Below are 144,179 nucleotides of genomic sequence, written 5' to 3' on the forward strand. Positions count from 1 at the left end.
TACACTCGAATTCCAGTCACCCATGACTATTAAATTTTCGTCACCCTTCACTGTCTGAATAATTTCTTTTATAAAAAAACGTAGATTAGTGACTTAAATTGCAGCCTGGTTCACGTCGAAGTACAGTAGGTTTCACTCGGCTTTCCTACTGATGATCTGCTGAGACAATGTTCACAGGTAGGTGCAGGTCCGTCGTAAAGGGGTCGGAAGGAACCGCGCCGCCGCACATTGAGCTAGCACTTGACACCACTGAAGTCAAAAATGGCGTTGGTCTTGTGTCAGTGGAATGCACACTACAGGGCATTTCGCTCGGAGCTATCCTTAAAGTAACCTATGTCTAACAGTTCCTCGTGTCACTTTGGTGCCAACTGCTGCTCAGACTGCTATTGCAGATGCGGTATGTTGCGCCAGAGCCATAGGCCGAACACGACAGTCTTCCCTCTCCGTAGCGCCATGTCAGTGTCCAGAACGCGGTCTTTTTGCGACCGTACATTCCCGCGACCGTCACTGCCAGCCGCCATTCACAGTGGCTACACTCCTGCTACGTCTTTCTGCAATATCGCAGAAGGAATATCCAGCCTCGTAGCCCTGTTAAAAGACCTCGTTCAGACTCAGTGAGGTGTTGATAATGGTGTATATGTCGCCTTAAAGCCATTCTTGGCTAGCATCAACTCACCACGTCCAATCTCACAGGTAACTAACGCTAACGACCGTTACAGCATGTATTCGAAGGAAACGTGACTTGTGTCCTCATACGCAACTGGTGCGGAATTTGAATAGAGATCATCTTTCAGATGTAGAAGCACGCTACCAACTTTCGTTTATGTCGCACAACTCCTTCTTAGTGTTGAGAATTTTTTCCGTCAGTGTATAAAGAAATAGATTTCATTTTAAACCTCGTTTGAGGTCGTTGCAGATTAGATTCTCATACAATTAATTAAGGAATGATCCCAAGTCACCACCATTAGCGACTTTAGCGTTATCAAGCGAGAACAGTGTCTTCTGATGAAGGCCCGTTCTGACTCGGTACCAGTGATGGCCGTTTGGTAGTTAAAAGGAGGCCACTTGAGGGCATAGAACCAATCTGTCTGCACCTACACCTGCAGTTATGGTCTGGTGTTTCATTTCATATTACAACAGGAGCACTCTCGTGGCCTGCCAACGCGTCTTTGTTGCAAATTTGTTCGTCAGTCTGGCGAATCGACTTATTGTGCTGCCATACATGACCAGCATTTCATGGGGTGTTTTCCAACAGGATAACGCTCTCCCTGACACTGCTGTTATAATCTAAAATGCGCTACAGTGTGTCAGCATGTTGTCTTGGCCTGCTCGATCACCAGATCTGTCTGCAATCGAGCACATGTGGGACATCAACGGACAACAACACCAGCGTCATTTACCAACAGTGATAATCGTCCCTGTATTGAACAACCAAGTGCAACAACTCCCTCCCACAGACTGACATCCGCCACCCGTACAAAACAATGCATCCTGGCAACATTTGCAACGGCTTATCTCGCGCTTACATTAACCTGTGATCTTGCAACGTTAATCACTTAAGTATTTTACCTAGACAAAAGTATTCCCGAAATTATTTTATGGTGCTGCGATTTTTTTCCATTACAGCAGGAAAAGAAAGTTAGTACACCTGGAAGACAATGTCGATTTTGATCCGACGACGACATATGCCACCTGGCAGATAGTAGATGTACAGTCGTGGACAAAACGAGCGAGACCCCTCGCCTTTTCGTTATGCTGATCCGCACAGCTTTAAAGTCTGCTACACGGCATAACAGGCAAGGCGACGAAGTGCTACCAACATACTATGCAAGTTCGCTCAGCTGATGTGCTGAGATAGCTAGCACTGGAAAAACTCGCGCTTCGAAGACGCCACAGCATCGTCTGCACCACTCCGTGAAAAACGAAATACCTCAAGTATAAGCCAATGTGTTGTATTCGCATATATTTGACTACGACTTGGATCTAAAGCGTGGCTATGGATAGTATGTATGCTCAGATTGCGAATCTAACATCATGAATAAAGACAAGGGGAAATGAATTAGGCGTCCTTCCTCTTCCGTAACATCAAATATATTTTAGTTATTCTTTCTTAAATGAACTGCGCAGAAAATCATTCACCAGAAGTGAATAACATTTTAGTAAAACCAGATGATATCAACAGCTTGCCGGCGCGGGTTGGCCGTGCGTTCAACGGCGTCATATCGCGGACCGCTCGGCTCCTTGCGCCGTCAGTTCGAATCCTTCCCCGGGCATGGATGTGTGTTGGGTTAGGTAGGTTGAAGTAGTTCTAGGTCTAGGGGACTGATGACCTAAGCAGTTTGGTCGCATAGTTCTTAGAGTCATTTTTTGACCTTTCGCGTAAATTTTCTTTACATAAACGGCCGTATCTTTAGATTGTGTTGACACAGCTAACTTTTTTACACCACCAAGGGACAGTATACCGCAGGAAGTGCGATACATTTCCGCATATTATGTCCACCCGTATTCGAGGTAAACGGGTTTTTAGGGGTCGGGTACAGAGATAGGCTGTCAAGAAAGTGAGACTAGCAGGGTTCCATTTTTACCGATTTACGTGACGAAATCCTAACAACGAAAATAGCTACCACAGTTACTGAAGATGAGGGCCGCATAATAGTTTCCCTTACTCTTTATTCGAAATGTTCCAGTTGCAGTCTATACATCAGAATATTAATCGTAGCTACGCCTTCGATCCAAATCACGCTTACAGGAAAGCAAATAAAATCCATTTGCCTATACACGTGGTAATTCAGATCCCACTATTAATGCCACCGCGTTTTAGATGTGCGAGCATTCCCATTGCTAGCTACCTTATGGAACACTTCGGCTAATGAACGTTTTCTGGCTGTGGCACGTCTAATGGAGAATTCGAAACATTGTAGAATACGTTTGGCAGCTACGTCGCCGTTTTATTTCCTGGGGTGGTGCAGAATTATCCTACTAAATTTACTCGCTAATAACAAGTGTTTGTTATTTCGATAAACATCCCGAATGATTGTCACATAAGCGGTGATATAAAGGCTCTGTGCAACAGAAACTGCAGATAATTTTGCCATTTTCACTGCGAAATTGCCGGTTTATTCATGTCTGGGATAACAATAGAGGGCTGTTTGCCTGGGTTGTCTGCTAGCGTAGTGAAAGGTATTAGCTACTGCAGGGGAGGTCTGGTTTGTTTTCGGTTCTAATCTCGATGGAGGCAGATAGACTATCAGTAAAGGAATTTTAAGAAATTCTCGCACCCCCAATACGTTTTATTGCTACCTTTATTCTGTACCGGCTCCCGTGGATGTCGATATGAAACTCTTGTAGAATTTCATACTTGTTACTGCCTACTTTTTCCGCTTCTGTCAATAATTGAATTGACTTAAGTGTGGCGCTGAATGATTTTTAACTGAATTTCGTTATGCATCTTCACGCACTGCTAAATTTGCACACTTTCATGGTAGGTCAGCAACGGTGATCCAGTATGACTGGTCTGAACGTTGACACAGACCATTTCGCGGCCGCATGCGCATAATATTTTGCTAATTCGTAACGATCTAAGATACTTTGTCTCACTAAAATAGTTATGTTATCTCGATAAGCTGAAATAAATTTTTATTAGTACAGATTATACTAATTAGCGTTTCTTCTTTCATTTATATCTTATATTTAGGTGTTGTGGTTAAGACACTAATCAGCATTGATATAGTCTTACAAATGATTGAAAACAGTCTAACAGATTTCGGATAGTTTTTCAATTTCACGCCTGTGCATTGCATATTGGTAGCACTTCGTCGTCTTGGCTGTTATGCTGTGTAGCAGACTTTAAAGCTGTGCGGATCAGCATAACGAAAAGGCGAGGGGTCTCGCTCGTTTTGTCCACGACTGTTCTGATAATGGTTTCTACATCGTCAGGCAACAGACAGCGTATTGGCTTAGCTACCAGAGCGCCATATGTGTCTACCCTTTAATAGGGAATGTTGGCAGCCAGAAGGCTTAGTGTGGTGCAGACGTGTGAGGCACTCGTGCTTCCTACGTCAAATTGAGCGAATTTGAAAGTGGTCAAATTGTGGCCTTCCGAATGGCGTGATGCTGCTTTCGAAGAATTGCCTCACAAATTGGACGACACCGGTGTCAGTGGTCACATGAACGTACTCACATCCGCAGACGAGGCTCTGGCGCCCACGTGGCACAGACGCCTACCATGATCGTCATGTAGTAAGGGCAGCAGTGACAGATCGTACAGCTACAACAGCACAGATAAGTGGGCTTGTGAGGCTAGACGTGTCAACACGAACTGTTGCGAACCGATTATTAGCAGTGGAACCATGGGCATGCACGCCTCTAGCACGTCTTCCAATCGCGCCACAGCATGAACGTGCATTGCTCGACTTTTTCTGTCCGAGGATCACTTGGAAGATGGAATGGCGCGCCGTTGCCTCAGTGCCAGCTAGACTGGCGTGGCTTGTGCACAAAACGGTTCTCAGGAGTATACTTCGTGAGATTATAGACCGTGTGTTTATACGAGGGTTTCTTAGAAATAACCTAACTAACTTGCTGTCTGATAATTTCGCCACAGAACAACTAGTTTTACTTCCGAATTGTGTGGATGAGGAAAATGTGATTCAGTCTGGTCACTAAATCATGTAAATCACACGCAATTCTGCTAATAACCTAGTAAATGCTGTAGGATTACACTTACGTCTGTTCACGTATCTGTGTGATCACCAACAACCAAATTATTACTTATGAAAGAGTGGTAACGTAACTAAGTGCGATGTAAACACAACGATCTTGCTATAACAGCTGTCACATTCAGTTTGACCTCGCCGCAAAGCTTAGACCACTAGCGGACAAATAGCTGGAATTCTATTGGTCGGTACCCAGGAACTAATGGCGGATGCCGCGATTTGCGCGCGCGCATGTTTCAAACGTTAAGATATGCCAACTCTCTTTGAAGATGACGTTTCACACACTCTTGTAATACATCCCCTCAAAACGCACACAAAACACATAAAACTGCAGCAGCATAAATTTAAAAGAAAGAGACAGTTTAAGTAAAAGAAAAAACCATATAATTAATTGTGAATCAACAAAGCTACACTTAAAGTTAATAGTTGACTTCAAATAATTTTATTTACGTAGCAAAAGCTAAGAAAGAAAAAGAAACAAACGATTTACTATCTGAACAGCTGAATTTTCTCCAGGAGCGGCTGAAAGATAAGTAAAAAAATAAAAAAATAAAAAATAAAAATACATTACGAGAAAGATCGGCGAATGGCGGACTGTGGTCTGTGCATCCTTTCTTTAGATGACAGAGACCTTAAAGCTATTCTCTATCACTACTGGAGAGTGGAGCTCTATGGTAGCTGTTTGCAGACTGTGCTTGTCAAAAAATACTGCAACTCCAGACTTTACATGTCAGATGATAACTAAGTTAGAAAGTATGTCATAGCGTTCTTTATTATTTAATTCTATATTGTTTTAAAATTTAGGGCATTTCTATAACCGAAGGTATTAAATGTGACTTACGTTATATATTGCCATATGCTAAATCGTAAGTTTTGAAAACTGGAACTTATTACCATAGCACTAGTATAAGCAAAGACTCTTCCTTTTCCACAGTACCAAGGGCTGAGTTCAGTTGAGCTGCGCAAAGTGGACCTTCAAATAGTAAACCAAGAGGAATGCGAGGCAGTGTGGAATGACTATGGCTACCCTGTCCACCCTACGCAGATCTGCGCTGCTCGTTTCGAGGATCTAAACTACGGCTCCTGTAACGTAAGTAAAGAGCAGACCGGTAGGGAAAAGTATATGCGGGCGAGGAACACACATGAAGTACTGCAGCTCGTGGGTCGATGTAGAAATACGTGACTTTGGCTCTGACAATTGACTTCTTACTATGCAGTTAAATTCAGTCATAGCATTTAAATAAACTCAGTAGACAAACAAGGAATGGACAGTGTCCTGAAAGGAGGATATAAGATGAACATCACTAAAAGCAAAACGAGGATAATGAAATACAGTCGAACTAAATCAGGTGATTCTGTGGGAATTAGATTAGAAAATGAGACACTTAAAGTAGTAGGTGAGTCCTGTGTTTGGGCAGCAAAACAACTGATGATAGTCGAAGCAGAGAGGATGTAAAATATAGACTGGCAATGGTAAGAAAGGCGTTTCTGAAGAAGAGAAGTTTGTTCACATGGAGTATGGATTTAAGTGTCAGGAATTATTTTGTGGAAGTATTTACACGGTGTGTAGTTATTTGTGGAAGTGAAACATGGACGATTAATAGTTTAGACAAAAAGAGGACAGCAGCTTTTGACAAGTATCACATCAAATGAATTCGCAATTGTGAATAAGGTTTACCAACAGCTGTAGAATGGAATGACGACGACGAAAATTTGTGCCGCACGGGACTCGAACCCCGATGTTCTGCGTATCCCGAGCGGTAGCCTTACCATATGGCTATCCGTGTAGGGCTCACGGCCAGACCCAAACCTTCATATGTCTTTAACCAAGCGCCTACTGGTCTCACTGTTAGTCGTGCTCGGATAGCCAAATGGCAAGGCGATCGCTCGCGATAAGCGGGAGATCCGGGTTCGAGTCCCGTTCAGGCACAAATTTTCACTGTCGTCATTCCATTTTACAGCTGATGGTAACCCTTATTCGCAATTGCGAATTCATTTAATGTGTTTCGTAACGGCTGTGGTAGCCGCAGTGCATGTATGCATGCATGCATGTCCAAAGGAACTTTGCATCGTAATCAGAATAACATGGGCACTGCAATATTGCTTTTGAAATGCAAATGAATGATGAAGATTAGATGAGGAGGTCACGTAACTAATGAGGAGATGCTGAATAGAATTGGAGAGAAGATAAATTTGTGGCACAACCTGTCTAAAGAAGGGATAGGTTGATAGGACACGTTCTGAGACACCAAGGAATCACCAATTTAGTACTGGTGAGAAGCGTGGGGAGTAAAATCGTAGAGGGAGAACAAGAGATAAATTCATAAGCAAATTCAGAAGGATGTAGGTTTCATTAGTTACTCGGAGATGAAGAGACTTGCACGGCTTAGAGTAAGATGGAGAGCTGCATTGAACCAGTCTTCGGACTGGAGGCCACAAAATCATCCTTAAAAGAGCTCACTGGTTGTTATGCTGCGTTGTGGACTGTCCACAACTGGTACTATGTGGTCGTGTGGCTCTCTACTCATGTCAATGAAGTGGAGATGTGACAGAATGACAGAATCGAACCCTCAGATTTGGACATGCCCACGACCATACGGTGAATAAAGTTTCTCGATTTGTTGGCATATTACTGGAACTGTACAACGTGTGTACAAGGAATAGTGTACGATTGCAGCCAGTGTTACATGGCGTGTGAACAGTGGCCGTAAAATGGTCGTAACAGACAAGGAATGGAGATGGTTTAGAGTGATTTCATAAACATAATATTGCACTACTTCTTAATTTAAGTACTGTAATTTACTACTTTTAAAATTATATTTCTTTGTGCGATGTTCACTACTATCACTTAGACATTGTGGTATGACCACTAGCCACGTAAAAATAGGGTTACAGCCACGAGTCATGTACACACTGCGTTACACGTCATTATTACATAATTGCACATCTAATTACGTTTATTCTTTGTGACATCGTACTTATATATTACTCCACTGTAAATTATTTATTTGCAGTTATTCATTACTTATTCCGTGGTCTCACATTGCATATTTAATACACCTAACGTAGACCACAAGCACATCGCCATGTTAGCACCTAGACGTAGTGTTGTACTATGCATCTCTTATTACAGTGTTACCTGTTTATTTCTTTTCATTTTACGTCAATTGATCACTTTAACGTCGTTCATGTTATCTGTCTATTTTACATTACTGATACCGTTCTTTGTGGTAGTGACTCTCTCTCTCTCTCTCTCTCTCTCTCTCTCTTTCTATATATATATATATATATATATATATATATATATATATATATATATATATATATATATATATATATATATATATTCTGTAACTATACTTTTAGCTACCATGTTCTTATATGCTCATATATGTAAATAATTTAATGACAGTTACATCCATATTCCACTCACCACTCATAGCGCTATATTACCAATTATTTGTATACACTTCTTCAATTCTCAGTTTCTGGCATTATACAAGTAGCTTATTGCATCAGACGTAGACTTCGAGCACAATGTTACTGCAGCGCCTTAACCTTGTGTTGTCCTGTTGTTGGTCTACATTACTGTAATTTGTAGTCTATACAGTGTTTTGCGGATTCAGTATTTTCGTTGTTCCCTTTGGTTACCTACGTACATCATGACATGTACTATCTTGATTGTTCCTGTATTCTTAGCACATGAAGCTCGAGTGATATTTTGTAAGGTTATTCAGTGGCGATATGCTTTTCATATTGTACTTGCATTACAACTATTTTGACTTTATATGCAGTAAGTTAGTACATTTGACATACAGTAATTTCTTTTACATTTCTATAAGAATTGCAGTTCTAAAATTCTTAAAAAATTAAAAAGTTATAAGTGGAATTTTGTTATACTAGTTTTGGATTCAGTGGCATATATACTTACATACAAGATTGTGTATGTTGCATTGTTTTGTGCACCCCTAGGCTGTAACTTTTTCCTTATGCTTTATACATTACGGCTGTTTTTCTGTATGTTTACTACTGCATTGCCACATTCTGGTAGTTCGTAACATTTTTGTTTTTGACTAGTGATTCTCATTCGTCTTTCATCTGCTATGTGGATATAAGCTTGTGCAGTCGGTGCAACATGCAAGATATTTTATGTAAATGATGTTGTATTGGTGACATGTCGATGTATCACTTTCTTCCTGTACCTGTAATGCTGTGTTTCGGTTTGACACAATATATTGCACATATGATGGAGATTTATTGAGGTGTACTTGCATGAGGTATGTTTTATATATACATTTGTGTAAATACGTACTTTACCCTATTGATCTGAACTGATTACCTTTGTATTTTCGGTGTATTTGCGTACAGATCCGATGACGGTCATCATACATAAAATTTCGATCGTGACTGTTGAAGGTTTTACTTCTGCATTTCGTATTCGATTTTATTGATCGTCGTATGGGAAAATGTTGAGGTTGTGACAGGAAGATTCTGTGGTGGAATATCACATCACTTGTTGTACATGACTACTAGAGTATTTGGAATTTTCACCAGGCAGGATTGGATGAGGAAACAGAAGCGACCGAGAAGCATGCTACAGCCTCTGTAGCGAATCGATGCAGACAGTACGAGAGTGCTACACGGTCGCCTTTGGAAGAAATACGACTTTTTTCTTGCGAAACGACGTCCAGCAGGTTTAAGGAACAAATACACTTTGCATACTGTATGATTATTTTCTTGCTTCCAGAAAACAAAGTGCAGAATGGCGCGTGTAGAGACAGACAATTAAACATAAAATAACGAGTTGGTCATTTCTCATCTCCATCAGTTAAATAGATCCATTTCGTTATATACTGTCTAGTAATAGTAATGTGTCCACCAGTCAAAAGCCTATACCGCCGCCTTTTGCATCAAGGATTGCTTACGTACAGGAAGAGAGTCAATGAGGTTCCAGAAGGTATTGACAGGGATGTGGAGCCATACCGATTCCAACGCCGCACTCAGCTGCGCTAGGTTTCTCGGCTGAGGGTTCATGGCATGAACAGTCCGATGGAGGAGCCCTCAGATTCTGGACTGGGTTTTTAATCTGCGAAGTGTGGTGGCCATGAGAGTACGGTAAACTTATCGTGGTGCTCTTAGAACCAAGTACATGTACTGCGAGCTGTGTGACACGTTGTATTCTCATGCTGGTAGATGCTATCGTGTCGAGAAAAAACAAACTGCATGTAGGGGTGGGTATGGTCCCCAAGGACAGATGCATACTTGCCTTGATCCACTGTTACTTCAAGAATGACGGTCTCGCTCAGGGAATGCAACAAAACCGTTCCTCAGACTATAACGTCTCCCACCTCCGACATGGACCATTCTGGTAATTGTTGCAGTGAATTTGGTTCCAGACGTTTCAGGCCGTAAACGCCAAGGTTTATTTGACCGATGGAGCACGAAAAGTGATTCACCTGGAAAGGCCACCTATCTCCGCTCAGTGGACCTCCAGGTGGGTCATTGAGCGGACACAGTTGGTACCTGTTGGTTCGTATGCGCTGTCAGCTGCTCAACAGCTGCACTTCTATTTTCCCGTACACGCCACCGCAGCCTCCGTTCACCCGTGTCATCTACGGCACGTGGTGCACCACAGTTTATTCGGCGCCGGTCTTGTATGTCGCCATTTTGCCGTGCCCTGTATACTTTAACCACGGCGGCGCGCCGGCAGTTTACACACTTAGCCGTTTCGGTAATACTTCCAACCTTGGCTCGAAAGCCTTTGATCATACCCTTCCGTTGGACCTCAGGGAAATTTATCCGTTTCCACATTATGACAACGACTGCCCTGTTTTCCGTGTCCCAACGACACGCTTTGTACACCTTCCACTACTAGTGCTGCCACATGCCGTCTGTGAGTGGTTAGTGCACGTCGACGTCGGACATAACATTTGTGTGACTGGATAGTGTAATATGTGATGCGCATTTTTGACTGTGCTCGTGTTGGACTGAAACAGTAGTTCTAATCTTTTTTTTAATTTTTTTATTTTTGGTGGGGAAAATCCAATGCCTCTTGTACGTGACACCAGTTCCTCACTCAAATACGCCTCTCCAGTGCACTTGCAACCTCTGATGATAAATTTTGTGCTCTGCCTGATGCACTTTGTGCAGCCCATCAGAATTTTCTACGATGTACTGCATGTGGTGGTAGCCATATTGAACACGTTCTGTAATGTAAAACACTGTTAAATAAACAGTACAGTATTTCAATGAACTCATGGCGCTTGTGTATTAATTATCCTTGTTCCTTTTGGCATTAAAAAGCTTTCTCTGGTTCCGAATTACTTTCAGTGCGATTACACTACTGGCCATTAAAATTGCTACACCAAGAAGAAATGCAGATGATAAACGGGTATTCATTGGACAAATATCTTATACTCGAACTGACATGTGGTTACATTTTCACGCAATGTGGCTGCATAGATCCGGAGAAATCAGTACCCAGAACAACCACCTCTGGCCGTAATAACGGCCTTGATACACCTGGGCATTGAGTCAAACAGAGCATGGATGGCGTGTACAGGTACAGCTGCCCATGCAGCTTCATCACGATACCACAGTTCATCAAGAGTAGTGACTGGCGTATTGTGACCAGCCAGTTGCTCGGCCACCATTGACCAGACGTTTTCAGTTGGTGAGAGATCTGGAGAATGTGCTGGCCAGGGCAGCAGTCGAACATTTTCTGTATCCAGAAAGGCCAGTACAGGACCTGCAACATTCGGTAGTGCATTATTCTGCTGAAATGTAGGGTTTCGCAGGGATCGAATGAAGGGTAGAGCCACGGTTCGCACCACATCTGAAATGTAACGTCCACTGTTCAAAGTGCAGTCAATGCGAACAAGAGGTGACCGAGACGTGTAACCAATGGCACCCCATACCATCACGCCGGGTGATACGCCAGTATGGCTATGACGAATACACGATTCCAATGTGCGTTCACCGCGATGTCGCCAAACACGGATGCGACCATCATGATGCTGTAAACAGAACCCGGATTCACCCTAAAAAATTACGTTTTGCCATTCGTGCACCCATGTCTGTCGTTGAGTACACCATCGCAGGCGCTCCTGTTTGTGATGCAGCGTCAAGGGTAACCGCAGTCACGGTCTCCGAGCTGATAGTCCCTGCTGCTGCAAACGCCGTCTAACTGTTCGTGCAGATGGTTGTTGTCCTGCAAACGTCCCCATCTGTTGACTCAGGGATCGATGCGTGGCTGCACGATCCGTTACAGCCATGTGGATAAGATGCTCGTCATCTCGACTGCTAGTCATACGAGGCCGTTGGGATCCAGCACGGTGTTCAGTATTACCCTCCTGAACCCACCGATTCCATATTCTGCTAGCAGTCATTGAATCTCGACCAACTTGAGCAGGAATGTCGCGATACGATAGACCGCAATCGCGATAGACTACAATCCGACCTTTATCAAAGTCAGAAACGTGATGGTACGGATTTCTCCTCCTTACACGAGGCATCACAACAACGTTTCATCAGGCAACGTCGGTCAACTGGTGTTTGTGTACGAGAAATCGGTTGGAAACTTTCCTCATGTCAGCATGTTGTAGGTGTCGCCACAGGGGCCAACCTTGTGTGAATTCTATGAAAAGCTAACCATTTGCATATCACAGTATCTTCTTCCTGTCGGTTAAATTTAGCGTCTGTAGCACGTCATCTTCGTGGTGTAGCAATTTTAATGGCCAGTAGTGCAGTTCCTGTTACAAACTGGTTGTACTTCGACTCCTCTGTTAGATATTTCACTTTTGTTGGAAATCTTGTGAAACATGCTGTATACCTGTGCACAGCTCTACGTTGGTTTCTGGTACTGATGACATCTGAGTAATAAATTAGAGATCTTTCTCCAATTCTCTGAATTTTTGCCTCACAATACATTCTTTCCTTCTGTATAAGTTTCTGTAATATCACTGTGAATGGAATCATTAGAAAATTGATAATAAACTATCATCCAATTATGTCAAACATAAAAAGATTAACTCAATTTCAAAAAAATGAAATTCATCCGTAGTTGTACATCATTACATACTAAAACCAATATTTCTACTAATATCTGTATTAGGTTGCATTACTGTCCAGAAAATACATAACAGTAGTGAATTTTAGAAGGAAACTGTTTAAATTCTGTATTTCATTCCATGTCTTCAGCATTTCTTCGTCTTTTTGGACAGAAATCGAGCTTAAATGACACATGTGATGTGTATGAAAATGTTAAAGACCTGAAGTTATATTAAAATGTCTTAATAGTCATTAACCATAACTAGGTTTTTGCTTGTTATATATTTTCACTCATCGGAGGAATGTATTTCAGTAAACATTACTGATTTATACTAAAGTAATTAGAAGGCTAACTACTTGAGAGTTAGATTTGCAACTTTTCTTTCCTACATGGCAGACAAAGATTTCGTAGCTTGTAAAATAGTATCAGAATGAGTTGGCGACAATATCATGAATTTTATTTCAAAATTGCGTTTTAGCAGAGATAAGCTCAAACTACACTCCTGGAAATGGAAAAAAGAACACATTGACACCGGTGTGTCAGACCCACCATACTTGCTCTGGACACTGCGAGAGGGCTGTACAAGCAATGATCACAGGCACGGCACAGCGGACACACCAGGAACCGCGGTGTTGGCCGTCGAATGGCGCTAGCTGCGCAGCATTTGTGCACCGCCGCCGTCAGTATCAGCCAGTTTGCCGTGGCATACGGAGCTCCATCGCAGTCTTTAACACTGGTAGCATGCCGCGACAGCGTGGACGTGAACCGTATGTGCAGTTGACGGACTTTGAGCGAGGGCGTATAGTGGGCATGCGGGAGGCCGGGTGGACGTACTGCCGAATTGCTCAACACGTGGGGCGTGAGGTCTCCGCAGTACATCGATGTTGTCGCCAGTGGTCGGCGGAAGGTGCACGTGCCCGTCGACCTGGGACCGGACCGCAGCGACGCACGGATGCACGCCAAGACCGTAGGATCCTACGCAGTGCCGTAGGGGACCGCACCGCCACTTCCCAGCAAATTAGGGACACTGTTGCTCCTGGGGTATCGGCGAGGACCATTCGCAACCGTCTCCATGAAGCTGGGCTACGGTCCCGCACACAGTTAGGCCGTCTTCCGCTCACGCCCCAACATCGTGCAGCCCGCCTCCAGTGGTGTCGCGACAGGCGTGAATGGAGGGACGAATGGAGACGTGTCGTCTTCAGCGATGAGAGTCGCTTCTGCCTTGGTGCCAATGATGGTCGTATGCGTGTTTGGCGCCGTGTAGGTGAGCGCCACAATCAGGACTGCATACGACCGAGGCACACAGGGCCAACACCCGGCATCATGGTGTGGGGAGCGATCTCCTACACTGGCCGTACACCACTGGTGATCGTCGAGGGGACACTGAATAGTGCACGGTACATCCAAACCGTCATCGAACCCATCGTTCTACCATTCCTAGACCGGCAAGGGAACTTGCTGTTCCAACAGGACAATGCACGTCCGCATGTATCCCGTGCCACCCAACGTGCTCTAGAAGGTGTAAGTCAACTACCCTGGCCAGCAAGATCTCCGGAACTGTCCCCCACTGAGCATGTTTGGGACTGGATGAAGCGTCGTCTCACGCGGTCTGCACGTCCAGCACGAACGCTGGTCCAACTGAGGCGCCAGGTGGAAATGGCATGGCAAGCCGTTCCACAGGACTACATCCAGCATCTCTACGATCGTCTCCATGGGAGAATAGCAGCCTGCATTGCTGCGAAAGGTGGATATACACTGTACTAGTGCCGACATTGTGCATGCTCTGTTGCCTGTGTCTATGTGCCTATGGTTCTGTCAGTGTGATCATGTGATGTATCTGACCCCAGGAATGTGTCAATAAAGTTTCCCCTTCCTGGGACAATAAATTCACGGTGTTCTTATTTCAATTTCCAGGAGTGTACATTCCAGAACGCATGCTATACAATTTTTTCATAGACCCGTAGTCTAAAATGACGATTGTACTCCGTGTGTTAATTAACGTTTTTATATTATATATTTAAGGATGTGAACTGCTATAGACCCCCATCGCTGATACTTTTCACTAGAAAAAATGTGTATTATGTTACGAATGGTCAGAATATAGCTTTCCATAATCTGTTTTCGTGCACATATCACAGGTGACTTTATCCAGTGATCTTTGTAGGGTGATTCAGGTGGTCCTCTGCTTTACGAGGGAAAGATTGTGGGGATGGTGTCGTGGGGCTACGAATGCGCTGCCCCTCCGTACCCCTCAGTCGGCACCCGTGTCTCCAGCTACGTGGACTGGATCATCGAGAACACCAACGGAACACTGGTGCCGCACTAGCGCCGTTGGATTTGTATTTGCTACATTTTTTTTAAAAAATATTGATCAAAATTAATGTTATTACAATATCTTATGAATGTTAACAACTATGTACAAGTGACAATAAAATTTGTTTATCGGCGATCTTGTACTTCGTAAGTAGCAATGGATTAGTCTGACATTCTTTACTTTTTAATGCTTGTCATTCAATGATAATCTTATACGGCAAGGTCAAAACATGCAGTTCTGAGGGTCAGTCAGCAAATTTCAGGCATCACCTGGAAAAAAAGCTGTGACCATGAAACGTGGTGAAGGGGTCAGTCACCCAGAACATAATCACCGCTCACTACGACACGTTTTTCGTAACGATGGATGACGTGGCGGAGACCTTGAGCGTAGATATCTGCATTGGGGCTCTACAGGAAATTATTCCACCTCGAAAAGCAACTCCTGTCACTGTGGCTACACCTGCCACACAACTATTTCTTCATCTGAGGAGTGAGGAAGAACTCACAGGGTGCCACTTCAGCAAAATAAAGAGGCTTAGACGAAGTTTGATAGCCCAAGGAATCAGCATGTGTTTCTGTGTCCTGTGCACAATGAGCTGCGAAGATGTCGTCGAGCAAACAATGCTCTTAGACAACATTCCTTGATGCTTCGTCTTGACCGCCTCCCATAATGTGTTTGGGTGATCTCCATAGATTGGCCCTGTGATGGTTTTTGACCATAATGCTATAGCTCCGAACCATGATAGTCCAAAAACCCTGCCTGATGTTGATTGGGTCTCCTCTTTCCTCGACAGATATGAATCCACGTGTTTCACTGTTTGTTTTGCTGCTTTGGATCGGTGTCACGTGGTACTCGCAGCACTCTTTCATTGTGATTATGCGACTGAACAAAATATCTTGATTGGCCTGACACAGCTGCAAAATTTCCGCTGCTGCCTCGGTTCGGCAGAATTTTAGAATCAGTGCGGGCAGTCACGGAACGATCCAGGTAGCCATAATTTTTTTCATGTTAAAAACATCTTGCAAAGTGTTGAAACCTGATCCTTCACTGACTTAACTAGTTCCTCACTTAAGATAAGCCGGTCTTCGAGCAGCATTGGCGTCGATTTCTGATGCAATTGCTGGTTCTTCAGAGAGAGATGGCCTGTCAATTTCTTCTTGGTAATTCAGACTTGCTTGAACACGCCGAAAGCTTCTGCACCGCGTTGTCGACCAGAGATCGCAGTGCCACACCAAAGTCGGCAACGCTCATCGATGCCACAAACATCAGCGAGGTGTCACTGCAATTCGCAATGAGAAGTGGGAGAGGCTACAGACAATGCCTCTCTCTCTCTGAAATGCGGCACCCTCACACGGAGGTCAACACAGAGCCAGGCGTGCAAGCGCTCTGCCCAACTTCGTGACTTCCACTGAAACAGTCAACTCGTCGAATAGGACTAAAAAGCTATTCAAGTAACAAATGGCAATGTAGTTCAGCGTTGCACTTCAGAAGAAGAGTTTCTGTTCGTACGAATCAAGGGATGCTTTAATGCTCAAAGACAGTTGTTGTAGTGGCGTAGCAAGACAGCCACGCCACTCGGAAGTAGCCGAAAGGCACGCGTTAAGCTCACGCAGGCTGGCGTGAGGTCTGAAACAGGATACGTAATGAATGCTATAAAGAAAAGTACGTAGCTGCTGGAATACTTAACTTTAATCCACAATTGGTGAACATTGGTCTTGTTACTGTACATGCTTCATTAGATACATAGCAAAGGATAAATGGCGCCTTGCTAGGTCGTAGCAATTGACGTAGCTGAAGGCTATGCTAACTATCGTCTCGGCAAATGAGAGCGTAATTCTCAGTGAACCTTTCCTAGCAAACTCGGCTGTACAACTGGGACGAGTGTTAGTAAGTCTCTCTAGACCTGCCGTGTGGCGGCGCTCGGTCTGCAATTACTGACAGTGGCGACACGCGAGTCCATCGTATACTAGCGGACCGCGGCCGATTTAAAAGGCTACCACCTAGCAAGTGTTGTGTCTGGCGGTGACACCATAGTTGTAAATATTCTAGCATTTCTGTGGCAAACGACCGTGTGAAGGTAAGTAAATTTTTTTATCATTCATGTAATAAATTGAACTAATATTTCATAATTTGTAGTTCAATAAGCCATGTCCTAGAACAATCAAAGAAACCACAGTTATGGCCAGATGATTGTAGTTTCGTCTGGTAATAACGTGAAATACGTAAATACTATGTCTTTGATGATGCACAGTTGCCGACACTTCACCAAATCAGCACCGATTTTATCAGCGTTACTCCCCTTCAAATTTAAAAACACTAGTTCCTGCACCAAACTTTACTTCATCAAATGAGATCAATGAGACGCACCACAACGCTTCTACTTCGTCGCTGTGATTTTAGCGTCTAGTAGGACTCCAGGCATGTACCTGTAAATAAAGAAAAATTTAATTATGTGCCGTTTTTTTCACGATGATAATTTACACTTTATGACCATCCCCCATATAAGAAGTAGCATCTACATCTGCATTTATACTCCGCAAGCCATCCAACGGTGTGTGGCGGAGGGCACTTTACGTGCCACTGTCATTACCTCCCTTTCCTGTTCCAGTCACGTATGGTTCGCGGGAAGAACGACTATCTGAAAGCCTCCGTGCGCGCTCTAATCTCTCTGATTTTACATTCGTGATCTCCTCGGGAGGTATAAGTAGGGGGAAGCAATATATTCGATACCTCATCCAGAAACGCCGAAACCTGGCGAGCAAGCTACACCGCGATGTAGAGCGCCTCTCTTGAAGAGTCTGCCACTTGAGTTTGTTAAACATCTCCGTAACGCTATCACGGTTACCAAATAACCCTGTGACGAAACGCGCCGCTCTTCTTTGTATCTTCTCTATCTCCTCCGTCAACCCGATCTGGTACAGATCCCACACTGATGAGCAATACTCGAGTATAGGTCGAACGAGTGTTTTGAAAGCCACCTCCATTGTTGATGGACTACATTTTCTAAGGACTCTCCCAATGAATCTCAACCTGGTACCCGCCTTACCAACAATTAATTTTATATGATCATTCCACTTCAAATCGTTCCGCACGCATACTCCCAGATATTTTACAGAAGTAACTGCTACCAGTGTTTGTTCCGCTATCATATAATCATACAATAAAGGATCCTTCTTTCTATTTATTCGCAATACATTACATTTGTCTATGTTAAGGGTTAGTTGCCACTCCCTGCACCAAGTGCCTATCCGCTGCAGATCTTCCTGCATTTCGCTACAATTTTCTAATGCTGCAACTTCTCTGTATACTACAGCATCATCCGCGAAAAGCCGCATGGAACTTCCGACACTATCTACTAGGTCCTCCAAATACTTGCTGTTCTTTATATATATATATATATATATATATATATATATATATATATGGGGCGTCAAAAAAATGTGTATACACACTTTGAAGCGTCATAGAAAGTTTATTTCCCGTTCTACAATGTTAAATTTCTGGAAATGGAAAGCCTAATGTCCAATTGGAAAAATAAATGTACTTTGCAAATGTGATTAATGTTCAAACTGGTGGCTTTCAGCATGAATACATTTCTGAGTACGAGTCACCACTGATTCCATACATCGTACCAAATTGTCCAATGAGATTTCCGCGCACACCACCTGAATCTCATTCCAAAGTGTGTCCAGGTTACGTGGTTTACGTTTGTACACCTCATCTTTTACTGTGCTCCATAAGAAGAAATCCAGCGGCGTGAGGTCTGGAGAGCGTGCAGGAAACTCGATTGGTCCCCTGCATCCTATCCACTGGCCTGGCACATTGTGATCCAAGTATGCTCGTACGTCCCTACGATAGTGCGGCGGGGCGCCATCTTGTTGGAAATAAAACTCATCATTACCCAATAATGCACGAATGGCAGGGTATATGCAGTCAGCAAGCATTGTTAGGTACGTTTCTCCAGTAACAGTACCTTCAAGGCGGAAAGGCCGAATGAGTCCCCTTACAGACAAGCCACACCACGCATATATACTAGGCAAATTCACAGCCTTTTCAACTGTAATGTGAGGATTATCTTCAGCACAGTACACACAATTGTGCCTATTGACAGTTCCATTGAGTTTGAATTGGGCTTCATCCGACCAAATTATGCTACCCATAAATCCCGGTTACGTCTCACCATCTCCTGAACCCATTCACAAAATTCTAACCTTCGATATGGATCGTCGTCACTTAGCTGTAGCACCAGCCTTGGAATGTACACACGAAACTTGCCTTTTTAAGAATGTGTAGCACACTACTAGCACTTACATTACTCTCACATGCCACTTGCCTTCAAGATTTTTGAGGCGAACGCTGAAACAGAGAAACGTCCCCTTTGAACAATTTATACAAGACTGTGCTTATACTGACACACAATGATTTTAGCGCAACGCAATCTGACTTTCAAAATTCCCTACTAAAGAATGGCCCTGACTAACATTAAACTATACCTTTCACAAATCACTTACCTCACAAAAATCTTCGCTGCTCAAGCTACTGCAATACAGCGAGCGCCACTACTGCCAGCTAAATAAAAGATTCAAACTATGGAAGGCACTAACTACTGATAGGGATAGTTAGCAAATGAAAGATATTAGTAGAGAACAAACAATGTATTTACCTTGATATCATCATATATAAATATAGCCGTTCATGACAAATTACAAATCTCCGCCATCTCTCTCCCCACATCCGCCACTGCTGGCGGCTCACCTCCAACTGAGCAACGCTACGCGCTGTTCACAGCCAGCTGCCTAACACTACAATGGCGAGTATTACAACAATGCAAAGCAGCCACAGACTGCACACAGCACAGCCAGTGATTTTCATACAGAGGTGGCGTTACCAATAAAAAAACCTAAACAGCCTACTTACATAGCCCCCATGCTACCCAAAAAAAATTTTACAAATTTTTTTGGGCACTGGCCAATACATATTTGTTAAAATTTTTTTCACAATTACAATAACAAAGAAATCAAAGGCACACACTTATTGATACAATGTTGGTCAAAAGCTAAAAATTTCTCACAGTCCATAAAGACAGTCCTCATCATTCGTCACAGTAAAATTGCAGTGTTTTTCTCAAAGTCTGACCAGTAAAAGACAATGCACACAGACGTAATGGATTTCCATGCAGTCTTGAAGAAGTAGTGTTGTCCTTCCAACGGAAAGACAGTGCTGACTCGACATGCAGACAGATAATGGGCCACAACAGAGTAAACCCACAGCAGAGTCAGTCGACGTTTTGAAGAATATTGGTAGTTAGGTCATCACAGAGCAGACCCACTGTAGTCCTGGTAGAAATTACGGTACTGGTGGGCCACCAGAAGTGCAGACCCACTGCAGTCCTTGTAGCAATTGGCGGGCCATCAAAGATGCAGACCCACTGTAGTCCTGGTAGAGACAGCCAGCAGCCATCTGTTGCAAATGTGCAGGTGCACAATCACCATCTAAGAGTCTTGCGGACAATATAGCAAGTCCATAAACCACCACTTGTGCACTCACAAAGTTTCTGGAATTGTCCTTAGATCCAGCAATGCTGTTATCCAGTCCCTTGCTGAATCATTAACACACGTGCAAACACTATCAGTCCCTACTTCTCACATATTGTCAATGTACTATGACCAACAGAAATGTGTGCAGTGAAATGTTACTTAATTTGAAGAACTGGTAACAATTACAATTTGGTAACATAAAAATACAATAATAAAGGTACAAAATACATCATTAAAGAACATAATAATACAGATAACATTTGTAGTACAGGCTTTACAAAAGAATAGAAATGAACATATACATTAGTGTTACAGGAATTATGACATGAGTACAAAAATAAAAGATCAGAATCACTTTCGAAACATCAACTTCACACATGAGCATTAAAACAAAACAGTATTAATAATGTCTAACATCTTTACAAAGTAAATAACACATTATTTGAAAAATTCTACAACATAAATCTTATTAGCTAAACACATAAAGACAGGAAAAAGACAAATACACAAGGGTACATATACACATACCAGAATAACACAGGAGGAAAGGACAGGGTTTGTTTTCAGTGTAACATTTGGTACTGCAGTATTTTGCGAACAAAACCTTTTTTGTTCTTGGAGATCTCCCTTCGTTCATCATTATTCCCAAAAAGTCCTATCTGTACCTCTTTTCTGCATTCTAACCATATTTCTTTCAAAATAAATATGGCTCATTGTACAATACTCATTTAGGCCCAAATCGTTTTCATATAACTTTCAAAGCATTATTTCCCTATTCTCCATAGTTAGGTTCTTATATAGTCTACCTCCTCTTAAGCTAACTTAAATCTACTGAGCTCAGATATTAAACTAATGGACGAAGCAATGCCGCAGCACAAAATAATTAATACAAACAGCAATGACAAAAAAAAATGCCAATTTGCAAAGCAAGCAGCAGTAAATCTAAATTAACAAAAAAATGCAAAATTACAACTAATATAAGGCACTGTGCAGGAAACAAGAAAAACTAGCTTAGAAGAGTAACACAAAGTCAAATTCAGTAACACTATGCCTGGCAAACAGCAGCAGCAAATATAAAAAATATAAAAAATATGAAACTTATGTCTATACATGACAAAGCTCAAGCAGAAAAAATATTACAGTAAAAACAACAATGCAGATAAGGGAAATGTATAATCACATCTTAATGTCTAAGTAATTAAAGTGGTGCACCACAACAACTTATTGTAAAAGAAATATTACCATGTACTTGAAAAGAATATTATGTATGCAGTTACTGTTACTAGTCCCTTCTTATTGTTCTTTCCTTTCCAAGTGCACCTTTTTTGAAGAATGTGGATCACAAAATTATTATTTAATAGATCTGTTGACAGAAAGTGTTCACATTAGCAAATGCATCTAAGTTTATTTTATAAAACTAATGCTGTAACACAGCTGGAAAACAGGTATCAAATGAAATAAGCAATTACGCAAACCAAAGCATGCAAATATCATGCAATAGTCATGTGACATTTCATAAGTTAGTAGAAAAATCTCTCAACTAGAGAAACAGTAGTCATAATCAGGTGTATAGACATAAAAATATTTCTCGTCATTTCATTAGGCATCCAGTGTAATCATATGTTTTCAAGTTCGACCGTGTCGTTTTTGCGATGCTTTCTACAAAGGAATGTCAGAAGCGAGGTTAATGGCGTCTTTTTTTTTTTTTTTTCTACCTGTGCCGCTGAAAGGCTAATGGCTTTTTTTTTTCGGGCGGCTGTCGCCCAGGTGGGTGCCCGCGACGCATTACGTGCAGGCGGTCACTTAACTTTCTTACGGAAATATTTACGACACCAGTTTCCGCTACAGTGACAGTCTCACATAAAAATATTTCACAGGTCAAGAATTTGCGTTGCAAATGTGTAGAAACAAAATGCTATTGATATAACAGTGTCCAAAAAATTTTCGCCAGCATTGTGATACATTCACACATGATTCACACATGTAAACACATTTCATAATTCTAAAGTATGATTCTTGGTTTCCAACATCCTTTTCCATAAGTCAGAGTCCCTAATCACTATTCATTACTCCTTACCTTATTACACATATATATATATTCGTCGACACGTCAATCTTGCGACGACACTTCAATATTTCATCATAATAAATACATAGCATAACCAAATTCCTCATATAGCACCAGCTTATTAATCATAAACATACCTCAGCAGCATAATACACATCGTCGTCGTAAAAAAATAACATCATAACACCTCAGTCAAATCTCAAAAACGTCGTAGCTTTCTGCAATAATGTGAAAACCTAAAAAAATTCTCTGCTCATGTCAAAAGTGTCATCTGCCTCAAACGTACTTTAAAAATCATGATCCCATACCAAATACATCATTCAAAGCTCTCATAGTATCACAATGGGTCCGAAAAAATATGAACAGTTCACACAGTACAGACAAAATACAATTTCATAAGTATGAAGTTATCCAACTGTGTAATTGCGTAAACATCTGTCACTGATGTAATAAAAAAATGTTTATCTCTCAGTTAAATGATCAGATAGCTGTGTAATTCTGTGTTAGAGAAATATGGTACCGATGTGTAAAGTTGTATAAGCAAATACCATATTAGCTAGGGTTCCTTGTGGTTGCCACACACATGGTACACAAAGTAGGCGTATACCCCCCTGAGGATTAATGTAATTATACCCTCAGGTGTTACAGATTACAGCAATGGAATGAAATATATCACGGAAAACCCTTGTATCATTGTACTTCAAATATCTTAAAAAATGCATGTTTTAAGTGCGAAATTAATCACTCAAATACGTGTCCTGTAGCGCTAAATGTGCGTCTTGCTGTAAGATAATCTCTGTGGAAGTGTCGTAGTTATCGTCCTCCAAAAGCTAAGTTCTGCAGAAGCCAATGTACTTACCTCATGATAAACAAAGTGAAATGCTTTACGTATAGATATCATACTTATTACGCTTATTGCCGTGATGAAGAAAGTACTGTGCTGTAACTTATTGTTGTGCTACAGAAAAGGCTGTCTCCTTGTAGCTATACCACAAAATTTACTACTAAAACATGTTTTACTTTCCAGAATAATACAGAAAAACTGTGCAGATATAAAACAGACACTCCGCAAGAGCAACAATGTAAATTGTGTCACACATTAGTAACGTCGTGATATAGTCGTGTAACTGTCAAATAAACTAACCACTGTGTCACCTGGTATCTCACAGAAAGTACTTTAAATACAGAATGTATTTTCAGGTAACCAAAATGTTGCATTAAAATCTCATTAGCAGTACTGGTAAATGTTATAAGTATGTAAGCCTGATAGTCGTTACGTAATCGTGCAACTAACAAGCAAGAATGTACAAATAACAACACTGTGTCTTCTGTTCACTATAACAATGCATTCGTAATTTCTGTTTAAAAATGTTCCCTAGGTTCTAGACTGGATATTTAACTTCAAACATTGTTGCATGTTAACAGTTTCTTAAGTCTGACAAAGCATACTAGAAATGTGAAGTGAAAAATTTTATACCAAAGACTAAGTTAAAAAGCAGATTATCTTTCAATAAACGGTTTTACATGTGAAATGTGGTGTAACCCTTTACTCTTCCTAGTGCACAGAGTTTCAACTTCAAAGCAAATATCATGTTGTATACATCGGTAAAGAATGCTAAAATTTTTCTCAAGGCTAGCGTCTTATGTTATTTTTCTCGGAGCCAGCGGGCGCACGCGGCTGCCTGCTGTGCGAGTCATTGTCTGTCTCTTTGTTGGCGCGCGTCGTTATTGGGATTAGGAGACCTAACTTCTACAAATTCGCCTTGCCGAGAGGGCCCAGCTCTGTTAGAATCCCGCCAGTTCTGATGAAATTGATGTCTGTCGTTATGATTATATCGTCTGTCGTCATGTCGGTAGATTCCGTAGTTTCTTCCTTGTCGGTCACGTGGTGGAGAATTTCTCCCTGAATCGTAACTGCGCGCTGGACCGTTGTGTCTGAAATTATTCTGTCTCCCTTGATAATAACAGTTCTGGTTACCATATTGTCTGTTTCTATGATTGTCTCTGTCATATTCATTACTACGGAAATGTGATCTTTCTTTGTAACTATTATTACTCTGCCATTGGTTGTCATATGGGTGGTGTCTGTTTTGGTCACGATTTGCATTGTAAGAATAGCCTTGTCGTGTCCAGTTATTGTTTCTGTCATCGCGGAATTGTGACGTATGTGACCTGTAGTGATTGTTTTCCTGTTTTCGCATCCCGCGACGGTCTGTGTCAATTTCCAGTTCTTGTAACAGTCCCTGAAATGCTTCAATGTCGTCTTTGCAACGTCCTGCCAAAATAATATGTCGTAAATGTTCAGGCAGTTTGATTAAGCAAATGCGGATGAGTTCTGAGGGGCTGTATGGGTTTGACAGGTACTGATTCTTCTGCAACATTTCTTCACAATATTTCACAAGACTGGAGAATTCAGATTGTTCGAAATGTTTCATCATTATGATACCATGTTTTACTCGGTCTTGTGTGGCTTGAGACCAATATGCTGAGAGGAAGGCATGGTAAAACTCTCCTTCACTGTGGCAATCGTGAATGACCGATCGCATTCTTACAGCTGGTTCATTCTCTAAGTAGCCACACATAAATTCTAATCTGTGTTCCAACGACCAGTTGGGAGGAAAACAATGAGAGAATTGATGGAGCCATGCTTGTGGATGAATGTCGTTGCCAGAATTCTTAAATGTTTTGAATTTACGTGTAGTAATGAACAGCTTATAGTCAAAATCATCATGTCGGCGAGTCGCATATCGGTCATTGTTAGGTTGTGTCGGCCGTTCCATCTCAAAATTCGGTGCACATTGCCAATTTCTTTCATAACTTCCGAAATGCGCTGTGTTATTATTTTGTGGCTGTTCCGTATTTCTATGTCCCTCTTCCCGTATTGGGGCGCGAGTGTCCTCTGAAATACGTAATTCTTGTACTACTTGTGCCAACTGATCTTGCACTTCCCGGATTTCTCTTTTGTACTGTGTATTGATTTGATTTTGTTTGAATTTTCTTATTTGTTCATACTCTTCTGTGTCAGTGAAGGCTACGGGTCTTGTGTCATTCAGATCATCATCTACCTTTGTAGATAAGTTAGTGACCTGATCCAAAAGTTCGGCTACTTTCTCCGATAGTGTCCTTATTTCTTCAGTGTGTTTTTCTGAACCAAGTTTCAGAGTATCTACTGTGTCCTTAAAGTTTTCCTGAGTTTTTGCAAGTTGCGTAACCGAATCGGTAGATGCAACTGAGTCAAATTTAGCTTGCAAGGTCTCATGATTTTCATGAACAATAATTTGCAGTTCTATTATGGCTGCTTCGTGATTCTGTAATGTATTTTCATGCCGTGAAAAAATAGGTTGAAAATGCTCACAAATTTGTGTTTTTACGTCATTACAGACTTTTTGACATTTCGATTCAATGTTATGTTACGTGTTTGTTCAAGTGTTTGTTCCAATGAGTCTAACTTTTTAAGATTTTGTTCCACTGTGTCTAACTTTTGAAGCTTTTGCTGTGTTTGTCTCTGATTTTGTTCCATTGTGTCTAACTTTTGAAGCTTTTGCTGTGTTTGTCTCTGATTTTGTTCTATTGTGTCTAACTGTTGCTGTGTTTGTCTCTGATGTTGTTCCATTGTGTCTAACTTTTCAAGCTTTTGTCCCATTTGTTGCATTAATTGTAATAACAATGCACTGGTGTCTGAAACATGTTCCTCAGTGCTTTTCGGCAGTGAAGTTGCACCGGCAACATTCACATTTTGACAAGTGGAAAATGTGTCTTGACTCATTTGAGAAAACGGTGGGAACCCAAAACCTGAGTCTGCAGTATTTGCAATATTGTGTTCTGTCATTCCTGATTCCTGAGGCGAGCTGTTGCCGACCAATCGATCGATAACGCTTCCCTGTTCACTACCTGTTTCACTGTCTACACCATTGTTTGCCGCCCGCTCCATTTCCCTATGCGCAATTACCAAATTACTACTTTGAACATTAGTTAATTCATTACTCTGCGGCGCTAACACATTGCTTTCGTCTTCACTGTCATTTCTCAGTTTACTTTGGAGCCTAGTATTACGTTTTTCACACGCCATTATTGTCACAGTATTTCACACGATAACACAGAAAAGCGCAATTTGAAGAGCAAAATAAAATAACATAGCAATGGAAATAATGTCTACTTAATTGCCAGCGCAGCTGCGAAATACTTGGTGCAAATCTACATGCATGCCACAACTGTTTTACTGTACAACAATGAAAAACTACAACTACAAAGGAAATTCTCTCTATAATTACGCGCTAGCAATAAACAATAGCTACACTAATTACACAAACTACAAGAAAAAATCAGAAGATTCCAGTGAGGTATCCTAGGCTAAGGGTCGACATATGTAACGTCCCCTTTGAACAATTTATACAAGACTGTGCTTATACTGACACACAATGTTTTTAGCGCAACGCAATCTGACTTTCAAAATTCCCTACTAAAGAATGGCCCTGACTAACATTAAACTATACCTTTCACAAATCACTTACCTCACAAAAATCTTCGCTGCTCAAGCTACTGCAATACAGCGAGCGCCACTACTGCCAGCTAAATAAAAGATTCAAACTATGGAAGGCACTAACTACTGATAGGGATAGTTAGCAAATGAAAGATATTAGTAGAGAACAAACAATGTATTTACCTTGATATCATCATATATAAATATAGCCGTTCATGACAAATTACAAATCTCCGCCATCTCTCTCCCCACATCCGCCACTGCTGGCGGCTCACCTCCGACTGAGCAACGCTACGCGCTGTTCACAGCCAGCTGCCTAACACTACAATGGCGAGTATTACAACAATGCAAAGCAGCCACAGACTGCACACAGCTCAGCCAGTGATTTTCATACAGAGGTGGCGTTACCAATAAAAAAACCTAAACAGCCTACTTACAACAGTTCCAAGACCGCAGTTGTGGAATCATCACTTGTAGCTGCACGAGGTCGCCCTGATAGACCTTTATGCACATCACACACTGTTCCATGAATTTCAAATTTGTCTCGTAGACGTGTAATTGTTAACCTTGAAGGTGGTTCTGTACCATACTCACTTCTCCACTGTCTTCTAACTGCAGCTACATTCTCAAAGTTCCAGTACAATTTAATTATCTGCTTTCGCGCTTCAAAGCTCAAACGCACTCCGCCATGTTGCAGTTACTTCCTTGCCACTGCTGCCACCTGTTGAAGAAACATAACATTACTTTCTCACAGATATTTAACCTTGTAGAACGGGAAATAAATTGTCTATGACAGTTCAAAGTGTGTATACATTTTTTTGACGCACCCTGTATATTACCAAAATGTGTAGCTGCCTTCGTTGTATTTAACCACGTTTTTGTACAGTTTCATATCTTGATTCTGAACTGCCAAATGCCATGGCAGGTACAAACTTCACAGAAACTGAAGGGCACTTGCAACGAAGAACAGCGTTGTTCATCAGTAGCACAATGGTGCTGACAGCATACGCACTGACAAAACTAATTTCACGCTTTCTTATGAACAATTTCTTTTAATCTCTGTAACAATGTTACAACTAACCTTCTGAAAAAAATGAATAAATGGAAAAGGATTTTTCAATTTAATTCCCATTATATGAAAGACATTCTTCTAATATATGATACGTAGCATAACTACCAGTTATCTACAAACCGTACATTATACTGCTACAAACTCGAAGAATTTGATGAATAAACAAAATCAAAAGATTCTGAAGGAACTGAATAATTACACTATTCACTCACAGTCAGATTGCTGCTTTTCTTTCGTAACTACTTAGTCTCTGGGGCTTTGCACTTTCCTACAGCCATTTAATATGATAATGATATTCTATATTAACGCAATGTTTATTACAAGGATATATCAGACCCAGAAATGTCGATCTGGAACCACAATTTATTGGAAGAAGACAGTGCATTTATCCAGTGGAACGGAAAAGTAATTACGGTACTAGGACTCTTTAAGCAGCAAAAAGAATGGAATGGAATAAAATGAGTCAACATTTGGGCAAAGTACTTGGATCTTTTTATACGACGGATTCAGATTTCTGAACTCAGTAATGGTTCAGTTACCCATATCGGAATAACACAATGATTAACATTACAGGATATGGAAAGTGGGAATGTTGTCACGTGCGTTTATACGTGCGCCGTCATCATGCAGCATTGTGTTATGTTTCCAGGAGTATAATAGTCTTATCACTTCCTCAATCAATTTCACATCCAGCTTCACACATTGCGTACAAGAAACATATCTCACAGATAAATAAAGCGCATAAGAGGATATTCCGACAATTGTGTTTCAGACTGCAGTTGGCACCCGCAGCTGATTGGTGCCAGCCGAGTCAGCAGAGCAATATGGTAACTGTGCACAGGACACAAGATGTGACCAACTCTGCTCTGATTTGTTTATGATATTTTTTTATTTATTTAATCTGATCTAGTTGCATGAAGTGTGTTCATAGCTGCGAATAAGAGCAACTATCAGCTGTACAAGGTAATGACGACAGTGAAAATTTGTGTCGTCCCAGGACTCGAAACCGGATTTCCCGCTTCCGCGAGAGGTCGTTTTACCGCTTTGGCTATCCATGCACAACTCGCGCCCAGACCCAAACTTCCATAGGTCGTCGTTCCTCCGCCACATCGTATGCATATTATGCAACTCCCATACAAGGGAGGGCATTTTAATTGATAGTCGCTTCTTCGTATCGGCGAATAAATGCGATGTCTACATCTACATGTGTGCTCTGCAAACCACCGTGCATGGTAGAGGCTACCTCCCATTGTGCGACTTACTAGGGTTTCTTCCCATTCCATTCACGTTTGGAGCAGGGACGGGATACACATATTTTTTACGCCTCTGTTGCGGAGAAACCCATCGTATCATCTACATCTACATCTATACTCTGCAAACGACTGTGAGGTGCATGGCAAAGGGTACGTCCCATTCTACCAGTTATTAGCATGTTTTCCCATTCTTTTCAGGTAGAGAGTGCACGAAGAATGGTTGTTTGAATGCCTCTGTGCGTGCAGTAATTGTTCTAATCTTATCTTCACGATCCCTATGTGAGCGGTGCGTAGGGGGTTGTAGGATATTCCTAGAGTAGTCATTTAAAGTCAGTTCTTCAAACTTTGTTAACAGATTTTATCGGGGTAGTTCACGTCTATCTTCAAGAGTCTTGCAGTTCTATTCCTTACAATGTCTCTGTGACACTCTCCCACGGATTAAAAAAAAAACCTGTCACCATTCTTGCTGCCGTTCTGTGTATACATTCGATATCCCCCGTTAGCCTATAAGGTACTGGTCCCGCACACTTGAGAAATATTCTAGAATCGGTCGGCCGAGTGATTTATAATCAATTTCCTTTTTAGATCGATTGTACTTGCCCAGTAGTCTACTAATAATCCAAAGTCTTCCACCTGCTTTACTCATGACTGAACCTATGCGATGATTCCATCTTATATACCTATAAAGTGCCTGAGTTTTTAAGAACGATGCAATGTTCCTTCGTAAACGAATGCATGACCGATGGAACATTTCTACATCTGCATCTACATGGATACTCTACAAATCACATTTAAGTGTCTGGCAAAGGGTTCATCGAACCATCTTCACAATTCACTATTACTCCAATCTCGTATAGTGCGCGGAAAGAATGACCACCTATATCTTTCCGTTCGAACTCTGATTTCCCTTATTTTATCGTGGTGATCGTCCCTCCCTATGTAGGTCGGTGTCAACAAAATATTTTCGCATTCGCAGGAGAAAGTTGGTGATTGGAATTTTGAGAGAAGATTCCACTGCAACGAAAAACGCCATTCTTTTAATAATGTCCAGCACAAATCCTGTATCATTTCTGTGACACTCTCTCTCATATTTCGCGATAATACAAAACATGCTGTCTTTCTTTGAAATTTTTCGACGTCCTCCGTTAGTCCTATCTGGTAAGGATCCCACAGCGCGCAGCAGTAATCTAAAAGAGGAGGGACAAGTATAGTGTAGGCAGTCTCCTTAGTAGGTCTGTTACATTTTCTAGGTGCCCTGCCAATAAAACGCAGTCTTTGGTTAGCCTTCCCCACAACATTCTCTGTGTATTACTTCCAATTCAAGTTGTTCGTAATTGTAATACCTAGGTATTTAGTTGAATTTACGGCTTTCATAATCGACTAATTTATCGTGTAACCGAAGTTTAACGAGTTCCTTTTAGCACTCATGCGGATGACCTCACCTTAGGGTCAACTGCCACTTTTCGCACCATTCAGACATTTTTTATAAATGGTTTTGCAGTTTGTTTTGATCTTCTGATGACTTTATTAGTCGATAAACGACAGCATCATATGCAAACAAGCGAAGACGGCTGCTCAGATTGTCTCCCAAATCGTTTATATAGGTAAGGAACAGCAAAGGGTCTATAACACTACCTTGGGGAACGCCAGAAATCACGTCTGTTTTACTCGATGACTTTCCGTCAATTACTACGAACTGTGATCTTTCTGACAGGAAATCATAAATCCAGTCACATAACTGAGACGATATTCCGTAAGCACGCAATTTTACTACGAGCCGCTTATGTGGTACAGTGACAAAAGCCTTCCGGAAATCCAGAAACACGGAATCGATCTGAAACCCCTTATCAATAGCACTCAACACTTCATGTGAATAAAGGTCTAGTTGTGTTTCACAGGAACGATGTTTTCTAAACCCATGTTGACTGTATGTCAATAGACCGTTTTCTTCGAGGTAATTCATAATGTTCGAACACAGTATATATTTCTAATTCCTGCTTCTTGTCGACGTTAAAGATATGGGCCTGTAATTTAGTGGGTTACTCCTACTACCTTTCTTGAAAATTGGTGTGACCTGCGCAACTTTCCCATCTTTGGGTACGAATATTTCGAGCGAGCGATTGTATATGATTGTTAAGTATGGAGAAATGGTGTTAGCATACTTTGAAAGGAGCCTAATTGGTCTAGAGTCTGGACCAGAAGCTTTTATTACGCGATTTAAGTTGCTTCAGTACTCCGATGATATCTACTTCCAAGCTACTGTTGTTGGCAGCTCTTCTTGTGTCGAATTCTGGAATGTTTACTTCATCTCCTTTGGTGAAGGAATTTAGAAAGACTGTGCTTAGTAACTCTGCTTTCGCAGCAGAGTCATCGATAGTATTTCAATTGCTGTCGCTCACTGAAGACATTGACTGCGCCTTGCCGCTAGCATACTTTACAAACGACTAGAATCTCTTTGGATTTCCTGCCAGGTTTCAAGACAAAGTTTTGTTGGAAATCTTGACTGTTACATTGTCTTCCACAGTCAATCTGCTTTAGTACTAGGAGTATTGGTCTGAGCTACTTAACTGAGATTATCAGCTTTGCATGAAAATGTTTTGTATTTACTGAGTGTTGAAACTTACTGCTCACAAGAACAGATGCTCCTGAGATTTTTAATAACATGCAAACGTGTTACTAGGAGATTTGCTATTTGTAGCACACACTGAAGAGTTTGTAATGTAGGTACAAAAATATTTATATACTTTCCATAAAATACTTCTGTTTTGTTTTTGTGTACTCTTTGAAGTTGTAAAATGGTGTACCAGTGTTTCAGCTATTGCTGGAAGTGATCTGCGTGATACTACAAACACAAAGCTGCATTGCTCCAGTAATATTACATAGCACATGAAGGGCAGTTGCATGAGGGTACATCATTTTACAACTTGATAAGGACTGCGACCGGCAAGCATTTGATGAAACTTGACTCATGCCATAAAAGCCTACTAACATTCAATTATTATATAATTTCTCTGAAGTAATCTACTTTCATCAGAAAAGTATACGAATTTTGTACATAATATTTACGTAGAGAGCCTCAAGTGAAACAGAGACATGACAACAATCAATACATGAATTTAAATTCATATATATAAGAAAAATATTTTTTTGCCATTTTCTATCTGTAATGTCTTGCTAATGAAATTTAATCTCTAAACGAATAACTAAAATGGCATTACGCACCTATACCCACAAAAGTTGAACTGGTATTTTATCAACAGTTAACGAAATTTTGTGGCTCTCCACACAACAATCAAAGCTTACAACTAAATAACGGAATCCTTAATTTCACATTTTGTGAGCACCTGGGTGCCAAAAGCTGCGACATGAAAAACGATCTTCTTCTAATTCCTGGAAGACTTCAGCTATGAGCCCTGTCTTTGAGCCGCCACTCCCAAGACAAAATTCGTTGCTTAGATTAGGATGTGACTGGATAGGAGCAGTAAGAAAATGCTGTTTTACACCTTGAGATTCAATTTGTGCTCGGTGTTCAAGTTCCTCTGGACGTTTTTACCCGTTAGTGCAGAGGGATGTCGAGAAGCCAACATGTTGAGATTAATAGAACGTTTACAGAAATTTGAGAAGACCTAAGAATGAACGAACCATTTTGACCAATGAACAGAAAAATGTCGAACTGTTTCTATTTTATCTCGGTCTGGGTGAATACTTAATGCAATAACAAAATTCCCGGGGAACTTGGCTTGTATTCCTCTGAATTCTGATTTTTCTGAATTATTCAGTAATCTATTCTTCACTTCATTATGACTTTCCCAATTACTTCCTAGTATCAATAGTTATCAACATAAGCATTAATTATTATTCTCAATCATAATAGTATTTAATTCTCTAACAATGGTACCTGAAGCCATAGTCTGAAGAGCAACTTACAAAATTGTAGCAACAGCAATAACACATAAGTGCAGTGTACTTTCGACATGAGATCCACAGTTCAGTCTGCTAGTAACCTCCTTCAAATCTGTGAACGACAGAACATTGAATCCATGAAATTTCTGTAATAACTCATCTAACGTTAAGGGTCTATTAGTTTATGGTAAGATAATAGTAGGATAATAACGTTTATTTATCGAGAATCCAATATAAGTCTTCTTGAGTCACTTTTCTTAAGTACTAATAATTAATGGACTTTTATATAAGCCAACAGTGTGCTCAGTGACAGTGTTGTAACGTCCTTTCAGTCTTTGCTTCTACTCGCTCTTTCTATATCACTGGTATGGCATGAGGCTCAATAAAAGGTTTCTATGTTCCTTAACATTAAACTGGAAAAATAAAGCTTTTATAGTTCAAAAATGATCAGAAAGTACAAAAAAAGTTGTCATAACACATTGGAAACTTGCATGTAACAGAATTTACACAAAAAATCAATATTACACCTGAAAAATCACCTGAAAAAACAAGCAAACAAAAAGACTACCAGAAGAGAACCCTGTTGCGTGTCAATCATTTGTAAGTAAAATTCTGACAGTATTATACATAAAAAATCAAAAATTGCAGCTAAACTGAATACATAACCACAAATTAATAATAAGAAAATTACCAGAAAGAAACCCTGACAGGGTAAGCCAGTCTCCTTTCAAAATCTATGCAGGAGTGTTCATTCAATGTTATGAAAACAATTCTGCTCTGAAATATGCACCCAGACATTGACAATGAATCAGTAATACTATCTGACTTTGGAATAAGAACAGGAGATGACAAAGCTTAAACAAAGCACAAATTTGGGGTTGGGGGTAGGGAGGCCTGGGGGAGTTACTCAAAAGTAACACAACTGAGTACTGAACTTCAACATGAACTACAAATCTCGTCCTATACAGCCTCAAAATTCCTGTAGTATGATGTGAAGCAAAGTAATCTTCCCATCTTCTCAACTCGTGATCACAAAATAATTAACTACGTCTAGTAGAAGTAATGTGACTGGCGAACTATAGCCTTATGGATCATATGGTAACTTCATTTTAATGTAGAAGTGACGTCCTTATACAAGAAAATGTAAGGTGTGAAGATAGATATAATGAGCATTACTAAATACTTTGTCTTATAACATGAATTGGTATGACCACAAATAACTGTGTTGCCACTATATGAGTGTTAACACAGGAAGTAGTATAGTAAAAATGTGGCACCGAATCTGATTTTTGTAGTCGCAGAAAGTAAATTATGCTCATCTCTGTAGAGTGGAATTATGAAGTAGAAACAGAAACCAGAAAAGAAATTATATTAACGAAGATCTTAATTTTGTAACGATTTGGTGAAATAATAACTTCCCTTAATGTTTTATTTAACATACGAGTAAGATTGTAAATGTAGGTATTTAGGATTTTTAGTTTGTTTTTGTCAATTAGCAGAAGCCAGCATCATTTCTGATGTATAGAGCACTTTCCCGTAGCTGGAATTATTTGAAAACTACACGATAAGCGAAGTTTCGATGTAGGTCGTTTAAAAGGTTGGGAAAGGGTACGGGAGTGATGGGAGGCACAGGATGGGAGTTGGTTAGGCTGCCAACATTTTGGCCCCGTGACCCAACCGTGTGGGTCGGTCAAGTTAAGGTGGTTTTCCTGAGCAATAACATCACCTGCGACCCCGCCAAATTCCGACATTTCATAAGCCAGCAAGAACAACATTATGTGGCCTTAGTGTGGAACATAATCACCACCCCAACAATTCCGTCTTGATATAAGTGACAGGAGGAGTTCATCTGGAGAATTTCAACGTCACAGGATCAGCAGACGCATCAGTTGCTGCACCAAGAAGAATGCCGTAATAGGAGGCCAACTCACTTCCTGCACCATGCACGGAACCTCGCACTGTCAGGCATGGCTCCAGTCTTGCTATTGCATGGTGTCTCAGAACTAGTGCGAGTAGTCATTGCCACACAGACAAATCCTGCTGGATGCCGTTTTGGACTTGGTCACTCGGGTGCATGATGCGCTGGCAACGGAGCCCAATATTACTGCTGCAGAAACTAATGATACTGTAGCCATGGCAACAACTTCAGCTCCACGGTGATACATTTCTCCTACACTCACTGCCTCAGACGCCGACCTGCACCACTTAGTTCAGAACTTCGTCGCGCAGAGTGGCACCCTCATGGCCAAAGAGCAACAGGTACCATAGCAGTAGCAGATCCCGCTACCGTCGAACTGGATCGTGGAACCGGCAACGCTCTACCAGATGTTGAAGCAGTGCTCTGCCAGCGTCGTATGAGCCTATAGGTGGCTACTGATCGAACCATTCCCGCTTCAGCAGCAAGGCGACAGTTTTGGCCTCCCTGCTCATGCCCAAATTCGAGCTGCGAGTAGTCCTACGCACACCCTGCTGCAGTGCAGTATTCTGGCTGGCAGTGCGGAGAACCTCGTGGACACATGTTCCAACTGGTCTGTTATCTTCCAACCTACGCTAAGAGTCCAGCAGAAGGCTGAGGCACTGCCTCTGACCGCGACAAACAATTAAACCTGAAACGTCCCCTTAGGAAAATTAATGAATGTGCTGATAAACTTCTACGTTATTTGACTTTCAAACAGCTGAGCAAAACTGAACGTACTCAGACTTTACTCTCTTTACTTATTCTGATCAACACTAAACTGACACACAATATTTTTAACGCAACGCAATCTGACTTTCAAAAATCCCTACAAAAGAATGGCTCCTGACTAACAATAACCTATACCTTTCATGAATCACTTACCTCACAAAAATCTTCGTTACTCGAACTACTGCAATACAGCGAGCGCCAATACTGCCAGTTAAATAAAAGACTCTAACTACTGAAGGCACTAACTACTGACAGGCATAGTTAGCAAATGAAAGATTTTGATAGAGAACAAACAATGTATTTACCTTAATAGTGTTCAAAAGACATAATGTATGTATCAGTTCATGACATCCAGCATCACAAATTTACTGTCTCTGATGGACACACAGGGGATGCGCTCTCAAAATTCCGCCATCTCACTCCCCACATCCACCACTGCTGGCAGCTCACCTCCAGCTGCGCAACGCTACGCGCTGTTCACATCCAACTGCCCAACACTACAATAGTGAATATTCCAACAATGCCAACCAGCCACAGACTGCACACGACATAGTCATTCATTAGTTTTCCTAAGGGGACATTTCAAACCGTAGAAACGTACGGCATACACAATATAAATTTGGACCTCAGAATGCGCCGTGCATTCGTGCGGACATTCACTGCGGCTGACTTCAATGTGCCGATCTTGGGTGCAGATTTCCTCAGACACTACAAGCTGCTATTCGACGTCGCCAAGGCCCAGCTGATTGATTCAACAACGAATCTGGCGATAGTGGGACAGTGGAGGCAGGTCACTTTCTTCTCCATAAAACCAGAGAAGTCCCCTTGACCATACACAGACATCAGGGACATATTTCCGGAGGTCACTCTCCCGCCTTGTCCACCGAGGGACACTAAACATTCGACGGTCCACTACGTCATAACTACGCCCAGTAAATCCATCTCATGCCATCCATGTCAACTCATGCCCAATAGTCTCGCTCTTGAAACGGCCGCATTTGAGGCTATGTTGCGATTAAGGCATAGTTTGACCATCTGCCTTACACTTAATCCCCAAGAAAGAAAGTTTGTGACGATCATTTGGGGACTATTGTTGCCTTACATTTTAGCCACTCGTTGGCAGGCTCCGTTGTATTTAGCAAAACTGAATGTGTGAAGACGTTCAGGCAGATTGCTGTGGCACCTGAAGACTTTCGGAAAATCGGCAACTGTCGTGCTCTTTGAGCTTTACGAGACCATGTATATGACTTTCACTCTACAGAATGCTGCCCAGACCTGGCAGCATTTTCTCGACGACCTCCAGATGTACAGAAAGTCGCCCAAGGTCCACTGCCACCACTTAACTACCATCTTTCGGCGCGTTATCGAGGCTGCCATTGTAATTAGCCCCTCAACGTGTATATTTCACGTCACACAAATTGAGTTTCTAGGGCATTTAATCACCCTTAGTGGAGCTACACCACTACCAGCCAAGACATAGATGGTCGTGAACATATTGTGCCCCGGTGGCACAAAGACTTATCCCTCTACATTGGTACAATACATTTTCAGTGTTTTTTAAAGTGCTGGAGATATTCTTTAGGCAGGGGAACCTGTTGTCTGGATTTATCCTAAAAAAAACTTACTTTTCCTACCAATGACAACAGGTATTTGACTATGTGTGACCCGAGGTTGGAATACATCCAGCAAATAATTGAGGATGTAGGTTGCAAGTGTTAATCTTGGATGAAGAGGTTGGCACACGATAGGTGCACTAAGTGTTAACACAATGGAGACAGAGATAAAAAAAGGCATCATGAACTACAGTCTCAATTCATTTACACATCATCTGACGTTTAATGTCCGAAGTTCCATTGGCCTGATGAGAAGTACTCTCTGCAAGCAGCCACCACAGCGATTCAGTCTCCGCAGCGGAGGCCTGTTTATACTTCCTCAATTACTGCTCTATACTTTGTTTATATTTCTGATACCTTATTCAGTTTGTTTACATAGTATGATGTGGACAGGGACTTTTCTTGTTATGAGAGGTCACAAGGAGAACTTCGTATTGTCCTCAAACAGCTGGAGCCGACTAGTTTGTGGCTACTGCTCAAGGCTGTGGCGACATCAGGGCGCCCATGGCGGAAATTTTGCAGCCGTGTCAGGCCAATCAAGATACTTTGTTCAGTCGCATAATCACAATGGAAGAGTGCTGGGTGCATCATATGACACCGATCCAAAGCAGCGAAGCAGATAGTGAAACACGTGGATTCATGTTAATATACAGTATAATTAGCATATTAAACGTCTGTACAATAATGCAAAGCCCCAGAGAATAAATAGTTACGAAAGAAAATGAACAATCTGACTGTGAGTAAATATTCTAATTATTTAGTTCCTTCGGAATCTATTTATTTTGATTATTCATCAAATTCTTCGAATTTGCAGCAGTATAATGTACAGTTTTACGTAATTGCTAGTTTTGCTTCGTTTCATGAAGATGTTGGCACAGGAGAATGTCTTTCATGTAATGGGAAATAAATGTGGAAGATTCTTTTCCCTTTATTCAATTTTTTCTGAGGATTAGTTGTGACATTGTCCAGAAGAACTCGTGAAACTAGTTTTGTCGGTGCATATGTTGTCAGCACCATTGTGGTATTAATGAACAACGCTGTTCTTAATTATAAGTGCCTTTCAATTGTCGTGAAGTACATATCTGGCGTAGCGTTTGACAGCTCAGATTCTAGAAATCCAACTGTACAAAAGCGTGGTTACATACGACGAAGGCAGATATATATCGTAATGGCAGTACAATAAACTGGTACAATTAGTCATTGTAATACTGGCACATATATCTATATATATTAAGAACCGGAAGTTTTTGGAGGACGCTGCTATTTCTTATAATGGGGATAACCATAAAGTTTAAATTATCACCTTGAAAAAAAAATAAAGGCACAGAATTCAATTTTTCTTTGCTTACAGGTACATGTCTGGAGTCCTGGTAGACATTGAAATCCCTGTGGCAAAGTACCAGAATATGCCCCTACAAGAGCAAAAACATCATGGTGCATCTCATTGATGAAGTAAAGTTTGGTGCAGGAATTTGTTTTCTGCATCTAAAGGGGAACAACGCTACTAAAATCAGTGCTGATATGGCGGAAGTGTACAACAACTATGCATTTTCAGAGACACAATGCTTAGATGTGTTATGACCAGACGAAACTACAATCAGTTGGCCATAACAGTGGGTTGTTTGATTGCTCTGGGAGATGAATCATTAGACTGCAACACACGAAATATTAGTTGACTTTATTACGTGAATGGTAAAAATATTTACTTAGCTTAACAAGATCGTTTGCCACACAAGTGCTTAAATATTTTCAACTGTCTTTGGCTATTAAAGCATCCCTTGATGGGTATGATCACAAACTCTTCTCTTGAAGTACAATGTTCAACGTTTACAGAAGTACTTTTCCATCGGTTACAAGAATAGCGTCTTAGTCCTACTTTATGATGTTGACTGCTTCAGTGGAGGTCACGAAGTGTGGCAGAGCGCTTCCATGCTCAGCTATGTATTGAACTCCGTATGAAGACGTTACCATTGTGAGAGAGAGGGTGTGTCTGTAGCCTCTTCCATTTGTCGTTGCTGATTGCAGTGGTACCCCGTCGACGTCTGTGCTATCGATGTACGTTGCCGACTCTGGCGTGGTACTTCGATCTCTGGTCGATACTACAGTGCAGAAGGTTTCAGTGTGATAAAACAACTCTGAATCACCAAGAGGAAATTGACAGGCCATCTCTCTCTGAAGAACCAGCAACTACATGAGAAATGGAGGCAAATGCTGACCAAAGACTGGATTATCATAAAAGAGGAACTAGTTAAATCAGCCAAGGATCAGTTTTCAAAACCTTGCACAATGGTTTATAGATGATAAAGATCATCGTGGCCCGCATGGTTCTGCAATTGCTCACACCGATTCAAAAATTCTGCCAAACCGAGGCAGCAGCAAAAGGATGCAGCAGAGTTGAGACATTCAAGATGCTTTATTTACTTGGAATAGTGCTGGATGTATGATATATCACCGATCCAAAGGAGCAAAGCAAGTAGTAAAACACTTGGATTCATGACCGCCGAGGAAAGATCTGACCCAGTCATCATCAGGCTTGGTGATATTGAGTGTTTTTGGACTATCATGGTGTGGTGCTATAATATTATGCTTATAAACCGCAACAAGAGAAATATATCGAAATCTCCTGAAGACGTTGACGGAGGCATCAAGGAGTATTGTCTATGGGGGGTTCTATATTGGAGGACAACGTTGCAGCTCATTGTACATGCAGCATAGTCACACAATATGGTTCTCTGGACCGTCAAATTTCTGTATTCTGCGAAGTGCATCCTGTGAGTTCTTCCTCCCTCCTCAGACGAAGAAACGATTGTGTGGCAGGTACTCCCACAGTGACAACGAGTTGGTTTTCGAGGCGGAACGTTTCCTGCAGAGCTCAAATGCAGACATCTACAATCAAGGTCTCCGCCACGTCATCCATCGTTACGAAAAATGTGTCGCAGTGAGCTGTGAGTATGTTCAGCGGGACTGACGCCTTCACCACTTTTCATGCTAACAGCTTGTTTTTTTTCCAGGTGATGACTGAAATTTGCTGATTGACCCTCACAACTGCATCTTTTCACCTTGCTGTATAAGATTAGCATTAAATGATAAGCATTAAAATGTAAAGAATGTCAGACTAATCCATTGCTACTTACGAAGTATAAGATCGCCGATAAACAAATTTTATTGTCACTTGTACATAGTTGTTAACATTGATAAGATATTGTAATAAATTAATTTTGATCAATATTTTAAAAATGTAGCAAATACAAATCCAACGGCGCTAGTGCGGTACCAGTGTGCCGTTGGTGTTGTCGATAATCCAGTCCACGTAGCTGGAGACACGGGTACCGACTGAGGGGTACGGAGGGGCAGCACACTCGTAGCTCCAAGACACCATCCCCACAATCTTTCCCTCGTAGAGCAGAGGACCCCCTGAATCACCCTGCAAAAATCACTGGATAAAGTCACCTGTTGTATGCGCAGAAAAACAGAGTATGGAAAGCTATATTCAGACCATTCTTAACTACAAATTTTTTCCACTGAAAGATGAGGGTCTACTGTAGTTCATATCCCTAAATATATGGTATCAGCACTTCAATCAAGATACTGATTACAGACTCCATTTTAGACTATTGTTTTATCAAAACAATGTATAACATACGTTCTGGAATCTACTTTGAGCTTACTTCTGCTAAAATGCAATTTTCAAATAAAATTTAATATACTCGCCCCAATTCATTCTGATCCTAACCTGAGTCACCCTACAAAAATGATTGAATAAAGTTAATTGTTGTATGTCCAGAAAATCAGATAGTGAAAACCTATATTCTGACTATTCTTAACATAACACATATTTTTCTAGTCGAAGGAACTGCAATTTATATTCTTAAATACAGGGTGTTTCAGAAGTGATGGTCAATATTCAGGGATATGATGAAACAAAAGAGGTCAAGTAACCATGGGATCTAAAATGCATACGTTAAGAGCTATGAGCAGTTCTTGATCTACGATACGGTGAAACAAATCTCTTGCTCAGCAAGCTCTTTGCTTTCCACATTTTGGGAAGTGGCAGTATGGGCCAAAAGACGAGAAAAAAGTCAGTAAACATGTGCTCTAAAATGGAGAGCTTAAAAGTTATGAGCACTTGTAAGTAGGCTGTTTATGTGTTTGTATGTTGGCAGCGCTATGTTGCGCTCTGCGTCAATAACTCTGACAGCACTCAGTGCACTGTGTAAGAGACTCTGTGGCTGATCAGACTAGCCGTTGGAGGTGAACAGCCAGCAGTGATGGAAGTTGCGAGTGAGTAGTCAGCACTGATGGAGCTTAGAGGTTAATAATTAGCAGTGTTTTAATCAAAATATTGTTACAATCATTTTACACGATGGATTTCTCAAAACATTGTACGATATGCCTTCTAAAATGTACTTTGAGCTTACTTCTCCTAAAATGTAATTTTCAAATAAATTTACGATATTTGCTCCAACTGGTCCTTATTCTATTTTATAAACTTTGAAATTTTTTTCTGCCACGTAGGAAAGAAAAGTCGCAAATCTAACTTTCAAGTAGTTAGCCTTTTAATTACTTTAATACATATCAGTAATGTCTACTGATATACACTTTTCACTGAGTGAAAGAATGTAACAAGAAAAAACCTGGTTATGTATAAGGATTAATCGTACATTTTAAGAGAATCTTTAACAATTTCGTATATATAACATACGTGATTTAATCTAGTTTTCCGACCTGAAAGATGGACAAACATTAAAGACATCGAATGAAACACAGAATTTAAATAATCAATTTCATTCTGAAATTAATTGTGATTTTGTAACTTCTGGACTTCATACAGACACGAACAACAATATTTGTTCTAGTATGTAATGTTGTATTGTTACTGAAGTATTTCATTTTTTGCAGTTGGTTTAATATTTTTATATTTAACATCATTGTATGTTAGTTTCTTATCCATTTTCAAATGATGCTGCTCACAGCGATATTACAGAAATGCATAGAGAGGAAAAGAAAGTTTTGTGAAACAAAGCTTTAGATAATTGAAGAAATTATAAAACAATGTCTTCCTTTGGTGAAAAAACTTGATTCTAATATTCAAATGTCGTCAATAGCAAAAAAAAAACCTTCAAGCTGTGCACAGGTATACAGGATGTTCCAAAATGTTGCGCACAAAACTGAAATATTCGATAATTCGATATATGGATCGAAGTAGACCACTTTGGAGCACGAACTTGTGGTCGTGAGAGTAATCCTGGGCCAACGAAAGTTTGCAATGTCAGGAACTAGAAAGACAATCTATGCAAAAACGCAGTGTGTTCAGCAAAGATAAAGTACTGCTTACTCAGCAACGTTCTACATTACAGAAGGTGATCAAAAGCAGACCATTAATTTCAGAACGTTGTAGAAAATCCTGGCACACTCTGCTAAGTGCACCAGGAACTGCATGAACTTCACCAGACCCTGCAAGTATCCGGGCGAAAAGTGAGAGTCGGCAAGTGACGTCAGGTAAACGGGGCTTTTGATTTGTCCCCACAAGAAAACATGATAATAAAATAATAGGTGTAAAATCGGGGAAACGAGGTGGTCATGCAATTAGACCTAACGTTTCAGTCCAACACCTGCAAGCCCTAAAGCCTTCCTCACATGTTACACGACCCAATGAAATTAATGTAACCGCCGCCTATATTCGACGTCGTCGCGCAGTAACTACTCACAGACGGCAGATGGCAGCACTAGAAGTGGAGAGTACATAAAGCGTGTCGATGGGACGCGGAAAAAAGTGCAGTCGTTTTCGTAGTGCGGAAACGAAGGCATTTATCTAATGTCCAACAAAATGAGACGATCGTTGTCTTGCGGGCTAACAGCGGGAGCATTTCTAAGACGGTTAATTTTGTAAACTGTTCACGTGGCGCCGTGATTGAACTCAGCATGACAAAATGGCGATCTACAAGACTGGCGTCGAGGCAACGGTGGTGCACCACGTGCCATAGATGACATGGATGAAAGAGGCTAGGAAGATGTGTACAGGCGAATAGAAGTGCAACTGTAAAACGACTGACAGCACAGATGGACCAAGAGGCTACCAAATGTGTCTCCTCAACGACCATTCAGCAATCGTTGTTGCGCACGGGCGTCCCCAGCCATTTTCATGCACCAGACCTGACTGCTGTTCATCGCCGAAGAAGGCTTGAATTTGAAGGTCAGTGAGACATCTGGGCATCCACTGAGTTCAAATGGCTCAAATGGCTTTGAGCAATATGGGACTTAACATCTATGGTCATCAGTCCCCTAGAACTTAGAACTACTTAAACCTAACTAACCTAAGGACATCACACAACACCCAGTCATCACGAGGCAGAGAAAATCCCTGACCCCGCCGGGAATCGAACCCGGGAACCCGGGCGCGGGAAGCGAGAACGCTACCCCACGACCACGAGGGCATCCACTGAGCAGTGACAGGTGCTTTCCAGGTGAATCACTTTTTATGCTCAATCGGACGAATGATCCTTGGCGTTTAAAGCATGAAACGTTTGAAAGTGAACACTCGCAACACTGGTCAGAAGTTTCCATGGCGGAGGAGGGAGCGTTACGGTCTGGGGAATGGTTTCGTTGCATTCCCTGGGTGATCACGTCATTCTTGAAGGCAAAGTGGATCAACACATCTATCCTTGGGGACCATACTTACCCCTACATGCAGTTCGATTTTCCTCGGCACGACTGCATCTAACAGCAGGAGAATACAACCTGCCATACATCTCGCAGTATATGTGGTCGATTCGAAGGGCACCAGAATGAGTTTACCGCACTCCAACGGCCACCAAACTTCCCAGATTAAAATCCTAATCGAGAATATGCGAGACACTTCGTTCGTGTCCGCAGCTCGTGGTCGTGCGGTAGCGTTCTCGCTTCCCACGCCCGGGTTCCCGGGTTCAATTCCCGGCGGGACCAGGGATTTTCTCTGCCTCGTGATGACTGGGTGTTGTGTGATGTCCTTAGGGTAGTTAGGTTTAAGTAGTTCTAAGTTCTAGGGGACTGATGACCATAGATGTTAAGTCCCATAGTGCTCAGAGCCATTTGAACCATTTTGAACTTCGTTCGTTCTGTTCGCGCCATGGATCCTCAGCCGAGAAACCAAGTGCAACCGGACACGCCAATGGAGACAGTACGGCTCCACATCGCTGTCGGTATCTTCCAGGACCTGATTGACTGCCTTCCTGTAAGTCTCGAAGCAGTTAGCCTTGCAGGCTTTTCACAGGTGAACACATTAATGTGACTGGACAGTATACGACGAGATGTGTCTGTTTAACTGATGAAGAGGAGAAATAATCAACTCGCCATTTCCTGTTTCAATTGTCTATCTCCGCACGCACCCTTCTGCATTTTGTTTTCGTGGTCTTTGCTCTAAGTGTATCATTGAAGCAAGAGAATAATCATATAGTACGCAAAATGAATGCTAACTGGACGTCGTTTCACAAGAAGGAAGTCCTCTTTCTTGCAAAGGTGACAATGTAGCACTCTCGTACTGACTGGATCGATTCGCTACAAAGACAGCAGCATGCTGATCGGTTGCTCCAGTTTCCTCATCCAATTACGAATACTCTAGTAGTTATGGAGAACAAGTCATGTGATATTTCAGCACGGATTCTTCCTGTCATGACACAACATTTTCCCAGATGACGACCAATAAAAAATAGTATGAAGTACAAAAGCAAAACCTTCAACAGCCAGGATCGATAACTAATTTTATTTATGATGATCAGTTTCGGCAAATCTAAGTTGCCGTCATCGGATCTGTAACGCACGTCGATCTAAAATACAAGCATAAACAGGTGAGATATAATAGGTTGGTGTACAGATTTAAACAACATGGATATATAAAACATACTTTATGCAAGTACACATCAATAAATCTCCATCATATGTGCACTATATTGTGTCAAACCGAAACTGATCATTACATGAACAGGAAGTAAGTGATGCATCGGCATGCCAGCAATACAGCAGCATTTACATAAAGTATCATGTATATTGCACCGACTGCACAAGCTTATATCTACACAGCACATGAAAGACGAGTGAGAATCACAAGTCAGAAGGAAAGATATTACGAACTACAGAAATGCAGTCGTAACGTATAAAGCACAAGCAAAAAGTTGCCTCCAGGGAGTGCACAAAACAATGCGATATACATGAACGACTTTTAATAGTACACCCATTGAACTTTGTAAAATACCTTATTAAAAATTAAACATAATTCCTTCTGAAAAAAGAACGATTTAGGTTAGTTACAAAAAAATCATCACAAAACAAAGCAGGCTGTCTCCTTCATCTTGAAAACAAAAAAGTGAAAATCTTTATCTCATGATGATCATTATAACCCTTTAATAGTGAGTATGTCCTTCCCACATGAGTTCCTCCACTCTGCGAGGCATGCTGTGGGGAGACCATCAAGTTTATCTTGGGGTGAGAGGTCCCGGTCCTCACAGGCAGATTCAGTGAGGTCCTGAAGATTGTCAGGTGGATTCGGACGCTGCGCAATGGCCACGTGCTCAGTTGCATTCGTGTCTGGGGACTGTGCTGGCCAATGCATTGGTTGATGTTTGGTCTTTGAAGGTACCGAGACACTGCTAGAATAAGGCGCGGTCTTTCTTTGTCATCGACTAGGACGATGTTGTCACCGGCTTCACGTCCGTAGGGCCTTTTGGAGTATCGGAGACCAATCAAATTGTCGTAGATGAGAAATTAGAGGGGTCTGCTGTTCCATCATTATTGCTGTCCACAACATCACACTTCTTCCTGCAAACGGGTAGACTTCCTGAACGTATCGGGGTTCTTGGTGTCGTCTAGCCCTTCTCCAAACGCGAACACTTCTAGTGGCCAGACGCAAACCAGTCCTGGTCTCGTCAGCAAACGTGACATTACTCCATTCTGCAAGGCTCCAATGTTGATGTGCAAGAGCCCAGGCCCTTCGAATGCCTAGGTTCCGTTGGTTCAGTGCAAAACTTCTCATTGGTCTTCTGGGATAAAAATCGCCCTGATGCTATCTTCTACGCTCCGTTTGGTATGGGATACGAATCTCTGTTGCCCGGGGGAAATAATATCCACTATTCGTCCAGCTGATGTTGGGCGCCTGCGAGCTGACAGTTAGAGGTAACGCTCCTGCATTGGTGATGACCGTTGCGAGATATGTCGTTCACATTTCCCGTCTCTCTGTATTTTTTCCGTGTCTTAGACGCACCACTTTGAGTGACACGTAACCGATCGGCAACATGTTGCTGAAAGTAAAGCTACTGTCCTGACTCTATCAAACTGTTGTATGCCATTACGTGGCATGTTACTGCAGTGCTCAACACAAACTGAATGAAGGTGTTGTTGATACTGGAATGGTCGTGGTGTGTCGCTGCGGCAGCGGTATGCTTGCATGACAGGTAACCGGACAAAAAGCATGCCAGTAGTAAACTCCGTCCAGTATTTGGCCTCTAACTAAATAATGCCTCTAACTAAATAATGGTATAGTAGACTACAAACTTTTGTCGACCAGTGTGGGAAATACACCAATCAACCGAAAAATTGTGACCACTGATAACCGCGGCGCTAGATGCTACTAGTGGTGTTGCGAGCATCTAAGGCGGTGACAAAAGGATGTATGCGGCGCAGGCATTGAAACGTCCCCTTTGAACAATTTATACACTCGAGACTTCCCCTTTAGAACAATTATACACGACTGTGCTTAACCTGACACACAATATTTTGTTAGCGCAACGCAATCTGACTTTTAAAATTCCCTACAAAAGAATGGCCCTGACTAACATTAAACTATACCTTTCACAAATCACTTACCTCACAAAAACCTTCGCTGCTCAAGCTACTGCAGTACAGCGAGCGCCACTACTGCCAGCTAAATAAAAGATTCAAACTATGGAAGGCACTAACTACTGATAGGGATAGTTAGCAAATCAAAGATATTAATAGAGAACAAACAATGTATTTACCTTGATATCATCATATATAAATATAGCAGTTCATGAAAAATTTCAAAACTCCGCCATCTCTCTCTCCACATCCACCACTGCTGGCGGCTCACCTCCAACTGCTCAACGCTACGCGCTGTTCACAGCCAGCTGCCGCTGCCAAACACTACAATGGCAGACAACAATGCAAACTAGCCACAGACTGCACACAGCACAGCCAGTGATTTTCATATTGAGCGCTACGTAACGTTGCCAATAAGAAAACATAAACAGCCTACTTACATAGCCCCCATGCTCCTCACAAAAAATTTTACAAAATTTTTTTTGGGCAGTGGCCAATAATGATTTGATAAAATTTTTCATAATTACAATAACAAAGAAATCAAATGCACACACTTATTGATACAGTGTTGGTCAAAAGCTAAAATTTTCTCACAGTTTATAAAGACAGTCCTGATCATTCATTACGGTAATCACAGGTTTTTTTTCACAAAGTCTCATTAGTAAAAGAAATTGCACACAGAAGTAGTGGATTTCCATGCAGTCTTGAAGAAGTAGTGTTGTCCTTCCAACGGAAAGACAGTGCTGGCTCTTGACATGCTGACAGGTAATGGGCCACAATGGAGCAAACCCACAGCAGAGTCATTCGAAGTTTTGAAGAGTATTGGTAGGTAAGTCATCACAGAGCGGACCCACTGTAGTCCTGGTAGAGAGTATGGTATTGGTGGGCCACCAGAGGTGCAGACCCACTGCAGTCCTTGTAGAAATAATGGTATTGATGGATCATCAAAGATGTAGACCCACTGTAGTCCTTGAAGAGATGGCCAGCAGCCATCTGTTGTGACTGTGCAGGTGCACAATCACCATTGAAGAGTCTTGCGGATAATATAGCAAGTCCATAAACCACCACTTGTGCACTCACAAAGTTTTTGAAATTGTTTTTAGAACCAGCAATGCTGTTATCCAGTCCCTTGCTGAGTTATTAACACACGTGCAAACACTAACAGTCCCTACTTCTCACATATTGTCCACATACTATGACCAACAGAAACGTGTGCAGTGAAATGTAACTAACAAGTTAATAATGTCATGAACTGGTGACAATTACAATTTTATAACATAAGAATACAATTACAAAGGTACAAAATACATCATTAAAAACATAACAATACAGATAACATTTGTAGTAAAACAGGCGTTACAAAAGAATAGAAATAAACATATACATCAGTGTTACAAAAATAGTGACATAAGTACATACATAAAATAATGAGAATAGTTTTCGAAACATTAATTTCACACATGAACATTGAAACAGAACAGAATTGTAAACAACTTTACAAAGAAAATAACATATTATTAATGCAACTTATATTTGAGGATAACAGTATTCCTCCTCATAGTGAATATAGCTTAGTATTAGAAGAGAAAAAAAATTCTATGAAACAGTACACAGAGACAGGAAGAAAACAAATACTCAAGGGTACACAAACACATAGTGGGATAACACCAATAGGAAAGGACAGGGTTCGTTTTCAGTGTAACATTTGGTACTGCAGTCCAACCCAAAACTTCATATATCTTTCCTCTTATTTCATCCTCTGTTTCCACCAAAAAAAATTCTATCTAAGCATGCTTTCTGTATTTATATGTTCACACATTTCTTACTTCAACATTTATTTCCAAGAAAATCCTACCTAAACCTGTTTTATGTACTTTTTTCGTATTAATTCTCAATGCATTTCTTCCAATTCATCGCAACTCATTCTCTTATATAGTCTACCCCCTCTTAAGCTAACTTAAATCTACTGAGCTCAGATGCTAAACTAAGGGACGAGGCAATGCAGCATCACATAACAAATCAACACAAACAGCAATGCAAAAAAATGCAAATTGGCAAAGCTAGCAGCATAAATGAGCAAAAGTCAAATTCAATAACACTATGCCTGGCAAACAGCAGCAACTTATACCTAAACATGACATAGCGCAAGCAGAAAAAATATTACACTAAACAACAATGCAGATAAGGGAAATGTATAGTCACATCTTAATGTCTATGTAATTAAAGTGGTGCACCACAAGAAGTTATTCTACCAAAAAGTTACCAATTACTTGAAAAGAAAATTATGAATGCAGTTACTAGTTCCTTCTTATTGTTCTTTCCTGTCCAAGTGCTCCTTTTTTTAAAGAATGTGGATCATAAAATAATTATTTAATAGATCTGTTGACAGAAAGTGTTCACATTAGCAAATGCATTTCATTTTATAAAAGCAATGCTGCAACACAGCTGGAAACCAGATATCAAATGAAATAAGCAATTACGCAAACCAAAGCATAAAAACATCATTCAATAGCTATGTGGCATTTCGTAAGTCAGTAGCTCTCAATTCTCGTAGAAAGACACTTGTCATTATCAGGTTTGCAGATGTAAGAATATTTCCGAGGATAATGGCCTCCCCTTTTTTTTTGTGCTACCTGTGCCGCTGAAAAGGGCTCGCAATAATGGCTTTTTCTCCAGGCGTCTGACACAGCTGGGTGCCCGCGACGCATTACGTGCAGGTGGTCACTTAACTTTCGTACGGAAATATTTACGACAGGAGATTCTGCTACCGTGGTAGTCTCATATAAAAATATTTCACAGGTCAAGAATTAGCGTTGCAAATCTGTAGAAACAAAACCCTATAAATATAACAGTGTCCAAAAAAATTTTCAGTGGCATTGTGATACATTCATGCATATACACACACATTTCATAACTCTTAAAGAACGATTCTTGGTTTCCAACAACCTTTTCATAAATCAGAGTCCCTAAACACTACTCATTATTCCTTACCTCATTATACATATACATATTCGTCGACACTTCTTCAATATTTCATCATGAGAAATACGTAGCATAATAAACATTCCTCAACAACATAATACACATCGTCGTCGTAATAATAACATCATAACACCTCAGTCAAATCTCAAAATCGTCGTAACTTCCTCCAATAATTTCTAAGCCTAAAAAAATTCTCTGCTCATGTCAAAAGTGTCAGCTGCCTCAAACGTACTTTAAAAATCATGATCTCATACCAAATACATCATTCAAAGCTCTCATAGTATCACAATGATTCCAAAAAAAAATATGAACAGTTTTCAAAGTACAGACAAAATACAGTTTCATAAGTGTGAAGTTATCCAACTGTATAATTGCGTAAACATGTGTCACTGATGTAGTAAAATAAATGTTTGTCTCTCTCAGTTAAATAATCAGATAGCTGTGTAATTTGTGTGTTAGAGAAATAAGGTACCGATGTGCAAAGTTGTATAAGCAAATACCATATTAGCTAGGGTTCCTTGTGGCTGCCACACACATGGTACACAAAGTAGGCGTGTACCCCCCTGAGGATTTATGTAATTATACCCTCAGGTGTTACAGATTACAGCAATGAAATGAAATATATCACGGAAAACTTTCTTTGTAATTCAAAAATCTTTAAAATTAAATGTTTTAAGTATAAAATTGATCACTGAAATGCGTGTCCTGTAGCGCTAAATGTGCATCTTGTTGTAAGATAATCTCTGTGGAAGTGTCGTAGTTATTTTCCTCCGAAAGCTAAGTTCTGCAGAAGCCAATGTACTTACCTTATGATAAACAAAAGTGAAATGCTTTGCGTATAGATATCGTAGTTATTATGCTTATTGGCGTGATGAAGAAAGTACTGTACAGTAACGTATTGTTGTGCCACGAAAAAGCTGTCTCATTGTTGCTATACCACAAAAGTTACTACTAAAACATGTTTTTCTTTCCAGAAGAATTCAGAAAACTGTGCAGATATAAAACAGATACACTGCAAAAGTAACATTGTAAATTGTCACTCATTAGTAGCGTCGTGATAAAAATCGTGTAGCTGTCACATAAACTAACCACTGTGTCCTCTGGTATCTCACAGAAAGTACTTTAAACCCAGAATGTATTTTCAAGTAAACCAAAAGTTGCATTAAAATCTCATTAGCAGTACCAGTATGTGTCCTAAGTATGTAAGCCTGATAGTCGTTACGTAATCGTGCAACTAACAAGCAAGAATGTACACACACAATAACACTGTGACGTCTGTTCACTATAACAATGCATTCGTCATTTCTGTTTAAATAAGTTCTCTTGGTTCTGGATTGGATATTTAACTTCAAACATTGTTGAATGTTAACAGATTCTAAGTCTGACAAAGCATATTAGTAATGTGAAGCGAAAAATTTTATGACAAAGACTAAGTTAAAAAGCAGATTATCTTTCAATAAACGGTTTTACATGTGAAATGTGGTGTAAACCTTTACTCTTCCTAGTACGCAGAGTTTCAACTTCAACGCAATTATCATGTGGTATACGTCGGATTCTGTAAGGTCCATTGTAAACTAGAAAGAATTTGTGACTCAAGTGTTTCTTCTTATGTGACAATGAATGAGCTTTAATGAGAACTTTCTGACCAATATACAACTTCTTTGCATTTGCTTTACCGTGTAGTTTTCTCCTTTTGTCTGCTGCAGATTTTATATTTTTAAGAGCCAAATCAATTATGTCTTTGTGTCGAAGTTTACGTGTATTCAGGAAAGGTACAAGCTCTCTGATTCTGTTCGGTGGTTCTTCATTCTTCAGTACAAGAGTAGGTGGTAAAGCAGTGGAGTCGTGAGGCATTTCATTCAGCACGTTTTGAAATAAGTGTAAATATCTGTCCCAATGCTGATGCTTTCTGTGACAATAAAGTCTACAAAGCTTATTGATTTCTTTCATAATCCGTTCGGAGGGGTTACAATGTGGTGAGTACAATGAAATAAAAACAGGTTTGATTTTATGGTTGCGAAGCATGCGTGACCAAACAGCAGATCTGAATTGCGGTCCGTTATCTGAAATGACTTTACTAACGTGTCCAACTTCACGTAAGAAATTTTTAACAAAGGCGTTGGATACAGACCGTCCAGTGGCTTTACGTAACGGTGTGAAAGAAACAAATTTTGAAGTAAGTTCAACAGCGACTAGAACGTACGAAAATCCATTAGATGTTCTGACAAGCGGTCCCAAGAGATCAACAGCCGCAAATTCTTTTAATTTAGAAGGAATAATAGGAAACAACGGAGCACGATGTGAGACAGTGGATGGTTTCGCCTTTTGACAAAGTTTACAAATAGACAAGACTCTTCGAATTCTTTTTTCCATATTGTTAAAATAACAAGTCGTTCGAAGAATATGATAACATTTTCGTGGACCAAAATGTGCGTAGCTGAAATGAATGTACCAAATGAGCTTATTAACAAAATCGTCAGGAATGCAAAGTACCCATAGCTTGTCATCAACAGTGCAGCGTTTGAACAGTATGTTGTTTCTAACCAGATAATAATGCCGAATCTGTGTGTGTGTCTTTTCATGCCGTTTGCTCTTGATGTCTTTCCAAATCGGATCTTTATCTTGTTCATGAGCAATGTCCTTTAAAGATGTGGTGATGAAGTTTTCAAAGGCGACTTTCTGAATGTAAAGAATACTGAAATTTTTCTCGAGGTTGCCTTCTGTGTTACTTTTCTCAAGCCCAGCCGGTGCGCGTGACAGTGCGTCCGCAACAATGTTCTCCTTGCCGGGAATGTAGACTATTGTGAAGCGGAATTCTTGCAGAAACAATGCCCAACGTTTTAACCTATCATGATTTAATTTTGAAGACATAAGAAATTGTAATGCACGATGATCACTGTATACTTTTACGTGCTTACCAGAAAGAAAGAAACGGAATTTGTTAAATGCCCAAACGATAGCTAAAGCTTCTAATTCAGTAATGGAATAATTTTTTTCAGATTTTGTTAGCACTCGGCTAGCAAAAGCAATGGTTTTCTGAACGGTAGTGTCATTTTCTATGGCTTCTTGAAATAAATGGGCACCAAGACCGACTTTAGAAGAATCCGTGCTAAGGCAGAAATCTTGTGACAGATCTGGATGAGCTAAGATTGGCGCGTGAAGTAACGCTTCTTTCAAAGAATTGAATTCCAATTGTGCTTGTTCGTCCCAGTTCCAAATAGTATTTTTTCCAGTGAGAGAACAAAGTTTTGGTGTAACAAGAATTTGCATATTCAGAAAACGACGGTAAAAATTTACGAGACCTAGAAAACTGCGGACTTGTCTTTTTGTGGATGGAACTGGAATGGCTCTGATTGCTTCTAACTTATCAGGATCCGGCTGAATGCCTTCAGAAGAAATAATATGTCCCAAAAACTTCACCTTTGACCTACCGAATTCAGACTTTTCCAAGTTAACTGTAATTCCAGATTCTGCAAAAATATGTAACAAACTGTTGAGGATGCGATTATGTTGTTCCCATGAAGCTTCCGCTATTAGAATATCGTCCACATATAAGGTGATGTGACGTTTTAAGAACTCAGGTAATATCGAATTTAGCCCGCGAATGAATGCTGCTGAAGAAATGTTCAAACCAAAAGGAAGTTTCCGAAACTGATAACAAACGCCGAAACAAAGGAAAGCTGTGTATTTTCTACATTCTGGATGAAGTTCGATCTGATAAAAGCTGGATCTGAGATCAATGGAAGACAACACTTTTACACCATTAAAATTTTGAAGAAGTTCTTCCATCGTCTGCGGCCTGTCTGTTTCAGGAATAATGATAGTATTGATTTGTCTCGAATCTAAGACAAGCCTGATCGATCCATTTTTCTTCTCAACAACATGTAATGGATTGTTGTATGAGCTTACTGCAGGCTCAATAATGCCCTCGTCGAGCATAGATTGTATTTCTGTTCTAACACGGTCCCTATAATGTGCTGGAATTACATATGGTCTAACACAAAATTTAGTATGCTCACGAACACGAAATTGGTATTGAAATCCCTTGATTGTTCCCTTTTTTATGAGTAAAAACTGTGGAATGTGCTTGTAAAATCTCAAAAAGGTCCTGCCTATCAGTGTCATTACAATTCTCAATTGTTTGAATTTTATTCTGAATTAACTCATTAATTTCAAATATGCCGTCGATGTCATCCCTGTCAGTACTTGCAGAGTGATTGTTAGTGTCTAGTTCCGTAGAAAATTCCGAACTGTTGTCTAACAGAAGGTAAAGCCGATTAATTTCCTCATCATGGTTTGAGAGCCAGTCTTCAAATTTCAAAGCTATTGACTTACCTTCTTTTTCTAAAGTTATTTCAGCATCGTGAAAGTTTAAGATTGCTTTGAATTCATTCAAAAAGTCTACTCCCAATATAATTTCCGTCGACAATAATGGAACAATAAGAAAGTTCGTAGAGAAGCTGTGGCTTTGACAAAAGAATTCTAAGTTGGTTTGTTGGCGTACATCTACACTTTTTCCAAAGATTGCACCTTGTAATTTAATCTTACGTAACGGAAGTGTGGGGCAATCGTTCGATTTGTTGCATTTGCTAAAGGCTGTTTCACTGATTACTGAAATGGGACTGCCAGAGTCAAGTACTGCCGTAAATTTTACGTCATTTACTGTAATGTGAATCACAGGATATGCAATGTTGTTATGTTTTATGTCGTGTTCCTGGAGTAAGATGTCCCTAATGTCTTCCATTTTTACGTAATTACTAGCTACGGCAGCTGCGTCGTCAGTTTCATAAGTATGTTTTGTGGCTGCCAGCAGTGTGAGTCATTGCCTATTGTCTCTTTGTTGGCGCGCGTCGTTATTGGGGTTTGGAGACCTAACTTCTACAAATTCGCCTTGACGAGAGGGCCCTGCTCTGTTTGAATCCCGCCAGTTCTGATGCAATTCAGGTCTGTCGTTACGATCATATCGTCTGTCGTCATGTCGGTAGATGCCATAGTTTCTTTCTTGTCGGTCACGTGGTGGAGAATTTCTCCCTGAATCGAAACTGCGCGCTGGACCGTTGCGTCTAAAGTTATTCTGTCTCCCCTGATAATATTTATTTTGGTTCCCATATTGTCTGTTTCTCTGATTGTCTCTGTGATAGTCATTACCACGGAGAGGTGATCTTTCCCTGTAGTTATTACTACTCTGCCAACGGTTGTCATACGGGTGGTGTCTATTTTGGTCACGATTTGTGTTGTGAGAATAGCCTTGTCGTGTCCAGTTATTACTTCTTTCATCGCGGATTTGCGACGGATGTGACCTGTAATTGTTGTGTTCCTGGTTTCGCGTTCCGCGATTGTCAGTGTCAATTTCTAATTCTTGTAAGAGTCCCTGAAATGCTTCAATTTCGTCTTTGCAACGTCCTGCCAAAATAATATGTCGTAAATGTTCAGGCAGTTTGATTAAGCAAATGCGGATGAGTTCTGAGGGGCTGTATGGGTTTGAAAGATACTGATTCTTATGCAACATGTCTTCAAAATATTTCATAAGACTGGAAAATTCAGATTGTTCGAAACGTTTCATCATTATGATGCTATGTTTTACACGGTCTTGTGTGGCTTGAGACCAATATGCTGAGAGGAAGGCATGGTAAAACTCTCCTTCACTGTGGCAATCGTGAATTACCGATCGCATTCTTACAGCTGGTTCATTCTCCAAGTAGCCACACATAAATTCTAATCTGTGTTCCAACGACCAGTTGGGAGGAAAACAATGAGAGAATTGATGGAGCCATGCTTGTGGATGAATGTCGTTGCCAGAATTCTTAAATGTTTTGAATTTACGTGTAGTAATGAACAGCTTATAGTCAAAATCATCATGTCGGCGAGTCGCATATCGGTCATTGTTAGGTCGTGTCGGCCGTTCCATCTCAAAATTCGGTGCACATTGCCAATTTCTTTCATAACTTCCGAAATGCCCTGTGTTATTATTTTGCGGCTTTTCCGTATTTCTAAGTCCCTCTTCCCGTGTTGGAGCGCGAGTGTCCTCTGAAATACGTAATTCTTGTACTACTTGTGCCAACTGATCTTGTACTTCCCGGATTTCTCTTTTGTACTGTGTATTGATTTGATTTTGATTTTGTTTGAATTTTCTTATTTGTTCATACTCTTCTGTGTCAGTGAAGGCTACGGGTCTTGTGTCATTCAGATCATCATCTACCTTTGTAGATAAGTTAGTGACCTGATCCGAAAGTTCGGCTACTTTCTCCGATAGTGTACTTATTTCCTCCATGTGTCTTTCTGAACCAATTTTCAGGGTATCTACTGTGTCCTTTAAGTTTTCCTGAGTTCTTGCAAGTTGCGTAACCGAATCGGTAGATGCAACTGAGTCAATTTTAGCCCACAAGGTCTCATGATTTTCATGAACAATACTTTGCAGTTCTTTTATGGCTGCTTCGTGATTCTGTAATGCATTTTCATGCCGCGAAAAAATAGGCTGAAAATGCTCACAAATTTGTGTTTTTACGTCATTACACACTTTTTGACATTTCGATTCAATGTTATGTAACTCAGTAGTTAAATCTTCACGTGTTTGTTCAAGTGTGGTGTCTAACTTCCGAAGATTTTGTTCCATTGTGTCTAACTGTTGCAGCTTTTGCTGTGTTTGTCTCTGATTTTGTTCCACTGTGTCTAACTGTTGCTGTGTTTGTCTCTGATTTTGTTCCATTTGTTGCATTAGTTGTAATAACAATGCATTAGTGTCTGGAATCTGTTCCTCTACTCTTTTCAGCAGTGCATTTGCACCGGCAACATTCACATTTTGACAAGCTGAAAATGTGTCTTGACTTATTTGAGAAAACGGTGAGGACGCAAAACCTGAATCTACAGTATTTGCAAAATTGTGTCTTGTCATTTCGGATTCCTGAGGCGAGCTGTTGCCGACCGATCGATCGATAATGCTTCCCTGTTCACTACCTGTTTCACTGTCTACACCATTATTTGACGCCCGCTCCATTTCCCTGTGCACAGTTACCAAATTACTACTTTGAACATTACTTAATTCATTACTCGGCGGCGCCGATAAGCTACGCTCGTCGTCACTATTATTTCTCAATTTAGTTTGGAGCCTAGTGTTACGTTTTTCACACGCCATTATTGTCACAATATTTCACACGATAACACAGAAAATCACAATTTGAATAGCAAAAATAAGAGAACACATTAATATAGCACTGAAAATAATATCTAGTTAATTGCAGCTGCGAAATACTTGGTGCAAATCTACATGCATGCCACAACTGTTTTACAGTACAACAATGAAAGACTGCAACTACAAAGGAGATTCTCTCTACAGTTACGCGCTAGCAATAAACAAAAGCTACACTAAATACACAAACTACAAGAAAAAATCAGAAGATTCCAGTGAGGTATCCTAGGCTAAGGGTCGACATATGAAACGTCCCCTTTGAACAATTTATACACTCGAGACTTCCCCTTTAGAACAATTATACACGACTGTGCTTAACCTGACACACAATATTTTGTTAGCGCAACGCAATCTGACTTTTAAAATTGCCTACAAAAGAATGGCCCTGACTAACATTAAACTATACCTTTCACAAATCACTTATCTCACAAAAACCTTCGCTGCTCAAGCTACTGCAATACAGCGAGCGCCACTACTGCCAGCTAAATAAAAGATTCAAACTATGGAAGGCACTAACTACTGATAGGGATAGTTAGCAAATCAAAGATATTAATAGAGAACAAACAATGTATTTACCTTGATATCATCATATATAAATATAGCAGTTCATGAAAAATTTCAAAACTCCGCCATCTCTCTCTCCACATCCACCACTGCTGGCGGCTCACCTCCAACTGCTCAACGCTACGCGCTGTTCACAGCCAGCTGCCGCTGCCAAACACTACAATGGCAGACAACAATGCAAACTAGCCACAGACTGCACACAGCACAGCCAGTGATTTTCATATTGAGCGCTACGTAACGTTGCCAATAAGAAAACATAAACAGCCTACTTACAGCATGAATGGGGATCACATTAGCGAAGATACGGGCTGCAAGTTGGTAAATTCATTGAGGTAAATGGCTTTGCGAAGGGCAGATTATTATTACGCTGGGCCTGTGAAGAAATATATGGAAAATGGCGAAACTGGTCCAGTGTTCACGTGCTACCGTCCTGAGCATCTACGGAAAGAGGTAGAAGGACAGCGAAACTACCACTAGGCGCTAAATGGTTGGACGTCCACAACTCTTCACAGAACGCGGGGTTCGGAGGCTTGTCTTCTCTGTAAAGTAGGGGAGGTGGTGATCTGTGGCACCTCTACCGAAAGAGCAAAATGCTGGTGCACGCACAAATGTTTCGGAGCACACCGTTCATCGTACATTGTTGAACATTGAGCTCTGAAGCAGACCATCACTATCTGTTTAAACGTTGACCCCACGACTCGCCAATTACGATTGCAGTGGGCACCGGACAATCAAGTTTCAACGCCGATCAATGGAAACGTATCGGCTCTCCGGGCGAATTACATTTATGCTACACTAGGTGGTTGGTCGTCTCCACAAACGCCGTCATCGAGGTGAACGACGACTCGAAACGTACAGCGCGCCACAGCTGCGAACCACCTCCATCCCTTCGTGCTTGATGTCTTCCCCGAAGGTGATCTTTTACCAGTATAACTTCCCGTGCTTCAGAGCCAGAACCGTGCTAAAGTCGTTTGAGCAATATTATAGCGACCTCACGTTGACGTCTCAGCGGTCAGATTCGTCTCATGGAAATCCTGTAGAACCCATCTGGGTTGCCATCAGATGCCATGTCCACGTACGCAGATCAGCGGCCCTTTGTTTACACGAATTACATGACTTGTGCGTAGACATCTAATGTCAGATACCTCCACGACCGGAGCACTAAATCGTCGGATCACCGACATCCAGAATCAGTGATGTATTTCGTTCCAAAGATGGAAAAACAAGGTATTAAACAGGTGGTCATAGTGTTTTGGCTCATCAGTGCATATTGTCACTGAATAAGCTTACAGAAGATAACTCGAGGTTTAGATGCTGAGAATATAGAAAAAATGAAGTACGTGCCAAGGTGTATGTAGGTAACTAAAGGGAACAACTAAAATATTAGCCCGCCGGGGTGGCAGAGTGGTTCTAGGCGCTACATTTTGGAACTGCACGACCGCTACGGTCGCAGGTTCGAATCCTGCCTCAGACAGGTTAGTTAGGTTTAAGTACTTCTAAGATCTAGGGGACTGATGACTTCAGATGTTAAGTCCCATAGTGCTCAGAGCCATTTGAACTAAAATATTGCATTTTTAAAACGCCGTATAGACTAACAATCACAGTACAGTAGACAAACAACAGTAGAATACAAGGTCTAGGTGCTAACGTAATATTGTGCTCGATGTCTAAATTTGGTGTAATAAGCTACTAGTATAAGACCATAAATTAAGCAATGAATAAGTGTATGCAAATAATTGTTAATATAGTGATATCAATAGAATATGAAAGTAAGTGTAATTAAATTATACACAGATATGGCCCTACAAGAAATACATATAGAGCCACTAGAACAAAGTAGGATATCGGTAGTGTAAAGGATACTGATAACATGTACACCATTAACGTGTTCAGTTGACATAAAATAAAAAGAAAGAAACACGGAACACTGTAACGTCCTAACGTGACGTGGTGGTCGATATCTACGTTGGATGTAATAAGCATCCAGTATGAAGTCACGGAATAAGTAACGAATAAATGTATATAAATAATTTGCAACATCGTAATATATAAGTACAGAGTCATAAACAACGAAACGTAACTAGATGTACCCTTATGTGATAATGTGCAACCCAAAGTCTACACGATTCGTGGTTATAACCCGCTTTACGTGACTTGTGGTCATACCTCAATGTCTGAGTGGTAGTAATTTACATCGCACGACGAACAGCAGTAACTAAGAGTGCACCGGTGGTATAGATGTAGTATCTTTGATTAGCAATCAAAACGTCTTTGATCCCGAGTTCAACCCCACCACCGCTTAAATATTGAATGAAAATCATCAGAAATGGCGGCCGAAGACTTCCGGCATAAGAAGTCACCCTCCGTCTGCCAACGACGTTGTGAAAGAGGACAGAGGAGCGGGCAGATGTTCAGGCCATTCTCTTGCTCTTGGAGTTGGAAACTGCCCCTAAAGACGGAAGAACGATCAACGGCGTGAGGATGCAGAGGGCAATAGAAACCACTGCACTGAAGACACATAGTGCGTATCCACAGGATATAGGGCCTGTAACTGAAGAAGTGTCGTGATGATTTCTCCATTGGCAAAAGATTCTGGACCAGTCCCCCATTCGCAACTCCAGGAGGGGACTCCCAAGCTGGTGTTGACCATCAGTTCACACCATGACTGGGGCATCACGTCGTGGGCGATGCTTGGATTGGACAGTCTATAATTCGACGGAAAGCAACGAAATTTTTCACATGGATAGGATCGCACCTGTAGAGGGCTCTGTTTGACATGCAGGCAGAAAGGTAAATTTTGCGGTCTTAACTGCTACAGGGGGAACGCTTTGGAGGCCGATGACAGTGCACTTGTCGCAACATATTAGCACCTGGATGTAATCACAGTAATATTTTGGGAAACAGGACGACTCCGCGACAACGGAGTGCCTCCCAGGAGGCTGCCGTTCCCCGCTTTTGAGACAAGCTGAAAGCCATCTGCTGACCAAACCGGTCGCCGCCGTGCTCCCCGGTCTCACTACTTCCCTGTGAGGGATCGAATAGCCTTTCACTCACAGAAAAAATCCGAAACTCACCCTATAAATTATAAACTAATCGTTAAAGAGCTGAAACAAAAATCTTGAAGCAATAAGTATAACTATCCTGGCTTGGTGCAGACAAGTGTAGAGATTTCGACACCTTCTGTCTTCAGTGCTGTCTTATCAATGTATACTGTCCCTCATACCTCTCCGTGACTTTAACGTTCCTGTCTGAACAATATGGGAGGAACACTCATTCCAGTCAGAGCAAAATCCTTTCTGTCTCAGGTACATTACTTCGCTACTTTCTCGAAGTCCTTATCAGTAGCAGGGAACTGACTGTGGAATAGCCTCCTGCATTATATTAGTAAACTGAATAATGTATTCAGCTTCGGATGATAATTATTTGGCATATCTACTAAAGTAACAATAATAATTAACATTGTTCCTGTGCGCACTCGTTACCCTTGTACTTCCTTTTTTGCAGCCAAATCTTTCTCATTTCCGAGTATTCTTAGCTGGTACAGTCTCCTTAAATTTCCTTTCTCCAGAACTCGCTATATCAGGAAACATCCATCTTGGACACATATAAATTCCTTTTTATATTTGTCACTATCAGTACTACTATTATTATTGTTGTTATTATTAGTGGCAGCAGAATTAATAGTAGAGGTACTGCCAGTATTGACTTTATTAGTTCATAGTCAGTGCTATTTACTCACATTGTTACTATAGACACTCAAATCAAAATGGTTCAAATGGCTCTGAGCACTATGGGACTTAACTTCTGAGGTCATCAGTCCCCTAGAACTTAGAACTACTTAAATCTAACTAACCTAAGGACATCACACACATCCATGCCCGAGACAGCGTTCGAACCTGCGACCGTAGCGGTTGCGCGGTTCCAGACTGTAGCGCTAGAACCGCTCGGCCACTCTGGCCAGCACACTCAAATCATTTTAACACTATTTGTCAGTTGTTTCTCAAGCAACTATGATGTAACAAAGGCACTGCGTTATACCCTGGCCCAAAATAAGACGCGGCTGATGGTCGTAATCAGATCGGGTTAAATTAATAAATATCATGTCACAGCGAAGGACTACACTTGTCTACTGAGAATGTTGAAATGAAAATCTTGGTATATGTTCACGGTAACTTAGACAGATAGGAGCACTTCATGGTACGAAAAACACTGCCAAGAGACCACACAAGCAGCCCTCCACATACTGTTGATTAAGAGCCCCAGCGGGTCATCGGTACACCCATCACCTTGCATCATTTAAACAGAAGTAAAACTATGCTTCACTAAATACACACAGACGCCTACTGCTCCGTTCCTTCATTGTTTCACTCATTGAACACGAGCAGCTTTGCCTGCCGCTGTGAACAATGGCCCGTTGCGAGGTGGTTATCAGATGATTATTGCATGTGGTTCCCTTCGCAATGTTCCGTCTTAAACTAGTCGAGATGAACCTGGGTTCAATGACACGAGCAATTCCTGTCGACTGTAAAAGCGAGTGTCATTGACATGCCGCGACACCTTCATTCCTTGTCAGTTACGACTATTTTACGGCCATTATTCATATGCCATGTAAAACGTGCTGCCAGCAACACACCACTCCTTGCAAACACCGTGTCGTCACAGACACGTCCAAATATGAGGAATCGATTCTGTCATTCTGTCACGTCTCCACTTCACTGAAATGAGAGGGGAGTCATTTGCCAACTTGGTACCAGTTAAAGACTGTCGACAGAGCTCCTAAACTACCAATGATCTGTTTGAGGAATATAGATTACTATTTTTCCCGCTAAGTTTAAATGCTGTGACCGAATCCAACGGTATGGTAAGAAGTCAACCAACAGAGACAAGCTGGTATATTTCTACATCGACCCACGAGCTACCTCGTGTGTGTTCCTCACACACATATACTTTTCGCAATCAGCCTGCTATTTACTTACTTTACAGGAGTCGTAGTTTACATCCTCGAAACGAGCAGTACAGATCTGCGTAGGGTGGACAGCGTAGCCCTGGTTATTCCACACTGCCTCGCATTCCTCTTGGTTTACTATTTGAAGGTCCACTTTGCGCAGCTCGATTGGACTCAGCCCGTGGTACTGTGGAAAAGGAAGAGACTTTCCTTATGCTAGTGCTATGGTGATGTGTTCCAATTTTCAAAACTTACGATTTAACGTATTGAAATATGTGATGTGACTCACATCTAATATCTTCGATATTAGAAGTCCCCTAAATTTTAACACGACAATAATAAATAAATAATAAAAAAATAAATAAATCCCGTCTCAGATTGTTGGATTCTCCATCCTAGGTGGCGGACAGGGGAAAGCCTCCAATATATGGGTAGTACCGAGGAAATAAAATACTCGGGGCGGACCAAATACCAACGCAATTCAAAATTCAGACACGTCTGAGTGAAAATCACCGATACTCTGATCAGCATCTGTTAGCTCAGTGAGCCCGGCTGAAAATATGTTTCAAAGGCCTCAACTACCTTTTGTCCAATCCGGCTCTGGTATGACCAGACCAAACCACTAAAACACAAGCAATCATTAACTGTGCAAGCTAATTCAGCTTTACCCCAGGTGGTACACAATCCATCTATCGACAGACGGCAACTGGACTTTTGGAGTCTAGGGAGTCCAGACAATCACAGCAGATAAAATCTGGTAACTTCCCTACAAGCAGGAAACTTTCATTCGAACACTAAACATCAATACACTTATCCAGACAGTAAAATTACATAATCTTACTAAAGAAATCGACCGACAAAAAATTCTCATACCTGCTCTTCAAGAAGCACGACTCACTAACAATAAAAATACGGCATCATCAAGAGCAAAACACAACAGAAGGTCGCGAAAGGCGCACCAGTCTTCGGAATGGCCTTTCTTGTACACAAATCCATCATCAACTCTGTTAAAGAAATCGCACCCATCAACAATCGACCCATGACCATGAGCATTCAGAGTGCCAATAAAATATATACGATCATTAATACGCATGCGCCCACATACCGAAAAGAAGAAAAATCCCGAAACCGTCGAAAAATTTTGGAACAAGCTCGAAAAAACTATGACCAAAATTAAGCAACACGACGTGAAAATCCTAATGAGAGACTTTAGCGCTCAACTCGATGAAAACACTAACATTAATGGCACACGTCTGACTGACATATGCCAACAATTCAGCCTCAAAGTTATGAGCCACTAACTTCAGAAAACCCCCACAAAAACAGAAAACATGACGATCCCCAATCCAACATGTTGGTGAGTATAAGATCGACCATGTTGCCATCTCCTGCCCCTACTACAGAATCATCCACGACATTCAAGTCAGAAGAGGTGCGAACATCGACTCGGACAACCACCTCCCCTCTCCGAAGAGAGTACAACATAAAAAACCACATATCCAAAAGTTCGATGCATCTAGAATTCGAGAAATAAAGGTCACAGAAGAATGGAAAAAACCGACAAACAACTGGACCGACTTTTGTACAAAATAATCAGAAAAGCCGAATAATTAATACCACTTAAGAAAAAGCCAAAATACCTATGGTGGGATTCCAGCTGCGACCAAGCCATCATCAATCGCCGAATCGCCTTTCAAAAATATAACAGCAACAAATCGCCGGAAACCCTACAACACTTCCTCGATATCCACAAAGAGACAAACAGAACCATCAGCAAAACCAAACGCAACTACATCGCTGAACAGCTCAAATCAGTTGAGGACAACTTCAGAAATTACAGAAGCATAAATTTCTATAGAGCTTTCGCTAACAGAATTAAAGGTTACACACCACAAAATTTGACCTTCAAGAAAAAAGACGGTAAACTCGCACTCACCAGCCAAGAAAACTACAAAGAACTGGCACACTACTTTTCCTACCTTCTTAATTGCCCTGAACCATCCGAAAGATTCCCACACACACACACCCCAAGTCACACGAAACACGACAGCGATCCACCGACACAAGAAGAAATCCGACACCACATCACAAAACTGAAAAACGGAAAGACATCAGGAGAAGATGGAATCACCGCAGAACTACTGAAAAATCTCGGAATACGATCATTACAGAAAATCACACAGATCATTCAAGACATGGCGAAGTGACGAACTCCCAGACGGCTGGAAATGCGCTCTCATCTCACCACTTCACAAAAAAAGAAGACAAATCTGATGTGAATAGCTACAGAGGAATCTCCCTCCTTTCCATTCCTTACAAAGTCCTCTCCGCTTGCCTCTTACAACGCGCACAGGAACAACTCGAAACCCTAATAGTAGGTGAATATCAAGCAGGGTTCGGAACACGCACATCAGGCACCGAACAAATTTTCAACCTGAAGTCTACGCTGAAAATTCGAGCTATACGAATTCTCCCAACGATTTACTCATTTGTCGACTTCAAGGAAGCTTACGAATCTGTCGACCGACAACCCCCGTTTAATATACTCGAAGAAAACAATATGGATCCAAAAACACAACGGCTCATCCAACAAACCCTAACAGACACAACTTCCAAAGTCAAATTCAATGGGGAAATCTCACAACCTTTTTCCATCCGGACTGGCGCCCGGCAGGGCGATGGCCTCTCCCCACTACTTTTCAACATCTTTTTAGACAAAATCACCACATAATGGAAACAAGAACTGAAAAATCGAAACATCTGGAGACCCATCAGGGTAGGAAAAGAAAAGGATAACATTGACGTCACATGTCTAGCCTTCGCTGATGACCTCACGATCCTTTCTGGTGATGAACAAACAGCACTCCATCAGATTGAAGCCCTCAAAGATTGTGCTGAGAAAGTTGAACAAATTTCTTTTTCTAAAATCGAATTCATGGCTACAAAACACATCAAAAAACAAAATGTAAGCACAAAATATGGCACAGTAAATAAGGTTAACCACTTCAAGTACTTAGAAGAAATCATTGAGACTATAGGTACAGAAATATTAGCACAAAAAACGCGGGAATTCAAAATGTGGAAAGCGTATGGGAACAATAAAAATGCATAAACATCAGCACGAAAGTTCGACACTACACGACTGTTACCAAACCTGAAACACTCTACGCCAGCGAGACACTAAACATTAATTACAAAGGAGACTTCGAAAATATCAAAAAGTCTTAAAGAAAATCATTCGTAAAATCCTTCACCCAGAACCCACAGACAAAGGACATCGACTACAATCACACACAGTCACAGAAAAATATTCCAACATCGAAACCGATTTCCGCAAACGACGACTGAAATCCTACTGACACATCATGAGACTAGATGGCAACCGACTAGCAAAGAAAATTTTGACGTACTTACAGAGTTAACGGCCTGGATAAAACATCCAAATTGATTTAAAAAATTCCAAAATTTCACTGAGAGACAGCGGAGATTGAAACGTCTTCAGACATAAATTTCAAGAGACGACAAACCCAAGGTACCTGGAAGAAAGTGATCAGATGAACGTCAAGCTAAGAATAGCGAGATGATGAAACAGTTCTGGAAGAACAAGAAGAATAAGACACAGGTCATTATTTGCTTTATGTGATCTTCTATGTGTCTAAAAAATGTAAATAAATAAATAATGACGGACATTAAGAATTACAGTCTAATTTAAATTAGTTGTCATTTGACATTTAAAGGCTCTCCATAGCGACAGAAAATAGCCTTGAAGGTCTCATTATAGTTTTCATTATAAAACTATTTTCTTTCTTATCTTTTGATACGTAAATTAAATTTCTTGGTGTGATCTATTAACTTTCAGTGTAGTTTTGTTGATCCACCATTAGTTATAAGTATTTTTCTTTTACTTAAACTATCTCTATCTTTAAAAATATTTTGCCTCAGTTGTGTATGTTTTGTGTGCCTTTTGAGGGGAAGTGTTACAAGCGCGTATGCACTTTTATCTTCAAAGACAGTTGGATCTTAATGCATGATACGGTCGCGTGCGTAAATCACGGCATCCGCCATTAATTTCTGGACACCGACCAATAGAATTAAAGAATTGAAGCTGTTTTTTCACTAATGGTCTAAGCTTCGCGACGAGGGCAAATGGAATGTGACAGCAATTCAGGTTATGTTATACGTGAACAGATGTATAATGTAATCCTACAGTGTTTACGGGTTTAGTAACAGAACTGTGTGTGATTTACATGATTTAGTGACTAGCTTGAATCACATTTTCCTCACCCACACAATTCGGAAGTAAAATGGATTCTTCTGGGACGAAATAATCAGACAGAAACTCAGGTTAGGTTGTTTCTAACAAAACTTCATGTAAACACACAGTCTATAATTTCACAAAGTACACCCCTGAGAACCCTTTTGTCCACAAGCCACGCCTGTCTAACTGGGAATGAGGCCACGGCGCGCCATTCTACCTTCCAAGTGATCCTCTGAGCCGGCCGGGGTAGCCGAGCGGTTCTAGGCGCTACACTCTGGACCCACGCTGCTGCTACGGTCGCAGGTTCGAATCCTGCTACGGGCACGGATGTGTGTGATGTCCTTAGGTTAGTTAGGTTTAAGTAGTTCTAAGTTCTAGGGGACTGATCACCTTAGAAGTTAAGTCCCATTTTGATCCTCTGACATTGACGCTATGGCGTGAGTGGAAGACGTGCTAGACCTGTGCATGCCCGTAGTCCCACTGCTAATAATCGGTTCGCCACAGTTCGTGTTGATAAGCCCTATTATCTGTGCTGTTGTAACTGTATGATCTGTCACTGCTGGCCTTACAATGTGACGATCATGTCAGGCGTCTGTGCCACGTGGACACCATAATCTCATCTACGGATGTGAGTATGTTCATGTGACCACTGATGCTAGCGTCGTCCAACTTTGGTGGTAATACTCCGAAAGGAGCATCACGCCACTCGGAAGGCCAAAATTTGACCACTTTCAAATTTGCTCATTTGGCTGTAGGAAGCACGAGTGCGTCTCGGTGGCATGGTTGTATGCTTATCTGACACGCCTACACCATACTGAGCCTTCTGGCTGTCAGCGTTCTTATTAAACGGCAGACACAGATGGCACTCTGCTAACTATGCCACTACATTATCTGTTGCCGGACGACGTCGAAACCATTGTCAGTGCATCCACTATATCCCAGGTGGCATATTCTGCCATTGGATCAAAATCGATGTCGTCTTCCAGGTGCACTAACATTATTTTCCAACAGTGATGGGAAAAAAATCGCAACACCTTGAAGTAATTAACGTAGAGTAATGAAATTTCGGGAATAAATTTGTCTAGGTAATATACCTAATTCATTAACATTGCAAGATCACAGGTTAATGTACGCACGAGATAAGCCGTTACAAATGTGAAGTGACGGTATATTAATAACTGATGTAACCAACCGACTGTTGATTGCAAACATACAAACGTACATGCATTGTGTTGTCAGTTTCTAAGGCGCTGCAGTCTTGGACTGTGCGGCTGGTCCCGGCGGAGGTTCCAGTCCTCCCTCGGGCATGGGCGTGTGTGTTTGTCCTTAGGATAATTTAGGTTAAGTAGTGTGTGCCCTTAGGGACTAATGACCTTAGCAGTTAAGTTCCATAAGATTTCACACACATTTGAACATTTTTTGTTGTTGTCAGTTTGTGGGATGGGGTTCCATGCATTCTGCACTTGGTCGGTCAATGCAGGAGCGGTTATTCCTGTTTGTGGATGACGCTGGTGTTGTTGTCTGATGATGTCTCACTTGTGCTCTATTGGAAACAGATCTGCTGATCATCTTCTACAGAGGGGCAGGGCGTATGACGTCTCTGCACGATGTCAGGAATCGTCTGGAAGCGCTTGTGGCGCTAAGAAAACATGAGTATTAACTGAATCATTTATTTTTGCAACTTTTAGAAAGGATGGTGCACTTTTGGCCGTAGTTTCCTCCTGTCATGGTCACGGACAGACCCTCAGTGTCGGACGCTGCGCCAGTCCTTGTCGTTGTGTACAAGCGAGACGCCGTTCCTCTTGCGTCAATACGGACGCACAGCCCAGCCTCGTAGAGTATGGATAGCTGCTACTGGCTGAGCGAGTGTACTCGACCCCACTTCGTGCCTGTTCTTCACTGGACGGCCCTAACCGCAGTGTGGTGTAGGCGGCAGGCGTTGAACCCAGTACTGCAGGACTGGTAGGCCCGTCACCCGAATGCGCTTTGGCATACCGGACGGTGATACGCCAGGAACCCTGGTTGTCGTCTTCCATCCCACACTCGGAGGGTACAGTACCTGCTACTGCACTGCTGCTGGCAGTTCATCAGGTCACCCATCAGTAGTAGTTGGTGTGACACAGCATGAAGTTCGTCAGTGGAGTTCAACTCTGCGGCACTCCACGCATCTACATCTACATCTACATCCATACTCCGCAAGCCACCTGACTGCGTGTGGCGAAGGGTATCCTGAGTACCTCTATGGGTTCTCCCTTCTATTCCAGTCTCGTATTGTTCGTGGAAAGAAGGATTGTCGGTATGCGTCTGTGTGGGCTCTAATCTCTCTGATTTTATCCTCATGGTCTCTTCGCGAGACATACGTAGGAGGGAGCAATATACTGTTTGACTCTTCGGTGAAGGTATGTTCTCGAAACTTTAACAAAAGCCCGTACTGAGCTACTGAGCGTCTCTCCTGCAGAGTCTTCCACTGGAGTTTATCTGTCATCTCTGTAACGCTTTCGCGATTACTAAATGATCCTGTAACGAAGCGCGCTGCTCTCCGTTGGATCTTCTCTATCTCTTCTATCAACCCTATCTGGTACGGATCCCACACTGCTGAGCAGTATTCCAGCAGTGCGCGAACAAGCGTACTGTAACCTACTTCCTTTGCTTTCGGATTGCATTTCCTTAGGACTCTTCCTATGAATCTCAGTCTGGCATCTGCTTTACCAACGATCAACTTTATATGATCATTCCATTTTAAATCACTCCTAATGCGTACTCCCAGATAATTTATGGAATTAACTGCTTCCAGTTGCTGACCTGCTATATTGTAGCTAAATGATAAAGGATCTTTCTTTCTATGTATTCGCAGCACATTACACTTGTCTACATTGAGATTCAATTGCCATTCCCTGCACCATGCGTCAATTCGCTGCAGATCCTCCTGCATTTCAGTACAATTTTCCATTGTTACAACCTCTCGATACACCACAGCATCATCTGCAAAAAGCCTCAGTGAACTTCCGATGTCATCCACAAGGTCATTTATGTATATTGTGAATAGCAACGGCCCTATGACACTCCCCTGCGGCACACCTGAAATCACTCTTACTTCGGAAGACTTTTCTCCATTGAGAATGACATGCTGCGATCTGTTATCTAGGAACTCTTCAATCCGGTCACACAATTGGTCTGATAGTCAATATGCTCTTACTTTGTTCGTTAAACGACTGTGGGGAACTGTATCGAACGCCTTGCGGAAGTCAAGAAACACGGCATCTACCTGCGAACCCGTGTCTATGGCCCTCTGAGTCTCGTGGTCGAATAGCGCGAGCTGGGTTTCACACGACCGTCTTTTTCGAAACCCACGCTGATTCCTACAGAGTAGATTTCTAGTCTCCAGAAAAGTCATTATACTCGAACATAATAGGTGTTCCAAAATTCTACAACTGATCGACGTTAGAGATATAGGTCTATAGTTTTGCACATCTGTTCGACGTCCCTTCTTGAAAACGGGGATGACCTGTGCCCTTTCCCAATACTTTGGAACGCTACGCTCTTCTAGAGACCTACGCATGGCTGGTACTGTGCTAGTTGATCTAAACTATTCATTTAAGTGGTGTATATTATAAAATGCTGGCAGCCGCATCAATACGCACTCTAGCGAACACATTAGACGACGCAAGAGTAGAGGTAGAGACATTACATGAGCCAATACACCATGCTGATCATGCGCACTTGAGTTCAACATTAGAAAGCCCACAGAAAATTCTCGTAGCATTACAACAAGCACAAAGAGACTTTTTCGAGAAGTTGCAGCATATCTTACCAATAACAAGTAGGAATAAGCTGTATTTTATCTTATATTTATTATGGAAGAAACCACTGAATTAAATTTCCAGTAATAGGAAATAATTGCACAATACCAATGTTACACGGTACATCCATATCCGATAAAGTGGAGTCCAATTCAGAAATGGGTACAGTTCAAACACCAGAAATGTTATCGGTTTCTAAGAAAAGAGATGCTCATGTTGTCATGTGCGTAGCAGATTTCAACGATTGCTTTCAGGAAAGAATTATTATTTGTTCAGCAAGGGCGATACAAACGAACCAAAAGTCATGTGAAATGCGATTGTTTTTAGGAAAGCTAGAGGCGGCAGAGTGGGAGATAAAAGTTTCAGCGCCACAAACCGAATTCCAAAGAATCGGAGACCACTAGCTTTATTCCATGTTTGCGTCAGAAACAGTAATGATTACTTGTTACGAAAATTGAAGACCTACAGGAATTATGCGACTAGAATTACAAGGTAACGGATTGATAATAAATGGGACTAGATGCGAGGTAGCAGGAAGACAGTTTCACCTTCCAGCTACCATTATGGGTACAACACTAATTAACGTGTCCAGAACGACGTTCTATTCGCCAGAGAGAGCCCTTCAGATTACATCCCACCAAAACCTAACGCTTATAGACAACTCGTTGGATTCAACTTTGTTACACACGATGGACAACTTGACAAATTCCGGGAGTCAGCAAATCTGAGGAAACCAAATATTGCAGAATGTGAAACGGTATCATGAAAAGCATAGGAATAAGACAGTTATTTACAGTTTTTCATCCATGAGCGTAATCCGGGTTCTGATATTTATTTGTTCAATGTACTTCTGTCTCAAACGTAAGATGGTACACTTGTAACGCCGGAAATGCATATCCTCCTATTTCCATCTATTGTACCATAATTTTTTCCTTATGTTGTTACCTGAATATATAACATTTCTGTGTCTTTGTATATTGTAATTGTTTTACTATTTGTATATATATATATTTATGCATTTATGTCGATGTATAATTGGTTTGTTTCGTAAATATTATTTGTATTTTTACGCTCGGTCTTGCCTAGGGAAAACTGCTATCGAACGATTACATCGATAGGTCGTGTGAAGAATCAAAGTGTGTGGGATCTTTGGTAGTGTGAACTCTGCCGCGTGGAGCGCGGGCAGAGAGAGAGTCTGGCTGGAGTAGCGAGTGGAGTAGGTGTGTAGTGTGAAGCTCCCGCGAGTTGCCGCGCTTTCGGGGTTTGGCAGCATGTCATTGCGCTCGACTTGCGATGATAGTTTCTGACATGGTGTCGCGGACGGGAAGCATTAGCTGGCGCACATCAAGAGCCCGTTTCGTCTGGTGACCGTGTCGAGAAGAAGGCGCGCCAACATCCAGCTTCTGCAACAGCGACGGCCGACAATGAGTGACTGTCGCCACATCCTCGATCGACGGCTTCAAACCTTCAATCAACCAACAAGGAAGACTGGAAGCACGTAAAGTTTTAGAACTGTATGGCAGACCTCAGCTTTTCTAACTTTTAAAATTGTTGCATCACAAAATTACAGCTACTTAGCATGAACCTTTGTTGCTCATTGTCCCAACTGCATTACCAAGCAGGGTGCCTTCCTTTTCCGAAATGAACCCGAGTGTCGTTGAAATTCAAACGCCAGCATAATTCCATTTCAGTGCTTTAATTTCAAAGTTCACTTAAAGTATTCATAGCTGGCTACAATACTTAGATTACACAAGCACAAATTAAGAGTGCTAGTTTTGTTACCATATTTTAGCTTACATGTGACTGCAGCTCAGCTTGGTACGTACTAAATTTTATTATTGTTTATTGTTCATAATCATTTAATTCAAGTTCAAAGCTAAATCTCTTATTTCTAAATTGCGTAGATTCAAGTAGCTTTTGAAATGATTGTTGAGGTAGTCCAAGACTAACTGTATTTTGCTGAATTTCGATGTGCTTCAGAAAGAAAGTTCACTATTAACTTCAGTCACTAAATTAACTTTCAGTTTTCCGGTTTTATTAATTCTTTTGCTAAATTAAGTCAGAGTGCAGCGAAAGTTATTACTTCTGACAAACTTTCAGTTTTCACACTACACGTGTCAACCTTCAGTTGCCACGCTTCTAGTGCTAATTATATGTGTAATTACCTTTCTTTTTCAGTTACTATAGTAATTGTCCTTAGGACTGGCGACCGTAATTTCCCCCAAATCTCAAATATCTAATTACCGCTAGTTAATTGTTAACGTAACGGCCGCACATTTACTTTCTTCATTAACTTTACCCCTTTTCAAAATTAATTTCCACCAGTTTCATTTGCATTTTTCCTTTCATTTAGATGTAACCCTTTCCTCCCTCTTTACCGACAGGTTAACTTCGGTGACGATTGCTTTTCCCAAATTTCCATTAGGTACACGCGGTTTAATTTTTCACTGTCATTAAGGTCGATAAGTGAGGGGGAGGTTACACGTGGCGACCTGGTGACAGGACAATCTTCAGATTTGAGGTTGTTCTGGACACGAATTTTGCATTGTGCAAATCTAGTAACAAAGTACTGGTTACGAAATGGTCGATACGTCAGCGAGAATATTAGTGTGAGGAATCCTAATTAGATTTAAGATTTGGCATTTATATTGAAAAATATTAAAATGAGTGAAGGCAACAATTGCCAAAATTTGGTAGACTTGGATACGGAACAATCGATCGAACAGTGGGAAACGTGCACCGCGGTACCCATTGTTCAGGGGCAGGCGGCTAGCATGAAAGACGCGACCGCCGAAACGCAACAAAGAGCAGAAATGGAATTCCGAACTTTAGAAATTGTTTCGGAATCGGAAGTGAAAATCAAATCTGAATCCCTTGATGACGAATACGGGGGGACAATTAAAGAGGAAGCCGCTGCGGAAGTAAAACCGGTAGTTTCCGGGAATTTAACTGATTTATTTAATGTTTTGATTAACGAAATCAAGAGTCAATCGGCAGAAATTAAAGCTCTGTCTGCCAAGCAAGACGATCAGGCTGCCAAGCAAGAAGCTCAGGCTGCCAAGCAAGTAGCTCAGTCTGAAAAAATTGAACGAATGCTAGACAATCAGAACAAAGCTATTAATGTTGTTAACAACAATGTTGAAGTTGTTAACACAAAAGTTGATAAAATCAAAGACGATATTGTCGTGATTAATACCGAAATCGGTAATCTTAAACAGGAAATGATAGGCGTTCAGGCGGAAATTGCGAGCATAAATACTCGTTTTGATTCCGAAATTAGCAGAATCGAGAAAAGTGTAGGAGACGCAGTTGCTCCGATCATCGAGAATAAGGTGACGCAACAAATTCAATTAGTGAGAAAAGAGGATCAACAGAAGGTGGAAACTTTAAAGGCTTTAGTATCCGAAGTAGATACCAAAGTGACGAAGCAGGCTAATACCTGCGAAGAGAAAAAGAGGGAAGTGGAAACGCTTGCGACAACCACTTGCCAAGTGATTACGAGGGTGTCGGAATTAGAAAGGAAACTTGACGAAAAACAGAGCTATGTGCCAATCTGTGCACATAGTTCGGAGTTGTTGACGAAAGAGGAGCGGTTCGACCCCTTGAAAAAAGGCGGTATACACCAGACGGATTTCATTAAAAATTGTGAAAGAGTTTTACCCAGATCATGGACTAATGAGAGAAAAATTAATGCGGTTATTGATGTGTTGGCTGGTGATGCCAAGCGTTGGGGCTTAAACCTCAACATTACGAACCTGACTTTTGACGAGTTTAAAAATTTGTTTCTGGCTGAATACTGGTCAGAGCAAAAACAACAAACTGCCTGGCGCGAATTTGTCGTATCGAGGCCTTTCGATGCGAATTCGCGCGGCTCGATGAAGGAGTTTTGTGAGGGCTGGATCCGCAAGTTGGAATATTTGCGTGATCGCCGCACGGAATCCGAAATAGTCTGGGAACTCTACAAGAAGCTTCCAGATGATACAAAACGCTACGTAGGAAGCAATTACAGGACAATCAATGATTTCCTGGAAAGAGTTGAGGACGAGGACAATTGGCGCAATAATCGCGACAGTGGTAGAGGCCGTGGTAACAACAATGGGTACCACAACTACGATAACCATGGGAATAATGCATACCGCAACCATGGCAGCAATAACAATAATTGTTCGGACCGTAATAACAATCGGTACAATGCAAATAATAACAGGAATAACGGAAACCAGTATCATACTAGCGTGATACGGGCTTCGCGCAATAGTAATAACGTCAGAGGGTGTGATAAGCCGCCTCAGCAGCATCCGGAGAGCGTATCTGCTGGGACGAGACAGGGAAACCATTAGCCGCGCCGGTGAGGGGCCGACCCGGCGTGGAGAAGTTTTGGCGGCCCAATAACAGCAGAAAACCGAGGTGTCGTCGTTATGAAAATTCCGTATGGAATAATCAACGGCGGGAGAGTGTGCCAGTGTTAGGAGAAAGGAGTGCGCCCACAAGTAGTAGATCAGCTGTATACACGGCAGTAGAAGGTACATTCACTGTCAGTGAGAACAATTTAAGTAGTGTTCCGGACATCGATTATAAGGTGCCAGCTGTAATACCCACAGCGGAACTGGAGATTGAGTTTAAGAATGATTCGCAATTGTTGAGAGAAGATCAGATGTCGGATAAAACGTCCGTCGTCGAGCGAGGGGATGCAGAGAGGGATGAGGTCTGGTTAAGGCAGTTCGGTCTCTTATACGACGAACTAAGAGATTATAGGGGCCTGTATGGGAGAAGTGGTTATGGGGAGCGCGGGCAGGATTTGCCGCGTCTCGTCCCACAGGAAGATAGTAGTTGTGGAGTGACAGAAAGTTCTGGCCCTAACCGGCAGACTTTACTAGAAATAGTTGATGTTAATGGGGAGCACGAGCAAGATGCGTCGTGTTTCGTCCCGCAGGAGTTGAATGTTGAAGTAGTAACGGAAAGTTCTGGCCCTAACCGGCAGACTTTACCGAAAGTTGTAGTGGTAGAAGTAGCCGACCCATCCGACGCGAACATCCAGTTTAAACATTGCGACAGTATTAAGGAGAAAGATTACGAAAATTTTACTGATAGCCGGACACGATTGGTAGAAAAGCACGTACATTACAGCGTGTGTGAGGTTAGAGCTGACGTTATGCGGTCAGACGGTAGCAGTGTGGGTTGCGCAGATCCAGAGGAAGTAATTTCAGATGCTACTGGGCACATTCCTCCAGGTAGATTGGCAGATGAGATCAATCTGGCCAAAGAGGAATCAACAAAGGTGACAATTGGAGGCCAGTAAACCGGTCACAAAACAGATTTTTGTCAACTTCGAGATATGTGGGGCACGATTTGAGCAAGAGTTTGTCGTCGTGCCAGACTTAACTACGGAAGTAATTATCGGGTTAGATTGGCTATTAAAGTACCGTGCAGTGATTAATTGCGAAAGCAAAACTTTGACATGTACGTCCCAAGATAAAACAATAGTAGTTAGTTTTGACGAGGCAGGAGACGGTGTGCATAGGCAATACCAGCCTATACACATTGTTAACTGGCTGGATGACATGGACGCAGGAATGAATTTGAACTACTGTAACGTGAGGAATCTCAGCATTGACAATAGAGTAGAAAGTGATTTGGAAAGTATTGTAGACGGTGTGTCAAACGTAACACACGAACAAAGACGAGGCCTGTATGAAGTAATGATGAGGAATAAGAGTGTGTTTTCAGACAAACCGGGACTAGTGGAAGAGAGAATCAAATTCCCTCCACGGATTGACGTTAGTATTGGTGTGAAAAAGGATCGTTTACGAGAAGTAATGAAGCTAAAAGCCGATGCTCGCATACGTTGTCATGACGCTAAAGCGCGTTTTGATAAGTTTGCAATCGGAGACTTAGTACTTGTAAAAGCTCATGAGAAATCGAGCGAGATAGACAATGAAATCTCTAAATTTAAGTTTGTTTATAATGGACCATATAAAGTCATTGGTATACCTCACACAAATGCTTATTGCTTAGAGTATCCAAGCTCTGGAAAACTATTAGGTATACGGAACATTGTAGACTTGAAATTGTACCAACCTAGGATTGATTAATACCACGGAAGGGTAATTTGTACAGTATGTAAATATAGAGTGTAAGATTTAAGGTTTGCTAGATTGCCATGCTTTTTCCTGACCAAGAGGACATTAAAGAAGTTGTAATTAATAAGTAATTAATTTTACTAAATGATTTAAAAGAGAGTGATTATTTGTCAGTTGAAAAATCCAAGCTGCTAGTTTGAGTTTTCAGCTGAGTCACAGTAGATTAAGGAATGTAAATATGATTTTGTAACTAGCTGTAAGATTTCATGAATATGTGTTTTACTAGTCACTGCCGATGTACTTAGACGCTATTTTAAGTTTCAGGCTAGTACATGCGTGTGATGATGGACAGTGTTGAGTTATCCACTGTGATAGTATTGATGGACTCCTTGAGATTACTCGGGAGTGAGGTTTTCCGAAAGAATTCAGTGAAACGGACATTCTGGAGATGCCGTTACACAGGGCGAGTGAGATCAAGCGTGCCGCACAGGCGGGCGCAACAATACTGGCGAGGCGGAGTCGCTGTCGGCTCTTGTGCCACTGTCGGCATTCTTTGTACTTGCGAGTACGGAAGGCGGAGTTGTTTTTCTTCCCGGACAGCTGATGTGAAAGAATTCTGCTGTCAATATTTATGTTTTTTCGATCTGATGTGTATTATTTTCTTGTTTACCGTTTAAGTGGACTCTCATGGCGAGAGTATTAATTATGAAAAGGTTACATAAAAATGTGTATAATATGTAATTAATAATTAATTTGCGTATTTTGATCTACCTGATTTTATGGCCATGTACTCTGCTTAATTTTGTAAATAGTAGTACGTTTCTTGATACTGTTAAGAATTTTGACGATTTTAGAATAGCTAAACCATTTTCTATGCTTTCTATGAATTTTAATATGTTGTCAACCTGTTTTATTTTGTGCAAGATGACAGAGTGGAATAAGATTAGGAGTGTCTCCACTCAATTATTATGGTCCAAAAATTGGTTTATGGTTAATTAAACGAATGCTAAAATTTGTTGATGTTTTGAGCATATGCATTTCCGCTGTTTCTTTTTTGGGACATTTTCTGAGTCTGTTTAGGTTACACGAACATCCTCAGACAATGTGGGGCACGTGTAACGCCGGAAATGCATATCCTCCTATTTCCATCTATTGTACCATAATTTTTTCCTTATGTTGTTACCTGAATATATAACATTTCTGTGTCTTTGTATATTGTAATTGTTTTACTATTTGTATATATATATATTTATGCATTTATGTCGATGTATAATTGGTTTGTTTCGTAAATATTATTTGTATTTTTACGCTCGGTCTTGCCTAGGGAAAACTGCTATCGAACGATTACATCGATAGGTCGTGTGAAGAATCAAAGTGTGTGGGATCTTTGGTAGTGTGAACTCTGCCGCGTGGAGCGCGGGCAGAGAGAGAGTCTGGCTGGAGTAGCGAGTGGAGTAGGTGTGTAGTGTGAAGCTCCCGCGAGTTGCCGCGCTTTCGGGGTTTGGCAGCATGTCATTGCGCTCGACTTGCGATGATAGTTTCTGACATGGTGTCGCGGACGGGAAGCATTAGCTGGCGCACATCAAGAGCCCGTTTCGTCTGGTGACCGTGTCGAGAAGAAGGCGCGCCAACATCCAGCTTCTGCAACAGCGACGGCCGACAATGAGTGACTGTCGCCACATCCTCGATCGACGGCTTCAAACCTTCAATCAACCAACAAGGAAGACTGGAAGCACGTAAAGTTTTAGAACTGTATGGCAGACCTCAGCTTTTCTAACTTTTAAAATTGTTGCATCACAAAATTACAGCTACTTAGCATGAACCTTTGTTGCTCATTGTCCCAACTGCATTACCAAGCAGGGTGCCTTCCTTTTCCGAAATGAACCCGAGTGTCGTTGAAATTCAAACGCCAGCATAATTCCATTTCAGTGCTTTAATTTCAAAGTTCACTTAAAGTATTCATAGCTGGCTACAATACTTAGATTACACAAGCACAAATTAAGAGTGCTAGTTTTGTTACCATATTTTAGCTTACATGTGACTGCAGCTCAGCTTGGTACGTACTAAATTTTACTATTGTTTATTGTTCATAATCATTTAATTCAAGTTCAAAGCTAAATCTCTTATTTCTAAATTGCGTAGATTCAAGTAGCTTTTGAAATGATTGTTGAGGTAGTCCAAGACTAACTGTATTTTGCTGAATTTCGATGTGCTTCAGAAAGAAAGTTCACTATTAACTTCAGTCACTAAATTAACTTTCAGTTTTCCGGTTTTATTAATTCTTTTGCTAAATTAAGTCAGAGTGCAGCGAAAGTTATTACTTCTGACAAACTTTCAGTTTTCACACTACACGTGTCAACCTTCAGTTGCCACGCTTCTAGTGCTAATTATATGTGTAATTACCTTTCTTTTTCAGTTACTATAGTAATTGTCCTTAGGACTGGCGACCGTAATTTCCCCCAAATCTCAAATATCTAATTACCGCTAGTTAATTGTTAACGTAACGGCCGCACATTTACTTTCTTCATTAACTTTACCCCTTTTCAAAATTAATTTCCACCAGTTTCATTTGCATTTTTCCTTTCATTTAGATGTAACCCTTTCCTCCCTCTTTACCGACAGGTTAACTTCGGTGACGATTGCTTTTCCCAAATTTCCATTAGGTACACGCGGTTTAATTTTTCACTGTCATTAAGGTCGATAAGTGAGGGGGAGGTTACACGTGGCGACCTGGTGACAGGACAATCTTCAGATTTGAGGTTGTTCTGGACACGAATTTTGCATTGTGCAAATCTAGTAACAAAGTACTGGTTACGAAATGGTCGATACGTCAGCGAGAATATTAGTGTGAGGAATCCTAATTAGATTTAAGATTTGGCATTTATATTGAAAAATATTAAAATGAGTGAAGGCAACAATTGCCAAAATTTGGTAGACTTGGATACGGAACAATCGATCGAACAGTGGGAAACGTGCACCGCGGTACCCATTGTTCAGGGGCAGGCGGCTAGCATGAAAGACGCGACCGCCGAAACGCAACAAAGAGCAGAAATGGAATTCCGAACTTTAGAAATTGTTTCGGAATCGGAAGTGAAAATCAAATCTGAATCCCTTGATGACGAATACGGGGGGACAATTAAAGAGGAAGCCGCTGCGGAAGTAAAACCGGTAGTTTCCGGGAATTTAACTGATTTATTTAATGTTTTGATTAACGAAATCAAGAGTCAATCGGCAGAAATTAAAGCTCTGTCTGCCAAGCAAGACGATCAGGCTGCCAAGCAAGAAGCTCAGGCTGCCAAGCAAGTAGCTCAGTCTGAAAAAATTGAACGAATGCTAGACAATCAGAACAAAGCTATTAATGTTGTTAACAACAATGTTGAAGTTGTTAACACAAAAGTTGATAAAATCAAAGACGATATTGTCGTGATTAATACCGAAATCGGTAATCTTAAACAGGAAATGATAGGCGTTCAGGCGGAAATTGCGAGCATAAATACTCGTTTTGATTCCGAAATTAGCAGAATCGAGAAAAGTGTAGGAGACGCAGTTGCTCCGATCATCGAGAATAAGGTGACGCAACAAATTCAATTAGTGAGAAAAGAGGATCAACAGAAGGTGGAAACTTTAAAGGCTTTAGTATCCGAAGTAGATACCAAAGTGACGAAGCAGGCTAATACCTGCGAAGAGAAAAAGAGGGAAGTGGAAACGCTTGCGACAACCACTTGCCAAGTGATTACGAGGGTGTCGGAATTAGAAAGGAAACTTGACGAAAAACAGAGCTATGTGCCAATCTGTGCACATAGTTCGGAGTTGTTGACGAAAGAGGAGCGGTTCGACCCCTTGAAAAAAGGCGGTATACACCAGACGGATTTCATTAAAAATTGTGAAAGAGTTTTACCCAGATCATGGACTAATGAGAGAAAAATTAATGCGGTTATTGATGTGTTGGCTGGTGATGCCAAGCGTTGGGGCTTAAACCTCAACATTACGAACCTGACTTTTGACGAGTTTAAAAATTTGTTTCTGGCTGAATACTGGTCAGAGCAAAAACAACAAACTGCCTGGCGCGAATTTGTCGTATCGAGGCCTTTCGATGCGAATTCGCGCGGCTCGATGAAGGAGTTTTGTGAGGGCTGGATCCGCAAGTTGGAATATTTGCGTGATCGCCGCACGGAATCCGAAATAGTCTGGGAACTCTACAAGAAGCTTCCAGATGATACAAAACGCTACGTAGGAAGCAATTACAGGACAATCAATGATTTCCTGGAAAGAGTTGAGGACGAGGACAATTGGCGCAATAATCGCGACAGTGGTAGAGGCCGTGGTAACAACAATGGGTACCACAACTACGATAACCATGGGAATAATGCATACCGCAACCATGGCAGCAATAACAATAATTGTTCGGACCGTAATAACAATCGGTACAATGCAAATAATAACAGGAATAACGGAAACCAGTATCATACTAGCGTGATACGGGCTTCGCGCAATAGTAATAACGTCAGAGGGTGTGATAAGCCGCCTCAGCAGCATCCGGAGAGCGTATCTGCTGGGACGAGACAGGGAAACCATTAGCCGCGCCGGTGAGGGGCCGACCCGGCGTGGAGAAGTTTTGGCGGCCCAATAACAGCAGAAAACCGAGGTGTCGTCGTTATGAAAATTCCGTATGGAATAATCAACGGCGGGAGAGTGTGCCAGTGTTAGGAGAAAGGAGTGCGCCCACAAGTAGTAGATCAGCTGTATACACGGCAGTAGAAGGTACATTCACTGTCAGTGAGAACAATTTAAGTAGTGTTCCGGACATCGATTATAAGGTGCCAGCTGTAATACCCACAGCGGAACTGGAGATTGAGTTTAAGAATGATTCGCAATTGTTGAGAGAAGATCAGATGTCGGATAAAACGTCCGTCGTCGAGCGAGGGGATGCAGAGAGGGATGAGGTCTGGTTAAGGCAGTTCGGTCTCTTATACGACGAACTAAGAGATTATAGGGGCCTGTATGGGAGAAGTGGTTATGGGGAGCGCGGGCAGGATTTGCCGCGTCTCGTCCCACAGGAAGATAGTAGTTGTGGAGTGACAGAAAGTTCTGGCCCTAACCGGCAGACTTTACTAGAAATAGTTGATGTTAATGGGGAGCACGAGCAAGATGCGTCGTGTTTCGTCCCGCAGGAGTTGAATGTTGAAGTAGTAACGGAAAGTTCTGGCCCTAACCGGCAGACTTTACCGAAAGTTGTAGTGGTAGAAGTAGCCGACCCATCCGACGCGAACATCCAGTTTAAACATTGCGACAGTATTAAGGAGAAAGATTACGAAAATTTTACTGATAGCCGGACACGATTGGTAGAAAAGCACGTACATTACAGCGCGTGTGAGGTTAGAGCTGACGTTATGCGGTCAGACGGTAGCAGTGTGGGTTGCGCAGATCCAGAGGAAGTAATTTCAGATGCTACTGGGCACATTCCTCCAGGTAGATTGGCAGATGAGATCAATCTGGCCAAAGAGGAATCAACAAAGGTGACAATTGGAGGCCAGTAAACCGGTCACAAAACAGATTTTTGTCAACTTCGAGATATGTGGGGCACGATTTGAGCAAGAGTTTGTCGTCGTGCCAGACTTAACTACGGAAGTAATTATCGGGTTAGATTGGCTATTAAAGTACCGTGCAGTGATTAATTGCGAAAGCAAAACTTTGACATGTACGTCCCAAGATAAAACAATAGTAGTTAGTTTTGACGAGGCAGGAGACGGTGTGCATAGGCAATACCAGCCTATACACATTGTTAACTGGCTGGATGACATGGACGCAGGAATGAATTTGAACTACTGTAACGTGAGGAATCTCAGCATTGACAATAGAGTAGAAAGTGATTTGGAAAGTATTGTAGACGGTGTGTCAAACGTAACACACGAACAAAGACGAGGCCTGTGTGAAGTAATGATGAGGAATAAGAGTGTGTTTTCAGACAAACCGGGACTAGTGGAAGAGAGAATCAAATTCCCTCCACGGATTGACATTAGTATTGGTGTGAAAAAGGATCGTTTACGAGAAGTAATGAAGCTAAAAGCCGATGCTCGCATACGTTGTCATGACGCTAAAGCGCGTTTTGATAAGTTTGCAATCGGAGACTTAGTACTTGTAAAAGCTCATGAGAAATCGAGCGAGATAGACAATGAAATCTCTAAATTTAAGTTTGTTTATAATGGACCATATAAAGTCATTGGTATACCTCACACAAATGCTTATTGCTTAGAGTATCCAAGCTCTGGAAAACTATTAGGTATACGGAACATTGTAGACTTGAAATTGTACCAACCTAGGATTGATTAATACCACGGAAGGGTAATTTGTACAGTATGTAAATATAGAGTGTAAGATTTAAGGTTTGCTAGATTGCCATGCTTTTTCCTGACCAAGAGGACATTAAAGAAGTTGTAATTAATAAGTAATTAATTTTACTAAATGATTTAAAAGAGAGTGATTATTTGTCAGTTGAAAAATCCAAGCTGCTAGTTTGAGTTTTCAGCTGAGTCACAGTAGATTAAGGAATGTAAATATGATTTTGTAACTAGCTGTAAGATTTCATGAATATGTGTTTTACTAGTCACTGCCGATGTACTTAGACGCTATTTTAAGTTTCAGGCTAGTACATGCGTGTGATGATGGACAGTGTTGAGTTATCCACTGTGATAGTATTGATGGACTCCTTGAGATTACTCGGGAGTGAGGTTTTCCGAAAGAATTCAGTGAAACGGACATTCTGGAGATGCCGTTACACAGGGCGAGTGAGATCAAGCGTGCCGCACAGGCGGGCGCAACAATACTGGCGAGGCGGAGTCGCTGTCGGCTCTTGTGCCACTGTCGGCATTCTTTGTACTTGCGAGTACGGAAGGCGGAGTTGTTTTTCTTCCCGGACAGCTGATGTGAAAGAATTCTGCTGTCAATATTTATGTTTTTTCGATCTGATGTGTATTATTTTCTTGTTTACCGTTTAAGTGGACTCTCATGGCGAGAGTATTAATTATGAAAAGGTTACATAAAAATGTGTATAATATGTAATTAATAATTAATTTGCGTATTTTGATCTACCTGATTTTATGGCCATGTACTCTGCTTAATTTTGTAAATAGTAGTACGTTTCTTGATACTGTTAAGAATTTTGACGATTTTAGAATAGCTAAACCATTTTCTATGCTTTCTATGAATTTTAATATGTTGTCAACCTGTTTTATTTTGTGCAAGATGACAGAGTGGAATAAGATTAGGAGTGTCTCCACTCAATTATTATGGTCCAAAAATTGGTTTATGGTTAATTAAACGAATGCTAAAATTTGTTGATGTTTTGAGCATATGCATTTCCGCTGTTTCTTTTTTGGGACATTTTCTGAGTCTGTTTAGGTTACACGAACATCCTCAGACAATGTGGGGCACGCGTAACGCCGGAAATGCATATCCTCCTATTTCCATCTATTGTACCATAATTTTTTCCTTATGTTGTTACCTGAATATATAACATTTCTGTGTCTTTGTATATTGTAATTGTTTTACTATTTGTATATATATATATTTATGCATTTATGTCGATGTATAATTGGTTTGTTTCGTAAATATTATTTGTATTTTTACGCTCGGTCTTGCCTAGGGAAAACTGCTATCGAACGATTACATCGATAGGTCGTGTGAAGAATCAAAGTGTGTGGGATCTTTGGTAGTGTGAACTCTGCCGCGTGGAGCGCGGACAGAGAGAGAGTCTGGCTGGAGTAGCGAGTGGAGTAGGTGTGTAGTGTGAAGCTCCCGCGAGTTGCCGCGCTTTCGGGGTTTGGCAGCATGTCATTGCGCTCGACTTGCGATGATAGTTTCTGACATGGTGTCGCGGACGGGAAGCATTAGCTGGCGCACATCAAGAGCCCGTTTCGTCTGGTGACCGTGTCGAGAAGAAGGCGCGCCAACATCCAGCTTCTGCAACAGCGACGGCCGACAATGAGTGACTGTCGCCACATCCTCGATCGACGGCTTCAAACCTTCAATCAACCAACAAGGAAGACTGGAAGCACGTAAAGTTTTAGAACTGTATGGCAGACCTCAGCTTTTCTAACTTTTAAAATTGTTGCATCACAAAATTACAGCTACTTAGCATGAACCTTTGTTGCTCATTGTCCCAACTGCATTACCAAGCAGGGTGCCTTCCTTTTCCGAAATGAACCCGAGTGTCGTTGAAATTCAAACGCCAGCATAATTCCATTTCAGTGCTTTAATTTCAAAGTTCACTTAAAGTATTCATAGCTGGCTACAATACTTAGATTACACAAGCACAAATTAAGAGTGCTAGTTTTGTTACCATATTTTAGCTTACATGTGACTGCAGCTCAGCTTGGTACGTACTAAATTTTACTATTGTTTATTGTTCATAATCATTTAATTCAAGTTCAAAGCTAAATCTCTTATTTCTAAATTGCGTAGATTCAAGTAGCTTTTGAAATGATTGTTGAGGTAGTCCAAGACTAACTGTATTTTGCTGAATTTCGATGTGCTTCAGAAGGAAAGTTCACTATTAACTTCAGTCACTAAATTAACTTTCAGTTTTCCGGTTTTATTAATTCTTTTGCTAAATTAAGTCAGAGTGCAGCGAAAGTTATTACTTCTGACAAACTTTCAGTTTTCACACTACACGTGTCAACCTTCAGTTGCCACGCTTCTAGTGCTAATTACATGTGTAATTACCTTTCTTTTTCAGTTACTATAGTAATTGTCCTTAGGACTGGCGACCGTAATTTCCCCCAAATCTCAAATATCTAATTACCGCTAGTTAATTGTTAACGTAACGGCCGCACATTTACTTTCTTCATTAACTTTACCCCTTTTCAAAATTAATTTCCACCAGTTTCATTTGCATTTTTCCTTTCATTTAGATGTAACCCTTTCCTCCCTCTTTACCGACAGGTTAACTTCGGTGACGATTGCTTTTCCCAAATTTCCATTAGGTACACGCGGTTTAATTTTTCACTGTCATTAAGGTCGATAAGTGAGGGGGAGGTTACACACTCAAGTGAAACTGCAAACCATCAAATTCCAATAAAATGGATGCAACCTAGTCATAAGATGGATGCAGAAAACACAAGACTGTAATTAGATAAACATAGCAGAATCAACTAAGATTCAATATAGCATTGCAGCTTAGCACAAAGAGAAATGTAAATTAAAGTCTAAGAATCCATAGGCTAATTAAGAACAATCGAAGTTGAAAATTCGAGACGAATTTGAAAAAAGGGGGAGGGATGTGTTACGGCACAGGGTAATACGGGTTCCAAGTTATAAAATTTTTAACAGAGTTCAACCACCTCGAAGTAAGATAGGCTGGTTACGCCACAATTAGCGGCGGATCAGGAAGCACTGTGTTGCAAGACAGACGAGCAGCACAGTCTGCAACTCTGCTGTAGCTGAGTGAGAGACAGAGCACATGCAGCGGGAAATACACCACTAGCCATTAAAATTGCTACACCAAGAAGAAATGCAGATGATAAACGGGTATTCATTGGACAAATATATTATACTAGAACTGACATGTTATTACATTTTCACGCAATTTGGCCGTAATAACGGGCTTGATACGTCTGAGCATTGAGTCGAACAGAGCTTGGATGGCGTGTACAGGTGCGATACCACAGTTCAGCAAGAGAAGTGACTGGCGTATTGTGACGAGCCGGTTGCTCGGCCACCACTGACCATACGTTTTCAATTGGTGAGAGATCTGGAGAATGTGCTGGCCAGGGCAGCAGTCGAACATTTTCTGTATCCAGAAAGGCCCGTACAGGACCTGCAATATGCGGTCGTGCATTAGCCTACTGAAATGTAGGGTTTCGCAGGGATCGAATGAAGGGTAGAGCCACGGGTCGTAACACATCTGAAATGTAACATCCACTGTTCAAAGTACCGTCAATGCGAACAAGAGATGACCGAGACGTGTAGCCAATGGCACCCCATACCGTCACGGCGGCTGATACGCCAGTATGGCAATGACGAATACACGCTTCCAATGTGCGTTCACCGCGATGTCGCCATACACGGATGCGACCATCATGATGCTGTAAACAGAACCTGGATTCATCCGAAAAAATGACGTTCTGCCATTCGTGCACCCAGGTTCGTCGTTGAGTACACCATCGCAGGCGCTGCTGCCTGTGGTGCAGCGTCAAGGGCAATCGCAGCCATGATCTCCGAGCTGATAGTCCATGCAGCTGCATACGTCGTCGAACTGTTCGTGAAGATGGTTGTTGTCTTGCAAACGTCCCCATCTGTTGACTCAGGGATCGAGACGTGGCTGCACGATCCGTTACAGCCACGCGGATAAGATGCCTGTCATCTAGACTGCTAGTGATACGAGGCCGATGGGATCCAGCACGGCGTTCCGTATTACCCTCCTGAACCAACCGATTCCATATTCTGCTAACAGTCATTGGATCTCGACCAACGCGAGCAGCAATGCCGCGATACGATAAACCGCAATCGCGATAGGCTACAATCCGACCTTTATCAAAGTCGGAAACGTGATGGTACGCATTTCTCCTCCTTACACGAGGCATCACAACTTTTCACCAGGCAACGTCGGTCAACTGCTGTTTGTGTATGAGAAATCGGTTGTAAACTTTCCTCACGTCAGCACGTTGTAGGTGTCGCCACCAGTGCCAATCATGTGTGAGTGCTCTGAAAAACTAACCTTTTGCATATCACAGCATCTTTTTCCTGTCGGTTAAATTTCGCGTCTGTAGCACGTCATCTTCGTGACGCAACAATTTTAATGGCCGGTAGTGTAGAAAAGGACAGCGACTAAGCAAAATAACACGCACGCTCTTTCGCGAGGCGGGATGTTGCAAGAAGCAATAGACATGGCTAGGAGAAACGTCAGAGACCAGTTTAACTAGTTGCTAAGAGAGAATTAAAGCTAGGGTTGCAGAAAAGGAGGCCACAGGCGGTCATCGCTAGTAAACCTCACGTCACAAAACTACTGAGAGCTCTTTAAATACTAGAGCTCCAGCTCCAAGTAGAGGAGAACGGTTCAAGTCAATGGGAACTATGGAGTCCGGGTACGACATTCCGTCCCGTGACCATGTTGTTTCAGTAAGTCTTATCTCAGATCAACCAGCACAGTACCAGGCAGCCGTGGAGTGCCGCAGAGGTGAATTCCACTGACGAACTTCATGCTATACCACAGCTGACGGGAGAGTTGATGCACTGCCAGCAGCAGTGCAGTATCAGGTGCAGTACTCTCTGAGTGTGGGACGGAAGATGGTGACTAGGGTTCCTGGCGGACCACCGTCTGGTACGCCTAACCGCTTCTGCGTGTGGGGCCTACCAAGCCGGCTGTACAAGTCTGAACGCTTGCCACCTACACCACATCGCGGATGGGGTGGTCCGTGACCAGGGCAGGAGGCAACTATGGCCAACAGTGCACCACTCTTTGTAAAGTTATCACAATAAACGATTTACTGAATAATCATGTTTTCTTAGCGCCAGCCGGCCGGGGTGGCCGAGCGGTTCTAGGCGCTACAGTCTGGAACCGCGCGACCGCTACGGTCGCAGGTTCGAATCCTGCCTCGGGCATGGGTGTGTGTGATGTCCTTAGGTTAGTTAGGTTTAAGTAGTTCTAAGTTCTCGGGGGACTGATGACCTAAGAAGGTAAGTCCCATAGTGCTCAGAGCCATTTGAACCATTTTTTCTTAGCGCCACGAGCGCTTCCAGACGATCCCTGACATCATGCAGAGGCGTCATCCGCTCGTTCCCTCTCTACCTTACTTCTGAAAGACTCCCATTAAGTTCCCCAGGTATCTCCGCTACACTTTCGTATGGTCTATACGAAACTGATACAGTTATAGCCACTCGCCATCGACTTCAACCGAAGACTGTCGTCATGCCTACTTGATAAGGACTGCAGATACTGCAGCAGTAGTCTACATTGGGTTGCTCTTCCAGTACAACTGTCTCCCAGTCGGATTTCCTGCTATTGGTTTCTCGTGATCCTCCCAGTTCATACTGCTTCTTACTCTTAGCCATAAATATGCAAATGATGTGATGAGCTCCAGAAGTCCATCACTAATCTTGTAATCGAATACCACTAAGTTGCTTTCCGTTCTTATGATCAATATCTTATGTTCATCTGCATTTCTTAGATCTGTGATTTGTTGCACCACATGGACATCCTGTTCTCTGTACTTTCCTACTATTGATCAATTACGTTATCGTCAGTAGAGAATCTGATGGTCTTGACTTCTATTAGTCAAACATATTTCGAACCAAAACCGTATCTAAGAAGAACTCAGAGTGATGTATCTTCGTTATTAGCCGAGAATGTAGAACAATGTCGAACAACTATTATAGATCCAGCAAAGAAGCATCTACTTGTTCACCTGCATCTACTGTTTGCAAGAATAATAGCGCTGTATAAGTTGCCACACCTTCAAAGTGGGAATCTACACCTTGAAAGTACTGGCTTTTATAAGAAGTTTACTGCAGAAACTAGAAATTAGGCGGACTGTTCTTACCCAGAGGTCTCCCCAGCCGATGACGGTGACGTTGGCGCCATCTGGAACCTGCTCCCCCTGTTCCGGCAGCTGTATTGGCGCCACTGTGATGCCATCAATTGGAAAAGCTGGCGACACCTGCAGAGGCACGAACATAACATGTTCTTTAAAGTTATTTTGTATACATAGATAATATGGTATGTAATCCGTAGAGCAGACGATGCTGAGGGAATTAGACACTAAACGTAATAGAAGAGTTTTGCTAACTAACAAATTTAAGTGTTAGGAACTCTTTTATTAAAGGAAATTATTGTTACATATATAATTATTATAAAGTTGTTGTCGCGGTTTGGGTGATAAGTTCAGAACAAGCAGTGTTGAAAATAGATTGCGTATGGTGTATCAGTTGTGCCGCAAGTGTAAGCCTATGTTTTTTGCTATACGTTAAACTCTTTAACGTATTTCATCATTCACACGTGACGGTTGTTGGTTATTTGTGAGAACTTTATATTTCCGTGGCTTTTAGAAAGTTAGCTGACACGTTACTTTTAGCAGTGTGTGATGCAATGTGCTGCAGTGAACCGTAAAGCCTCTTTATATTAATTTCTGGTGAGCTAGCAGCACTAAAATGAAACTAAACAGATATCGTTGGAAGGTTTTATTACCGCTTTTCAATGACTACAGAGTAAAGTGCTTCCTGACTTTTGGCACTTATGTGTAATGTTCGCTTTGCACTGGAGCACACTTTATTCAGATCAGACATACTGCTAGCTTTGTTACACACATACATCGACGTTACTGACGTAGTGTTCTTATCAGAACTGTTTCAATTTATCTTTATTAATGTGAGACCATTACACACTCCTGAATTCAGCTTTCCTGAATAAAATACATGTTTTGCATGCGCAATCAAAAATGCTTGTTTTCAATTATTCGAGTTTCCAGTTTTATTGATTTATTTGCAAATGTCGTCATATTTTGCAGTTATCTACAACTGATAGGAAACTAGGTAAAATCTAACAATTATGTTGAGCAGAGGATGAAAATAGAGCGACGTGCAACTACCCATTAGGCATGTTAGTGATCCAAAAATTCACTAGGTTGGACATTTGCGTGACCCTCTGGTATTTCAACTCCAAATTTTATCACTAGTTTTATCAATCGAAAGAAAGAGGGCACTTTTCAACCGTTTCTAGACTTGATCATGGCCTCACTTGGTTTTCGCTGCGTATGAAACTTAGATAAGACATCGAAATATTATTTAAAACAGGCACAATTCATGGTTGCAGGTTGCTAAATGATAAGACAGAAAAGAACAATAAAAGTTTCTTCAAACATTTCTCCAGTGTGGAATGCTTGTTTCATTAATATAAAGAGTAAAAAAATTTTTTTTCATAATAGTACTGATCATTGGAGGGCAGCGTGGAGGGTAAAAATCGTATAGGGAGACCAAGAGATGAATACACTAAGCAGATTCAGAAGGATGTGGGTTGCAGTAAGTACTGGGAGATGAAGAAGCTTGCACAGGATAGGGTAGCATCAAACCAGTCTCAGGACTGAAGACCACAACAACAACAACATTACTGATCATTTGTATTACATAATGTGTGCCATGAAATAAATATGCTTCTATAAACAGGACTTCAAAAAGTTTATCTTAGCAGTTATGAGTCCTTGAAATGCAAGTATCTACATGTGAATGTGTTAAGTGATATTTGTGGGTTTATTGCCGTGCTCTGGATGCCAGACAAGTAGATTTCCAGCAAATATGTAAGTAAAGGCACCAAATAAATAATTTAAACATACAACTTCCCTAAACTATGCGTTGAAATAATGAATATTCCTGTACACGGTTAAACTGCAGTACATAATCTCACTGGCGCACTCAGTATCTTCACACTTCAGATTAACGTAAGCGTAACGCAATGTACTCGATTATGACAGAAAGCTGCCGTAACACATTGTGCTAAGAAATATTAGTAGAAAATAACTAAAGCAGTAGAAATTATTTCATAAAACAGCTATATATTTCTTTGTCTGATACTGAACAGTGTCTTTGAAGGGAACTTCAGTGACATAGCAAGTGCTGAACTTGATAAAATAGTAACAATGCAGCAGCGCCACAAATGAGTGTTCTGCCGGCAGGAGAAGAGCTGCCACAAACGCGTTTCCTAGTATGCCAAATAAAAGCAGTCTCGTAGCGGAGGCGCAGTTGGTGTGATTACCTGTGCTATGCTGTTACGTCGATTAGGAAACTTGCTAGTGTAGCTGCTAGCTATTCAGACTTTCGCAATGTACACAACAGACGAAAGAGTGAATCTGGTCTTCGTTTGTCTCAAATGTCATCAAACTGTTAGCCCTGCAGTGCGATTGAATGATGGAAGCTGTCCTGAACGTTTTTACGGTCTGTCTGCAAATATTATAAAATATTTCAAGACGAATGATACTTGAAGAATAAAATACACCAACGACAAAGAACAGAAACTGACGAGAGAAATTCAACGACCGCTTTTGCTGCTGTACCACCATCTCAAGTTTTCACTATTAGACAGCGTAAATGTTGGGGCGGGATCATGAAAAGGAGTGTTCTGTGAATTGTACATTCAACCGCATTTCATCTTTCCCACATCTCGCTCTATCAAGAGCTTCATATGACTGACTTTTGGAATTGGTTACAATTCTCCTAATGGTGCCTACGATAATTGCACAGTGATGCAGCGTTTCTATGTGAGAATTTGTTTACAGGCTGTAACGTCCCATTTATTTAACCAAACATTTTTTGGAAGGGAAAATCTCTAATGTAAGAAACTAGCACTCGGAGTATTAAAAATCGAAGTCAGTGCCCACAAAGCGTGAATATTGTATATAGTTGGGATTAGTGTGCAATATTCGTATTTTCTGTTCTGTATTTATTGGCGTTTGGAGTGACATCTAGTGGCAATGATGGGAGCTAAGAGCACATCGTGGACAGAGGAGGCTGTATCTGGTGGCAAAAGCAGTAAAGTAAACAACCACCACAAATCCAGAGAGCGGCGACTATAGACCAGAATACTACGTAAATCATAAAATTAAGTTAGTCACAAGTGGTGCGCTGTTAGTTTGACGTAATGAAATGTATTGCCGTAAAAGGGCCGAAGCGTCGTTCAGTTTAGCCTACTTAAAACGCCCCCTAGACAGTCAATGCTATTCTACGTTACCTCCTGACGCGCAATAATACTGGACGTATAGGAGTGAAATTGAGAGGTTGTGATATAATACTGAGAACATCAAAAATGTTTGCTCTGCCCAGAGATATTGTCCGTCTGTGGGCAGTGTTGACATGATCCTTGACAATCTCTCATGTGCAACATAGACCAAAGAGGGTTAGGTTATGTTATATTTTTCGTTGAGTGAAGAATGAGTTCAAAACGAGACAAAAGAGCGTTATATTAGAGTATATAAGAATGTAGAAACCATTGCTGGCCTTGCGGGATGTTAGGGCAAATGGTTACAAAAACATGTATGTTTTAAGAATGATGAACAGTATGATTTGTTGCTTAGAAAATGTAGGGAACGGCTACGGAGGAAGATGCTTTTCAAAAAATTTATTTAGTTCAAAGTTATGAATGAAAGTATATACATAGATATTTATGTGTGTTTATACATTACTACCCAAATATAATCCTTTAATTCACATACTGTTGCACAACACGTTTACATAACTATTACTCAAATAATGTACCGTGAAACTACACTTATAAACTTCAAGTCTTCAAAGGATCTGCCAGTGGCAAGGTACTGTAGCGTAATAGATAAGAGATAACTTGATAAAACTGTGTGTCATTGTATTATTTTGTTTTTTGATGATGGGGATACGGGCGCCCACAGAAATTTACCTGGTGGAGGGAGGGGAAGACAAGCACGTGCCTATGTATGGGGTCGCCAGTGTATGGGAAGAACCATTTCCAGTAATTTATCAAATGTTGGGCCATCAGCTCACAAAAATTTATGTCTTTTTAATCAAATTCAGTTCTCTCAACAAATTTTCGTGACTGATTTCTGATGCTCCGTGAAGCAATTTTTATCTACATTCTTTTCGATTAGCAACAAAGTAAGGTAATTATCACAGCAGTAACGTCTTTGTCGCCCAATATCCGGAACCACAGCATTATAGAACCACAGTATTATTGAAAATATAACTGACACCATTATTGAACAGTCTAGTCTTCAATAATATGCTACAATATGTTTGATCGTCTTGGGACCGATTTAAAGTTGAGAGAGTTGCCTGTTGACTAATGTCTAGAGAATAAGTATTTTCAGTGAAGAACCTCACGTGCGAAGCATTTTGGTATCATATGCAAAATAAAACGTTTCCTCTGTCCCAAATTTGAGTGGGTAGCATCTAAGCTGATCAGCTCGTGTAGTGTGCGTTTGGGGTTAGATCTGTATAGACAGATTGTGATTGAACTGGAATAGTAAATCTTTGTTTGGTAGCGAAAAAGTGACCCCTTCGATTAAAGGTCATTTTTGTTGTATTATTTTGTAAGGCAGCCGCAAAGTAAAGTCAGTAGGTGGAAGGGGAAATAGGAGTATTTTATACCTCTGAGAGCTACATCACAAATTTACTTGAAACAAGTAATAAATGTATTTTTTATGTTTAAAGAAGTTGAATTTATAATAAGAAAGCAACAATGAACATTTTTATCCCTGAATTCCTTAGCAATGAGAGTCGATAGTTATTCTTTTGGCTCAGTCTGACGTTTCAATATTAAATAAACAGAATTTTCATTACGAGCCTATGTAGGATTCACTATTAAAGAACTGCATTAAATTTACCCATTGTAAAGTTGTTTAATTTAAAAGAAAATAAAAATCTTAAAAGCAAAAGCTTGATAGCCAAGAATATGACTTCATATTTACGAAATGTTTATTAATGAAATGCAGGGTAACGATTGATAAAAAAATAAAATCTCTGGTAAAGAATCTCTCAACGTATTTTACGGTTCTAAAAAATCTCCCAACGTATTTTACAGTTCTAACAGCAGAATCACATCAGTATTAACTTCTATAAAAAATATTGGTATGCGTTTTTACCAAGCTGGATGAGTTTAGTTTTAAGAAACTGCAGAAAAGTAAAGAAAGATAGTGATCGTTGGTGTGGTATTTTAATAACAATTACAATATTGTTACCGTTCGACGCATTAATATCGCAGGCGTGTATGATAGGAATAAAACTACGTGATGCACGTACGTCGACGATTAAGGAGAAAACTAGTTAGCAGTGTTTATTAATAACCAGAAGTTAGCTCTCTTGACTAGTTTCTGTGACATATGAAGGCGATGTTTACAATGATAGTGATATGTACCTTTTGTTTAACATTCAGCTGCTGAACATCCACAAATTTAGTCTTCGTGGCGTGTTCGGTTAACGTTTCGCACTAAAGAAATAAAAATAGTAAGCAGAAAAACCATGGTCAAATCAATTCACACAGTACTCACTGTTGGTCCGCTGAAAATCCGCGCTGTGTGAGAGGAATGGATGGACAACATTCGGGTGGTCTGTCAACGTGTGGAACTGGATGTAGACCCTCTTGAGTTTCTGTATGTGTGTATCTTTTCCCTCTCAGTATGTTCAAGTATCTCGCCTAGGTGCTTGACGTACGCGAGTCTCTCGATTGAACCATACTTTGTGGGCTGTTTTTCGATGTCGAGTTCTGAACACATGAACTGAGGTTTTTGGAAGGAAAACTGTAGTAATGAGGATACTATCACTATCAGTATCAATATTATGGTACATTTTCAACCTTCTTTGTGACAGTCTTCTACACCTTCCTGACTTGTGGAATCCTGTCACTGTCCTTCTGTCGCTTGTCTCCAGTGCAGGACCACAATCACCTTCTTAGCCTCGATTCTTCTCCATCTCATCTATTTACTGAATCTTTGAGTCTGTATAGTTTAAATGCTGTCGAATACTACTGAGTTCCTTCGACATAAATCCATATTTCAGAATAATTTGAATACTGACCTTGAGCACGGCGATGTCGTTGATCCAGGAATCATTGGGATCGTAATCCCGATGAGAAGTGATGTCTGTCACCGAGTGTTTGGTTCCTCCGTCGGTCACGATGTTGGTACCAGCTAGCACGTCGTATGTGTTGGGACTACAGCGGACAAAAACAAGAGTGAGTCACATCTTTGGAGAAGAGAAGTAGCTGTAACTTTACACGGAGGTGTTTGCAGGTGGACAGCGCTAAGGGAGATGTGTCGTCGGCTTATATAAGGCGGGGACCCGATCTCTGACGACAAGCTTTCAGAGGTGATAGTATGGGCCAAACCAAGAAACAAATTGCCTAGTGCACATGGGCACTAAAATGTATAAAAGCTATGAGCACTTGTTTATCTTCGATACGGTGAAACACATCGCTTCTCCTCCAAGCTCTTAGCTTCTCGTGTTTTAGGAGGAGGTGGTATGGACCAAAACAAGAAAGAATATCCGGTAAACATGGGCTCTAAAACGAGTACCTTACGGGTTGTGAGCACTTATACAGTAGAACAGATATGTTTCATACTAGCGAAGACGAAAAGGTGCTCATAGCCCTTAAGTTATTTTTCTTTTTTTGGTCCACACTATCACCTCTGAGATTCTGTCAGTGGATTTCTGGTTGACCTAGTATAATTTGAAAGATATTATTTAAATATTTTATACATGTAATAACTAAAACTAAAACTGTCCTTCACTCAGCGGTTCGTTTGAAGACCACAGACGTTTAATACGTGTGATCAAACTGAAGGTGCTACACTCTAACCTTGGTGCGATTACTGACATTTATCTTTCCATTTAGAAGGGCGACCAACAGTTCAGATTGGACCCCATGCCAGGCTGTCAGACGGCAATTTCCTTTACTGCAGGTGGAGTTACGTTCTGTCAGAAACACCGGTGCATTCTTGGAAGGAGCGCTTTTTATTTTGTACTCTATGGTGCATACACATCCAGTATTGATTTAAGTGTCAGGAAGTCATTTCTGAAAGTATTCGTATGGAGTGTAGCCATGTATGGAAGTGAAACATGGACGATAAATAGTTTGGACAAGAAGAGAATAGAAGCTTTCGAAATGTGGTGCTACAGAAGAATGCTGAAAATTAGATGGGTAGATCACATAACTAATGAGGAGGTATTGAATAGGATTGGGGAGGAGAGAAGTTTGTGGCACAACTTGACCAGAAGAAGGGATCGGTTGGTAGGACATGTTCTGAGGCATCAAGGGATCACCAATTTAGTATTGGAGGGCAGCGTGGAGGGTAAAAATCGTAGAGGGAGACCAAGAGATGAATACACTAAGCAGATTCAGAAGGATGTAGGTTGCAGTAGGTACTGGGAGATGAAAAAGCTTGCACAGGATAGAGTAGCATGGAGAGCTGCATCAAACCAGTCTCAGGACTGAAGACCACAACAGCAACAACAACATGGTGCATACACAAGAAAATGGATAAGACACTAGTAAAAATTAGAACAATATTTCGTACGGTTAAAAACTAGTACGACAATATTCTTGTCTCTGATGTCCCTTGACAACTCTGCACCTGCAAAACATCACACTGACCTGCAAAAATCCAGTCTCATGTACCTACGAAACCATTGTCGCCTCAGATAAGCTTACGCACATCTGACAATTTACACTCTGCAATTTTTTAAAATTGCTCCTAACTTATTTTACATTCTAAGTTCAGAAAAGCAAGGGGCTTCTCTCTATCGAGAAAGGGCTTTTCTGCAAAGTGGAGATAAAGATCTAGGAAATTCATACAAAACGCCTACACCCAAAAAAGTATTCAAAAAGATATGGTTTAAAAACGCACTGGTTTGATGCGACGCGCCACGAGTTCCTCTTCTGTGCCAAACCCTTCATTTCAGAGTAGCAACTGCAACCTACATCCGCAATTATTTGCTGCACGTATTCCAATATTTGTCTTCCTCTACAGTTTTTAGCTTCTATAGTTCCCTCTAGTACCAAGGACGGTATTCCCTTATGTCTTAATATATGCCCTATCATCCTGTCAGTTCTTCTTCTTCTTCTTCTCAGTGTTTCTCATGTATTCTTTTCCTCTCCAATTCTGAACAGAATCTCCTCATTACTTATCTTATCAGTCCACTTAATCTTCAACATTCTTCTGTATCACCAAATTTCAGACGCTTCGGCTCTCTTATGTTTTCCCACAACCCACGTTCCACCACCATATAATGCTGTACTCCAGACGTATATTCTCAGAAATATCTTCCTGAAATTACGGCTTATGTTTGATACAAGCATACTTATCTTCTCCAGGAATGAGCTTTTTGCCAGTGTTATCCTACTTTTTATGTCCTCCATGCTCCGTCCGTCAAGAGTTATTTTGTTGGCTAGGCAGCAGAATTCCTTAACTTCGTTTACTTCATCATCCATAATACTGATATTAAGTGTCCCGTTGTTCTTATTTCGACGAAAGTAAATAAAAGGATTTGTAAATGAAATATGAGTCTGATTGCATATTTAAATTGCAGTTCCGGTACGTATGAAAGTGTGGCGAATTTTATGCGGTGGATAACAGAGAGAATGCCGGAACACTAAACTTCTTTTTCCGAAAATGTTCACTGAGCAACATCGTATCGCAGTTTCTCCTTTAAATAGTTTCACGAACGCCGACGTGACAGATATCGAAGTAGCCTCTGCAAGCTAATCTTTGTAGAACGTGGTTGAGGGACTTCACCTGTTCAGCGTAAAATGTAAAGGTAAAAACACCTCCAGCCCCGGTATTTTGAATGTATTTTACTTATGTGATCAGTTTCAGCGTTTCATTATGCTATCTTCAGGCCCCCTGACCAAAGAGTCTTCAGTTGGCGAACGAAAGGATAGTGTTGTTGAAAATGGCAGTCTACGGGTACAAGTTACTTAATGTTGGCCGCTCTTTCGACTGCAAGTGCGGTTAGATTCCTCCTACACATTGGTCACGACGTCTGAGGATGGCGTAGTAAAATGCCGAAACTGCTAGCATTAATAACTTAGATTCAACATATTGTCGCAGAAAATGTTGAGTTGCACGGTCACCGTTGTATAGTGGTTGCGATACTAGACTGTTGCATGCAGGATCGTGAGTTCAAAACTCCCCTGAACCGTAAAACTTTAATTTCCATATTCGGTTCGAGTACATTCTAGAAGTATCCACAAATGTCTAGAATCATTGTGCTGGAATGTTCTGCAACTGTATATATACCGTATGTGTTCTGGCCGGAGGCAGTTCGCTCCGCGTTCTTGTACGTGCAAGTGCTGAATAAACCTTCGTTAAGTCAAGTTAGTGTTCGTCGTTACACCTTCTTCTATGTGACAATATAGGGAAGATGAAGGTGTGTTTAAGTTCACATTTGCCGACCGAAGTGGCCGAGCGGTTCTAGGCGCTACAGTCTGGAACCGCGCGACCACTACGGTCGCAGGTTCGAATCCTGCCTCGGGCATGGATGTGTGTGATGTCCGTAGGTTAGTTAGGTTTAAGTAGTTCTAAGTTCTAGGGGACTGGTGACCTCAGATGTTAAATCCCATACTGCTTAGAGCCATTAGAACCATTTTTTAAGTTCACATTTGATGTCTGGAAAAGGTGAATATGGGATGCAAAAGCCAGTGAAATCGCTCAACAGGGGGAAAGTCACTGGACACGAAGGGATACCAATACGATTCTATGAAGAGTATGAGAAAGAGCCCGTTTCTCCTCTAGCAGCATAGCAGCAGTCTGCTGTAGGCCACTGGAGGAGGGAAGTGTTCCTAGTTTCAGGAAAACTTTATGTGTTCGGTCGGTTACATGCCGATAAGTCTAAATATAAAATTTGCTATGATAGTAAAAATTGGTAAAGGATCATATAACACAGGAAATTCAATAAAAGTCCATGCAAATGTACGTCTCTTTTCATCCTTGCACATGTAGTATGTCTGAAATACACTGAAATGCCAAAGAAACTAGTACAGAAGTGAAAAGGCAAAGGTCCCGAGTTCGAGTCTCGGTCGGGCACACAGTTTTAATCTGCCAGGAAGTTTCATATCAGCGCACCCTCCGCTGCAGAGTGAAAATCTCATTCTGGAAACATCCCCCAGGCTGTGGCTAAGTCATGTCTCCGCAATATCCTTTCTTTCAGGAGTGCTAGTTCTGCAAGGTTCGCAGGAGAGCTTCTGTAAAGTTTGGAAGGTAGGAGACGAGGTACTGGCAGAAGTAAAGCTGTGAGTACCGGGCGTGAGTCGTGCTTCGGTAGCTCAGATGGTAGAGCACTTGCCCGCGAAAGGCAAAGGTCCCGAGTTCGAGTCTCGGTCGGGCACACAGTTTTAATCTGTCAGGAAGTTTCATATCAGCACACACTCCTCTGCAGAGTGAAAATCTCATTCTGGTACAGAAGCGCGTATTCAAATAAAGAGATATGTAAACAGTCAGAATACGGCGCTGCGGTCGGCAACGCCTATATAAGGCAACAAATGTCTGGCACAGTTGCTAGATCGGTTACTGCTGCCACAATGGCAAGTTATCAAGATTTAAGTGAGTTCGAACGTGGTGTTGCAGTCGGCGAACGAGCGATGGGACACAGCATTGCCGAGGTAGCGATGATGTAGGGATTTTCCCGTACGACCATTTCACAAGTGTATAGTGAATACCAGGAATCCGGTAAAACAACAAATCTCAGACATCGCTGCGGCCTGAAATAGATCCTATACGTACAGCAACAACGACGGATGAAGAGAGTCGTTTAATGTCACAGAAGTGCTACCTCTCCGGAAATTGCTGCAGATTTCAATGTTGGGCCATCAACAAGTGTCAGCGTGCGAAACATTCAACGAAACATCATTGACATGGGCTTTAGGAGCCGAAGGGCCACTCGTGTACCCTTGATGGCTGTACGACACAAGGCTTTACGCCTCACATGGGCCCGTCAACTCCGATATTGGACTTTTGATGGCTGGAAATACGTAGCGTGGTCGGACGAGTCTCGTTTCAAATTGTATCCAGCGAATGGACGTGTACCGGTATGGAGACAATCTCATAAGTCCATGGACCCTGCATGTCAGCAGAGGACTGTTCAAGCTGGTGGAGGCTCTGTAATGGTGTGGAGCGCGTGCAGGTGGAGTGATGTGGGGCCCCTGATACGTCTAGATACGACTCTGACAGGTGACACCTAAGCATCCTGTCTGATAAACTGCATCCATTCATGTCCATTGTGCAATCCGACGGACTTTACAGCAGGACAATGCGACACCCCACACGTCCAGAATTGCTACAGAGTGGCTCCAGGAACACTCTTCTGAGTTTAAACACTGCCGCTGGCCACAAAACTCCCCAGACATGAACATTAAGGAGCTTATCTGGGATGCCTTGCAACGTGCTATTCAGAAGAGATCTCCACCTCCTCGTACTCTGACGGATATATGGACAGCTCTGCAGGATTCATGATATCAGTTCCTTCCAGCACTTCTTCAGACATTAGTGGCGACCTTACCACGTCATGTTGCGGCACTTCTGCGTGCTCGCGGGGACCCTACACGATATTAGACAGATCTAACAGTTTCTTTGTATTTTCAGTGTAGATGACACTGAGCCACTTCTATATAGGTTGTTTCAACAGCCCCTGCCTGTGGGTTTTATGTCATTCACAACGACTTCAAATACCATGATCGTGTTCTCTCGCTTCCTATGCACCAACTATTAGTGCTACAGAAAAATGAACCGGAGCTTTTTGTAGAAAATTTAATGTAGTTAAAATTTGTACGTGGGTACGTTTTATCCTAGAGGCCGTAGATTTCAAACTGTTCAAGGGAAACTTAAAAAGTCATGTTCAGACGCTTTTCTTATTGAATAACTCGAAAACCGTGATCTCCAGCGACAACGTGTCCCAGCACATAATTTAACTACATTAAATTTCCTACAAAAAAGTCCGTTCCTTGAACGTGAATTTTGAAGGCATTGTGGATTACATAAAGCACATAGGTAGGTGGAACTGAATCACTCTGTGTGATACCCTGTTATACACGAAGTATTTCAGCAGCCGAGCAGGCACGGCAGCATGGCAAAATAATCAGGTTACTAGTACCCCTTAGAATAGCTATTTCTGGTTATATAACGTCTGTGTGATTGTAGTATACATTGCTAATAAATAACACGAAAATAGTGACTACAATACTATTCTTACTTGATCTCTGAACAGACTTTCCACACTCTTTCCGAGCGCTGTCTTTCACGTTTTGATCTGTATACACAGCACTGGCTATACCAAGGTACATGGAAACATGGACACCATTTCCACCAGTTTTTTGCCTTCTGCGATAGTAACCGACACTTTTGTACCAGACATTGTCAGTGAATGGCTCGGTAACGGCAGTGTGTACTGTGAGCTGCGACTGTTGCTCGGTTCCTCTCCGAGGAGTGTAGTCACACGGCTTGTGTGCTCCAACCCGTCGCCGGAAGCAGCAGACTCTCCTAAGACCGTCCCCACACGGACCGTGCTTTTGAACGTCAACGTTGAGCGTGCCGAGTTGAACGTGCCGCTGAAAGCTTAGAAAAGGTGCGACCTGTGCCTACGGTACGTGGGCCCCAACGTGGTATACGCGATCACAATCCGCTCCAGTGGCAGTTGTCAGCTGCATCTGACTCGTAAATCACACTGTTTACGAAATTGACGGGCGTAAAATTCCTATATTAGCTCCATTAAAACGTACATTTCCTACCTTGTCCATAAGTTAGCGAGGCTGCTCGGTTCTGTAGTACACATAAAAAAAACTTCAATATCCGTGAACATGTTACAACGCCGCAAATAAAGTACGAAATCCAGTCATTGAGGACGTCGGCTTATGAAAGTTACATTAGAAATAGTGCTACACAACTTTACAATAGTTCTCCACATGAGGTTAAAATTATTTGAACATTCTCACTGTTTACTAAAACCCTACGGTCATTCCTACTTTGTACTTACTCAGTAGCAGAATCTTTACAACACATTAAATACAAAAACTGAAAGAAGAAAGGACAAAATATCTTACTGCAAGTATTACAGGCTGCACTGTAGAACGAGCCAGTAGAAGAAACTCACTCCTCAAAACAGCGGACTTATATTTACATAACGTCGAATATTGTAGTATACACTTCTACTAAACTAATATGTAAGTATCAGAACCCATTAAAAACACGAAGGTTGGTAAAACATAAAAAGGTTGGACGTAATGGGATGCTACTAACCAACAAATTACATTTTGTCTTACGATCTGTCACGCCACTCCTTGCGCTAACCTGGTCACAAGCGCTCGATGATTATACGTAGCATCTTACAGTTCCTGACAGCTTTACTGGTAACTATGTTACTAACTAAAATTTGATTATAACAAATTGTACCAGGAACAATGTGCCTTTGATGAATACTCAATGTGCCGTTGCCTTCAAACGCCACTCTCTCTTAACATGCAAGTTACAATAATTCTTTGACAACGATTATGATGTTTCTCGTCTCCACGAATCATATAATTAATGTCGGGTTTTCCGGAGATGTTCAGTTTGCTGATGCTCAGAAACGGCATGCCACTGATTTGGTTCAGCAATTTGGGAAAATAAAAATAATGTTGGAAAAAGGGAGAACGTGACACAATAAAATACATCGGACTACCATGGAGGCCTCATCTACTGACCATTCAACAGGAAGCAAACAACAGACTAAAATCACTGACAGTACTAACTGACCGAACATGGGGAATGCAGCCTTCCATAATCCTCCATGCCCATAAAGCCCTACTCCGACGCATCAAATAGTTCAAATGGCTCTAAGCACTATGAGACTCAACATCTGAGGTCAGCAGTCCACTAGACTTAGAACTACTTAAACCTAACTAACCTGAGGACATCACACACATCCATGCCCGAGGCAGGATTCGAACCTGCGACGGTAGCAGCAGCGTCGTTCCGGACTGAAGCGCCTAGAACCGCTCGGCCACAGCTGCCGGCCCTCCGACGCATTCTCTGCTTTGCCAATGTGGCACGCACTTCTTATCCTCCCTCCTTTTATCATGCCCTACAAATCGTCAAGCGCCCAGCCTTTCGTATCCTATATTACCCGTAAACTCGACGCTGCTGCCCACACCTCCTAGTTTTCCCATTGATCACTGATCCTGGTACTCTATCGCACCTCTGCCACCACATTCCCCCAACACAATACCTCCGCACCGTCCACATTCTGTCCCAACGAAACTTTAACCACCTCCGCTTACCCGTCCGCGAAATCCGCGCTGATATATACCCGTCTACCACAGCGAGGAGATCGCTCATACCCACCCCTCAACAGGGCTCGCTTGCCCTCCAATCTTCTCCACTCACTTCCTAAGTCTTGGTTCAGAAACACATTCCTCTCCACTCTTCGCTCACCCCTTCTTTAATCAACACCTACAGATCCTCTCCTAAGCTGTAAATGCTACGTTCCCCTAGCACCCTTTCCCTGGCAGTCTGTTTCCGCTGATATCTTCATTCATCCATGTATCTATTTTAATAAGCTACAGAACGGCCTTTCCGTTTTACTTTATGCAATTGTCTATCCGTTTCTATACATTCGTGTGGAACACTCTTTTTCCATTCATTGTGTCTACATTTTAATTCATCGCCCAGTCAACCTTTTATATTTTAACAAACGGAACTGATGTTCTGTCTTTTTATTTTTGTCAAACGCCTTATCCAGTGTTTATATTAATTCTTTTAAAAAAATTTCCTCTCGTATGGCTGAAGAGCGGCAAATCGTATCTGCTGACAGCCCACCCCCTACCCATATAGGACGGGGGGATGAAATAGTAACAACGAAGAAAAAAGAAAACAAATTGTGACTGTGAGGCGAACAACTTCCTGCCTCTAGTGGGCGATACTCTCTGGAAATATGGCCCTAATCGCTATATTTTACGTAGTTATGGAGGTACTCACACTTCGACGCAGTGGGCTGCTGTGACCACCCAGTACTGGTTCAGGATGGAGGCGCCACACTGGTGATATCCATTGGCCCGCAGCGACACCTGAGACAGACAGTATTACATCCTCCCACTTGCTTCAAACGGGAAAAAAGACGTATAATAGAAATGAAAGTCCCATAATCCAAATGTCTACAGCTTTGTCGCTCTGAGTAGGTTTCTTGTGTAGGTAGTTTATCATTGCCTACAAAACCTAGAGGTGTACTCTGCAAGGCACGTTACACTATATGGCAGAGGGAACTTCCTGTGCAACCATCAATTCCCCCCCCCCCCCTCCCCGCCTGTTCCATTCGCGAATGCGACGAATGACTGGCAATAAACCTTCCAGCGGGCCCCTACTCCCGAAATTACCCTTATGTCTGTCGATTTCGCCTCCTTAACAACTGTTTGTTGAGTCTATAGAATTCTGAACTGAATCACAATATGCTCCAGCACTCGTTACCTCTTATTTAGTTCACTATAGAGTAGTTTTGAACTACCAGCTACATTTTATAAGTAATGCAGAGATTGGTGTTTCTGTGCATTGTTTGATGCAACAGCAATGAAAATTACGTCAGATGTAGTTGGGAGCTTGAGGAAGAATCACGTGGTTTTGTTTTTTCGCTGTGTACTCTGACACAAAATTGGCGAGAGTTAGAAATGTACCCTGCAGGGGTGTCGGGTACTGTGACTGTCGAAGACCAGAGGTCGTACATCAAGTTCGAAAATTTACGCGTCAAAAACCCGACAGAAATCCACAGTGCGTTAAGTGTGGTTTGTGGTAAATTTACAATAGCCCGTAGTACAGTTTCACGTTGAGTTAATAGTTTTCATGGTTATCGTATGAGCATAGAAGATAATCCAAGACCAGGAAGGCCAATAACGTCAACAGGTGAAAGAAATGTGAAACTCGTGGCAGATGCTCTTGAAGAAGATCGCAGTGTGACGTGTGTGGATCTCTCTGAAGCCGCGGGAATTCCCCCAACATCGGTGCTCCGTATGCTGACAAATGATTTGAAGAAGAGAAAAATTTCTGCGGGATGGGTCCCACATTGTTTGACTGCTGAAGAAAAGCAGAAACGCCCGGACATTGCAGCCTTGCTCAAACAACGATTAGACAATGAAGTTCAAGGATTCTCTGTCGCTATTGATGAAATGTGGAAATCACAGTCCAATAAGTGGAGTAATTCAGATTATCGTCGAGCGTTCGATCAAGACTCAAGCAAATGATTACTTTTGCTTATGAACACCAAGGAATCATCATGGTAAATAGAGTTCCATGTGGAGCAAGTGTCCTAGGATTGTATTAACACAAATTCATGAAAACCTACACAGAAAAATGCACAAAGCCCGACCTCAGTTCCTCGAGGCTTGGCTACTCATTCTCCTCGACAATGCTCGCCCGCATATCGGCAATATTGTAGCCCAAAAACTGCGAGAATACGGATGCGAAGTGTTGCCGTGTCCTCCCTGCAGCCCGGACATGAGTCCAACAGTCTTCGTCTTTCTCCGGATGTTGCGAAAACCTATGCGTGACCTTATCTTGTTTTGCTAGACTTTGCACCAGCGTTACCCGAGGCGTTCGACAGATGAACAGACGTGGTGTCCTGGATGGAATAATAGAGTTACCGAGACATCGCATCTCATTCACAGAGAAGCAGGAGACTATACTGAAGCACTGTAAGGAGATACTGAAAAAAATATACTTGTAAGTAAAAAACATAGTGTGAATTATTTATGGAATGTCCATCGTACCGGGTGATCAAAAAGTCAGTATAAATTTGAAAACTTAATAAACCACGGAATAATGTAGATGGAGAGGTAAAAACTGACACGCACGCTTGGAATGACATGGGGTTTTATTAGAACAAAAAAAAAAAAGTTCGCAAAATGTCTGACAGATGGCGCTGGACAGCAAAACTTCAGTGACTGCGCATGACAATCGTGTATAAAAGGATCTGTAATGAGAGAGAGAATCAGATGTGCCAGCAGTCGCAGCATGTTGACGTTAGCTGAAAAGGCGCTTTTAGTGAAGCTGTATTATCAGACGCGTGAAAGATGTCTTGCGCGCGCCGTTTGGTGATGATCGTGTGCTGAGCCGCCACTTTCGTCATGCTTGGCCTCCCAGGTCCCAGACCTCAGTTCGTGCGATTATCGGCTTTGGGGTTACCTGAAGTCGCAAGTGTATCGTGATCGACCGACATCTCTGGGGATACTAGGATACGCCAATGCCTCACCATAACTCCGGACATGCTTTACAGTGCTGTTCACAACGTTATTCCTCGACTACAGCTATTGTTGAGGAATGATGGTGGACATATTGAGCATTTCCTGTAAAGAACATAATCTTTGCTTTGTCTTACTTCGTTATGCTAATTACTGCTATTCTGATCAGATGAAGCGCCATCTGTCGGAAATTTTTTGAACTTCTGTATTTTTTTTGTTCTAATAAAACCCCATGTTATTCCAAGCATGTGTGTCAATTTGTACCTCTCTATCTACATTATTCCGTGATTTATTCAGTTTTCAGATTTATCCTGACTTTTTGATCACCCAGCATATAGAATGCTTCCTGGAAGTTAACGAACACGGCATCAACTAGGGAGGGCGCATGTGACCACTGTACCCTTTATTTCATGGACGAACAATGACAGGTTTCGTAGAATCTCTACTTGTGGAATCCGTGTTGATTTTTATGGAGAAGATTTTTATCAAAATGGCTCTGAGCACTATGGGACTTAACTGCTGTGGTTATCAGTCCCCTAGAACTTAGAACTACTTAAACCTAACTAACCTAAGGACATCACACACATCCATGCCCGAGGCAGGATTCGAACCTGCGACCGTAGCAGTCCCAAAAGATTTTTATCCTCCAAAATTATCATAAGTCATAAGTATGCCCATATTCCATAATTCTGCTACAGACTGGCATCAGTGATGCAGGGCTATAATTATATGTACCTGTCTGACCACACTTCTCGAAATGGGAACGATTTTTGCAGATAGGTTAGTAAAATTCTATTTTCTATTTCACCCAATTCTCCTTGTGTAGCTCTCCTTGCGCTCATTTTGGCTTCGTTCAGCTTCTGTTTGTCAACTGGTCTATTCGCTTCAATCTGTGATGAAGCTATGTCAAATGAACTAATATGGCTCTTCCCTATCCCTCACACACTTGCTTGGCACGTGCTGGTGGAAGACGTATTGCACAATTCTCACCAATTTAATATAGTTTTGCTTCAAATCTTCGTCCTCAGAGCTGGATATCTCATGCTGGATGCTCAAATTCTCTGCAATTTGTTCGTCAAAACTCTTGCTATGCGAAATTGTTTTTGCACCTTTCTTAAATTTATAAAACCTGAGTCATTGATGCTATCACGGCCTTACGATTTCAGATGCCCTCCTCTATGTTAACCAATTCTCTGCGCGCTCGGAGTCTCTCTCTGGTATCATATATAATCTTAGGACTCTCCTATTCAATAGCTGGCAAATTTTCTCCCAAGCACTCTGCCACTATAGCTCCTGAGGTAGGTTTTCCACCCACCTGTTATGAGGCGTAAGACGTGCTTATGTGTCCCTCGTATGACTGTGGTGCGCGTCTGTTGTGTGTAGCTTAAATATGTTCTAATTATGGAAAACAAAGAAGGGGGAGGCTTAATATCGGTGCCGGTTCATATCCTGCTCCTCTCGAATAACGCTAACGAAGGTCCTGTGCTTAATATCTCCATCCAATGGACGGGTTGTCATGAACACTTCCACATATCCTAACTCCATCAGATTCTGACTTTCGTTGGGCAGTCTAACAGTGCATCATTTGACACAGTTTCTTAATTCATTCCACGTTCTTTACGTATTTCTTCTCTTCTTAACTGTCCCCAGGAGACAATAGCTCCTAGACCTGAGACCTCTAGAAGTGACAGAAGCTCTCTCTAAAACTGTATATGTGAGAAAATTCTATAAGCAAGGAAAAATCCCTAGTCCCTTGAATTCCCTCTCACCAGTGTGTGAATGTTTTGTCGATGGTGTGTAGTTATTTTGTTACAGAGCGTATGGACATTGCGACTAATATTGTCGTTTTAAAGAGTTGTCCTTTACAAGATATATAACGACAGATAGCTGAAAAATTTTCTTACTCCTTTCTGAGCAATGGAGAGGTCATCAATGGGTAGGAGTGTTACTGAGAATGTTTATAAATAACTTGTTTGCTAGCAGTCAGGATTTTCTTGGTAGCAGATTAGTTATTTATAGACAAGCCTGTGTTTTCACATTCGCAGACTTTCAAAGAAACCATTTATAATGGACAAAGCCAGATTGTTGCTGTAGAATTACACTGTAGAAAAGTAACCAGCAATAAGCAGCAATTTTATTTTGCAATGGAAACCCCGTCTGCTTCATGTGAATTTTCTCTGTTTAGCGCATGTAGATCACACAGTCAAGCGTTTGCCTGCCTTCTTTGTCATCAGTACTCACCTGATGAGGGAACTCCCCAGGTGCGGCTTCGACGCCGTTGACTATGCGGCCTTGTAGTACTGACATCCTCCACTGCACTGAGCCACCTGCAACGGATGACACATTTACCATGTGTACCTCATACAATGAAGGTACGGGCATTGTTGACAATCACAGGTACCAGAAATGGGATTTATTTTGTATTATATGAATGACCACTTGTACCCCGTTAAGTATGTTATGGTAATGAAACAACTTTTTAAAAATATTTCCTCGAAACTTTTCTCAGTGCTCCCCTTGTAACACCATAGCTCTAATGCTGTGCTGATTTTTTTTTTTTTTTGCTTTATTTAATGTTACATTGTTGATCGTCTGTAAATGTGTTTGAATCGATAACAAAATTGTGTACTTTTTTCTTTGTCAAACCTTTGATGTCGTGATTTGATTCTATGCTGTGTAGCATATGTCTCGTTTAAATGCTTTGACCCATTTGGAGGGAACAAAGCTTGCTGTATATGATTGTAATTTTGTGTGAATAATTTTTTGTAGACATGTTAATATGTGCAAATGTTCTGTGTTATTCAATACGTTTGTTTGCTGTTATGTAAACTGCTGATCCTCACTTAGGAATCTTAGTAGTTTGGTGTATAAGAGGTAGGGTGGTTCCCCTCGGGAACGGAACTGTGTAGCGCGCGCAAATTGTGGTTGGCCTAGGTGGAAAAGGTGGAACTGATAGTCAGTCGGGGACGAGCCTCCGGTCGGAGATGAGCTACCAAACTGTGCACTGCTATGCAAAGTGTGCATATTGTGCTGATTCCGAGAGAGGCTTTTCTTGCTTCTTTCTAAGGCCTCAGATGGATGGATAATTAGCTGGAACTATTCTGGAATTTGTATCTGTCGTCGCCACCAAGAAATAACAGAGTCCAGCAATTCAGTCTGCGAATCCACCTACCAACATGCAGTTGCCACCACGTTGCGCAATCACTGTAAAGCAATACTATAATGATGTACAGTGAAGGATCAGCTTAATGGATGTGTTATTGTGCTCAAATATAAGGTAATTTATATCTAAATTTATGTACCAACCTTGATTTTCTCCTCATCATAACACCTCTCAGGTTCCTCTCCGTTTGAGCTAAAGTGATATCTGAGTGTCCTTACTAAAAGAAGTTAAAGCCTAGAGTTTGCTAATTAATGCCTTTTGAACATAGTGAAGAGAAAGTTAAAGTTAATGTGGCAAGAGAGTGAGTTAAAGTTATTGATGCTTGCTGAAATAATTTTCCTAGTAAAACTGCTTATTTAAAGTGCTGTTGCTAACTTCAATATTAAAAGTTCTTAAGACTGAGGCTTATAAGGCAAACGATCACATTATTGTCTGCAGTAAATTCTTAAAGGTGAGTCAGTTCTTGCAATTCGGTCAGTATTGTGTTTCGCTGTAGTAAAAGTGAGAAAGCTGCAGTTGTTGAACATTATATATTCAAGTTTGCTAAGTGTTTGTGTATCTTGTGTATTATAAGTGCATGTTAATAGTAATGTTATAAAGACCATTCACTTTATGTAAGCCTGAAAGTAATAGGGTGTTTCGGTATCTCTTATAATTTTTGCAAATAGTTTGTGCTGCTCCAGTTGTTAGCTTCAATCTTAAAACATATGTGTGTCAGAGTTCATTGCACTCGCGTGTGGCTAAGTCTAGGGTGTGTTTGTCCATTATAGTTACTTATACCTACTTTCATAAACGAGAACATTAATCTTTCTCTTGCCTAATTAGGCTGGCGACCGTTTCCCTTATTCTGTAAACAATATAGCTAGGCAAAATTTTGTTTGTTACTATTCCAATATGTACGTAATTTTGACTTTCATTTCCGATAAGCCACTTCCGTTAGGAACAACACGGTCAACATAACAAAATTCCTCTCAGAGGGTAACACTGCTCTGTTGCTTTATACCATAATTGCTATAACAAAATAATTCTGTTTTGCAGACTGCCTCCAGTTTTGAGGTTAAGGTATAGCAGTAGCAGAGTAGGAGTGTTATACCCTGTGACATATCTGGTATACTTCGATCGTACTGGTGTATCAAAACACTGAAGTCGAATGTCCGAATGTCTTCCCCAGAAAAGTTACGTATGATTCTCTCCCATTCTTTAACTTTACTTAACTAGAGCCTGTCGCTCATAAACTCGACGATACTGGTATTTTATTGTATCTGGTAATGTTCGCTACCATTTACGGCAATATAAATGTCAGTCTTGTTATAGTCACGTGGCTGCTGTGGTCGATACACAACAATCGACTGTTTTTAATCGTTTGAGACTTAAAACAGTCTCTTCCATCGGCCATAAACTGTTACAGCGCAATGATTCTTCTATTTTCACTTTGTATCACATGCGGCTTATCAAACGTCCATTAGATTGACATGCAGATCCAAATGGCTATCTGACTTCATTGTACTCATGTTCTGGTTCTTCGTCTCTACTTTACAGTTTTATATAAAATAATTATTTCTTACAGCTTCTAAATCTGTCTTCTTGTTTCACATAATACGCTATTTGATCAAAAGCATGCAGTCACCCATTAGGACACATTAACACTGGGTGTGTCCATCCACCGCCTTCATGAAAGGTTGACTCTGCTGGGGATACTTTTAGTGACATGCCTTATAGTTTGTGGAGGAATGGCAGCCCTTCCATCGGGTTCATATCAGAACCCTGTGCAGGCCATTCAAATCCAGGAATGCCGTTGCCCACCAGTTGTTGCCTCACAGATGCTGCTTCATGACAGGGTCCACCAACATGCTGACGCAACCTTCATGTCTGGACTGGTCCTCTCAAGAGTACGCAGTAAACAGCACTGTAAAACTTGTTCATATCGTTCTGCATTTAGTGTGTGCCTCTCTCTCTGTCTCTTCTTCTTATCGCATGCGGGGACCACAGACTAGCCACATAAACACCCCTGTACTGTAACACCACTTCCTCCTACTTCACTGTTAGCACTACACAGGATAGCAGGTACTCGCCAAATGCAAAACCTGCCATCGGATTACCTCAGTGTATGATTTGATATATGAGTCCAAATCAGTTGTTTCCTGTCATCCACTGTACAGCGCGACAGCTCTTTACACCACCTCAGGTTTACGCCAGCCTTGAAACCAGAAATGAGTGGCTTACGAGGAGCTGCTTGACCATTGTATCCCCATCTTCTAAATGTATTATCTGGACTGCTGGTAGCACACTGGAAGACATGAGTGATACCTTCCACTGATTTTATAAGATTTTTGTACGAGCACAATAAGCAAAACTCGACGATCACTGTCCTTCAGCACATGAGGCCTGTGGTTGTGTTCTCTTCACAATCTTGTCACAAACAGTTCACTTAGCCTGCTTTACAGGGGCTGAAATGTCTGTGATTGATCTGTTACTCAAGCAACATCTAGTGATTAGTCTATGTTAGAAGTCACTGTGCTCTTCTGTCTGACACATTCGACTGTTACTGCTTCTCTACTGAGCACACACTAACTCTTGTATCCTTGTATATTGGTTATGCTGGTGGGTGTTTGTTTTAATTATGTATTTTTCCGTGTATATGTGGTCATACTGCTGGCATACCCATACGTTGTTTGATTTCATACAAGGATATTTGCGTGTCCTTTGCACCAGCCTACTAAAAATCCTAAGAATGCCCCCCTTCTCAGTGATCTAGATGCACGCGTTTTGCACAGGAAGGTCATGAAAAGTAAACACTCGCCCCATACTCTGGTGAGATTCAACGAGTGGTACAGATTGGAAACTCGCAGTCTGGAAACCAATCCGAATACAGCCACGTCATATCACATAGCTTGTTTGCAGACTCATGTAGTGATGCAATAGATGGAAACTTAAAGTCTAGCAGTTCTACTCGTTTGTTTGACTTCCACTCTACTGTGTAGGGATATGTAACAGGCGGTTGACATGTGTGCAGAGTTGATTTCTGCTGCTCCTCTGATATTTTTTCCATATAAGTATATCCTCTTATTGCTACCAGATGAGCTTTGCTACTTTTGTTTACCTCTTCCAACACTGATGCATCTCCACAGCCATATCAGGACATCTACAAACTGTGAACTTTGGGTAATTGTTTATCCTAGTAATAAGCTATTCATTAGCTGACAATGTGTCGACTGCACTTAGCATCCTGGAATGTGAGAGTTTCCCTTCCCCATACCTACAGAGTGCACACCCTCAGCAATGTAATTTATAGACAAATAATTTAAATTCTTCCTGCTAAAGAGTCTAACATCTTCGATGCAATTTATATACCGACATTCCACAACAATATTGCAGCAACTCTCAACTGCTGACAGCACTACACACACAACTATGCATGCATATTACCAATCGTGAAGTCGATTTCAACCACCTGTACGTTATTTTTGACAATGCTAAAGCCCCACGAATAACGAAAAACTCTTTACAAAACGATTCTGTAGGGGATGTAAGCACATTTAAATTCTTCCTGCTAAAGAGCATAACATCTTCGATGTAATTTATATACTGACATTCCACAACAATATTGCCTAGACTCCCCAGTAACAATGATAATGACATCGATGTGCTGGAAATATGCAGATAACCTAATTACATCGATATGGGACGCTGTCTAGTACGCTTTGCTCTATATGGCCAAATGGAACAACTGCAAAGTCATCTCTCCATAAGTGCAATCTAGTATATGATATATATGACCTAATGGATGAACTCCACAGTCATCGTTCTGCATTTGCAATCTAGTATATGGTACTTGAAAAGTAATGGAGGACTGATTTAGTGATTACACAGAAATTGGGAAACAATCTGCTTTGTCATTGGTTGGCATTGAAATTACTGAACAACTGGTAAAATTACTAAAATTGATCATGCTATCAACTGCAGTCCATATTACAATACATTGCCCCATATCAACAGTGTCTCTCCAACCCATCTGCCAACTGGTATGCTGTTGATTACCATGTAATGATTGACTGGCACCATTTGCTTGAGATGGAGAGAGCATTGGCGAACACTGGATATCTGCTGCTTGTTACTGTGGAGCATGGGATTAAATGCAGAGGTTATCACCTTCAGATAGTTGTTTGAAAACGTTCCTCAATCCTTTAGGCTCGTCCTATTTCCATGTGATGTGATGCCCTCCACCTTCTTTTTCCGCTAATAAGATAACAGTATCTCTTTTTATTTCTACTACCTTGTGAATGTTGTAAGCAGTATCTTCCGATGATGGCCAACACCAGAATAGTACTGCAAAATGAGGAAAAAAAGCTCTTTGAAACATCTGCTATCATCTCACTGCGGACGGTGACATTAACTGTATAGGTCATCACCTCCAGATAGCTATTGGAAACGTTTTACAATGCCACAACCTCTTCCAGTTTCCATATGTTGTGAGGTCTTCAACATATTTGTTAATGAGAAACATCACCTCTGTGTTTTATTTATACCATTCTGTGTGTTGTGGGAACTGATTAGTTTACACCATGTGATTTCCACCTTTCTGTGAGTGAAAATGGATTAAAAAGTGTTAATGTCAATTTAATACCTGACTCAGACCTCGAAGTCATGGTAGAAAAACAAAGTGTATGATGGTGTACAAAGCTGTAGTCATACACTGCTTAGATGTGTTACAGCTGATAAACAATGTATTAAACTGCTTATGAATGAACAATACAGGACCTGCCAGGTTAGCCGAGAGTATTAATGTGCTGCTTCCTGTACTCGGGTAGGCGCGCTGACCCCGAATCGAATCTCCCTGGTAGATTAATGATGAAGGCCCGGTGTGTCAGCGAGCTTGGATGTGGTTTTTACGCGGTTTTCCACATTCCAGTAGGTGAATACCGGGCTGGTCCCCACGTCCCGCCTCAGTTACTCGACTCACAGACATTTGAAACACGTTCACACTATTTCATGATATGATTTACACTAGATGAAGACAGCTGGGGTACTCTGATTTAGTCCCGGGGGGCGGGGAGGGGGGGGGGGGGGTTATGGGGTGGCGGCAAGAAAAGCATCTGGCCACCCCTTCAAATTAACATTGCCGCATCTGATTGTAACCCTGCCAACCCTGCAAAATTGCAAAATCTTTGGGTCAAAGGCAGTAGCAAAAGAAGAAGAAGAATGAACAATACAGGTACACTCTCTTGTAATGATACTTTGTGGAAATGGTTTTCCTCCAGTATAGTTGAAAAATCTTTACACAGGTCTGTGTGAGCAACTTCAACTTCTGGCCGCCTGCTCTAATGGAGGGATACATGTGTATGTAATATGCTCGATGTCAACACGCAAATGTTATTAATTTTTCGATGTCCTGGAAGAGAGGGACGCAGTAAAATCTTGTAGGAGATTCTATTACAAGGAGTGGTATGCAGATATTCTCATCGAATCACGACTGCTTTTATTGTTATTGTCACGATTGCGTGTTTAAAAATAGGTGTTACCAAAGTCCTGTGATATTTCACACTTCATAGCCTCTAATACAAAGTCGACACGACTTGAATTATAGCTCGTTGTGGAAGTAAATTGGCTGAAACAGGCTATGATGCTCAAGTTTCTTATAAAACTAGAACGCAAGAATCTGTCGCTATTGCAAAACATTGTCTGTAATTTGAAAGAAATTTTACATGCCGATCGATAGAGTGCAGTTATGGAGCAAAAATGTCAAATGTAAGCACGCACACGGTATTAGGTTCTGATGTAATGGAAGAGGGAGAGATTCGGTAAAAGCTTACAGGATGTTCTGTTACAAGACAGGCCGTCATGATGTGTTTCGTAAACGTCGGTGTGATATAGCTTCGCAGTGGTAAAATGGGTCTTGCCTTAGTGTAAAAAACAGCAACGTCCTCTTGAATTATAGCTTCTTGTTGTCGAACGTAGGAGAATTGTGTTTTTTTTTCGATATGTGAGCAAAATGGTGCGAAAGATTGTATTCTCTAACGTTATTTCACATGTCTGGTATGTTCGTAATACGCCTGCGCATGATAGTTTCATTTACAGACACTGATTTGACAGCGAGAGACGCTCTTAGGTCATCTGATTTGTCCATCAAGCTGAAAGGAATTGCTTGACACAGATGTTTTTTCTTTGGAATTTAAATTCTCGCTTTTCCTTTACTTTGATGATGGTTTCGAAACAACGACGACATTCTGTGGTGATCGGTAGCTTTCATAGCAAAATAGTGGATGTTCCTTTTCCCAATTTTATACAGGTTGGTCATATGTGACTGGCAGCCATGCACTTCGTTGGATGTCGCGGAATTATGAGAGGTTGAATCGTAACATGCAGTCAAACATAAAAACTGTACCGACTTTGCTCATAAATCTATAAGATAATGAACTGGATCTACTTTCGTGGTACGAGGACATTTATTTTGCTTTTACATTCAGATCGCCAAGCGCTTGCTGGAGCGGTGTGGGGATGGTCCAGTGGGTATGCGTGGTCGTCCAACACAGCTGTGAACCAACCAGGGCGTGGCTACATTTTAGACTCATTTATCTCGTTTTGTTCTGCAGGCAGCCGGCGTTACGGCCTTTTGTGTTAGCGAAGAACCACCAAATGGAACATCCAGCCACGTGCCCCATCGGGGATGCATCGTACTGAAGGCTCCACAACCAGATCGATGGAATGATTCTCTGGGAACTGCAGTCGACATAGGCGGTGAGCTGCCTATTTTCCAAGCAGTAAATGTTTGAAAAAGTGATATGGAGAGTTCTCCAGAATTTCGCTGTTGTTGCAGAGGGGTTCTGTCTTTCTGGGAAATATATTTAACAGATTGCACGAAGCGTCCTCTTTTTTCTTTTGTTTATCTGTGACTGATTTCTGCAGATTGGAGTCACTAAATCAATTCCATTTGCTTTTTGTTAGTAATGCCTGCTGTGTGCACGTGACATTTGTTTTAAATTGTAAATTTTACAGTGCTTACTTTAATAAAATATAGTCAATAACGTATTCTCAAATGCTTTTCCGGTCTTAATGGAGTGTATGATCCATTAAAACTTCTCATTTGCCCTCGTAAATGTAACTTTCGTTTTGTTTATATATTTCAAACAGCAAAGTAGAGAAGTATGTGAAAAGGATGCTTTCGTAATCGATTTGAATCCTTTTTCACTGCATTTGTGTTGATAGCTGATGAATCTACAATTCCTGATTCTTGTTTGCTTACTGATACTGATTCGTAATCGTTACATTTTCAACTTTCAAATCATATGTACAACATGTTTAATATTCAAGCCTGCAAAATCTTACCTGTGTTGTCTTTTTCAGCCCATAAACGTGTGCAATGAGAAAAGAAATAAGCAAGGCTTGCTGGCATGATTTCTGGACTTCAAAAACTGAAATATTTTTGGAATGTCGAAGAAATAGAACTGCATGGAGATATAATTCCTTTCAGAAATGAATTCTTGTTTTATTAGGCTATCATTGCGCCAGTTCACACACATTCCCGCTCTGAAACCTTATCTTTGAAATGTCAGTTACTGTGTGGCCAATAACAGCAAATAACGATAAATTCATTCTTGAAAACATTTCCATCGATTTGCAATTCAATAAATGTCACCAGTGGACAGCCCTGATGATATTAACGAGCATTTAAACAAGTACCACCTATATTATTTAGTCCAAAAGACCACATTGTGAATAAATAAATGGTCTCAATAGCCTAGACCCTGTCAAATGGGTGTTTTTGTATAACAAGTACATAACACAAATTTTTAAGAGTGATAGCCTAAGCTCTGTGACATGTACATTCTTCTTAAATAGAGGTTTAACATACTTTTAATAAAGATTGTGTTAAATGCATATGGTTTTCACGCTTGGTTTTCCCACAAGATCATTGTATCTTTTTAACCATAGCTATTTGCTTCATTTCACAGAATATTTCTTGCCAGGGCCTCTCTATGGCAGTTTTTCAGGAACAGCCTACTTGATTTGAATTTCATTTTGATGTTTCCAAGTTACAGAAGCATAAACCAAACTTTGTGATAAATCAACGGTAATACTAGGATGCCATGTAACTACTGTTGATACTAATTCATTCACCCATTATATAGGAGATCAAATATGGTACAATTTAGGTCTACTTGTCAAATATAATCGTGAACTAAGTATGCGTAATAAGAAATGTTATGTATTTTTGAAGTATTGACGGGAATAACGATCAAGGCCCATCAGAATTTAAAATTTCTTTCAAAATGTCATCTTATAGAGGACTGCATGTGCTATAATGTGGTAACATTCGTTTTTTGCAAAAGTGATCAAGGTGGCACAAAATCTGTGCTAAACTTTTGGTATACTTGAGAAAACTGATCAAGCTTACTCGGTCTGAGGAAGAATGTTCAAGGTTAATTTTCTATTTAGTGCTTTTTTTTCTTCTTTTATGTTTCATCTTATGATGCTGTATCTTCATGTTACTGGCTTTCCAACAGTAGTTGGCAGGCAATCACACAATGTAAACGAAGTTCCAGCTGTTACATTATTTATTAATAAAGCAATGACCGATATAAAACTGTGCCACTTTGGGAATCCACAGTACACAGGAAAACGGACTTTTTCTCAGTAAGATGAGCACAGACACTCATGTGTTACTATTACCGAGATGTGCATAAATTTATTTCTTAAGTGAAATGGACCCATCAGAAATGTCGGAGCATAAAGATGAACATTCCAGTTCTGTAGAGAGTACAAATGCAAGGAAATGAAAAGTGTTGGGAAGTATTTATAATTCTTCAAAAAGATTATGGGCCACAGTCACATTACAAGTAACGATTGTAAACGCTTGTGATTAAGATGTTTCCAGAATGCTCCATTTATACAAATGAATAGATTGTTGAAGGAATTCAATCAAATAACGTCCTGCGATACAAAAAACTCATTTGACTGGACTTATCACCGTAAATCCTGTGCTGCGAAGAAGACCAAAGAAAAGTACAGATTAAGCTACATGTCATGATTTTTTCTTTGGCTATAAGATGTGTTTTAATAGAGATGGACAAATACACAATCTTCAGGTATGTCAACCAGCAGTTTTGGCATTGCCTGGCGTCACCAAAAGTTGTCTTATTAGGCTACTACAGGGAAACCCCATGTGAAGACCAGAAAAATCACAACACTAGACCAAACAAACTTAAAGGATAAACCGTATCTAAAATACATCAATATATACAGTCACTGAGAGGCGGAAAATTACATTATAGGATTCGTGGTAGGAAACGGTTATATGTACCTGTAAAAATTAGTATTGTAAGTTACACCAGTCATATGTGGCATACGAACAATATCAACTGACTTTTATGATTAACTGCAACGAAACACATGTTCAGTGTGTGACAAATTGAGAGCCGACTCTTCTACACTTGATTTACAGACAAATAACGAGAAAAAAATGTACCACAGATACAAGCTTTGAATAAGCAGAAACATCTAACGACTTGAACTACATAAGAGGAAAGCATATAAGTTTCACGAGATTAAACATTCCGAACGTTGAAATCTAGAAAACCTATGCTTGAGAAAGCAATGTTTGTGGATTACCAGAAGAATCTTCTGATTCCTAAGATTCCAACCAATCAAGCCTATTACCACGGGCAACTATCATTTTATTCACTCAATATTCATTTGCTTTCTTCTGGGAGATCTGTATTTTTTATGTATGACGACACATTTTCCAACAAAGGAGTTGATAAAGTGTGTTCAATGTTCTGCCATTTCAGTTCGGAAAATTGGCCTGACTCTGTGGGTGAACTCAGTGTATTCTCAGATTCCTGTTCTGGACAGAAAAAAACACCTGAACGTAATGTTTTTGGGCAACGAAGATGGCGGCGTCGACTTCAAGTTTTTGACTTCGTGACAACTCCACTTATTTTTACCTCCATGTGATATACTGTTGTGCTATTGACATCTCTGATTGTTTATTCTAAGTTTTCGTTTTCATAATAATTGAATTGTTTTGATTCATTATTTCGTTTTCTTAACGAATTTTGAACGCTTTTGATTAGTAAAGGAATTGAGCAATTACGATGGTCTTAGTGTGTATTAACTGCTGTAGAAAAGTAATAACGTTAACTATGTCTCTGTAGTAAATATCGTTTTTGAAAATACAAATGTCTTTCACAACAAAGGTAAGACTGATTCTCTCGCAGTCTTCACTTCCTTAACTAGAGCTTGTCACTAATGATCACGATATTTCTAGTACTTTATTGTATGGCGTAATGTTCGCTACTAATTAAGAAATTATAAATGTGAACGCCTGGTATTCTCACAGTTTTACAGACTCCTAGTCTTCTTGGCACTTTATTCTGCGAAACTTATCTAAGAAATTTGGACCTTTTCAGAGGGAGGGAGATAGCGGACCTTGTATGACCCTTGTGACAGACACACACTTTGGGTTCGCCTCTGATTCTTCATGTCCAATACTTAAATTAAAGAAACCTTCATCTATGATACAATAAATAAAGAATTCTCTTCCACTCATATAAACGTGAGTCCTAGTAGATATGTACACATGTAATGAGATTAAAGAGGTGCATATCTCACCTGGAGCGCACCGCACGGACGCTACTATGAGCAACAGAAGTAAAGTTGTCTGCGACATGGTGTTCTTAATTCGCCTACATCGTACACAGCGTATTTATAGCGGCAGCCATCGCAACCAGATGCCAGTCAATGACGATATTATGTCGTTAACAGTCTTATCGCTGTCAGCTGATAGTTGCAAGAGCGTGACAAAGTTCTTGTGCCATCATCCTAATATCTTATTATATCATGTAATAATTAAGTTTTCAAGATGTCATGATAGGTAACATATCAATATCCATGGGTCGGGAATTGCTCTCATCGTTCTGTTTTGTTATCAGACCAGTCAATCAGCTGGACAGACAGTCAGTGATTTCCCTTTCCATATTTTCCTGAGATACATCGTATCACCCCTGTAACCGTTCTCCTTCTTCAAGCAGTTATCAACAAACGACGCAGTGCAGGGCTAGTAACGGAGGATAATGCTTTGAGATCTCCAGAAACTGATGCTGCAGAAACTTCGGACCGTCAATAAAACAGCCGCCAGCCAAAGAAGATGAAACAGATGCTCCCAGGTAACACGTCACGAAGTCGCCACGAATGTCTGAATGTTTATTTAAGACCGGGCAGTGTCTGTTGAAGCACAAAAGTCAAAGCAGGTAATGTTCACAGATGCTTTTTGGGGAATCCAGTGCTGATGGCACCCCAAGTATACATCTCATTCTGAAACCATGAATTGTTACAAATTGTTGCTACAATCCAGTTAAAGGGCTCCTTGTTTTTATTTCTCTTGCGCCAATATCTCCAGCTCACAGAGTAACTGCGCATGCTGATCGGCGATAGACAAGTACTATTTCCATTGTCTGCTAGTTTTTTTTCAGTACAGTTTGGTCACAAAATTCTTTGTTTTGAATTTTCCTAATGTATGTAATACTCCATATAGTTATAAATTGTTTTCTGGCGGTTTATAGCAGGGTTTACTTGTGTGTGAAGTTCCCCTGTTACTTCATTGCATTTATTTAAAGATACCGTAAAATTTGTCAGTGGCTGAATTATCGTAGGTTAGTGGGTTGTGGAGTACTTTGTGAGTTTTGTAGCACGTGATTTCGCCATGGTGAATGTAGCGGGGAAGCTAGTGCCGAATCTAGTAATGCAAAAGGAAGTTGTTGTGTAATAGCACCTCTGACGCGTACTGCTTGTAAAACGAAAAGGTATGTATCTTTAATGTATTACTTTGTGCTTAATTTCAGAATATAATTCTAGAGGTAAAATATTAACCTACTCTGTTCCTTTATGAGAAGCTCTTCTCCTTGAATTATTAAGTATATACTTAAAGATTTTCTAACCGCCATAAGGCTCTGCAGATCATCGCTCGATCGGAGCCATAAACCGCCGATAGCTTTATGTAATAATTTACGGGCTTCACCTATCTTCTAGAATACTATTACAGGAATAATAGTTCCATAGAATATTCAGTCTTTTAATGAAACCATAAAACACGAGTGCTCAGGAAAAAAATTTTTTTTGCTTACGTAATAAAATGATCTGAATTGCTGGATTTCGCTTCAGTAATCTGATAACAGTGAATGTTTTATTAAAGAATTAACTTGAAGTCAAGTACTGAACGGATAACCGAAATTTAGTTTTTCTCATTCTGGATGCTCAAATGCTTCATTACAATATTTTTTCGTTATGTGTTTTTATTGGCAGTTCTTCTGGATTATGTACGTTATTTGTCGGACAAATCTAAAGAATTTCATACTACTTGTAACCTCCCCCTCACTTATCGAGCTTAATGACAGTGAAAAATTAAACCACGTGCACCTAATGGAAATTTGGGAAAAGCAATCGTCACCGAAGTTAATTTTTCGGTAAAGAGGGAGGAAAGGGTTGCATCTAAATGAAAGGAAAAATGCAAATGAAATTCGTGGAAATTAATTTTGAAAAGGGGTAAAGTTAATAAAGAAGGTAAATGTGCAGTCGTTACATTAACAATTAATTGGCGTTAATTAGATATTTGAGATTTGGGGAAAATTACGGTCGGCAGTCCAATGGACAACAACTATAATAACTGAAAATGAAAGATTAATGCACATATAATTAGCACTAGAAGCCTGGCAACTGAAGGTTGACACGTGTTGTATGAAAACTGAATGTTTGTCAGAAGTGATTAATTTCGCTACACTCTGACTTAATTTAGCAAAAGAATTAATAAAACCAGAAAATTGAAAGTTAATTTTGTGACTGAAATTAATAGTGAACTTTGCTTCTGAAGCACAACGAAATAAAATAAAATATGGTTAGTCTTGGGCTACCTCAACATTCGTTTCAAAAGCTACTTGAATCAATGCAATTTAGAAATAAGAGATTTAACTTTGAACTTGAATAAAATAATTCTGATTAACAAAAGTAAAATTTAGTACGTACCAAGCAGAGCTGCAGTCACAGGTAAGCTAAAATATGGTAACAAAACTCGCACTCTTAATTTGCGCTTGTGTAATCTAAATATTGTAGCCAGCTATGAATACCTTAACTGAACTTTGAAATCAAAGCAGTGAAATGGAATGATATTACTTTAATGCTGGCGTTTGAATTTCAACGAAACTCGAGTTCATTCCAGAAAAGGAAGGCACCCTGCTCGGTAATGCAATTGGGACAATGAGCAACAAAGGTTCATGCTATGTTGCTGTAATTTAGTGAGAAAAATTTAACAATTTGAAAAGCTGAGGTCTGCCATACAGTTCTAAAACTTTACGTGCTTCCAGTCTTCCTTGTTGGTTGATTGAAGGTTTGAAGTCGTCGATCGAGGAGGTGGCGACAGTCACTCATTGTCGGCTGTCGCTGTTGCAGAAGCTGGATGTTGACGCGCCTTCTTCTCGACACTGTCACCAGTCGAAACGGGCTCTTGATGTGCGACAGCTAATGCTTCCCGTCCACGACACCATGTCAGAAACTATCATGGCAAGTCGATCGCAATTACATGCTGCCAAACCCCGAAAGCGCGGCACCTTGTGGGATCGTCACAAAACACACCTGCTCTACTGCCCTACTCCAGTCAGACTCTCTCTGCCCACGCTCCATGCGGCAGAGTTAATACTACCACAGATCCTAACACTTTGGTTCTCCACATGACCTATCGATGTAATCGTTGGATATCATAGTTTTCCCTAGGCCAGACCCAGCGTAAAAATACAAATAATATTTACAAAACAAACCAATTATACATCAACATAAATGCATAATTTTATATATATATATATATATATATATATACATACAAATAGTAAACCAATTACAATACATAAAGACACAGAAATGTCATATCTTCAGGTAACAAAATAAGGAAAAAATTTGTAGTACAATAGATGCAAATAGGAGGATATGCATTTCCTGCGTTGCATACTGACGCCACATACAAGAAGCTTTATCAGACATATTGGTTTACAAGATTAATTTTAACAATCTTTCAAAACCTTTTGCGCTCATAGTGTCAAATCATTAATAGTAATAAACACAAGGTAATTTTCTATGCTTTGTCGCTGTATTCATTTCACTGTTTTCACACGCCGAGCATCTGCGCCGCCTGTGTATGTAACCATTACAGACAATTCCGGTCGCATAACCACCGACCAAGATCAATATGATGATTCATTCTTAAACGTTATATGTAAAATAAACTCAAATAAAAATATACACTAAGAGAGGGAAGATCACTTTACCTCTCGCAAAGCTGCAGGATATGTGGTAGAAATAGACTAATAGTGTAGAATGAAGTTTGAATATGGCCCTGTTAGAAGATGTTATTCCAGAACTGGAGAGGCTGTGGAGAAAGAGGGTGGAAAAATGAGAACCATCAGTTGGCAGTACGGCCTTTAGGAAGATAATGCTCCCCATTTGTTTAATTTTGACTGTTGAGAGTAGATCCAGGGATAGTGTCGCTGGAAGTTGTCTTTTATCTGAATATCTTGAAATTGCACCAGTTGTCTTTATTTTCTATGCACAAATTTAGAAAATTAATGGTATTATTTTTCTGGCATTCAGCTGTGAATTTTATTTTCTCGTGTATATTGTTAAACAAATTTATGATGTTATTGGTGTCCTTACTTTCACCTTTGAGTAATATTAAGATATCATCTATGTATATTTTGTAGTACACCATGCTTTCTAGCGGGGTTCCTGGCTGCTGACTTTCTGTTCTAGGAGGTTTATGAAACTGTCTGCTGTTGTGAGTGTAGCCTAGCGGTTCTAGGCGCTACAGTCTGGAACCGCGCGACCGCTACGGTCGCAGGTTCGAATCCTGCCTCGGGCATGGATGTGTGTGATGTCCTTAGGTTAGTTAGGTTTAAGTAGTTCTAAGTTCTAAAGGACTTATGACCTCAGATGTTAAGTCCCATAGTGGTCAGAGGCATTTTCTGCTGTTGTGCCAGATATGGATGACTCCATGGCTAGCCCATCTGGCTGTTGATAAATATTACCATTGAATGCAAAGTAACTGTAGTTGACGATTATTTTGGAAATTTGTGGCAAATTCCTATGGGACCAAACTGCTTAGGTCATCAGTCCCTAGGCTTACACACTACTTAATCTAACTTACGCTAAGAACAACACACACACCCTTGCACAAGGGAGGACTCGAATATCCGACAGGGGGAACCGCGCGAACCATGGCGAGGCGTCTGTGACCACGCGGCTGATGATTATTTGTAGAAACTATACATATATAATAATTTTAGCTTGTCAACATTTTTGTGCATTAGAAAGTTTTTATTATTGCAATGGATTCTTTAACAGGGATGTTGGAATAAAGGTGATATAAAATGGGCATCATTTGCAATTTTTATTTCGGTGACTAGTGTGGTATCGATTTTTACAGCATATCTTTAAGGCTGTGTGTCAGTAGAAAGATAATAAGAATACGGAACAGTAATTCACAAGTATTTAACGGCATCAGAGACTGAAGAGTTCATGAATGTTGAAATTTTCTTCGAACCTTGTGGCATAATTTTGTTGCCGTAATTCGATAATTTGTAATATAATGAGCTAATTGTGATATTCCAGTCAAATCTGCTTACTGAAATTCATCCAGCCTATCATCATACAATAGTAACTAAGGAGAGCAGTCAGTAATGGACAGAGAGAGGAGTGGTTACGCAGGAAGACGTCTTGTGGGGAGCTTACAAAGCCTAGATCTCTGAAAGCTTGGTACTCGGACTCTTAACTAGAGGCAGCAAAGCGAAGAAGGCTTGTAAGGGATTCCTTCAATCCAGGACAAAAATTAGATCTTTGGAATTTTGCCATATTGTTGTATTCCTGTACGATGATATGATCCTTCAGTGCAAGTGATACTATAGGTTAATTTCTTGAAGATGAGCGCGAAAGTTTTCCCATATTGTTCAAATGTAAACATTTTTTTCGGTTTGAACTACTGTTAAATATTTTTACATTTCCTGTGGCGCATTACATTGATTGAGGATGAAAAAGCATTTGTATGTGTGAGACATGTCACAGAAAGCGTTAAATGTTGCCAAAAAGTTTGTTTGTTACTCAGTGATGACTGAGTTCACGAATCTGAATCCATTGTGTAAAAATATCCAAGCATTTCGCCGAAATGTTGACTCTCTCCTTCTCCTCGTACGTGTGTTGCGTTAATATCCTGCACAAAAATAACAAGGCCCAGAGACTATATAATTATGAAAAACTCGGAACAATCTTAGTAAGTATTTGGTTCTATTTGAATGTTCTAATTATTAAATTATTTGAAAATCTATAGACTTTTGACAATTCCTTAAATTCTTCCAGTCTGTAAGAATATGAAGTATAATTTGTGGGTGGCTCTTTGTTAGGCTTCGTATATTTTACAAGACTGTTTTTGAACAGTGGGAAGATATCCTTTCTTCTTTATTCATTTTGTTCTGTAGATTAGTTGTAGCTTTATTAGAAAATTAAAGAATTGCCGTAAAGTATGTGCCGTCTTGTGATCATACAAGTAGAATTTCATGAATTGCACGAGAATGTAGAAAGATGTTGGTGCGAATGGAAGCTGTAAGAAACACAGTTACCTAATTATTCTGTGCCACGTAATAATCAATTCATTTGATAATTCAGAAGAGAAGAAACTAAAAATCATGCTCATTAAGACAGAATCTAAAGTGCAGATGCTGGCACTGTGCAGAACTGCGCTTTTTCATCTTCAGATCTATACAAATAATCTATACTAACCAGCGTATTCATTGCTTTCGTAATATTTCCCTCTTGTTTTGTCTTCTTATGATGAACTGGATCCACACCCATGAGTCTGATTTTTTCTTTGTATCCTTCCATCTACTATCTTTGTGTGTTATTGTTCGGTGTTCAAAAAGCAAAATATTATGCCTGCTCCCACGAGGTATTAAAATGAGGTCGCAAAAAGGCTAACGAATTATAATCAAAATACAGTGAGACGCCAATTTGTCTGTCGTCATGGTGGTAAGTGGACAGAAATAGTCGGGTGTTATTGTCGTCTTTTCTTATTGAGATTTTCATATTACCCTGACACAAGACGCCGAGATAAATGTGTATATTCTCCGTGACGAAACACCCCACATTCCATTCATCCTGATCCATTCGTTACGTGCATCGGCGGCAATGAGTGATAGGAAAGCTGTTGTGGGGTGACGAATAACAATAACAATGGTAGTAATTACAAATCAATAATCAAGGATGTTTACTGCATTACAGACGATTAACAAAATAACCAAGAATGGCTGAGTGTTTAATTGGCGCACTGAGTAGGTGTTCTTACCACTTTGTTACTGTATTCTGTTCTAGTTGTTTGCAGAGAGAAAACAAAGAACCCCGTAGCCATACATATCGCTAGTACAACGAGATATTACCTATCAACTATCCTTGCTTTACATCACGAGACGAACATGGCGTCACTGAGCTGATATTTGAAATACATTTCTGTTTTCTCTCTCTGTCTCTCTCTCTCTTTTTATTTTTATTTTAATTTTTTGAGGAAAGCATCGAGAAGCGCGATAATAAGCAAGTAGGCATATAACCTGTTTACAGTTATTTTCATCGGGATACATAATGCTAAAATACAACTTTTAAGTGTGTTATTGTGTAATTCCAGTTATTGACAGTCTATTCGTGAGCTTGCTCGCATTCAGTGGCAAGTAAAACACAAACACAAACACAAACACAAATATTTCTTGCACCATGCGCAACACGTAAGCGAAATCTCGCTGTACTGACGTGTTGTCCGATATATTGCACGGAAAACGTATCTGATTCATGTTGCTAAATACAGCTCTATCAGATATCAATTTGGAAGCGTACCAAGTGTATAAAAGTATATCTTGAAATACGCAGAATGGCCCATAGAGGTATTCGACTGAAACAGAGCCATGACCAAAATTGTAACTGGGTTCGACAGCATCGTCGTCCACCACCTTGACAACTCGAACGGTGACAGTGCTCGGCCGGTTACTTACTTTTACTGGTATCAAAGCCACAGCATGAAAACACAAAAATGTTAATAACCCGAAGATCATTAATTTTGGAACCCATAGAAAGTAAAGCAGTCATCAGTCGCAAGAGTGGTTTGAACACCACAGTGCTTTAATAGGCACGGTCTTGTTGGAGGTGGTATGCTGTTGCTTTCATCCGACCTTTGAGTTGACTTACCTAGCCAGTTAATAGGGGAAACTACAGTTTTACGTGGCTTTCGGACCACAGTGCAACTCGGCATTTTTCACATCAACAAACACTGCCCCAGGGGAAATATGTATAAAACGGCACATAAAAATCGTGGGACTGGCTAGGGATCGAACCTGAGACCTTCGTACCCGTAGTCTTGCTGTTTATCACCTTGCCACCATGCAGCCAACACTGTGGTTTCTGCTTGCCATTAAAATTAAGGATCTCTCGTTTGTGCCTGCGTTGCCACTTGCGTGTCCCTTAGGAGACCTTACCTTTGGGATTACCCTCGTATACGTGTGTGTAAATGTCTTCCAATGCCCACTCAAGGAAGACAAGGATACCTAGTCTAGCTTCAATATTACAAATACGCCTCTGTTTGTGGATGAACGCACACTGAGGTTGATGATCATTTTGACTATTTATCAGTACTGTACCCATTGGTGTGAAACTCGTTTTCTACCTATGATTCCCACAGCTACAGGAACACTACTTTAACACGCAGTGCTATCAGACGAAAAGATCAACCTGACACAAACTGTGGGAAGTTTGTTTTACAACCTTCGTACCTGGATAAAGAGCTTTTCCTATTTGAGATATCTGTGAACATTGCTGCATAAGACGATTTAAGAAGAAACTAAATTCCTACAGCTACCCCAATGTTTAAAGAAATCGTGTTAACGGCACTAAATCGTGGTTTGTAAATCGTTTACCAGTCTTACTCTGCCGCATATCGCTGGTTCGAAGGCAAAAAGCTTACTGACAAATTTCACAGAAGGAAATGGGGGACTAAATGTCTCCCACTCGAAGGTCATGTTGTTTTACTTAAATGATTACAAAATCGGGTAAAACGAACAATGAGGTTATCAGTATAAGCACATTACAGATGTCGATACGATATTGCACCGCCCAGGGCCTGTAATGATAAAGCGCCCGTTTAGGTCAGGCATATTGTACACAGAAGTGGAAGAGAGAGCACCACTAAATTTTACAATCCGTATGCATTGCATTCACACAGAAATTACTGTTACAGTGTACTTATGGAGCCCAACGAGTGAATTGCACATTTTCCGGTGAGAAAGAGCACTGGCAAACAGTCTTCGCTACATTAGGTTACTTAAACTGGCGTCACTTTGAGCTAGAATTTATGGCCAGCGACTAAGTGTAAGGACAGTGAGTCGGATGCGGGTTTTGCAACTGTGAAATACTTTCCTTACATTATGAAAGTGAATATTAAATTTGAACCAATATTGCGAAAATTGTAGACTCGGATAGCTTAGAATGAAAATATTTCTGTTTATTGCAAAGGAAAACAATACACAACTTGAAACAGGTCACGTCGACCAAATCATATGGAAGAACCGCCAGCGACGTACATTGGAAGGCAGTAAGATCCCTTGGCTTTTGGATTGGCAGTATTCGACAGCCATTTCTAGGCGCAAGTAAATGAAGAAAGGCAGCGCGTTTTCGTTATCAAGTAACGTCTTCATCAATTACTTTAGTTTTAATGTGATCTACGAGTAATTGCTGACGTTTGATATTAACATGAAAAGGATTCCATAGACAGGGAAAGAACTTGTTCTTGGGCAACTACTTCTATAATGACCAAAAGGACTTAAATGATCTTCAAGCACATGTGTTACAGCAGCGCTATGACGAAAATGACAGTAATAATGACAGTGATAATCGAATTATCCGGTAACTTCACACTTCATAGTGGATTTTCTCGAACTAAGAAATTTCCTGAATTAGTGAAAATTTCAAAATGGCTTCAAATCGAGGATATGACGCCTAGAAGAGTCTTTACATCCTGCTGACATGAGAATAGCATAATCTCCACGTCAGAAGCTTGCTTCTACTTAACCATTTAATACACTCGCGTTTTTTTTTTCCACCGCGACTAGTTTAGTAAGCTAAGCACATCATCCATTACAGCACACTCCTGGGGCTGGGATATGTGGCCACAATGGTCTGGTGGAACGAACTATCACAAGTGCAATGCGTGGGTTCAGGCATTTACTTTTAAGAGGCACAAACAGATTTACTTTATCTCTGGTAACCTCAAGAGAAAGCTGTTATAATCCAGAATCCCCATTAAACATCACGTTCCTTCATTCCAAACTGGGCACAGCCGGTTTACGTTGTAAAATGACATAGGTGGAGGTCAGGGTAAACAGAAATACTGTCACCAGTAAACTTACTTACATCAGAAAATTTTATTTTATTTGATGAACTGATAGCCGTCTAAAGGAACAGGGCTCTTATTTTACTTGTACTTGATTGAACTAGAGACGTTGAAAAATTTGGTGCTGGACTGTGATTCGAATTCGTATCTCCTCATTCGAGGATCTGAATCTCTCGGAACAGTATAGTTCAATCATTTCATTCCTTTTCCCAAGACTGCAGTATTCTCTAGGTCTCCTCCAAAGGTAAATATGTGGGTCCGAATACTGATCCATTACGAAAATATTAATAATTTCATTTCAAGCCCTATCACGTGCACACCGGCCTGCTAGTGAAAATTAACGTGCATTTTTAATGTCTGTTCATGTTGCCAACAATTTCTGTAGAAACACGCACACATCTTACTATTGGTGAATAATCAATTGATACTTAAGCAAAATTCGTGGACAATAAAGAAGAACGACAGGAGTGTGGTTCGATTGTCGCTCAGGCACAAAAATTTGTGTCCTTATTTTAGATTAAACACCTAGCAGCTGGCAAGAATAACCGATACGTAATATTTGATTTTAATTAGTTAACAATCCGATTACGTCTTGGGTTCGTATCTCCGTCGCAGAACTTCACATCATGCGCTTCATCTTTAAATTCATACACACTTCGTTACTTCTGAATTGAGGTATATCAGACATCTTTCATGGTTAGTTAACAGGGATGAAAGGGTCTTGACAGGAGTCCCGTTTTATTACAAAAACTGTCGTCTTTTATTTTCAAGTTTAGATTTGGTTACTGATATAGGCGAAAATTTCGGTACTTCGTGACTCTTCATGGATAGTCAGCAATAAGATATGATTAGATTAGATTAGATTAGATTAATACTTGTTTCATAGATCATGAATACGACATTTCGTAATGATGTGGAACGAGTCATTTTAATGAAAGATTTCTTTACGTACCAGTATTCAATTTCTTTACAACAATTTTTTACCCCCCCCCCCTCTCTCTCTCTCTCTCTCTCTCTCTCTCTCACACACACACACACACACACACACACACACACACACACACACACACACACACACACATTCTCTTTTTATTTTTATTTGTTTGTTGTGCTCGACTATCGGCGAGGCACGAAAACGTCCGTGAATGAGTTTCTTAGTTTTGAGTCCAGTTACGAGAGAAATATAAAAACAACTATGAGAGTTACTGATTTATGATGCTTAGTAGCAGTCAGTTCTGAGTATTATTAGTAACTAAGCTCTAGTCCCTAAACCTAGTTACAGATATGCGAATCAGACGCATTACGTATTCCAGGCCGTAGCAGCCGCGTCTTTGAGGCGCCAGCTATGGTCACTTCCCAGTCCGCTGTAGGATCACATCTGTTCGTCTTCTTCCTGTTGGTAATGTAACTGAGATTTGGCAACAACGCAAGGTATGTTTGGTAACTCTGTGATCGACGAGTTACCTCCTGGTGTGCACGGAATTAAGCCTCAAAGTTCACTTGATTTCTCGTGTCATTTCCATTGAATAACCTGAGTTATTATCGCTTGAGGTGTAACAGAAGATTGTAAATTTACGGTTTTCAGCCCAGCAAAGTCATTGAACGTGGCAATCGCAACTAATCTCGTCCTGTAAATAACGGTTTACGAGTTCTAGCCACTATTGGCCTCGCAAGAGGAAAGCGCAAAACGTATCTATCCGCTAGCTCTGTGTTGACGTGCTGACCTGTGGAAACGCGACTGTTAAGGTTCGCGGTTCGAGCCTCGCTGATTTAACGTTTTTATCCCTTCTGTGTAAGAGCTGCAAGCAGTCAGATCAAACATCGATAAGCAAATCGTAAGAAAATACTTTCAGCTCATACTGCAATGGTGAAAAACTTCCAATGCTGCACAACAAGTAACGCCTCTTTCCGCTGTTGACAAGCAAATTTTGGGTTTCTAGGAATACGTAACTTTATTTATGAAATGCCACATTTGCATACCTGTTGAGTATGACACAGCATACCATTTAAACACAGACCCAATCGAAATCTAAATGAGCAGTAGTTTACTAATTCGTGCAGATAGAGGCACGCTTGTGTACAGATACTCAGTTTTGTTAAAACAGACTTTCTTTCGTCGTAAGGTTATCGTGGGTAGTTTTATTTCATTTCTTACATACAGTGCACAGTTTTCGTAAGGTTTCTTTTAGTGTTGTTAATACAATACTAAACATGAGAGAGAAATTAATCATCGACGATATATGCGAATGCTCTGATGTTATCTATAACAGTCTGACAATGCACATGCAGTTTATTGATTACATGCATGTAGAAAACTTGTTCTGAGTTAAAGCTGTCAAACAAGGTTTGATGAAGAATAAAATGCCACTACCAGACGACAGCTAATGTAGAAAATACTTTTCTGACTATTTTGGCACGATGCGCTCTCCCCATACATAAAACAAAAGCTTCGAGACATCTGCTGCCTGGCCGTCTATTAAAGCTGAAAAGAACAAAATGAGACAGAAGTTAGCCTTTCTTCCACATGCGACTATTTTGGGTTGAGAAGTGAAGAGAATTATGTTCAAAGTTCCATTAAATTGATAACTTCAGCAGACAGCAGAATTGCGTTTTAAAAAATGTAGTAGCGAATGTAATAGAACACGCGACGCTTACCGTTACGCTACTAGCTGTGACGTAGCTCCAGCACCTCTGAAAGTGAACAACACTTCCTCCAGAACTTTGGCATTCCACAGGGCTGTGAGATAATGCATATGGCCGCATCTAGACTTCTGAGAGACAGACAGTTACACCATTTCTTTTGCACTGCACGATGATTTCAACAAACAGATAGCGCAATAGAGTAGCTCAAACGGAAAGGAACACTTCCTATTTAAATTTCTGCATCCTACACTGTTGGCAGTTCTGTGTAGGTGGCTGTTACGTTATTTTATTTCGGTGATTACAAAATAGAGTCGAATGTATGCACTGGGTAGCCAAGGCAGCTAGTTCATGGCGATTCGGTCAACCAAGTAAATGAATGTACTGAACATCCCGCAAACCACTGCAGGGAGCCTGTGTGTCAGAATTCTCATGTTGTATGCCGCAACGGTGTTATGATACAGAAATGAGTCGTAGAGGAGAGGGGGTGGTGGTCTGTTGGACTGATGATAGTTTCATATGATAATGGTCTGGGTTCGAATCCAACTTCTGCCGATGTTTTTTGATAGGGAGAGGAATATTCTATTCTCTTCTGGCTACACCAAGTGAAGAAGGTATAATGGCATTGTGATCTGAAAATCAAATTAAACATGATATTCCTTCTCTACCAAGTAGACGTTAGGTGGAACCACAATAAAGTAAGGAGTGGCCAGTAACCTTACTTATACTAGTTATTTATTTCTAGTGACGAAACAAGCCCTGTGTATGGTCACAGGGCACTTACTCCGTCTTGTATTTGAGCTTCTGTATGGCGATAAAATTGGTTCTGAATTGGGAATGCAACTCAGACCGCCCTTAACGCGGAATTTGATCCCTTCGTGACAATACAGCTCGACTACAACTTGTTGTTTGTTCAAAACTGCAGATTCCTCAACATCTCCACATATTGCGCATGAATGGGTTGGAATCCTGGCCCAGCACTAAACTTTTTACTGTGTATTATCAAGCTCTAGCATGAGAACACCTATCTGCTGTTGGATAATAATTGTTATTTTTAATGCATTTTCATTCGTTGTCAACACTAACGATATCTGACGTTTTTGACTCCCAGTGATACACAGAACTATTTGCGAGATCACTGTAAGTTCAAGGATGTTATTCCGAGCTGCTGGTGGAGAAACATTCGGTAAGTGTCGTCTCTTTGTGTGTAGTCAGCAACGATATGTGTGGGGTTTGATTCCTAGTCAGCACTGAACTCTTTGTCATATTATTTCTAGTTCAAACATGCTCACATTTCGCTGCTGGTGTAACAAACATACTTAACGTTACTTTTCTCTAGAATATAACAGCGATATGTGCCGGGTTTGACTCATGGGAAGGAAAAAATTAATGTTTCGTCTCGTCATTTCATTTAATACATCTAGCTACTGCCGAGAAAATCCGATATGTCAAAGTTGATTGTGCTTCGATAACAATCCGATTAGGTCCTGGGTTCGAATCCCTGTCCAACACAAAGCTTTACCTCACTGCATTTCAAGGAAGTTACTTGTGAAAAAGCAGTATTTAACATATCTCGTAGTTCATTAACGGGGACAATAGATGCTGGGTAGGAATACGCGACCGTTAAAAATGTTTACGTTATGTAACTTAAAGCTGATATTTGTTAACTGATACTGTCTAAAATCGAGGTATATCACTCTCTTTATGCCTAGTCAGAAATGACTGTTAATTTCTGTCAGTCACGAAATCTTAGTTTGCATGACCTGGGTTTGAAACCATGTGCAGAACGAGTCGGTTTGTCGTGTCATTTGAAGTTCATACATATTCTCAACTAGCTGCTCGTGAATAACGTAAATTTTTAATGACTTTTGTGTCAAATAACAAGTATGGTATGTTACTTTGAAGAGGAAATCATGAATACGACGAAGTTACTACGTGCATTACCTACCTGACGTAATAATGAGAGTGCTAACATTTCACGTATGTCAGTTATTGGAATAAATGCGAGCTTACAAGCCTTAAGGACAGTCTTATCTGTGATGAAGTGTTCCCTGATATTTGTAGTAACGTGGTACTAAACTTCCTGGAAGATTAAAACTGTGTGCCCGACCGAGACTCGAACTCGGGACCTTTGCCTTTCGCAAAGGTCCCGTGTTCGAGTCTCGGTCGTGTGGGGCGGCGGTTAGAATTATTTACTGTTGTATAAATGTTTGAATGTTGAAACACTTCCCAGCCGATTAACCATATGAGGGGCAGCGGGTGGAATTAATTGTTATGTAAATGTTCCTATTATTTATGCTGTTGTTTTGCCGTGCTCTACACTGGCTCTCTAACTACAATTTTGGCAACCAGAAAGTGATTAGCAAAACGTGAAGCCTGTAATTAGAATTCCTAGTGCCCACTTCATCTGAGAAATACACTTATAGCTACAGCTTATAGCTCTGAGGAATTAGGAGATTGTCTGGGATTCATAATCAAAAATGATCGTGGAAAAAAGGTTCACTGTATTCTGAAAGTCACAGATGAAAAAAAAGAATCCACACAATCTGACTAACAGAGCAGTTCAGAGTCTAATGCGCTGATGCAACTATAACTGTCCAAATCAAATGTTTAAGTGAATGCTCGCCATAATTTGATGATCATGCTCATCAAACGCCACGCTAAATAATGGTAGAATGTTTGTCCCGCGGCGGCACGTGAAAATACACCATACGCAAACAGAAAATCGATAATTAAAGTCATCCCAGAATTAACACTTCACTCGAAAATGATTTCATGGTTATGCGTATCCCGAGTAACTTAATACGGCATCCGAGGCTGGTTATAGCAATGATACCGACGCGACCCGACACAGATGGTGTGCTATTCAGCATCTGGAGAGAACTGGGGCCTTGCTTCCTCGTGCAGCGTTCTTATATATAAAGCCGCGGTGCGGACGGCTAAGGAAACGCCTGATCAAATCGGCTCTCCCGACTAGCCGCTGGGCTAGTAATGCACCACATTAAGTTACTGAATAAATCATAACTTCTTTTGCTGATGGCCGATGAAGCTCTTAATTTAAATGTGCATTCAGCACATAGGTAAGTAATCATAATATAAGTTTGACGTGGCTAAGTTAAATATTTTGGGCGAGAGAATTAATTTAATTACACTGTACGCAGTAGACGAGCTCCGAACTTTCCCTTTGGAGATACGCTATCGCTATAGTTTTATAGTTATTCAAATGAAACTTCTCACGTCTTTATGGTTATAGCGGATCTCCATTCTACTTAAATATAAACATCCTAGCCTTATTTATTAGCCTACTTAATCTATCTTGCTTCCTTAATTTTTAAGACAAAAACCAGAAAATTATGAATTTTAACTAAAATCTTAATTTGTGAGATCCAAAGTACTGTTTCTATTAAATTATTATTGAAAAGGAATCTAAGTATAAATTTTTAAATCTCTAGCTCTTTTCTGTTGTGCCAACGATTTTTACAGAAAAACGTCCAAATTTCGAAAATGGTTAAAGTTATTCAACTGACATTCAACACATGTTGATTTAGTATTACTCCTGACATGCTAGAAACGTTTTAGGTTATTTACTTGATTTTTAAAGTATTGCGCAACATTTATGACATCAGAGCTAGTTACAGCGGACTGGCTGGCACACAATGGAAAGACTGATGTGAATTTATTACGGCGTGAGTAGGCTGCTTCCCTACATCACCCTCTACTTAATTTTTTTTTCTGAATGTTAATGAATGAAGAAAAAAAAGTAATTACAAAAAGGGAAGCAAGAGTACAGCTTAACTCCCGATGAAAAATTAAAATTGAATTGTAAACATATATAAATATTAAAAGAGAACTGATTACCTACTTTAATTATTTAAATTGTTGGCATGTTCACTGCCTCTTAAGCTACATTATCCCTCAAAATTTAAGCAAAATCAATGAAACACTTTGGCATACATATTGCCTTAGACAAACAAACACATCAAAATATGTAAAACTATGAAAATCTTAAATCCATTAAATACATTTTTACATACACAAATTCAAAGAAAATAAGTTATTCAAGATACATAAACAGATGATTATATCTTAGCAGTCTTTTCTAAACCAGAAAGAAAATTTCAGAAATAATTTTTACACACGTGGTTGTAGCCGCTTTGGCTGGCGTTCTATACTTCCATTCACAAGGGTAGAAGAGGGGAAGTTGCTATGGTGTGCGTCCTTCATGTTCACTCTAAATTACATGGGGAAAGGGGAGGGGTCACTGTGAGTTGTGTCCAAGTCACTCCACGCTTTCACGCAGCTACCAGGCTGCCATTATCTGGTTTGTCCTGTAGAACAAACAAAAAGACTGCTTCAGACTCTGTTCACTTAATATCTAAGGGTGGGTCACAATGAAAAGGGGATATATACATTTTATCCATCAATATTTTGCTGGAACAAAGTTAACAGAACTTTTTCAATATTACTCTCGTGGTTACGTAATTGTCATAAAACCGGTAAACAAATGGCTCAAAACGCTGTTGGTCACGTACTAGAGAAAATTTATGCTCAAGGCATACAATCATGAATCCTATGTAATCTCAATTTATTATTTCTGGGCCGGAACACTGAACCAATGCTCGGTACATTCCTGATACATTTGTATTTATTTCACTTAGCTGATTCATCTTCGATTACCTTATACTTAGAGATAGTATGAGTATATTTCATTAGTAGTTGTATTTTCAGCTTCTTTTACATGTGAGTAACTTGTGGTAATGGTACAGTTCTGATTGTTCAAAACACACTACGTTTAGTTGACTACTAAATCCACTTATTGATCCTCTGCTGTTGTGTCAGTTCCACATCTGCAATTATGTACTTACTTCATCGAAGTGTATTTATGCTGACCTATAAGTAGTGTTTCACGTCTGCCATTATGTTATTCAATTATGTTGCTAGTGTATGTACTTATTTAACACTCACTGTATTAACATTTAAAGCATAGGACAGTACATTTATTTCATATCTATAGTGTATTGCAGCTGATTAGTATGCTCACGTGGCAATCCATTTCCACTCGATCGGACGCTGAAACCACAGGTAGTCTCTCTCGACTTACCACTAAAGTGCATTAAGTAATTATGGACGAGCGAATGCTAAATTCCTTAAACCTATAGGACACCATGAGCTGCTCTGTCTCATCTAACATAAGGGTACCCTTGGTCGCATTCACGCCTCCAACTCATAACCTCAATACGTGTAGGTGTGTCCTGTCACACACTACACCAAATAACGGCCAGCTCCAACCTTATAAATACTTCAGGGACGTGTCCTTCACGTCTCAACCACAAACACTACTCAATTCTATTACACTGCCATTCCTTGCTACACAAGGTGAGTTCATTTTTACAACTTATCTGCATATTTTTCTTAACACTGAGCAATCTCTTTTACTATTAATTAGTTAGCTCTACAGCATACAATAGGTTTCACTGCCACTTTAGATCCTGCTTGTACACGAATTTGTATATCTTTTTAAAATATTATTGTGGGACCATTTCCAATAAAACAACAAATTTCTACTTATAATATTACCAGGGTTCTATACATAATTGTTACTCAAATATGTTTGTATCTTAATTACGTCATACTTCTCTACTGTTTATGTCACTGTTAGGTTTGTCACATTAGGTATTTTCTTCACTAATCGGTAGATAGAATGGTTACAGAACTCATGGCTTGATAACCATGACGGAAAATTTTTGTATTGCAAAGAAAGGTCGAAATTTTTGTGGATAGGAAAGATTAAGAATGAGTGAGACCTGAAAAGGAAAGAAGATCTCACACAACTGGGACTGCACAGCTGTCACACTGTGTAGAGGTTACAGGACAACATCCTCCCTACAGCATACATTAGCTTAATGCTGGCTTGATAGTCGTACTGGAAGATTTAATTTTTGGAAAGAAGAGGTCGAAATTTTGGTGGATAGTAAAGATGAAGAATGAGTGAGACCTGAAATGGGAAAGAAGATCTCACACAGCTGGGACTGCACAGCTGCCACACTGTGTAGAGGTTACAGAACAACCTCCTCCCTACAGAATTCATTCATAACCTTTGACCAAGCCACGTTGATCTGAAAATACCTTATGATGTCTTTTTAAAACCTGTCTCAGTTCTTCCTTCTGATTAGCTGAAATTTTATCGATTTCCTGCAATTTAGCTTCTATTTTGTCCAAAATAATTGCTTCTTCTTCTTCTTCTTTGTTTATCTTACTTGTACTAAGATTAACACTTTCGTCCCAATATCTCCTATTTTTCAGAACTCGTGTAGGCAGCTCCCAAGTTTCATCATTAGTTACTACATGTTTATCACTAAAAGGTACTGTAATTACTCCGGTTATTGGCAAGACCATTTTTAACTTGCTTCTTTCAAAGTCAACAACACTCTGAGATTTTGACAAGAAATCTATGCCAATTAAAACCTCAATACTGAGATTGTTTACAATTAAACATGGATGATCAATTGAATTACCATTAATGTTAAAGGGCAGCAAAGCTTCTTGCTTTACCGTTTTTGACACCTTGCCAGTAGCACCAATTATTCTTAGTCCTGATACCCTCATTACTGTAAGCTTGTCTTTACCAGGCAATGCATCAAAGAAGGACTGAGATATCGCACTCACCTCACTTCCACTGTCTAAGAGACAACGTACATTGATACCCAACATATTCTCTATTATTATAGGGTGGCTTATTCTAGGTTGTACAGGTGGTTCCTCAAACTCATCCAACAGTTCCTTTTCGATCCGTCTCCAACTAAAGTATCGACATCTGTCTTCATTAAATTTAGGTCAAAGTGTGTAGGGGTTTCCCGAATTACATTTTCAGCTGTCTTTTCCAGTCGGTCTATTAATTTCAAATCGAAACACCGCACGACTTCATTACATTTAGTTTGCTGAACATGACCCGAATTACTGTAGTCTGAGCAATTCTGCGCCTTCAGACCAGGCATAACACTAGTTACAGCTAAACCACTTTTACTATTGTCGTCGGGTTCCTTCTCAAGTGTCAACTGGTCACAGCTACTGGGTTCATCGACCCCCAACAGGCTACCCTCTACATTCTCACTTACCTCCTGTCCTAAATCTATTAGTACAGTATCAACCTCCTGCACAGGCACTTTAGATAAGAGCACATCATCCTCATCGTAAATATAAGCATGAATTTCTTCTGCTTCTTCACCTGTCAATTCAGTATTTTGTAGCTCTTCCCTACCGTTACACTGCTGCGCCTTCTCTTTCTCTTCCCACTTCGAAAGCGTCTCTAACACGGTATCTATCAAATACTGTGAGTAATCTAATATTTCTGCTGTATTCTCAGATGCTACCGACCCTTCATCCACATCTTCAGTCTGAGTATTCTGATCTGTCTTACCAATTATCGTAACTACTGGCTTAGGAAAAGTAACCGCCTGGTGAGCGCCAGTGTCCTCATAGACGGGAACTAGTTTTTCTGCCTCGGTGTACTACTGTTTCCTTTATTTCCATTATAGTTAACTGGCACAGCATTGCTTTCCGCACTGTTGTTTACCTGCATAATTTTGCTTGGAACAAAATTACTATCATTTGGATGCCATTGTTGGTTCTGATAATTATTTCTCCAATTCCTACCTCTGTTAGGATGGCGAACACCTACTGTTCTGATGTTTACATTGTCGTTCTGCTCGTTCCTAAAATTACTACTTTTGTTATTAGCATTTCTGTTATTACGTGCTTGCTCCTCATTGGCAGCAACACGTTCTACACGTTCCAGATATTCAATGAAACGATCCAGATTGTCTCTAGGGGCAGATATAATTCTAGTTTGCCAATACCATGGCAGTTTGGCTTCAAGACCTAGTATTATCATTTCAGGTTTTAATTTTTCAGCCAAATGTGCCAAACGTGAGATCCATGACCTAGCAAACTCTTTAATAGATTCCTTGCATGCATTGAAGCGTTTTCCACTCCAAAATTCTCTCAACACTTCATTTTGCTTATTGCTAGACCAATACTCATTAATGAAAGCTGTTTTAAACTCCGCTAATGTTTTACACTTCAACATAACATCAGCTGACCAACGCATGGCGTCACCTGCTAAATGGCTTCTAATAAATGAGATTTTCTCTCGTTCAGACCAAGCTGGTGGAATCACATCTTCGAAATCGTTCCAGAAATCTAGCGGGTGGATATTTTTATCTGGATCGAACCGCAAGAACTGCCGACACCCGATAAAAGCGGCGTTTGCAGCTACAACTTGTTGTATACTACCATTACCAGAAGTTACTGAAGCTACTTTACTCTGAATGTTAGCAATGTTAGTACTAATATTTTCTACTCTCATTTCGACATTATCTACTCTTTGCACAATATGAGTAGTATCAGTTTTGATTGCATTTACTTCTGCTTGACATGTGTTTACTTTTATATTAACATCTTTAAATCTATTTGAGCACAGTTCAGATTCCGCCTCGATCTTTTCTGTTAACTTGTGCTCCAGCTTCGCATCTTCCATTTGGAAGTCCTTGCGAACCTCAGCAACTTCGGATTTTACTGTTTTATACATTTCAGAAAATTGTTGAGCAACCTTTTTCTTAATATCCTCATGGTTGTAATCAATTTTATAATTCAAACTGTCCAGATCCTCTTTCAACTTACTGCAACCAGCCTTGAAGGTATCGTCCATTACCTCCAATCGTTTATTAAAATTGGTTTGACTGGCCACAATCCTGTTATTTACCTCAATTATATTAGATTTTAATTCAGCATTACTGGCTGATAATTTTGCATTACTGGCAGCTATTGCTTGTAATATAACATTTAAATCAATAGCCCCAGTATCTTTGGGTTGCTCACTAGCTGGCTTTTTATCACACTCAGGTGACAAAAAACTAGCTCCAACACCAGAATCATCAAAACTAAATGAAACTTCTGATTGATTAGTCATATCTAACTTCACCTTCTTAAACTCTACCATCTCTGATGGCTGTTTCGTTTTTAACTCATCAGATAAACTATCATCCAATAAATTAACAATTTCTGATTTCTGCTTTACTGGAGGGGTCTCTATTATTGAATCATTGCCCCTTCTCACACTACTGTCAGGAGACAATACTTCATATTTCACTTTAATATTACTATTTTCATGCATATTTACACCTGAACCGTTGTCTGGATTTACAGTACCCTCAACAGACATAGGTTCTGATTTAAGTTTAACCTCAGTTTCTTTTGGCGGTTCCATCGCCGACAGTCTTTTAGTGCAGGTTAGTGAAATTTTTAACAGCTTTTCACTTAACTAAGTTCCTTCTGCACTACGTATGGCGTTGCCGGCGTGGCGTACCAGGATTACTGATGCGACGCAGCTCGCTGAATTGCAGACGGCACTCCGACGGCTGTTGTGTGTTTACGTGGCCAGAAACTGCAGGCGCGGCTCCGGCTGCTCCGGCAGATGACTGCGGTGCGGCGAAACTGGCTTCTCGCGATGCCGGCAGCGCCACTAGACTCAGTGCCAGCTCAGTCAATCCAGATGCGTTGTTAATCCAATTGCGTCGTCCACATGCACACGTCACTATCACTGTTTTATTACTCAGTTGCGTGTCGCATTTCACTCACGAATCCGAATATTTAAAAATCACTTTCACTTTACTCAGTTTGTTTTTTCTTCCCGGCCGATGTACCATATGTGGGGCGGCGGGTGGAAAATTATTGTTGTATATAAATGTTTGTGATGTACCATATGCACCATATGTGGGGCGGCGGTTAGAATTATTTACTGTTGTATAAATGTTTGAATGTTGAAACACTTCCCGGCCGATTAACCATATGAGGGGCGGTGGGTGGAATTAATTGTTATATAAATGTTCCTATTATTTATGCTGTTGTTTTGCCATTCTCAACATTGGCTCTCTAACTACAATTTTGGCAACCAGAAAGTGATTAGCAAAACGTGAAGCCTGTAATTAGAATTCCTAGTGCCCACTTCATCTGAGAAATACACTTATAGTTACAGTTTATAGCTCTGAGGAATTAGGAGATTGTCTGGGATTCATAATCAAAAATGATCGTGGAAAAAAGGTTCACTGTATTCTGAAAGTCACAGATGAAAAAAAAGAATCCACACAATCTGACTAACACAGCAGTTCAGAGTCTAATGGGCTGATGCAACTATAACTGTCCAAATCAAATGTTTAAGTGAATGCTCGCCATAATTTGATGATCATGCCCATCAAACGCCATGCTAAATAATGGTAGAATGTTTGTCCCGCGGCAGCACGTGAAAATACGACATACGCAAACAGAAAATCGATAATTAAAGTCATCCCAGAATTAACACTTCACTCGAAAACGATTTCATGGTTACGCGTATCCCGAGTAACTTAATACGGCATCCGAGGCTGGTTATAGCAATGATACCGACGCGACCCGACACAGATGGTGTGCTATTCAGCGTCTGGAGAGAACTGGGGCCTTGCTTCCTCGCGCAGCGTTCTTATATATAAAGCCGCGGTGCGGACGGCTAAGGGAACGCCTGATCAAATCGGCTCTCCCGACTAGCTGCTGGGCTAGTAATGCACCACATTAAGTTACTGAATAAATCATAACTTCTTTTGCTGATGGCCGATGAAGCTCTTAATTTAAATGTGCATTCAGCACATAGGTAAGTAATTATAATATAAGTTTGACGTGGCTAAGTTAAATATTTTGGGCGAGAGAATTAATTTAATTACACTGTACGCAGTAGACGAGCTCTGAACTTGCCCCTTGAAGATACGCTATCGCTATAGTTTTATAGTTATTCAAATGAAACTTCTCACATCTTTATGGTTATAGCGGATCTCCATTCTACTTAAATATAAACATCCTAGCCTTATTTATTAGCCTACTTAATCTAT

General features: G+C 40.8%; 1 protein-coding gene across 1 annotated transcript; it reads right to left on the bottom strand.

Moving 5' to 3' along the window:
* Positions 1–40,950: 40,950 nt before the first annotated feature.
* Positions 40,951–120,837, bottom strand: LOC124597519 (mite allergen Der f 3-like). Its single transcript, XM_047135942.1, has 7 exons — positions 120,780–120,837; positions 109,250–109,335; positions 104,760–104,848; positions 95,833–95,968; positions 89,847–89,963; positions 63,204–63,359; positions 40,951–41,112 (listed from the first exon to the last, which is right to left on the bottom strand). Exons 1-7 carry the CDS (start codon positions 120,835–120,837, stop codon positions 40,951–40,953), a joined length of 804 nt encoding a protein of 267 aa, XP_046991898.1.
* Between the last annotated feature and the right edge of the window lie 23,342 nt (positions 120,838–144,179).

Source organism: Schistocerca americana, chromosome 1 (genome assembly GCF_021461395.2).
Source record: "Schistocerca americana isolate TAMUIC-IGC-003095 chromosome 1, iqSchAmer2.1, whole genome shotgun sequence".
In the NCBI taxonomy this organism is placed as follows: domain Eukaryota; kingdom Metazoa; phylum Arthropoda; class Insecta; order Orthoptera; family Acrididae; genus Schistocerca; species Schistocerca americana.

Excerpts from the sequence above, each read along its gene's own strand:
- LOC124597519 (XM_047135942.1), bottom strand. The coding sequence starts at position 120,837 with ATGTCGCAGACAACTTTACTTCTGTTGCTCATAGTAGCGTCCGTGCGG. Across the intron at positions 95,969-104,759 it reads GCAGCCCACTGCGTCGAAGT|TCCCAACACATACGACGTGC; the intron begins GTGAGTACCTCC and ends TGTCCGCTGTAG. Across the intron at positions 63,360-89,846 it reads TCGGCTGGGGAGACCTCTGG|TACCACGGGCTGAGTCCAAT; the intron begins GTAAGAACAGTC and ends CCTTTTCCACAG.